At 45.0% G+C, this 138306-nt stretch overlaps 16 protein-coding genes, 2 non-coding genes and 1 pseudogene across 21 annotated transcripts; 7 read left to right on the top strand and 12 right to left on the bottom strand.

The window, feature by feature from the left end:
* The first annotated feature begins 16874 nt into the window (after positions 1–16874).
* LOC133885527 (farnesyl pyrophosphate synthase-like) lies at positions 16875–20757 on the top strand. Its single transcript, XM_062325255.1, has 12 exons — positions 16875–17437; positions 18064–18088; positions 18176–18291; positions 18374–18460; positions 18602–18718; positions 18805–18893; positions 19106–19157; positions 19262–19357; positions 19451–19495; positions 19599–19688; positions 19766–19837; positions 20218–20757. Exons 1-12 carry the CDS (start codon positions 17300–17302, stop codon positions 20344–20346), a joined length of 1056 nt encoding a protein of 351 aa, XP_062181239.1. The 5' UTR covers positions 16875–17299; the 3' UTR covers positions 20347–20757.
* Positions 20758–26078: 5321 nt separating this feature from the next.
* On the bottom strand, positions 26079–29543 carry LOC133883842 (uncharacterized). The gene is made up of 2 exons (XM_062323227.1): positions 29190–29543; positions 26079–28946 (listed from the first exon to the last, which is right to left on the bottom strand). Exon 2 carries the CDS (start codon positions 28846–28848, stop codon positions 26254–26256), a length of 2595 nt encoding a protein of 864 aa, XP_062179211.1. The 5' UTR covers positions 28849–28946; positions 29190–29543; the 3' UTR covers positions 26079–26253.
* A 3634-nt stretch (positions 29544–33177) lies between these two features.
* Positions 33178–35494, top strand: LOC133884288 (uncharacterized). The gene is made up of 2 exons (XM_062323642.1): positions 33178–33733; positions 34948–35494. Exons 1-2 carry the CDS (start codon positions 33211–33213, stop codon positions 35361–35363), a joined length of 939 nt encoding a protein of 312 aa, XP_062179626.1. The 5' UTR covers positions 33178–33210; the 3' UTR covers positions 35364–35494.
* Positions 35495–37849: 2355 nt separating this feature from the next.
* On the bottom strand, positions 37850–41646 carry LOC133884267 (probable polygalacturonase At1g80170). Its single transcript, XM_062323617.1, has 9 exons — positions 40541–41646; positions 40296–40427; positions 40040–40210; positions 39891–39917; positions 39590–39797; positions 38903–38984; positions 38711–38819; positions 38500–38616; positions 37850–38379 (listed from the first exon to the last, which is right to left on the bottom strand). The coding sequence occupies exons 1-9, from the start codon at positions 40676–40678 to the stop codon at positions 38104–38106; spliced, it is 1260 nt and encodes a 419-aa protein (XP_062179601.1). The 5' UTR covers positions 40679–41646; the 3' UTR covers positions 37850–38103.
* A 951-nt stretch (positions 41647–42597) lies between these two features.
* LOC133885116 (MAPK kinase substrate protein At1g80180-like) lies at positions 42598–43764 on the bottom strand. Its single transcript, XM_062324766.1, has one exon. The coding sequence runs from the start codon at positions 43283–43285 to the stop codon at positions 42992–42994; it is 294 nt and encodes a 97-aa protein (XP_062180750.1). The 5' UTR covers positions 43286–43764; the 3' UTR covers positions 42598–42991.
* Positions 43765–44964: 1200 nt separating this feature from the next.
* On the bottom strand, positions 44965–47687 carry LOC133885115 (uncharacterized). Its single transcript, XM_062324764.1, has 5 exons — positions 46540–47687; positions 45894–46052; positions 45737–45817; positions 45597–45651; positions 44965–45522 (listed from the first exon to the last, which is right to left on the bottom strand). The coding sequence occupies exons 1-5, from the start codon at positions 46710–46712 to the stop codon at positions 45331–45333; spliced, it is 660 nt and encodes a 219-aa protein (XP_062180748.1). The 5' UTR covers positions 46713–47687; the 3' UTR covers positions 44965–45330.
* Positions 47688–50725: 3038 nt separating this feature from the next.
* On the bottom strand, positions 50726–54250 carry LOC133885625 (uncharacterized). The gene is made up of 2 exons (XM_062325359.1): positions 53863–54250; positions 50726–53619 (listed from the first exon to the last, which is right to left on the bottom strand). Exon 2 carries the CDS (start codon positions 53519–53521, stop codon positions 50927–50929), a length of 2595 nt encoding a protein of 864 aa, XP_062181343.1. The 5' UTR covers positions 53522–53619; positions 53863–54250; the 3' UTR covers positions 50726–50926.
* Positions 54251–57760: 3510 nt separating this feature from the next.
* On the bottom strand, positions 57761–61520 carry LOC133885626 (probable polygalacturonase At1g80170). The gene is made up of 9 exons (XM_062325360.1): positions 60454–61520; positions 60209–60340; positions 59953–60123; positions 59804–59830; positions 59503–59710; positions 58814–58895; positions 58622–58730; positions 58411–58527; positions 57761–58290 (listed from the first exon to the last, which is right to left on the bottom strand). The coding sequence occupies exons 1-9, from the start codon at positions 60589–60591 to the stop codon at positions 58015–58017; spliced, it is 1260 nt and encodes a 419-aa protein (XP_062181344.1). The 5' UTR covers positions 60592–61520; the 3' UTR covers positions 57761–58014.
* A 990-nt stretch (positions 61521–62510) lies between these two features.
* LOC133884767 (MAPK kinase substrate protein At1g80180-like) lies at positions 62511–63679 on the bottom strand. The gene has a single exon (XM_062324316.1). It carries the CDS (start codon positions 63196–63198, stop codon positions 62905–62907), a length of 294 nt encoding a protein of 97 aa, XP_062180300.1. The 5' UTR covers positions 63199–63679; the 3' UTR covers positions 62511–62904.
* A 1198-nt stretch (positions 63680–64877) lies between these two features.
* LOC133884766 (uncharacterized) lies at positions 64878–70094 on the bottom strand. Its single transcript, XM_062324315.1, has 10 exons — positions 69881–70094; positions 69627–69752; positions 69430–69517; positions 68556–68641; positions 68260–68454; positions 66453–66646; positions 65807–65965; positions 65650–65730; positions 65510–65564; positions 64878–65435 (listed from the first exon to the last, which is right to left on the bottom strand). The coding sequence occupies exons 1-10, from the start codon at positions 69989–69991 to the stop codon at positions 65244–65246; spliced, it is 1287 nt and encodes a 428-aa protein (XP_062180299.1). The 5' UTR covers positions 69992–70094; the 3' UTR covers positions 64878–65243.
* A 2728-nt stretch (positions 70095–72822) lies between these two features.
* LOC133885275 (late embryogenesis abundant protein, group 3-like) lies at positions 72823–73995 on the bottom strand. The gene is made up of 3 exons (XM_062324961.1): positions 73857–73995; positions 73289–73750; positions 72823–73157 (listed from the first exon to the last, which is right to left on the bottom strand). Exons 1-3 carry the CDS (start codon positions 73914–73916, stop codon positions 73026–73028), a joined length of 654 nt encoding a protein of 217 aa, XP_062180945.1. The 5' UTR covers positions 73917–73995; the 3' UTR covers positions 72823–73025.
* Positions 73996–91706: 17711 nt separating this feature from the next.
* LOC133884764 (uncharacterized) lies at positions 91707–95929 on the top strand. Of its 3 annotated transcripts, XM_062324311.1 has the most exons (11): positions 91708–92031; positions 92162–92345; positions 92685–92767; positions 92869–92969; positions 93111–93206; positions 93322–93375; positions 94221–94369; positions 94454–94571; positions 95548–95635; positions 95720–95776; positions 95846–95929. In XM_062324311.1, exons 1-11 carry the CDS (start codon positions 91923–91925, stop codon positions 95926–95928), a joined length of 1122 nt encoding a protein of 373 aa, XP_062180295.1. In that variant the 5' UTR covers positions 91708–91922; the 3' UTR covers position 95929. The 3 variants fall into 3 exon arrangements, with proteins under 3 accessions (XP_062180296.1, XP_062180295.1, XP_062180294.1); XM_062324312.1 differs by lacking the exon at positions 95720–95776 and having other exon boundaries at positions 91707–92031; XM_062324310.1 differs by having other exon boundaries at positions 91710–92031; positions 95720–95929.
* Positions 95930–98354: 2425 nt separating this feature from the next.
* Positions 98355–101040, top strand: LOC133884762 (uncharacterized). Its single transcript, XM_062324309.1, has 3 exons — positions 98355–98525; positions 100254–100336; positions 100777–101040. Exons 1-3 carry the CDS (start codon positions 98447–98449, stop codon positions 100810–100812), a joined length of 198 nt encoding a protein of 65 aa, XP_062180293.1. The 5' UTR covers positions 98355–98446; the 3' UTR covers positions 100813–101040.
* Positions 101041–101756: 716 nt separating this feature from the next.
* Positions 101757–103931, top strand: LOC133884761 (large ribosomal subunit protein eL28z-like). The gene is made up of 4 exons (XM_062324308.1): positions 101757–101915; positions 102389–102546; positions 102661–102827; positions 103633–103931. The coding sequence occupies exons 2-4, from the start codon at positions 102399–102401 to the stop codon at positions 103759–103761; spliced, it is 444 nt and encodes a 147-aa protein (XP_062180292.1). The 5' UTR covers positions 101757–101915; positions 102389–102398; the 3' UTR covers positions 103762–103931.
* On the top strand, positions 102970–103060 carry LOC133885966 (small nucleolar RNA R24). The gene has a single exon (XR_009903296.1). It is a non-coding gene; the product is annotated as a small nucleolar RNA R24 (small nucleolar RNA).
* On the top strand, positions 103375–103464 carry LOC133885978 (small nucleolar RNA R24). The gene has a single exon (XR_009903307.1). It is a non-coding gene; the product is annotated as a small nucleolar RNA R24 (small nucleolar RNA).
* Positions 103932–104599: 668 nt separating the features above from the next.
* LOC133884167 (jacalin-related lectin 19-like) lies at positions 104600–109320 on the bottom strand (annotated as a pseudogene).
* Positions 109321–117646: 8326 nt separating this feature from the next.
* LOC133885110 (uncharacterized) lies at positions 117647–122790 on the bottom strand. 2 transcript variants are annotated; one of them, XM_062324757.1, is made up of 5 exons: positions 122561–122790; positions 120934–121199; positions 119113–119413; positions 118247–118327; positions 117647–118138 (listed from the first exon to the last, which is right to left on the bottom strand). In XM_062324757.1, the coding sequence occupies exons 2-5, from the start codon at positions 121185–121187 to the stop codon at positions 118088–118090; spliced, it is 687 nt and encodes a 228-aa protein (XP_062180741.1). In that variant the 5' UTR covers positions 121188–121199; positions 122561–122790; the 3' UTR covers positions 117647–118087. The 2 variants fall into 2 exon arrangements, with proteins under 2 accessions (XP_062180741.1, XP_062180742.1); XM_062324758.1 differs by lacking the exon at positions 122561–122790 and adding an exon at positions 121933–122473.
* A 2699-nt stretch (positions 122791–125489) lies between these two features.
* LOC133885367 (uncharacterized) lies at positions 125490–127969 on the bottom strand. The gene has a single exon (XM_062325072.1). The coding sequence runs from the start codon at positions 127429–127431 to the stop codon at positions 125782–125784; it is 1650 nt and encodes a 549-aa protein (XP_062181056.1). The 5' UTR covers positions 127432–127969; the 3' UTR covers positions 125490–125781.
* Between the last annotated feature and the right edge of the window lie 10337 nt (positions 127970–138306).

The raw sequence follows: 138306 nt of genomic DNA, 5'->3' as shown, positions 1-138306 counted from the left end.
TCCCATTAAATCCATCCTTTCCTGATGTGGATTGCCGCTTCAACCTCTCTGACCTCTAAAGTCGTTAATGTCCCTGTTCAGAGGTGCAAGACGACAATTAACAACTACAGTGGGTGACTTAGTAGTGCAGAAACCAAGGGCATGTTAGTTTGGAGTCCATGCTTGCCTAGCTAATTGCCAGTGTGCCCACACATTTTTGGCTGGTATTTGGTTCAACGCTCACGCGTTGGCACGCCCGTTCGCGCCCATGCAACGCAAGCGCTAGTTCATTTTTCACCCGCGCACAGGCGAGACGAGGGTGGTGAAATCCTCCGCCAAATCGCGGGGGCGCCCGCACGTTGGCTTGGCTCAGTGGGGCACAAACTAAACAGGCCCCAAGTGCTAAAGCGTCGCTCAGCAGCAGTTGCCCACTGCATCAGGCATTGGAGTTCAAAGTCGACTGTATGCAGCCGGCCGCGCTTGATGTCAAAGGATAGGGTCATCACCATTACATAGCACTGTAGAGTTGTTCATGCAAATTGGATGGACACTGCAGTAGAGACCTCGGCACAGACATCGACATGTCCTTCCTGTTGTAGTGTTGCTCATGCATTGCCTGCATGCATGGACTAGGGTGTGCATCACTGTGTTGTCGATCGTGTCGCGCACTATCAGTTTGATCCTCGTATTCTACCCATAGATCCCCAATGGACGTCAAGCGGGAAGCTTCTCTCCTGCCTTTTTGACGTGGAGAGGCGCAGTGGTGGGACACGCCGTGGTGCATTCGGGAGGTTGACCAGTGAAGTGTCGGCAAGAGCAGCCGTTGTAGCTTTGCTGCAGTGAGCTCTTCACTCTTCACCGCCTTGTCCTCTTGCCCTTTGCCTTCACTGCACCTGGGCCTTGATCTTATGTGTCCTATGAATTGCATTGACATCGTGCTTCCGATGCGCCACTGAGTCCATGGTGCCACGTAGAAGTTGATTGCCAACTGTCACGTCCTAAATTTCGTAATCATGTGATTAAGATTAAGCATGCATCATAAGCGTCATAATTAAATTAATAGTAAATTATTTTGGCACACTAGAGCACTTTATTCTAAGTCATTTGGATGAAAGAAAGAAAATTCGGGAGAGAAAAGAATAAAAATTACAGTTAAAATGAACTCTTTCTCTAGCATGTGGGCCCCACATATGGACCAACCACCCCTTAAGTAGCACCACCTGCCTCTCCCTTAGATCACTGTCTCCCTCACCGTGCTCCCGACCAGCCACACAACAACAGGGAGCTGCCCTCTCCCTCTCCCTCTCCCTCAAACACTCTCTCCTTCTCCCTCAAAATCCCACCTCAAGAGAAGGAATCGAGGTGCGCATATGGTGTCTACGCGATCATTAGCTCGTAAGCTATCCATCCCTCTAATTTATTTTCATTTTCCCGAAGGATTCGAGCCAATTTTGATATTTTTTTTGTTCATGGTTGAAGCATAAGAAGCATTGGTGTTCTTCCTTCAACCGACGGTCCTCAAGCTCGACAAAGCATCTTGGGTGAGTCCCCTAGGCATCCATGGCAAAAATCTGTATTTTGGTTGGATAGATTTCAAATTTGGAGTTAGGGTTGTAAAGTTCATAAGTTCTTGAGGTTTTGAACTAAATTAAAAGATTTGAGGATATTTGAGTTAGGAATCATGTTGCTAAGTTTATGAGTGAATTATAGACTCTCTAAACTATCTCAAATATGTCTCCCTTTGGATTAAAGAAGCTTATAAATCAAATTGGTCATTTTCCCCGTGAATAACATTTGTTCTGGAAAGTTCAGAGACTCCGAAAAATTTTCCGAAGACTCCGCAGTCTGGAGACTCCGCAAAAATGCGGAGTCTTCGCACAAATTTACGTAGGCTCCGAAGTTACTGTTTATCAGGCGATATGAGGCTTGCAAAATTCATAATAAATTATCTGTAGCTCCAAAAATTATGAAACTAATTTTGTTGGTTTTATAATAACCTCCTCTACCTATTAGAAATGTCCCCAGTTGTTAAATAATTAAATAAAATTTTGGGATGAATTAATTAAGTTAAGTCTTCATTAATTCACCGTTAATTCTTTACAAGTCCAAAATTGTTGAATCTAATTTTGCTAGTCTTCTTATGACTTGTTCTAACTATAAAAAATGTTCATGCATTATAAAGCATACTTTTCATGAGTTTTCTTTATATGCATATGGAGGCATGTATTGTTGCACTTCATTCATGCTCATCATTGCACGCGTTTTATTTAGTGAATGAATAACCGGTGCGATATCTGGTCGTGGTTGAAGGCGACGCCAACCTTCCTAAGTTCTGTGAGTGTTGTGCGGGGAGTATCAGGAGGTCACCTGAGCAGCAAGACAAGCATCTAAGCATATTGCACCATTTAAATGAATTGTGGAGTCTAAATTGATAAATTATGTTTTATGTATATTCGCATGTTAGTGAGTCAATGTCGGGTCAATGTGTGTAGAATTTATGTTGATGCATGATCTCTACCTTGGCTTATTGATGAATCTGTATCCTTGTAACCTGGGCTTCATATAATGTTGTTAATATAAAAGTGATACAAGATGCTTAGCAATGCATAGGTTACCGGTAGAAGTAGAGTGGTGAACTGTTCCATCGCTCGTGAGCTATAGTTTTAATTATTGTTCATACTGCAAATATTAATTATGGTTGGATGAGTGGTGAGGATGAGACGAGATGTGGGCGGTGTTAGGGGTATCATCTGCTTTGGAGGAGGTTCCCGAGGTAGTTCGCGGAGGGAGCCTAGATACCGTAGACCACTTTGCATCGGTTAAGCACCGATCGTTGGTCACCGTTGGCTTAAGCACTTATTGTACTCACCACATGCTGATCTAATGGTAAGGTAAACCGAATACCTCTGTAGTGTGATCATTTGAGCCTGAACATCGATGGTGTGAGCGGGAGGGCTTATAGTGGTATCTAGTTTGCTCTGGAAGTAAAACTGGATACCTCCGTGCCGAGCGATGCATGGATCAAATGGTTAGGGCGTATTGGGAAAGGTTGTCATGAGTACCCCCTTGTGTGCACTTTAGCGGGTGGCACAAGTCGAATGGTCCTTATGTCATGTGGGTAAAGGAGTACCCCTACATGGTGTAAAAACATTTCAAAATGTCACGCTCTCATTCATGAGCATGCTTTCTGTCCATGTGCACCATCGTAGAGTTTCGTTGTGGGTTAATGGTGGTGTGGGTGATGGTTGGCAAATATTGATGTTGGCTCTGATATTTTACTTTGGTTCCTATTACACTCATGTACCAGTTGTTGGATTTCAATTTATGTTGGTTAAGTATAGGTGCTCACACATATGTCTAGGTTGCTTAAGCATATTAAATGTATTTAACCTTGTGGCTGTTTCCTTGCTAATAGCTCAATGTATGATCCTTGGAGTCGGGTTATTTATATGTAGCCTATATGGATTAAGTCTTGCGAGTACATTCGTAATCAGCTGCTCTACAAATTTTGTAGGTGAGGAAGATGTGGTGTTTGGCTACTTCACGCCTATCGAGGGTGGTAACGGGCTTGAGTAGTGCATCCTACTCAGTTGACATACTTTTGTGATGGAGCCTAAAGGCACATGGCTCTATGCTCCTTTTGTTGTATAGCTTTAGTCTTTCGCTACTTAGTTTCTTTTGCTGGTTAGGAGTTGAACATGTTTTAGTCTCCTCCTAGCTCTTTTTTGCTGTAAATTATAATAACTTGTTGTATGCTTAAGAACTTGTAATATAACTTTAATTACTTGCTCTTTTCTTAAGCTGTGTTGTGATGCTATATGTTGTGAAGACATGTGTTCCGATCTTAGATACAAAATACGTGCCAGAACTACTGGGATGATATTCTGATTAATCATCAAGGTTGTGATTATGAATAATTATCCTCCTAGTGATTAATTAGAATATTATCTGGACGGTTCCTCACACCAACCATGTTCGACACTGCAGATAACAGTGTATGCCACTCTGGCCTGCATGTTAATTTCTCAAACGAATTGAGAGCATGCAGATATGCTTAGCCCCCTGGGAAAGGGCTAAAACTTTGCATGGATGAAGGAAAGGTGATGGTGAAAAAAAGCATGGAAATCATGGGCCGCTTCGCTTTTCTTTGCACCTTTGTGCTCGTCAGCTGTAACCCTCACCCATCGATTTCGTGGAGAATGAGAGAGATCAGGGAACACCACACCCAATCAAGGGGGTGACCATATGTTTTTATATAGCCGGTTAGGCCATGATTAAGAAGACAAAACAATCCTCAAATGGAGGAGCTAATCAGACATATACAAGCACACAATATCGCTAATAATGAGGCATGTACAACTGCAATATTTCTAATACCTGCTCGCAGTCGCATCAGGAGGATCTCGGATGCAAAGACTAGACCAAAAATCGGTGAATAACTGCATAGGCAAGCCATTGGTCGTGATGTCCGCAAACTGGTGTGAGGACAGTACATGGAGCACCCAAACCTGGTCGAGGGCCACCTTTTCAAGTGACATCTGGTTCAGCGCCGCAATGAGTCATGTCTGGTCCCATGATTGGCCCGACGGTAGGGAGACCTGTGAAGGGGCGAAGGCCATATGAGCTTGCGAATATGAGCCAAGATTACCCGTTGCCGGTGCACACCAAGCTGGGGTGCCATACTGTACAGCCCACGGGTTAAAACAAACCCAAGGGCCAGTAGGTTGCGGTCCACCTCGAGGAGGGTTGGTTTGCTGCTGATGCTTGTTGTGATTGCTACCAAATCGGTTGTGGCTCTTGTAGCGCCTATTGTCGCTGCTAGTCGATGCAGAAGGACCGCTGCCACCAGACGGTGCTGCAGAGGACGTAGAGGAACGACAAACACCCAAGCTGCATGAAGACATGGAAGCCAACGACAAAGAGTGTGCTCTTCGTGGCCACTTTTGTCTCATTTGCTAGCCGCAGCTCCTTGAGGACGAGCATGTTGCGTGTCGTGGTGAAGGAGGGCAGATCGGGTGAGTTGGCGATGACGTCTATGGTGTTGGAGAAGCGGGAGTTGAGGCCGTGCAGAAGGTTGAGGACGAATTGAGACTCGGAGATGGCATGGCCGACGTCGCGGAGAGAGTTGGCAACAGTCTTCATGCGCTGGCAGTACTCTGAAACAGAGCGATCACCTTGAGTCATGGAGTGGAACTCTTGGCTCAGGAAGATGGCGTGCAACGCCTTGTTCGCTTGGAATAGATTCTCGATGGCAACTCAGAGATCACGTGTAGTCTGATTTGGTACCATGGCGAGGTCGAGGACGTCATCAGCGATGGAGCCGAACAACCAACTATGGACGCAGCAGTCCGCCTGCTCCCAGGTGAAATCGGTTGGTCATGGAGGAACGGAACCGTCGATGTGCGACTTGAGGCCGAACTTGCCGCACATGGAGTGGAAGAAGGATGCCCATTTGCTGTAGTTAAGGTTCTTTAGCTCCATCATCACAAGGACATGAGACTTGATGGCAATGGTGGCGAAGGGGTTGACGGCGACTGGTTTGGTGATCGCCGTAAGAGCGATGGCAGCTGAGGTAGCTGAGGACGTCATGGAGACGGTCGACATGGTCGCAGCATCAGGAGGACGCGCGTCAGACGTCGTGCGACACGGTGGTGTTGAGCCAGAAAGGTGTGAGAGACTTGGAAAGAGAGCAGCGGAAGCAGGAGCGATGGCAGCCGAGATAGCCGAGGACGTCATGGAGACGGTCGACATGGTCGTAACGTCAGGAGGACGCTGTCGGAGGGTTAACTCTTGTCGCAGGGATCCTGAGGGACCTCTTTTTAGAGATTCGGCCGGGGGGATGATTCTGAATATGTTTGCCAGAGAAATAAATGGATATGAATGCGATGGCTGGCGGGGTGGAATGATCTAGTGCAGAATGAAGTAAATGCATTGGGGGTTTAGACAGGTTCGGGCCGCACGGAGGCATAACACCGTACTCCTGTATGGATGATATAAATGCCCTGATAATATCCCTCAAGGATGTTGCTGGTTACAAGAATGTCTGTTTATCCTAGAGCCTGGGGCTCCTTATTCTTCGGTCTGTGTGTATCTGTTGGCTTTGGGGGCTCTTGGACTTCTCGATCTTCTCTACTTCCTTAATTTCTTCAACCGTGCAGAGCTTGCCGGGCTTTCTCAGCTTGTGCGCTTGTAAGGGAGATTCAACCTTTCAGACTTCTTCACTTCTATCTTGCCTCAACTTCTATCTTTGTCCGTGCTGCCGGCTGCTTTAAATACCCGCCGGCAGTAGCGTGCCCCGAATAGGAGGGCACGAGTTCCAAGGCACCATAAATGGAAAGGGCGTCATTATAGCCTCTGTGCAAAGTGATCGGGGGTTGAAAACGCGCCCTGTGCCCGGTCATCAGTCGCCATAATGGCACTGGCAACGGGCGCCGTGGAGAGGGCCCACCGGGCAGCTGCAGAGCGGCCCGGCGTGCCCGTCCTGTCTTGTTCTCCTGCCACAGCAACGCGGCAGATGGAACGCATCGGCCCTTGCGACGTTATCCCGATGCGCGTCGGATGGCACGGGATGGGACCCGTGCATTTAATGTCCCCACGCCCTTCTGCCAGAATATGGTAGGAACTGACACCGAACGTGGCGGGAGCAGTTGGAGGTGACAGGCCACGCGTACTCTTAAATGCGGCCTCGGGCCTTTCACCTGCTGACACCTCATCACTAGACCCCTGTGGGGGCCACTGACGGAGGGGCTTCCTGGGTCGTCGGGGAACCGAGTGCTCGGGGGTCACTGTTCGCCTCCCCGAGCACTCTCTCCCGAGAACACCCCTCCTTGATCCTCGGGGAACCGAGTGCTCAGGGGCTACTGTTCACCTCCCCAAGCACTCTCTCCCGGGCATGCTTGTACGGATCCTCGGGGAACCGAGTGCTCGGGGGCCGCGGCTCGCAGCCCCGAGCACTCTCTCCCGGAACTTCCTTTAGTGGACCCTCGGGGTACTAGGGTGCCCGGGGGGCTACTGCTCGCAGCCCCGGGCACACCCCTCCCGGTACTTGGTTCTCCTGGTCGTCGGGGGACTTAGGTGCTCGGGGGTCACCGTTTACCTCCCCGAGCACTTTCTTTCCGTCACTTAGTCTTCATAGATCATCGGGAAACCTGCGTACTCGGGGACCATTGACTATGGCTCCAGACGCCCTCTCCCGGGACTTAGTCTTTTTTACCTCGCGGAGATGACCCCGCGGGATGGCGCCACGTGACGGATTGCTGGTCTGGCCTCGGGATTCGGGGACCCCTGGTTCCTGATTCACCGACAGACGCGCATCGGACATCGCGCGACACCGTGACGTTGAGCCAGAAAGATGTGCGAGACTTGGAAAGAGAGCCGCGGAAGGAAAGGATCAAACTGATACCATATGGAGAATGAGATAGGTCAGGGAACACCACACCCAATCAAGGGGGTGACCATATGTTTTTATATAGCCAGTTAGGCCATGATTAGGAACGTACAACAATCTTTAAATGGAGGAGCTAATCAGGCATATACAGCTACACAGTATCTCTAATAATCAGACATGTACAGCTGCAATATTTCTAATAGATTTGTTAGCTGCTCCGCCGACAGCTTGTCGAGTTCGACCGGCAAAAGCCACCAGAGTTAGAAACAAGCAAGGAAGGTTCATGGACATATATCATAAAAAGCACGGCAAAATGCCATGGGCCATGCACGGGGGAGATAACCTAGCCGGCGTTCTGTGCATGATGGATGATGCATCGATCCTTTTTCTTCGAGACTGATGATGCATCGATCGACCTGTCCAAAATTTTGGTGCTCGATCGCTTGGCTTCAACAGACGTCGTTGCTGCGTGCTCTCAGCCTCGGACCAATCGATTCTTGCTGATGGGACTGCGAAGAAAAGGAGGCCCAAGCTCCCGATGGATCATGCCTGCATGCAATGTCAGCAAATCGTGGTCAGGGCCGTGTGTCGCATTTGCTTAAGTGTCACGCTAAGTGTGATTAGCGAGAGATAATTCGACGCCTAGCTAGGACCAGCCATTGTACGGTAACGCCAAGGCAAATAAAGCTGATGATTTTTTTTCCTCCTGTGTGCCAGAGTGTTATTGGTGCATCTCGTCCGGGTACGGCCTGCGTCAACCAATCAGGGAATCGAAGTTCAAGAATCGAACTCAGCTCAAGGATCAGTGCCTCTCGAAGGTGTAATTGACGAGAAACAACTGACACTGCCAAGTGTGTCGATATTGTTGAAGATTCAGAAATCATTGAAAGAACATATCATCAAATAATCTCGGTGAAACTGCATATACACTTTAGCTTAGAAAGAATACACAGTGGGGAGATTCTGAAGGTGCACAAGTGTTCAACATTCAGACAACTCACATTCTCCCTCTAAGATGTCAGTACTAATCTCTTGCTTCTTTGTCACATTTTGCTACCTTTGTTGTGTTTACTGTCTCTGGGTCCAAGGAGACGGGGATGTCCCGCCTGTCCCTGCCTTCTTTCCTTTTCCTCCTCCCCCTATCTTTTTCTCCACTCGACGTCAATGGCGTCGTTTTAGCTTGACGTTTCAAGAGAACGACCGGCGCCGTCACCTCATTTTCACGATTCCGACGGGCGCACACGTGTGCTCCTGCAACTGCCCGCTGCACAGCGCGCACGGCGATGCCAAACGCCGATGGGCGGCGCCACTGCTTTCGCAGTGCACTCCACCCCACACCTGGCACGCCGAATCGCGCTCGGCAATGTGAGGTTTCTGTCAGCGGAAGATTCATCTGCGCCTTTTCTTCAGTCTTACAATAGGGTTCCTTCCTCGCGTGTTTCTCGCCTCCATAAAGCTAAGGTCGCGGAAAGGAGCTTTCGGGCGCCGTGTTCTCCAGGATGGGGGCACGGAGGGGCCGACGGGATTGGCACCGGACGATGGGAGGAGGAGACACGGCCGGTGTAAAAGTTGTTGCTTGCGAACTGTCGTGAGTAGCTTCACGGCAACGGCGACGTGCGTGCGTGCATGGTGGTTGTTATGCAAGGCGCGGTGTGACGCTTGCGTTTGGAGGGGCGACACCGCACGCACGGGCGATGCGGCAAATGTGTCAGGGTTTCTGTTCGGGGCAGGCCTCGTCGTGTCGTGACTTGGCGTCGCGACTATCCAAATGGAGTATGAAATATGTACCGGTGGCAGGATGCGATGTGACCCTAGACTGGGCGTGCATCTGTATTGTTGCAGCAGTGTTATTTGCATACTGAAGCGGTTTGGTCACTAACTGATATGGACTTTACCTTGGAAATCCCATGGTATTTACCTTTTTTTTACCAGATATTCTGCTCGGTGACTATTCGACTGATAGACTGAACAAATAGTCCGATAACGGCGATCATTAGTCCGGTTCTTGTCAAGGGCCAACATTTGATCCTTCCATTTTTCCTCTTGCCAGCAGAACACTTGACCAAAGTGTTAGTCAAGGCCCTATCTCAGGAAAAAAAAAGGTTGCTAGTCAAGGCCCAAAACTTGATGATTCCCTTCGTGTTCTACGAGCCGACTCTTTCTCTTGATAGCATAGCACTTGCCGAAGTTAGCCCAGATGCCGTAATTCATCTCACGGGCCACAATCACGGGGAGTTTGACGGGCCATCATAACGGAAGAAAACTGCTTGCATTTCGCATGGAGGCGGGCTTCGGTCAGTTATTAGAGCATCTCCAAAATTCTTCTAATCTCACACCCTATAATCAAATTTAGAGAATTTCACCCTAAAATTCAGTTCAAATAGCTTCACAATTCCACTCCTAATATTTACCCACTCCAAAAAACAACCATATCTCTATGGGGAGCGCCCTCTCGCTCCCAAAAATGCCCGACTGCCCCGGGCCCACCCCTCGTCCAGCCCATCGGGAGCTCGGCCGTTAGCTGGCCAAAAAGAGCTCAGGACGAGTGCACGAGGAGGAGATGCCTGCGGTGGCAGAGGTTGAGGCGGAAAAGAAGGCTCCTCCGGTGTGCGGACGCCGCCACTAGAGATGTGGCAGGGGTCGTCAGCGTCGAGGAAGGTGAGCGTGTGGTGGCTGCCGAAGAGCGCGAGCGATGGCATGAAGGTGTCGCCGAGCGTTCCGATGGCCGATATCGCTGGCTTGAGCGCTACTATGCCCCCCGCGTAGCCGAGCTTATCGCTCACGCCGCCCCAGAGCGGCGACCAAGGTCTACTAGTTCGATGCCTGGGCCGCTTGATTAGCCACCATTGCCGTCTAATTAGTGCTTGTTCCATGCTGTTGGCCATCACCGTGCACAAATTCATGCGTACTAGCAACCATTCTCTTGCCTTGCTTCTAACCAGTAAGGTACGATGAGACAGAACCACCACGATGAGCAAGCAGAGCTGGAAGATGAGCCTCTTGTAAGCCTTCGTTGTGGCGGCGTTGCCGATGGCCTTGCTCGGTGGCGTTCCTTCGAACAACGTGGCTTGATGGCTGAGCCCGACTGGTCTGGACCCGAGACCGGGCTCATACCGGTCCGGCACCTCCGCGCAGGCGCTCGCCGACGAGAAGAGGTGGCGGAGAGACGGCAGGTGAGGCCCACCTGTCGATGAAACAATAGAGGACATATAGGGAATGAGATATTGAGAGCCTGTTAGGGAGGAATGAGATTTATGGAGAAAATATTATTAGTAAGACTCACTATATGAAGATATAAAGGGTGAGTTTTAGAGAGTTTCTTGAAGATGCTCTTAGGAGTGAGAAAAATTTGTTTTGCCTCCCTCGAGACCTCAACTATCACAAAAGTTTGTTTTTCCCCTCAAGTACAATATCAGATACCAAGCCTCCCTCAATTAACAGTACTAGACAACTTTTCTTCTCTACTCATTTCCACCCCAGTTTTGCTCCATGGTGGCGTTGATGTGTCAATGGTTTTGCTCTATAGATGCTTCCACTACAACAAAAATGGTCATCCGCGCCGGCTGGACTAGAACTAGCATTGATGCGATTATCACTGTCAATTCGTAAGAAAATCAGTATCACTGCCAGTTTTAAAAAATAACTGATAGTGATAAGTTATTATCACTGTCGATTCGTACTAAAAACCAGCAATGATACTATCACTGCTAGTTTTTAATTTGAACTGACAGTGATGAGAGGACTGGACCCAAAATTTTAATTGAATCGGCTTTGGGCTCACCCTCACATCCCCTCACGTTTCGGCTAGGTCCGTCCGCTGATTTTTACTAAGTCCCTCATTTGTTTGCCCTCATCCCCCCCTCTCTCTCTCCACCTTATCTCTTCCAATCCATCCCCTCCTCTCTTTCTCTCCCTTCCCCCCCCTCTCTCTCAAATTGGATCTCGAGATCCCTGGCGTGAGGGCGCTCTGATGGTTTGCTGCTGCTGTCCTCCTCCTCCTCTTCTCTCTCTCTCTCTCTCTCTCTCATCCCTAGGAGAAGAGGGAGGAGATGAGGCGGAGACGAGGTCAGCAATGTAGCTAGAGGAGCACGATGGAGCGGGCGCGGCGGCCAAGCGGGATCCACGACAGGATCCGGATGCTGACCTCAACCCCGACCTCTTCTTTTTTTGGTGGCCATGACACGTCCTTCTTCATGGGCGATGGGCTTGCAGTGGCTGTCGTGTTTGCGCTGGTGGCCAGAGGAGGCGAAGGAGCCAGATGAAGGGTCGAGTTCTCTGATCACAGGCAGTGTCTCCTCTTCCCTGTCTGGCCGTGGAAGGGGGGGGGGAGCAATCCGTAGCAGCAGCTGCACCACTTTGTTGTCATCAACGCCAAGCCCATCGCCATCGCCGCCGCAGATGGATGGGTTGCCAAAGGCTCAAGTGGCTCCAATTCGATGGGGTTAGAGTGATACTGGCTCAATGCAGAGGTCAGCTCGATTTCCTTTTTTTTCCCCTGGAAATAGTTTCAGTGCTGGTTGTGAACCCGACAGTGATAGTCGAGCACTATCATTGCCGCTTATGCAGTGATGGTTCCAAAATTGGCACTGATGTAGATTTGGAACCGGGACTGATCACGTTTTTGTAGTAGTGTTACGTGGACATTATATGGCAATCACTCACAAAACTGAACAAATAAAAGGATAAATCATGTGGTCCCACTTGCAGTCTCTCTCCTCGTCTCAACACCTGGTTCCACCCATCAACCCCTCCATATCTCATCCTTTTCTTCCTCTCCTTGCCTTTCTTTATTTCTCGGGGCACTGGTTCCACTTAACGCGTAGGCCCCCGCCACCTATATTGACAATGCACAAGCCCTTGCCACTACCATGTGCTACCTCCGCATGGAGCTGCCTTTCCCCATGGCCAGCCCTTTCCGCATCGAGCGAGATGGGGAGTAGGGGGGCCAAGTACGGAGGCCATAGAGAGAGGACGAGTGATGAGGTAGTACTAGGCTAGGTGAAATCAGGTGCGTTTCGTGGGATGATTGAAAGATTGGTCAATGATACCGAGGGTTGTGGATCAAGCTCCAAACCTCTCTCTCTCTCTCTCTCTCTCTCTCTCTCTCTCTCTCTCTCTCTCTCTCTCTCTCTCTCTCTCTCTCTCTCTCTGTTGCATGAGTCTTCTCCTCGCAAGGGCCAAACTCCCTGGTCAACTAACTCCACAAATAGCCGTTAGAGCTTCTCACATGTCCGTGGGTCTTCTACTAGGCTCTATTGGATGCTCACCATTGTCTCCACTGTCACGTCCCGAAACCGTAATCACGTAATTAAGTATAATCATGCTTCATAAGCATTATATTTGATTTTGAGTAATTTTATTTCTGAGCATTAGAGCACTTGATTTTAAGTCAATGGGATGAGAGAAAGAAATTTGAGATAGAAAAGAAATGAATTCGCAGTTAAAAGGGGCTTCTTTCTCTAGCATGTGGGGCCCACATGGGTGGCAAACCACTCCCTCTCTCCCTTAGAAAGCTGCCCCACCTGCTCCCTCTCTCTCTCCCACCCGAGCTACCTCTCCTCTCCAACCGGCCAAGCCAAATGAGCCCCTCCCTCTCTCAAGCACTCTCTCCTTCTCCTCGAAATCCCACCTTTGCCTGTAATGGCTAGTTTTTCAGATTGTGGTATTTATACCCCTTTGCCTCCTTGCGTGGGTGCAGAGCTTGGGAAGTGGTTTTGCTGGTTTTGTGGTGCTTGTGAGAGGTGTTAGAACTTGGTGTTCCACCTTTGAGTGCCCCCTCCCATCTCTATTAAGATTTTGTGAGAATCAAGCATTTGTGGCTCAGTGAGGATAGAGTGAGGTGTGTGGAGCTTGGGTTGCTCTCACGTGTTGCATTAGTTGTGTGTGTTTGAGCACTCAAAGTTGATCGTGCGCGAGTTCGATAGTTTTTTACTCTTGGAGACCACCGTTTTCTAGACAACTCGGTGGTGGATTACCGTCGATCTCCTCAAGTGAAGATTGCGAGGAGGTCTGGAAGTGGTTGTGTAACTCATCATCTTCAGAGTGGAGGAAGAGTTGGTCATAGTGAAGGCAAGGAGTGCATTTGTGCAACCTCGTGAGGAAAAAGGTTGAAAAATACCCGGTTCAAGTGTGATCGAGCTTCCTCAACAGAGACGTAGGATATCGGTAAATATCCGAACTTCGGTAACAAATTATTTATCTCCGTATTTCCTTACTCTTGTGCATTATCTTGATATCCATGCTTGTATGTTTGTTTGTATGTGTATTGAGTTAAAGTTAAGTTTTTCTATCTGCCACTAGAATATCTGAGTTGAACCCGAGAGTTCAGGTTAAGGTCAGAACTTCTGGTATCAGGTCGGAACTTTCGGTTTCACTAATTTCTGTTGCAAGTTTAAAATTCAAGTAAACGTCTATTCACCTCCTCCCTATAGGCGACATCATTGTTCTTTCACTAACATCCAACGAGAGGGAGCAGGCCAACCTAACACATGAAGGGTGGGGTTGAACAACCTATTTAGGATGGCCCATCATCGTTGCCAAGTACGCCGTGCGAAGCTAAGAGCTGTTGTACCATCTAGACCACTAGGTAAGTGGTAAGTATTTTTGTGATTAATGATCACCGTATCATTGTGACTAATAAGTGTGTTTTGAAGGGTATAAAAAATTTTAGCTCATAATGATGATTGCGTATTCTTGATTCCTAAGTTGATTATATGGACGATCAAAGAATATGTGCATCAAGATTAAGGATCTTCTAGTTCTAAGTATCACAAATAAGATGAAGGACACTTAGAGTAGTATAGGTCTTCTTTCTTAGTCTTTTTGACCGTACTATGAAGAGAGGCTAAGAGTAGTAGCTTGATCTAGTGAGTTTAGACTTAGTTTGATGCACACTTGTGAATTTATAGTACTATGTAGCTCATAGAAGCCCTTGGTTGAGTCGTCAAGAAGTTAGAGCTCAAAGAGGGTTGAATTGGATGATCTCAACAACAAATATACCTCATCAGATAGTCTGGTGACTTAAAAAGAATTCTCATCGGAGTTTTTCTTTTGGTTCAGAACATAAGAGAACTTAGTGCACATGATGATCCGGTGTCTAACTAGTGAAATCATTGGAAGTTTTTTTCGGTGACACGTGTTCAAAAGTTTTCGAAAGTGTTTCACCAGATGGTCTGGTGTTAAAGTGGTGAGCGAACCAGACTTTTTTCAATAGAAGCAAAATTTCCAAGAGAAAATGAATTTAACCTCACCGGATTATCCGGTGATGGAAAGAGGGGATCACCGGACTATTTCTTGCAGAGACAAATTTCAAGTGCAGAAAAATAAAGCTCTACTCACCGGATAGTCCGGTGTTTACGTTGTGCTCATCGGACAAATGCACCGGAGCAATGTTGTAGAGAGGTTCAGAAGAGGCTTCACTCACCGGATGGTCTGGTGTAGGCAAAGATGACATCATCGGACTAATTCTTGTAGAGAGGTTTGCAGCGAGTGTTTTGGCCTGATTCTTCTAACCGGATTGACCGATGTTATTTCAGTGATCACCGGATGAGTACACCAAAGGATCAATGGCTAATGGTAGCTGGCACAGTTATCTCTAGAGTTTCTACTCACCGGATTATCCGGTGTGAGTGAGATGGTACTTACCGGATCATCCGGTGTTAACAGAAAAATTATGTGGTTAGGTAACATCTAAATTTTGGATCTCTAGCTTATAAATACACTCCTCACTTGGTTTTATTGGTCTCTCTTGCAACCCAGAGGAATTCATACACTGTGTGTGTCATCAAGAAGCAAGGGAGAGCACTTGAGTTGATTTTTAAGTTCCTAATTGAAGGTTAATGATTTAATTAGTGCTTCAAGAGTAGCGAGTGTGCATCTAGCTATAGTCTAGGCTTGATCTTGGTCAAGTGAAGCTATTAGCTTGTTACTCTTGGTGGTTGGCAACATCTAGCCGGTCTTTGTTGATTAGACGTGTCTCGGTGAGCTCTTGTAGTTCTTGTGGGAGCCTTGTGAAGAGCTATGTACTTGATTTTATGCTCACCAATTCGGAGATGTAGAAGTAGCAATCATAAGTGAGAACTTGAAACTTCGTGACTCAAGGAGGAGCGATATTCTTCGTGGATGCTCCAACGAGGACTAGGGAGGAGTGCCTCGATACCTCAGAAAAAATCAATGTTCTCTTATCAATCTCCTTACTTGCCTATTTTTACATTTGAGCATTTTACTTCTTGTAAGTTTTTTTTTCGCATTTACTTTGTGTTCTAACTTGCTTGTTTTTCGTGCTTCCGTCTAATTTGATGTAGTCGTATTTCAATTCATTTAGACTAAAATTGCTACTTGTTTTAAAATTTAGTATGAGTAAATTTTTAATAGCCCAATTCACCCCCCTTGGGCCATTCGATCCTTTCAGACGCACACCCCCTCTTCCCTCACTGATAATGGGCCCCACACATCAGTTGCTTCTTCTCCCTCATGTACCTCGTAGTTGCGCCTCGCCACTGTTAGTATTAGGGTTAGGGTTTGGATTCACCCTTGTGCCTCACCGCTGCACTAACACTCTATCACCGCCTCCATCAGCGCGCTCGCAACACTGAGCATCGCTCCAGCCGCGATGCCAACGCATCCCAGCCTAGAACAATTGATTTGTTTGCATGGAAAATTTGTGTTGTCTTGGAGCATTTCGCTCAATGCTAAGGTTCGTTGAAGGAGTCTATGACTCCGGCGAGTTAACAAGTCGGTGCGGGTAACATCAAGAGGAAGGAGAGACCTGATAAAGTGGGTTGAGACTAGGACAAACATATGAGTTGCAGGGTGTTTATGGGCCTACATAGGATGCGAGTTAAGGCACAGGAAGAGGGGAGGGGTGCACGTTGACTGTTTTAGCCCAGTCCATACGGAGTCCAACTGGGTCTGCTTGGATAGCGTATGCTATTTAGAAAGTTGATGCTCAAATATACCTAATATGATGTATTTACATGTATACATTTTTATATTTAGATCTGATAAAGTGGGTTGAGACTAGGACAAACATATAAGTTGCAGGGCTTTTATGGGTCTACATAGGATGCGAGTTAAGGCACGGGAAGAGGGGAGGGGTGCACGTTGACTGTTTTAGCCCAGTCCATACGGAGTCCAACTGGGTCTGCTTGGATAGCGTAGGCTATTTAGAAAGTTGATGCTCAAATATACCTAATATGATGTATTTACATATATACATTTTTAGGCCCTCTCCAATAGGATCTACAAATTTGAGGATTCTAGTGCTACAGTACTTTGCGGGGTACTGTAGCACTAGAAACAGAGTCTGTATTCAGTGATACAGTACTGCTACAGTGTTAGGGATGGGGGATGCTGTAATAGTATTTTGAGGATGAAAATTTAAGGTAGCTGTTAGAGATGATCTTATATTTGCAAAAAATATTGGGCTCGTCCCTATCCTGGGTCCACCCCTGCCAGCCCACCAACCCACCCAGCAACAAACGTGCTGGAAGCTAAAAATAAGCAGGATCCTGAAGCCCTGAACTGGAGCAGCAACGGCAGATCTGGATCCACACGACGCGCCGTCGTGCTGGAGTTGGAGTGCCTCGTTCCGTTCCCCCCTGTTGTCGTTTGTTTGCCAACTCTTCCCTGGCTGATCTCGTGACCCAGACGAGATGCGCTTCTCCCATCTTACTACGACACCGTAGTGCCACCAGTGTCGTGCTCGTGCGTGCCATCCGCCCCGTCCCTCCAGCTCGCCGTTGCCGTCGCGATCTCCCCGTCCTAAAAAAAGCCGCGTCCCACGTTGCCTTGGTTCCCTCCCCCCCCCCCCCCTCCCCTCCCACACCTGCGCAGTGCGAGTGCCCACTCAATCGCTGTCCGTCCTCGGTGTCCTCTACTGTCCCCTGCTCGCATCCCCTGGTTCGCTACGAGAGGCGGCTGCGCGCGGAGGCAATGGCGGCGGTCGGGAATGGCGCGGCCGGCGGCGGCACCAGGGCGGCGTTCTCGCAGATCTACCACACGCTCAAGGAGGAGCTGCTCACCGACCCCGCCTTCGAGTTCACCCAGGAGTCGCGCCAGTGGATCGACCGAGTAATGATCTTTGATCCCCTCCTCCTCCTCCTCCTCCTCGCTGGCCTTGTGCTGTTGCTTCTTGGTTTGATCCTACTGGGGTCGTCGTCGTCTTTGCTGGGTTCTTCTGGGTTTTCGTTAGATTCAAGGCCGGATCGGTCGGCTCTCTTAGTTCGTGCGACACTGGGTACTTGAATGATGCTCAATTAATTTGGTTCAGTACGTCGAATCGCTTTTAAACGCTGGATCATGAGTAAATAAATGAACAAGAAAGCGCTGGATCATGGGTAAATAAATGAAGAAGAATTAATCCCTTGGGAGCAGCTTGTTACTACAGTTTAAGCACGTACGCTGGAACGGATCAGCAAGCACAGACTGGAACTTCCGTTCAGTTAGTTAGGTTGACTCGACTGACTGCGCGGTTGGCAAATGGGCTTCAGTTACGGTTAGAACAGAGCAGAGTTTATGAATGATTATTAAGCTATGCAATTAAATTGGGATCGGATCATTGTGCCAGTTATTAATTAATGGAACGGTATTAAGTGGATCTTAGCTCATTAAGTAAAGCTACCTGCTTTTAGTCCCGTTTTCTAGCGATGTTCATGTGCATTGCCAACTTAACATTTTCTGTATCTTCTCTTGAACAGATGCTTGACTACAATGTCCTGGGAGGTGAGGAGATGATTCTGACTTAATGTACTTTTACATTGTGGGGAAAGCTAGTGATTTTTCTGATTCACTGCTGTTGTTAAATGACAGGGAAGTGTAACCGTGGGCTCTCTGTGGTCGATAGCTATAAGCTGTTGAAGGGTGCTGATGTTCTGGGTGAGGAGGAGATGTTTCTTGCTTGCACACTTGGCTGGTGCATTGAATGGGTAATGTTTTCTTTTTCCTCTGTGTTGTCATGATCTCTAAAATATCTTGACTGCTCCTCTAAGATCTCTGTTGTATTTACAGCTTCAAGCTTTCTTTCTTGTGCTTGACGATATCATGGATGACTCCCACACTCGGCGTGGCCAGCCTTGTTGGTTCAGGGTGCCTCAGGTCAGTGAAGCAGAATTTACCCACTCTGAATACTACAGCTTTTGTCCACTTGTCCAACTTCTTTGTGTATTAATTTCAGTGCATGTCACTTTCTAGTCCTCTTTGTTATGCAATCGCTAAGGATACATTCGTATGCAATAGGTTGCCTTCATTGCTGTGAATGACGGGATTATCCTTCGTAACCACATTTCACGGATCCTTAGGCGTCACTTTAAGGGAAAACCTTACTACGCTGATCTTCTAGATTTATTCAATGAGGTAGTTATACGTTCTGAAGCACATATACATTTAGCCCAAGCTTTCAGATTATTAAAGGTATTGCTTATGTTGTTTTGATTTTATAGGTTGAGTTCAAGACAGCTTCAGGTCAGCTGCTGGACCTTATCACAACTCATGAGGGAGAAAAAGATCTAACAAAATATAACATAACAGTGTAAGTTAATATTGTAATAGCTACGAAAAAAATTCTTTTGCGTGTTTATCCATGTGTATTCTTTGGAACATAAGTATTCTTCGCATGTTTTTGCTACATTTAACTCTAGATGAAAGGTTCTTATCTAAAAGTACATCACTGGTCATTCTGATTCAGGATATACTCTTTATTTGCTCTTGATTTCAAAGTTCAAACTGCTGATGTTTTTGCAGTCACCGGCGTATTGTTCAATACAAGACAGCATACTATTCATTTTACCTGCCGGTAAGAATAACTCTCGATTTTGGACATATTATTATTTTTGTATAATTGCCTTTCAATAATTGACACTAGATGCATGTGCACACTGATATGTGGCTATATCACAGGTTGCATGTGCGCTTCTGCTATCTGGTGAGGATTTAAACAACTATGGTGCTGTAGAAAACATTCTTGTTGAGATGGGAACATACTTCCAAGTCCAGGCAACTCCCTTTTTTTCTACATATACCAATATGAACCATTTTTCTGCCACAATGATTAGTCTACTTAGCATGAATATGATTGTTTTCTTACAGGATGATTATCTAGATTGTTATGGTGATCCTGAATTCATTGGCAAGGTTTGTGCATGTACCTATTGTACTAACTTCAATGAACATCGGTTATCATGTTGATAATTTTTCTTTAGCTCTTGTAATTTGATCGATGTTAAGTTTTATATAGATCGGCACTGACATTGAAGATTACAAATGCTCCTGGCTAGTTGTGCAAGCTCTTAAGCGTGCTGATGAGAGCCAAAAGAGCATTCTATTTGTAAGTCATCTCCAGACCCCTTTTTCAATGATCCGAAGGTAGTTGTGTAAATGCTTAATGGTCCATTGGTCCTACAGGAAAATTATGGCAAGAAAGATCCTGCATGTGTGGCAAAAGTGAAGAATCTCTATAAAGAACTTAACCTGGAGGTTTGTCTTTACCCTTGATGATCTTTTTGTATTTATCTGTGGATTTTAGTCTCTTAATGAAGTATGACCACCATAAATGTAATGCATTAAATACTTATTAAAGATTAATATGATCCCCATTTTGCAAATATTTCATATGATCTCCATTTTGATGATTGATACTAGATGCATATAGTACTGAAATGATATGATATATTGAAGTCCATGGCCGTATCCAAAAGACCAAAACAACACTTATTTATGACAAGAGGGCGTAGCAAGTTAGCAACTACATGGCTGCACCTTTTGTTGCGTCTAATAGTATGCAAAATTTTGACATGTTGAAGGACTGTTTTAAATCCATTGCCAAGTCTGACATTTTGTTTATTGTTTCGTTCTAGGTGATATTTCAAGACTATGAGAGTGAGAGCTACACAAAGCTGATCGCGGGTATTGAAGCCCAGCCGAGCATCGCTGTTCAGAACGTATTGAAGTCCTTTTTGCACAAGATTTACAAGAGGCAGAAGTAGGGTGCTCTTGGATAGTGAGCTGTTCCTTATTGCATGCTTGACAGATAACTGGAGTGCTTGATCCATGATGTGGTGCTTCTAGTTTAAAAATTTGATGTCGTATGATGCACCTTGCTGCTCTGAATAATAACGAGGCAAGGTGCTATTTCGGTTTGATGGACCGCCTGGTGTAGACAAGACATTGGTTGTTGTTTTATTTGTATCGTATCGTGTTCTTTTTCTCTCCCAGTTGCATTAAAGTGAATTTCAAATGTATATTTCCAGAGTAAACCTCTAGGGTAGTATTTGTTAAGTGCTACCAGAATTCTATTATTGTTGAGGAAATCAGGAACAGCTGGAATACGCAGGATCAGATGGAATTGGTAGAAGTAAGTTGACTTATGCGCAATCAAGGAAGCCAATGATTTTATGCGCCTGGTGATGCTAACAAGCATGATCACGTCCAGTCTCAAGGAAGCAAAGGAGTGTAGAATGGGGATACAACCATCTTGTATGAATCCATGGAATAAAATCTTTTGGACATAAAAGTGCTCTGACAGGAGTATACAACATGAAGGATATTACAAAGCCTGAAATCCAGGAGCTTGAGCAATACACGCAGCTTCTTAAATTCTAAACAATAGTGATTCTTCATCAGTGTGCCAATATTACGTGAATGGTTACAATAAGGACCAAAAGAATGTGGGGGAAATGCCTGGGTTTACCAGTTCAGATTATGCGTAAGTACAGAGAAAGAGTTTGGGGTGAATGGCACAGACAACTTTATGTGCGTTAACAGTATAATCATAATACAACCTGCAAGTGTACAATATTGTACATAAATAAGAAAGGGAGCACTACAGCGAGAATCTGCCTGCAATTATGTCATCGTTTCTATGGCAATACAGCAAGTGATATCTGTCTTGTGCAGGAAAGAACAGGACTTGAACTCTTGTTAAGTCAGCAGAACTGAATTTCCATGCTTTTTTTCCGGGCACCTAATTCGAATTCAAATGATTGGGAATCCAGAAAGTTAGGGCAGTTGACGCAGTTGCAAACATTGCTCGGCGAGGGGCCCACTTCAAAGCTGTTATGGGACCAATATGATTGTTCCAACAAGCAATATGCAAAAGAAATATGACACTAAGATCAATAACAATACATAATAAAAGCTAACTTAAGAAAAGCACCTCTTGTACTGTATTGATGTTCCAAGCGTGCAAGGTACCATCACCGGATCCTGCAAAATCAAGCATATTTTGTTTTTAGCAATAGCTTCACCATGCAAAACGTAACTGTTTTAAGAAATACATTCTTTGCAATCAAATTCCGAAGGTTATGCTTTAAAATGTGCATATATAAGTCTCTCGTTTCAGCAGTATTGTGCCAGAACGGTGTGTAGGCACCATACTAACATGCAGGAGTACAGGACAATGATTATCTGCTCCAAATTTTTATTGGACTTGAAAAGGCAGTGTGAGTGCCTCTGCCATGCTGACAAAATATTGATATTCAGAATTTCAGATGTTTTTTTTTTTGTTTTGCGAATCAGAATTTCAGATGGTTGGTAAAAGGCAAAGGAAGCTGAAGGAAAACAACATATTGGCCATGTGACCTCACGCGGGGCCAGCGGCAGAGCGACCACGCCAGCCGCCGCCGCGGGCTCGTGTGGAACCAACGGCCAATCGACGACGTTCCAGATATCATTTCGTTGCGGGAAACAGAACGGGGAATTGGATCACATATCATTTCGTACCTGTCATAGAGATTTTGACTCACGGTATACGTCCCAACATGGAGCTAGTTCATGCGGATGCATGATCAATGGATCCCTGAGCTCTGTGTGAACCAGTCCAGTATGCATGGATGCCCAGAGGGCTCCTATTCGGGTATGAGTAGATTAGATGCTTCTATGTGATTAGTTCTATAAAACTTTCGTTCGTGTCATCATCCCATGTATCCGAATGGACATGTTTTTGCTTGAGCCTTTCGATGTTTAAGGATAGAAGCTTTGCTCATTTAGTAATGCAATATGTGTAACCGTGTTTTCCCTAGTCCTCTAGTTGATTGTTCCATGTGGTTGCCCGAATTTACTTTGTTTTATTAATTCAATGAAACTATTAAGTAAACCATCATTTTAAGTTATCTGCTTAATCACCGTTGCTGTTTTACTCATCATCCGAGTTTCATTCTATGCTCATCAAGATAAAATCATGAGTCAGCGGAGTCCCTTCGTTATCTGTCATTGTGTGACAACCGTTGCTGTTTTCAAAGGACCTAAAGACAGGTTTGCTGTTTTTTTTCTTCCCTTCGTGTTTGTAGCAAAAATTTCGAGAGGCAGAATGAGAGATGTGCTCTTGTTGTTCATTCCGTGGTTCTTTCACCATGTTTGTCACCTGGCGATGATAGCTTTATATATCAGCATCACTTGATCATAGTGTCAGAATATGGGATCTTCATGTAAATGCTTGTCAAGTTGGTCACCAATCTTCAGCAGGACTCAGTCAATGAGATAATGTTAGCAACTATATATATTTAGTTTGCATTTAGCAGATGAAAAATACCATTTATCCTCTGAAGTCCTTCATGCTTACCCAGTTAGCATTCAGGGTATACAATGATTTGCGTATTAGGCCTTCTGTTGCATTGATCAGCAGGAATTTCTTTTTGCTGTAACAATGGAGGGAGGCGCTATTAACTATTAAGCTCTTTGATTTATGGTCATATCCAACAAAAATTGCATCTGATGATCATTGTCTTGTTCGGTAGTATGTTTTCTACTCACCTTCTGGCTTACTACTGCTGAAACTGAAGGCTTATATATGCATGCTTATATAAAGATAGGCATAACTCAAAGGGAAGACAGAGAGGAGGATCATATGTACTTAGCAGAGCACCAACAGGTCCCCCATGGATTTAATCTTGAACCTGTGCCTCATTCCTTCTACATGCTTAACGATTATGGTATTGGTATCTTTCATGAAGTTCCTGGAGGGCCTACAATTTCCCAGCTATGGGCAAACCCTCCAGAAGAAGTTGACAAAAGGGCATGCTTGCTGTAATAAGTTCCTTGAGTACTCTGTTATGAATTGTTACTTGTCCATATGGTTTTCAGACTTTGTATATGTTCCTGTGCATTCCTGTAGTAGATTTTTGTTTGAGTGGGATTATGGACCAGTTTTGCATGAAGTTATTACTTGTTATGTTCAAACCCTATGCCTTGAACGAAACATATTTTGGTTGGATTTCCATGAATCATAATGCTATTTCTTACTGTGGAAAGAATCGATGATAAGTTTCAGTGCATCACATTGCTGTTGTCAAATCTGGAACTGAATAACATGTCAGCCATACTGATGGTGTAAGACATGTATATCCAAACATACTTGCATTTCATTGATATGATAGTGCACAGATACATGATAATTTGGTCCAACACCACCTTACTATTTGGTCCCAAAATACAGAAGCACAGCACCACCTTACTACTCTGTCCCAAAATACACCAGCACTACACCACAACCACTACCGTAGACCAAAAAACACAGCTAAAAAGATAAGCTCCTGCCTCTCTCCCCATTTGAAAGTTCATCGCAACCTTTCCCGTGAAGGAAAGATCCACAGCCTCGGCCGTTCCAGTTTTTTTTTTTCATGTCACTTCCTCTGGCTGCCATTTCCTCCAGCGGAATACTAGTCACAGTCCTGAAATCAAAATAAATTGCGCAACCAAGAACGTATTAGCGTTCGATCGTAAGCAATACGAGAAAAACTTGATTGATCACTTGGTAGTTAACACATTGTAGGTTTTTTTAAATGAAATTGGTAGAAGAGCTGCCTGTTATATTAAATAGAAGAAGCCTGACGGGCAAAAGGTACAGAGGAACCGTTAGGTAACACCCTAGACAAAGAGGGGATAAAAGACCAGCAAACTGCAAAACTAAAGGCCTACTCTCTTCTAATGAGGCAGTCAAGAGATCGCGCACCAGCGAAGGCCCAAAGGGCTGCCTCATCCTTGATTTTTTGCAAAAGACCAGAAGAATGCACCTCACGGCAATCAAACGTTCTAGCGTTACATTCTTTCCAGATTTCCCAGCAGACGAGTATAATGAGAGATTTGAGGCCCTTAGTCAGAATGTTTGACTTGTAAGCCAGAGCAATCCACCATTGGTGAACGGATGAGGTTGCCTGTCATGAATTCAGGTGCACTCTCAGTTGGGCGATCTAGAGCGCCAGGTCCGCCCAAACACACCTTGTGAAACGGCATTCGACGAACAAGTGGTGTCTAGACTCAGAGCTACGCCGGTAAAGCACACACGCACTGCTACAGGACCAGCCTCTACGGGCCAATTTGTCCGAGGTCAAAGCCTATTTAGGTTCGCCAGCCAGGCGAAGAACTTGCATTTAGGAGGTGCCCATACCTTCCAAAAAAGAGTGCGGAGATTGCAGTATGTAGAGGTGAGGAAATGGGCTCTTTAGGCCGAGCTCGCCGAGTACTCTCCATAGGCGGAGAGTTTCCAAGCAATGTCATCCTCCAGAAGATCTTGCAACTGCATCCGTTGGGACACGTTCCAAAGTTGCACGAACTCCGAAAGATTAGCCCACATGGCTCTCGGATAATAGGTTATAGGCTTGAAGGGCACAAATCGTGAACCGACTCTTGCTTCATAATTTACATCACTTCTCTGTTTTAGTTGATGTGTTTTCAAGAAGTGGTTGTGAACTGTATCAATCTTAGTTTCGCCTGATGCACATGTGTGCAGAGATGAAATCACTTAAGATCCCCTATGCATCCGCAACTACCAATTACGATCCACTAACTGCATGAAATTTAGGCGAATAATCTAAACAAATGGATTAATAAGATCAAACATTACCTTCAACAATCCACAGCACAAAATCAGAATAGACCTTCGCTTCCCAAAATCTCAATCCACCGCACAAACCTAACAGCCCCTCCCCCCCCCCCCCCCCCCCAAACCAAATAAAGGCAAAAGAGAAAGCTTAACCTGTGGAGATATCTCGGCTGCCGCTTTTACTCGTGCTTCACATTTGCCAGTGCCGAAGCCTTCGCCGGAGCCGGAGTTGCTTTGCGGGTCATCTGCATCGAGAAATTGTACTGTATAACCATTACACAAATTAGTTTGTGTAACCAATCAACCAAAACACTATATTAAAATTTGTAAGAAATTCAAACAAAAATAAGATAGTGTAGATCATACTATCTATCGTCTCATAAGATGTAACAGTTGGGTAGTAAGGATACAAGTTGTTGTTTGAGCTTAAATTTCATAAGATAGTAAATGATAGCATACTCTACAGTATCATAATTTTTGTTGAAATTTTTTATAACCCCTGTAATATGGGGTTTTGATTGGTTGGTCAAATTGATCTGTGTAACGAGGGAGAGAGCACCTGAGGGGGTTTCTGTATAATAATCCAGTGATTGCGAGGGGGTAAATGCTAAACTACGTAAGTGGATAGTAGGGGTTCCACCTGCGATTTTAGTCCGCATAGATGAGATCCGACGGTCTAGGACAAATTTGTGCATATGTGCACAGATTAAGCTTTGTGCACCTGATATTTAGCCTAACCTGTAATATATTGCGAAACAGATCAAATACATTCTATCAATTGCACAGATCACATAGGCACAGAACAGTTACAAAATTTAAGCAAGCAATCGGACCTTCCATGAATGATATACTCGGATGGACTGTCCAAACATCCAGTTCTTCAACATAGTGAAACAGTGCTTGATATGACCAAACCACAAATAGTTCATGGCAAGCGATAAAACATAAGTATCACGCTTCTACAATACACGAACTTGGTGCACAGCCAGCCAACAACAATAAGTTACAGTGACAGCCAAATACATCCAGCATAACCAACATGTCAGACGTGGAAATGTCAGCTTTTGATAAGACGTCACTTTAGAACTCTTCCTTTCGCAGCACCGGGATAATATGCTAGGCTCTCCTCATAGATCATAGGAACAAGGGGCATAAGTTTACTCATTCTATTAATCTCCTCCTTAGATTGGTCTCTGGAGTGTGACAAATTCTTCCCCAATGAAGCACTAGAAGGCTGAGCAAAAGACTCGTACCGATCCATAGATGGTTTCCATTGAGAGGACTTTCTGTCAACATGCTTCCGTTTGGTAATATGTAATTCCGGATGAACTCCAAGGCACGATGTTTGCTCTTTACGTGCGAAAAGTGGCGTTTGATCAAGTGCTAAAGAGTTTTCAATTGCTTGCTTCAATGGATTATATAAACCTAGCTTCCTCCCGGTATTTAGTAGGACCCTCCCGTCTGTTGGGTCAATTGCCAAAGGCACCACAATATTTGTTCCAAGGGAATAGTCAGGCCAGGATTTCAAATAGATTGTATATGCTCTATACCATTGACCAAGCTCCCACTTCCAAATATCTAACTCATCTACATCTGGATTTGCAAGAACAGCGCACAACACCCCCTCAAGCTCTACCACGTATGCGTGACATGGACTGCTGCTGTTCCATATCGCAATGCATGAAGGGCAAGGGATGACATCAAAAATCTTAGTGGCATTGTTGAAAGAGACAATGGCCCGCTTATGACTCTGACCCAACCTTGGTTCGCTCATCCAGTACAGCATCCCTTCCAAATAGGCAGGAGGCATGTCGCTCACAGGAAGAGGCGGTGGAGGAAGCTGTTGGACATGCCCGGAGTTACAACTCCACAGAGAGCATGTTAAGTAATATTGACGAGATTTGTAGTCCTTCAAGGGATAGAACATTTCTACAGTAACATGCTCCTGAATCAATGGGTTGAACCCCAAGCCAACATTCTTATTGCCGACTGAAAAAGGGTGGTCTTCTGTCTGAACGGAATCAATAGGTAGTTTCCACAGTTGGTGCATGTGTGCCCGTTTGTTCAAGTAGATCCTGTGAAAACCTGTAGATGGGTTGTACAGATAGTCCTTTTTCTTAATGCTTACCAGATTCAACCCATGGCAAGGCTTGGAGCAAACAACCTTTGTGTCAAGAAATTCCCCTTCATTAGATGTCTCTTGAAGCCATTTGTTTAAGGGAATAAAACTGAAGCCTGGTTGTCCAGTGCCCTTGCCAACAAGCATGATCTTTGGCCTTTTGTCCATATTCTTACGCAAAAAGAATGAATGAGCAAAGCTTTCCCTCTTAATCAATCTGAGCCACAGCTTACAGACAAGTTTGAAATTTAGAGCTGATTCAGCTGGGAGTCTGAGCAGGATCTCTTTAGTCGCCTTAGCCAAGGGAGATGAGAGGGCAATCTCTTCCTTTGTTTTATGCACTGGCGCAAGGCTCTCTCTAAATAAACTGAATCGGGTATCAGAGGGCTCAAATTGACAAGATGTCTGAATCCCCATGGTTGAGTGAATGGTTTCTAGAGTCTCAGACATAGGGTCATAGGCAAACACCTTGTGCTTGGATGTCCCGATGAGTATCCTGTTACTTGATTTGCTATTGCCAAAGGAACCAATGACTTTCACAACCTGTGGCTCAAGAAAATCTCTTGCAGGCACATGCCCTAACAAATGGATTCGATGATTCAGTGACCAATCACCAGAGCTGTAGTCCTTGAGCTTCCAAATCTCCAGCATGCTACCGGCAGGAAAGCCACTACGGAGATCTCGGACCATACACAAGTGACCATCAAGCTCGACTAAGTGGGCTCCTGATACCACAAAAGGTGGTGACCGGATCCAGCTGAAGGTCTCATTTGTGAGAGAAAAGGATATGATAGCAGCCCTTGGCATTTTGGTGAAAAACGCAGGTTCGATCAACCAATGCAGAAAACCATCCATAAACACCGGCTGCATTTTTCTGAACACCGCATACCAAATAGCCGAACGAGCAAAACTGCAGAACCTGAAGGGTACTCCTCCAGAAACCGGCCTCCAGTGATCCCCATCCTCACCACCGAGTGTGTAGACCTCACAATAGAAAGATTGTTTCTCATGACCTCTCCCTTGGAAAAACCTCACCACCTTGTACTTCTTGGTCTGTGCATCAAATCCAAGCCCAGCAGTAGCATATGGCACACCATAGCAAGGTGGCAGCCGTGTGACTGCCCGTGTGGCTGCATTGCAGACGTAGTATGCTGGCACAACACCATCATATAGAAGGGTGAGGCCACGACAAGGTGCAGGCGACACATCCACAAAGTTGCCACGAGCATCTTCAAGGGTGAACAATAGGTCATCTACACGGCCCAATAGTGAGCAAGAGTATACTGCAGTGCAGTTGAAGTTTGCTGTAGGCGAGACAAACAACAGCTTAGGCGGTGTCGATGCCACCTCGGTCGCCGCCATGTGAAGGCTGCAGAATTCCTCTGAAGAGAGCAGTGCAGCCCAGGAGCGGCAGACGGCCCGGAAGCGGAGGATGGATTTGATGGGAAGCCGCAGGAACACCTCTGTCATGATCTCATCTGGCAGCACTACCACGTTACTGGATGGTATGACCTTCCTCCTCTTGTTGCTCAGGCACACCTCCACCGTCATCTCGCCTGGACACAGCACTGTACCACCGGATGGTTCCACAGTCCCCCGCTCACCCCACCCCAATGTCTGCCTCGAATAGGCCAATTCGGCGAGATGGTCTGCATAGAGATGGACAAACATGAATTTTTTTTGGATCTTTATCTATGAACAACGATGTATACTGGTCAGGCAGTTATTAGAAACTAGAAAACATTACAGAATTGTAAGATCCAATTGGTCACGGATTGTGAATGGAGAGAAAGGGGGATCTGGAGCTAATTGCTCAGACAGAGCAAACAAAAGGTCCCCCTGGATAAAATGAACTCGTAGAACAATCCATTGAACCAAGCTAGGTTGCTTACCAACAGAAGACGAGACCGATCCAAGTCCGGATGGATCTAAGTCCAATGCGCGAAGGGGAAGAGGAGGGTGACGCCTCCGGAAGAGAGAAGACTTCGATGGAAGGAAACCAGAGGATTGTTGTGCCCGCAGCCGGCGACAAGGTTTGGCGATGAGGAGGCGCAACAATTGGCGAGTGATGTACAGCAACAGGTTGGGGAAAATCTCCCTTCTCGACTTTTCGCTTCAGCTCGAGAAAGCCGCTCTCGCCTGTGTATAATCTAGCCATCATCATCGTATCGTTTGCCAATCGGAATCGGACGCTGAAGCCCAGGTTCGTTGCGGAATCGGGTGACGAAACCCAGGTTCGTCGCGGGATCGGGGAGCTTTTTTTATTTTTATATTTTTTCGATTAAAAATTTAAATAAATAAATTCCTCGTACGGTGAACAGTCCGAAGTTCAATTTCCACTTCTATCTTCTTATTATGTGATGTGATTCCTTTGTAATGCACTATTTATATGTATTTTTATAATTTCATGTGATATTCTTCTTTTAACTTAATTTGAATTCAAACATATATAAACTTAGTGCTAAAAATAATTTTAGAAATTATCACATCATATAAGAAGAATATTAGTGAATTTTGCCAGTTTTTTAGAAATTTATTTGAGGCACTAACAATTGTTAGAAGTTATAAAAGTAGTTTTTTTTGGAGAATTTTAGTTTAAATTCTACACAGGATTTTTAGGTGAATTAAATTAAAATAGGTTGTACATGGATTATGTAACACGGACAAAAAAAATTAGGATTTTTGGAGAACCAGAACATCACTGTTTTGAATAGAGAAGATGGGAGGAAAATTAAACTTCAGAATACTGTTCACCGTGCAGCCTATCTGTCTCATAAAAATGCGGTAAGAGTGTACGGGACTGCTTACCGCTCTCTCAGTGGACGGTAAAGGCTTAACCGTCTTATGAGAGAATAGTAGGTGTCTAGTTTTGTAATTTTTTTTTATAAGGAATCTATTATTTAAATTTTTAATCGAAAAAATATATAAATAAATAAAAAAACTCCGGGATCGGGTGCCGAAGCCCAATTGCATGGCGTAACTCAGGGCCGGGAGGATTTAGCAGGTGTTCCAGCTGGGGCTGCTGGGCGTCAATGCAAAACAAGCGCGTGAAAGCTCATTTATATTTTATTGTATGAGCAAATGCACCATGTTTACCAAATCGCACTGTGGTTGCAACCTCGTTGTGGAACTTGGAAAATCTGCAAAAACTCGTCACGTGCCATGTTTTTTTATCGGGATCAAGAGCACTTCTCTTCATTGAAATCAAACAGAATTACAGAACTACAATCATTCTGCAATCACCTCTCAAGAAAAGCTGGTACTTGAGCTAACCACACATACGTAGTCCTACGGGAAGCATTCTGTGCGCAAAGATGTGCATCCAATTTTACCTTTTGTCCTACATAAACCAACCAAAAGAAGATAAACAAAGGTATAGGTTTTAGATTTCAGCAAGCAAAGTTCAATTTGGTTTATAGTGGTGTCGGCCAAGTCAATGCTTTTTTTAAGGAAAAAATCCATATTTAGTTTCTCAACTCTTGCCTCGGTTTAGTTTTCACCTCTAATTATTGATTGGATCAATTTACATCCCTCGTCTACTAATACTCATCTACTAATATTATCATCTAGCTGGTTTTTTATCCCACGTGGATACAGAGAGGTGATAGGGCGCTGATAAGGCCGATTTTCTCTCCAAGTAGGCACTAATTGTCCTTATACCGTTCGTCCACCCCTCTCTCGACCGAGCGCCACCGCTCCCATCGGTCCAACAACACCGCCCCGCCGGCCCGTGCCGCACCACGCCGCCCCACCCCGCCCCGCCCCGCACCTCCTTGTGCCCGTGCCACCCTGCCCCATGCTGCATCACCCCAAATTGAGTAGCTCGCACTCAAGATCGTCCATGGAGCCGAACAACGTGTGCTGCCCATGGAGCCGAGCAATGAATATTTATGATTATTTTTGTTTCTGAAATTTGCAGATGGAATAAGCTCTTTGGGATGAGGTTGCAGATGGAATGGCTCTGTACTTGTTCAGTTTGGAGATTCCATAGCTGACCTCCTTGAATCGACAGCCGACTTGAAGGAGGAAGTGGAAGCAGTGAAGAAGAATATGCTATGTTGCTTCTGGTGTCAGTAGTTTTTGTAGTAGGATGAAATTATTTTTGTTGTAAGCTGAGGTCTTTGAGCTTCTCAGCACACACTGGAATGTAATGTGCCAATTAATGGAAGCTTTTGCCTCTCAAGTTGACAAGTTATGCATTGCAAACTGAGTGTTTTGTCTTTTGCTTGTTTTAACCATATACTTACATATATCTGATGCTTCTTGTTTTTTATGAATTGAGAGAAAAACTCTGTACATTGCATAGAGCTATGCATCACAGAAAAAATTGGCATGATGTACCCATCCATTGCAGTATGTGATCAACAACAATGCATTGCAAGAACTGATGAATTAGATAAGAACATCCAGGTTCGCATACATGACATGACCATACATGTTCTCAAAGCTAACAAAATATAGCACACAGGTTCACAAAGTGATAATACATCCAGGTGGACAGGACATGCACCAACAGAATTACACGATTATTCATTTCAAAAGCTTTGGAGGAGGTATAGTACTCTTCATGGGTCGAAACTTAATTGCCTTGGCTGCAGGTTCTTGTGCATGAAGTTTGACAGAAGCACACCCAGAAGTGAGTGTTATTTCAACCCTTGACTCAACTCGGGAAGATGGCACCTGAGATTGCATACTAATGGAGGTAGTACCACCTAGTTTTGTAGCAACTTTTGCACTTGCAGATGTGTGAACAATCTTTTGGTTGGGCATTTCTGACTGCACAAATGTATGAAATATTTGTGTTAAATATGTACAACTTTTGCATTGGTTAGAGTACAATGGAACTCACATTTTTGTATTGTTGTTGCTGTCGTCGCAGCAATAGACTTGAAAGTAGATGTTGTGTTCTTCCTCTTCCCTAAGCTTGTAGAGCTATGCTGTGAATCAACCACCATGACCTACAAAATTGAAGTCAGTAACCTGCATCATTACATCAATGTAAGATTTAGACTTGAGGCATGTAACCATAGCATTATGAGCTGGGGCTGGTGCTGGTTGGGTATTGTTTGCTGCATTAAAGATGGCCAAATGGGCCGTGCTTACTGGGCCGGCCCGAGGCACGGAACTGTAGGCACGGCCCAGGCACGGCCCGGCCCGAGCCGAGATGGGCCGGGCCGGCACGGCACGAGGCCATGGGCTGTGCCTGGGCCGAGCGCGCGGCACGGCCCGGCCCACGGGCGGCACGGGCACGGCACGGCCCAGCTCAGGCACGGCTGGCCCAGGAGGCACGGCCGGGCCGGGCCGGCACGGCACGCGGTAGCCCATCACGGCACGGCCGGCCCATCACGGCACGGCCCACCGTGCCGGCTCGGCGCGCGGCGGCCCACGGCACGGCTGGGCCGGCACGGCACGACACGGCCCACCACGGGGGGGCACGGCCCGGCCGGCACGTGGGGCACGATGGGCCGGCGGGGGCACGCGGGTTAACTGGTTAAACGGGCTGGGAACGGCCCGTTTAACCCGTTAACCCGATATTTTTGAATTTTATAGCCGTTTTGTGACCGTTTGAGCTCCAAAAAATTCAAAAAAAATTGCAAAAATCACCATTTTTCACCTATAAATAGAGGAGCACCTTGCCCTTCCATTCCACACCAGCAACACCATTTTCTCTCTTGTTTCCTCCTCTCATTCTTGTCTCAAAGTTCGTGAGAATTAGCGATAATTTGGCAAAATTAGTTTGAATTGTTGCAAAAAAATCCGAGCAATTCCAAAATCGTCATCCTGCTGATTTGCTATCTTGAAGTTGAAGAAATCTTGGTGATTTTTTTGCATCGTTGTTGAGTCTTATTTTATTATTTGATTATTTCTAACTTTGAATATTTGCAATTTTTGTAGTGTCATTCGACATTGATCATGGATGCCGGTGATCATGATACATCCATAGATCATGATTTTTTTCTCCAAGAACTCACAGGGGACTACGGCCCCTTTGATACTAGTGCTGCAGGTGATGATGGACCCGACGGTGAACCTCCGGTTGGTTCACATCCAGATCCAGGTGATGCAGCAGGAGTGCCATCGTCAGGCTCTACAAGTGCGCACACATTAGCAAGCAGCGGGTCTAAAAGATCAAGAGCCGGTACTTCCGAAGTTTGGCAAGACTTTGAAAGGATCTACAAAGAGGAAGATGGGGTAAGTGTCAGGTATGCTAAGTGTTATATTTGTAAAAATGAATTATCTGCAAAGTCCTCGGGTGGAACGGGGCACTTGAAGAGGCACGCCATAAGTTGCAAGCGAAAGAGTGGAGCAGCCATGAAGCAGACGGTGTTGCAGTACAACCCCGACAGCTCTGTTCATCATTGGGAGTACGACTCTGCCAATGCTCGAAAAGAGCTATGTCGCTTCATTGCAAGAGCGGATCTACCACTCAATATCGGTGAGTCTGCTGCATTTGAAGATTACATTAAGCAAGCTCATAATCCTAGGTTCACGCATGTTTCTAGACAGACAACTAGTAGGGATATGGTAAAATACTACAATACGTGTCGTAGCAAACTTAAAGAAATGTTGCAAACATGTACATTTTCAGTTGCTTTGACCTCGGACATATGGGCAGGTAGGGCTAGAGAGGATTATCTTAGTGTGGTTGCTCATTTTGTTAATAATGATTGGGAATTAGAAAAGAGAATAATAGGTTTTCGCTTGATTGACAACGCGCATACCGGTGAAAATATTGCTGAAAAAATATCTCAAGTAGTTGCAGACTTTGACCTCACGAATAAAATATTTTCTATCACTTTAGATAATGCCGGTGCAAATTCTAGAGCAATGGATATTCTTACTCCGTTGTTTAGTACTTATGCTGAATCTTTCTTGTTACATCAACGTTGTGCTTGTCATATTATCAATCTTATAGTAAAATCCGGTTTGAAGAGGTTATCGCGATACTTAGAAGATTTTCGTACTGCAATATCTTTTGTGAACTCTTCTAACCAACGAATTGCAGCATATAAACAGTATTGTGTTGCAATGGGTGTGCGTCCACGTAAGTTTGCTCTGGACATGCCGGTGAGATGGAACTCTACTTTCTTGATGCTTAAAAATATTATACCATATAAGAGCACATTTGGTGTGTTTATTCATACACATTACCATCAGCATGGGGGTCAAACTTTACTCACGGAAGCGCATTGGTATGTTGCTGAAAGGATACTGGAGTTTCTTGAATTTTTTTATGATTCAACTGTGAGTTTATCAGGAGTTTATTATCCAACATCTTGTTTAGTAGTGCATAATATTGTTGAAATTGCTACTCATTTAAACAACTATGAAAATGACAATCTTTTAAGAGATTGTGTAGTTCCTATGAAATCTAAATTCTTAAAGTATTGGAAAAAAATTCCTTTGTTATACGCTTTTGCCTTTATTTTAGATCCTAGAGCTAAAATTGCAGCTTTCTGTAGAGTTCTCGCAATTCTAGGTGATGCTCTTGGCCATGATTATTCTAATTATTATACTAATGTTCGTTCTAAGTTATTAGAAGTTTATAGTAAATATGAAACAAAGTATGGCGAAGTTCGCCTGCAACGACCTCCACTAGCACCCACAACAAGTAAGAAGACGACAACGTGGGGGAAATATTTGGTGCAGGTTCTTCATCAAGAAGTTCAGACTCTTCGTCACGATCGTCTACGGGCACCGGAATTCCAACATCCGGAGGGGAGCTAACTACCTTCATCGACAGTGACGTTATCAGCCACGAACAAGAAAACTTCAACATACTGCAATGGTGGCATGAGCACAAGACGAATTATCCAGTCCTTTCACTGTTAGCGCGAGATTTGTTAACGGTTCCTGTATCTACAGTTTCTTCTGAGGCTGCCTTCAGTCTTACAGGAAGGATAATCGAAGAGAGAAGAACAAATCTGTCAAGTGAGATGGTTGAAATACTCACCATAGTAAAGGATTGGGAACAAGCTGAAGCACGAATGCAACACACTGCAGAAAATACTGAGCTTGAAGAATCATTCCAAAATTTGTATCTAGATGATGATGAGAACGTGTAATTTTAAATTTTCTGAGCTATGTTGTACTCTTTTTTTCTTTGCTAGAAAGGTTTTTAATGAGGCAACCTATCAATAAAGCTCATTTTTAGAATTAATCATGTGCCCCTATTATTTCTAAGTTTTTTTATTCATGTTTTTTGTTTATTTTTTTAAAATACCCCCCGCGGCCCCACCCCCACATACCTCTCCTCTCATCCCTATAAATACCATCTACTCCATCTCAAACTCCACCCTGCCCACCCATCTCTCTTTTCCTATTTGCTAGCCAAGTATCCAGTATTCACTTCACATCAAGAAACTAATTCCATATTTCAATTCATGGATCAAGGCGCCGAGAACTCAGGTGCATGGTCCCAAGTGTGGCAACATTTTGAAAAGGTCTTCAAAGAAATTAACGGGGAACAGGTAAGATTTGCTAAGTGTAATATATGCAGTATAGAAATAGGTGCCAGATCTTCACATGGAACGGGACACTTGAGGAAGCATATGAAAAATTACAAGCAAAATTCTGAGGTTTCTAATGAAACCATGTAATTTTCGGAGCATAATCATTGGTTGTACTCTTTTTTCCTTCTAGTAGAAAGGTTTTTAACGAGGCAACCAATCAATAAAGATGTTATGTATTTATTTTCCATATTTTTTATTGTTTTTTGGATTTTTTTTAGCTATTATTTTTAATTTTTTTCTATTTTTTTGAGTGCTGACGGGCCCAACGTGCCTCCACCGTGCCGGCCGGGCCCGTCGTGCCTTCCCGTGCCGGTCGGGCCCGTCGTGCCTTCCCGTGCCAGCCGGGCCCGTCGTGCCTTCCCGTGCCGACCTGGCCCGTCGTGCCTCCACCGTGCCGATCGGGCCCGTCGTGCCGAACGGGCCTATCGTGCCTCCACCGTGCCGAACGGGCCCATCGTGCCGACCGTGCCGTGGGCCGGCCCGGCACGGCACGGTGACAGTTGGGCCGTGCCGTGGGCCGACGGCTCGGCACGCGGGCCGGCACGGCACGGCCCGTAACAGTAAATGGGCCAATCGGGCCGTGCCGATTTCGGGCCGTGCCGAGATGGGCCCATGCCGGGCCGACTCGATTGGCCCATTTGGCCATCTTTATGCTGCATACTGATCTGTACCACTCCTATCACATGTACTCCTATTGTGACCTTGGCATTTATATTTTCTGCACCTAATGGCAGTGCCAAACTTAGGCAATTTAGTGTCTTTAGGCTTCTCATGTGCCTCTCTTATTCTCTCCTTCTTTGGTCTTTCAGGCATTTTAACATATCCTGGAGGTCAAGGTCTTGGCCTCTCAGACTTAGGCCAAAATGTCTTGCCTTCAACTGGTTGTAAGCAATGTTCGTATGTCTTCTTGTATTCTTCCACAGAATAACAACCTACTACGAACTCATCTAGCTGCCTTGAGCTATAATATATGCATGAAATGGCATGAGGGCAAAGCAAGCTAGACAATTGCCAGTATGCCCCTGATGTCGATGTAGTTGATCTTCTCTTGCCACCCGAGTCCGGTTCACGTTGGTCATCGACAGGCACCTGCACGGCGCGGCGTCGCTGCACGAGAACGTCACCGCATGCTCCTGATGTCGATGTAGTTGATCTTCTCTGCCTGCACCGCACGCGCAGCTGTCTGCAATTTTTTCCAACGCAAAGTTCAGAGACAAACTATTGTATGCTGTGCATGCAGTGTGCGTCAGACGATGAGACAACACTGGGAGTTGGATTCAGTGTGTGTATACCGGTGCTTCAGATGAATCTGCGAGATGGTCGGAGTATCCCTGATCGATGATGATCGGGTTCGCGACGTTCTTCATCACGATGCTCTCGAACTTCACCTTGCGGGCGAAACCGCCGCCGTTCTGAACAGCAGAATTCACACGTACGTACAGGTTTTACAGTATTTTCACCTGAGTTCCTGACACATATGGATGTTCTGATTCAGGTGGAGAAATGGAGACAGTTACTACTACCTTGGTGGTCCTGATGCGTAAGCCGTTCTCAAATGTCCTTTTTCACCGGCGCTATCAAATGGCCGTGCAGTGACTTATCATGGGCTCAAATACAAGATGTTTGTCTGGTTGGCAATTCATGACCGCTGTTGGGACTGCCGAGCGTCTCAAACCGACGCGGCATCGCTTCGAGCCCTACCTGCGCTCTGTGCGATCAGGAGTTGGAATCCATCAACCATTTGCTAGTTAGGTGTTCCTATAGCAGACAGGTCAGGTTTCAGTTACTTCGTGCGGTCGGCCTCCAACACGTCAAGTGGTGGTAGACTGTTTTTTTTTCCTTTTCAAATGATCATCTATACTCCTTTATAATTCATCTGTTATGATAAATTGTTATATACTGAATTGATTTCACACGTATAACACGTGTGTAGTTGCTAGTTTAGGTCTAAATTGATTTTTGTCCACAAGGCGCATGACTAGAATTATTCCTGTTTGTGTAAATCCGAATGGCAAGTGTAATTGGACGCGCGTGCCTAGATCCACTTGCATTGGACTACCTGGGCCGAGCCCATCGTTCACCCACAATCCTGTATTTTTTTCTTTGTAGATTTTTCTCAACACCAAAGCAGTGTGTACAATCGACAAGTTTCGGTATGACAACAGCTTCAACCTACAGGTTCAATCGTGTATGTATGCATGCCTCAGTCACTGCCTCGCTGCAACAAGAGCTCAACAAAGAAACCGAAGCCAACCTGTGTTGGTAACCGGCAGCATCTTTTCGGTCACAAGCATCACGACTCGGTTTCGTCAGCCGTTGTGTCTCTCAACATTCTGGGGTCGCGCTTGCCAAGGCAGGACGGCGGCGCCACCGTGCCGGCGCTCTTCCCCGACGCCCTGTAGCAGAAGGCCGACGCCTGCCCCCCGCCCTCCAGGGTCAGGTTGACGTTCGTCAGCTCCAGTTGCCGGCACGGCACGGCGTCGCTGCACGCGAGCTTGATCGCCTGCTCCGTCGCCGACGTGCCCCGTATGTCCACGAACTCCACCTTGCCCACCTGCACCGCCTGCGTCTGCACGTTCGCAACGCAAAGATGTTGAGAGTTTCAGGCCTGGCCTGAGAGACGATGCAAATGAATGTGCTTCGCGCTGCAGGCTCGGAAATGGTGATCGAGCAGTCGATCATGACGTGCCTGGTTCGCGCAGGGTGTTGGTTGGTCGCAGTAGTACTGGTCGACGATGATGGGGTTGGAGACGTTCCTCATCACGATGTTCTCGAACCGCAGGCTGTGAGCGAACCCCATGCCTCCCTGGAAACAGAAGTTGCACGTGTTGTAAACTTGTAATGCAGCTCTGCAAGTGCTGTTCTGACAAGATTGTTCTTGCGTCGTGCACTGCTCGTACCTGCCAGCTCTTGATCCGTACACCGTTGGTTGTGTTCGTGAGCAAGCAGGTGTCCACTTTCACGTTCTCGACCATGTCGGCGGTCCGGTTCTTGCCGAGGCTTCCAATGCTGACAGACACGTGCCGTGTGTTATATTGGTAATCCGAGCAGCAGAGATCAGATCGTAGCCTACAGAGGTGAAGCACCGTTACCTGATACCATGGCCAGGGCCACATGAAATGTCTTTTACACGGACATCGGAGCAATTGCCAACCATTGACACGCAGTCATCCCCTGGAAAGATTGTTTTGTTAGCAACCAACTTAATCATCTAAGTCTTTTAAAAAAGTTTAGTCATATTACTATTGATTGCTAAAAAACGGCGATGGTGATGCAATCAACTCCCTCCGTCAAGAATACAAGGCATATTTTAGTGTGGCATGTTCTTCAAAGTTAGATTTTGACCATTATTTTCTCACAAAATATATCATTTATAGCTACAAGATTAATATAGTGTGGAAGCATTTTGAAATATGAATCAAACATACTTATAATTTCAATAACTTTGGTCAAAATATATAAAGTTGACTTCTCTATAATAAAATGTGCCTTGTATTTTTGGACGGAGGTAGGGAGTTAAAGTTTGCATATAAGGTCAAAATAGTATTGGGCAGAGATATTCCTTAATTTGATTTTTTTTTTTTTTTTTTTTTTGGGTGCTGCAAGGAACCAGAGAAATATAGCCAGCAGCAGCAATGTGGGACTTGGCTACACCTGCATCAATGTCAAGGCATAACGAGTAGTACTACGACTTCGACAAAACTTTGTCCACTCAACTAATTGCCGGTTCTGATCTTATCTTGATTGCTAATCGAGTAAGTGCATGGGTATGTACAGACCTGTCGAGATCAGGTTATCCATGATCTGGACATGGGAGGAGTCGTTGAGGTGGATGCCGTCGGTGTTGGGGCTGTCCGCCGGCGCGGTCACCCGGAGGAAGCTGGCCTTCACGTCGGAGCACCGCGTGAACGTCAGGTGGAACTGCTGCCCGTTCTGCAGCGTCACGCCCTGCACGCTCACTCCCCTGCACTCCTCGAAGTGCACCGCCTGCAAATCAACAGCAACGTTCAAAAGAATCAGTCGTGGTCGCCGATCATCCCCTCGCCGCCGGCTAGAACGGCACGGGAGCAGAGCATTCACCATTGGACGAGGCCCCTCGTAGCAAGGCTGCAAGAACACGAGCAGAGCAGAGCCATGGTTTAGAGAATTCAGGTGACTTCACTTCACCGCAGTAACTTCAGAATACATACAGTTTGGGCTGTTGGTGGTTGAACCGATTAATTGGTTACCTGGGTCTTCTTGCGCTTGCAGGTGCTTGCCCACCACTCCTGCCCCATGCCGTCGATGGTGCCGCCGCCGCTGATGGACAGGTCGTCCACGCCGTATATGTAGAGCCACTTCATCGGGTCCCGCCCGGCCCACTCGTCGGGGCTCGCCGGCGCGACGATCGCCCCCGAAATCTGGCACAACAGCAGCAGCAGCGTGAACAGAGAGCACTGAGCACAGCGCGCGAAGCCGGACGGTGCAGAGCTAGTAGCTACGTACCAGCAGCTTGAGCTTCTTCTTGCAGGGACCAAAGAGCTGCACCGGCCAGATCCGGTAGGCCTTGCCGGGCGGCACGGCGAGGACGGCCTGCTCGCTGGAGGTGCACGCGGCGGTCCACGCGTCCAAGAAAGCCTGGAGGTTTCGGAACAGCGTGCAAGGTCAATCCTGCCCGAGTTCTTTCCCGCTTATCGAATCGAGATGACCGCTCAGGCGTGCACGAATTGTGGATCGAGGACCGTATGTACCTGGGTGTCGTTGGCAATGCCGTCGCCGACGGCGCCGAAGTCGTCGAGCGTGAGGAGGACGCGGGTCTCGGCGGCGCCGCACAGGAGAAGCGCGGTCGTCAGAGCCGCGAGCGCGAGCGGCAAGGACGACATGGCCATTCTTGCACCGACCAGTTAGCTGTCTGGCTAGCTCGGCGCCGCTGTTGCGCGCGCACAGGCACCGAAAGCAGCCTCGAGAGAGGCGAAAGGACCGGACAATGAAGCGAATGCTGGAAGAAACAGGTGGTGGTGGTAGTAGGACACCTAGCAAATAGCATGCATGTGCCGCCTTGTACCGCGGTGGTGGTGGCCTGGCCCGGGCGTCCTGTTGGCCTTTCCCGGGAGGAAGCTGGTGAACGATGCGTGATGATCCTGAGATTTCTGCATGTGGCAAGGGGAAATAGTGGTCATCTGCTGATTGGGCAAAGCATCCGTGATTGCCGATTGAAAATCTCTCTCGCTTCATGTAGATAATCAAGTGTGGCAAGTGGCAACTGGTAAATTGCTGTAGTTGGAAAGGTCCTGTCCTTTGCGCGGTTATTGGATGGTAACAAGCCATAAAGGCCTTGATTTACACCGAAGGGGGAAGAAAATCAGGGGGGGTTGGTGGTAGGTTTGCATGAACCATGTCAAAGTTGACAGTTGTGCCTTCTGTTGGGAAAAATAATAGTATTGATTTACACATGATAAACTGTAACTAGCCTTCATTTTTAGCAGAGTAAAAAATTGCTCCATCGCCTGGTTAAGCACAGTAGCACGGCAATGTCAGCGCTTGCATAAAGGAAAGGAAGCACTAGAAACCTGAGGCCCAATCCACAACGTCTTTTTTTCTCCCTTCCCATCTTTGCCTTTGGTCATTCCTCCAGCAATACTAGGATCCACACTCCTTTTCTGATTCTTGGCAAGCATTGCTACCATTAGACATGCCTGCCTTTTTCCTATCAAAATCAATCACCTCAGACTTTTCCGGCTCTTGAAAAGCAACCATTTTTTTTAAAAGCAACCATTGGTCAAATGATCGATGGAAGAAAAGATAACGGGATTATAGAGTAATTATTTTCAGTTTTGCTATTTACCACTCCAGTGATTTTTTGCTTTTCTTATCTATCATTTTTGTGTCCGCCGAACTGGCTTTGAGAAAAACAAGGGGGAAAGTAGCATTCAATTGATTTGGTGGTATGGACTGGTTTTATTTGTGTACTGTATGTACGTGTGTTCATAATTCCCGTGGAGACCAGCTTCCCCAACAGCCACCAACTACTGGAGTACATTTTCAGTATGGCGCAGGAACTGAATTTGGTATTTTTTGGGGGGTCACAGCGCAGGAACTGAATCGCATCAGCCACCAAATGCAGTTCAGACTTCAGGCACGTCGCATGTCTGCATTTGTATTGTTTTTCTGTGTGTCAACGCATGTGTGACGCATGATAGTCCTTTTTTCCCTTCAAAACAAAGAATGAAACCTCCAGCTGATGAATTGTCGTTTCCAGGATTGCTGAAATGGCAAAAAAAAAAAAAATTGTAGTTGTTTCTTTTTTTGCCGCCAAGTTTGAACACTCTGCTATGTCTGAACTCGATCCGAATGCAGATAGCATAGGAAATGCTGAATGGATGTTCAGCTGAATTCCATCTTCTGACTCTTCAAAGAAAGCAGCTCATCATCGTCGCGAATGCCGTGCGGCAGAAGAGCGTGGAAGGCGATGATTAATTCCATGCGTAACAAGAAATAAAGGAGCCTGATAAAACAGGCAAACAAATTTCTGAAAATTGTCAGTCACCACCACCAGTTGGCGAACAGCTTGGGTGCCTGTGTGTTCCGGTATATGTACAGATCGATCTGTCCGTTCGTATATAGAGTAAGTTCATTGAATAGAAATGCACACCTGCATTGACCTTTGCTACACAGACTGAAAGCAATACTGCTGGTCTGCTGGATGAAATGCAGAGGTTAACGCATCTAGTCCACCTTCAATGTCACCAAAACTTTTGCTTTACAGGTAGTAAACCACGGGTCTTTCCTATCTGTAATCCTCCATGGCTTGTCACAAGCTCATAAGTCATAACTAGAGCAATTCAGTGTTGCTACAAGGCAAAAGTTCTTCACAGTAACTAACCACTGACAGAATACAGGCCACCGTCAGAACATGGAACTTTTTCCAAATTCTGATAGAAATTGAACTGTTTCGTGTAAAATTTTGTGTTCCAAAGCTTTAGTTTCTCACGAAATGAAGAACAGAGAGCACGCTGCACAATCAAATTCACGAGAGCACCGACAGTCTGACACCTACTATTCACTTCATCTCAATTATGATTCTTTCTGCTATATCACTACCTGGACATGAGAAAGACACCCCACAAAAGGAAGAAATAAACTTAACAGAAACTACCAAATTTGGAGTGTGTTCCGATCGATGCCGGTACAGAGTGTACAGATCAGTGGCGCCTCCCCTTAGCCTTCGCCTTGCCGCCGTCCTTTCCTTTGCCGCCGCCGCCGAAGAGCCTGCAGAAGCCGCACACGGTGACGCGCGGCGACGGCGGGTCGAGCGCTGGCGGCACGCGCCCGGCCGCCCTGTACCCGCCGTGCTCGTGCCCGGTCGACCGGCTGCGCTCCACGGCGCCGTCCGCGGCCGCCGGCTTGATCTCTCCGGAGAAGTTCTTGTCGTCCCACACCATCCCCGACGAGCCCGATCGCCGGAACGTCTCGCTCGACCGCTGCAGCCCCGCCATGCACGCCGCCGACTCCTGGACGCGGCAAGAGATCGAAGGCACCGGCCGGAGGAGAGAAGCCACGCGCGCGTCCGTGGGCCTGTGGCTGGCGAGGTGAGCCGGCGTTGAACTTGCCCTGTAGATATACGGCTGGAATCAATCAAGGAGAACGTACGCACGCAGAAGCCGTCGTCGCCGGGAGCGATTGCGATAAAAGATCAAATCTTTATGGAGCAGGAGGGAGGGAACTCTGGAACTGAAAGGGACGTGGCCGTTTGACTCGAAGAATAAAAATGGCCACGGTTTCTTGGGATAATGTACTCTGATCGCCCGTCGATGGCTTGCTGACCGATTGATTCGCCTGCTCCGTTTCGCGGGGTTGCTACGCCTGCGTGTCGGCGACGCGTTCAAGGGAGGAAGGAGAGGGATGGATGTCCCGCGCAGGGACGTTGGTTCCATTGTGCCTCGTCCCATGCGGCTTCCCGATTGGCCCTTCCATTCACCAACTGCTCACGGCATGTACAGTGATTTAGATAGCTCTTGTCTATAAAATTCATTTATGTCATTTCTAAATAGTAATGAAAACAACTCATACAATATACTATCTATAAAATTACCTATAAGACTCACATATAATACTATAGACATTAATAACCCCTTATATAATGATTTAGACAGGAACAAATTGTTTAATAGACCATCCGTTAAATGCTAAACTGTATTTCTCTCTCCTCCTCAAATCCCCTTCACGTCACAATCTTATGTGGCATCTTTTATTGACAGCTAACCTCAGCCCAGCCCACTGTAGTACTGTACACGCTTGCAGCAAATTCGTAGCAGCCGGAGGAGGTTGTACGGCGAGCGGAGCGGGTCCAAGAAGGTGGACCAACTCCATACAAAGGTGAAAGGGCTAGTCAAGTATGGATGTTTAGCATTGGTCAGGGTCAACCAGACCATCAAGAAGTTTACTCCAGTTGCATACTACTCTACAAGTCTATAACAACTACTAGACGCTCAAAATACTATACGCTTTGAAGAGGAAACAAACCGAAACCGCTATGTATAAACCCAATCAACACAAATGATGGACGGCCATCTGGTCTTCAGTCCTGCACTTCTGCGTTGTGTACGAAGCATGAACAGCTGAGATGCAGCTTACCTAGTTCCCCTGTCGAGCTCGGGACAGCACCATTGTTGGGCCTCGCGTAGGTGGCGTCCCCGGCCTCGACGGGTCCCCTTTTGTCCGGCGAGGTCCCAATTCTTTCCTTGGTGACTCGGACGCAAACATTCTGCGGCGAACAGACAGGCTCACAGCCCACTTGACTGCTCGACCATGAGTCCGAGGTCTGAACTTGAACAAATTAGCACCTTCCTTTCTTGACCCATCACTTCAGTTCCGAAAATTTCCAAACGCGTCTGCACACCATGGCACGACCTGTCTGAGTCACAGCACATTCTGCGGTGAGAAAGTGTCACCAGTACTGGACGAGTAAAGAAGCTTGAGAAAGTGTCACCAATACCCACGGAGTTCCATCATTCCAGCACGTTGGATAACCGTTTGCATACAGATTAGATCGCAACAGGATGCTCCATACATTGTGCATCTGTACACAAGATTCTTTCTAGTGAATGTCTTCCCTTTGGGAGAAAGCATTCGGACCATAGAAGCAAGTGTGACTGCAGACAACTGAACAAATTGGTTGGTAAAGTTCCTTTTTCCAATTACGGAGCAACGACAACCTTCATCTTTGCCAGCCCCAGAAATAAAGATAGCATCTTAGCAACAGCTGTTCAGTACAGTCTACAGTGTGCAGGCTACAAGCTCAGGCCAACCATGGATAGGAGGATTTGGCGCAGCTTAGGCAGCAGGATAAGAAGGAACCCTAATACAAGGCAAAATGAGACTGTTGGAGACTTTCACTACCGCACAGTGCTGAAAGGGAATGGTTATGTACATTGCCATTGTATGCGCCTTAGTCCATCAGAACATCTGGGGCTCCAGGGAGCATCCGATGGATCCACGACTTGCAATATTCATCACAGCAACAGGGTGAGCATGGTCAAAATCAATAAGCCTTCCTCCTGCTGCCACCGCTCAGGCTTCTAGGGCTCCCTTGGCTGGAGAAAGGATGCTTGTTCCGAGCCATTGGGGAACTGCTGCCACCAGCCCCTTGATTCATCATGCGACGAGGAGAATCATTTCGCATACTTTGCGTCTCAGCCTCAAGTTGTTTAGCCTCCTCTTGTAACATAGATAACTGTTCACATGTGGAAGTAGATATTAGTCCCTTCCAAGGCTCCAGTGTCACAAGATGCAAGCCAGTCTACTCACCCGAAGTTCATTTTCCTTCACACGATCCTGAAGAACAGTTATAGCTGGACTCAAACTGGTACACAGAATGTGAGACTGATAAGTCAATAGAGGATTACACAGTATTTGGCTAAAATGTGACAAGGAGATTTTGTTCTCACCAATACTCCATTAATTTGCAGAGAGAAGAGTTGTATGTAGATGCATGGTGAATAGATGTAAGAGGGTGAATTTTCCCATCACTGCAACAGAACCATACAACATTTAGCACAGAAGTATGAGATTTTGTAGCTATAGTCCTGAAGAAACTTGAGTTACCAAATATTTTGTTGCATGGCTTGATTGTATGCTGACTGTTCCTCTTCAAAAAGGACCCGTTGCATATCACAGTAAGAAGTCAATGTGGTTTCCAGTTTTAGCAGATTCCTTGTAGGGAAGACAAAAAGTGGCACCTCCTTCCTTACATACTCTGCACCACTGTTGGCAAGAAATTGTATATTAGAAACTAATGATCGTACTACACCACCCTGCTCTTGGTAAATCCATCAGCAACAAATCTTGATAATACACAGTAACCTTAAAGTGTTTCGTCTTGGACTTTTGGTCTCGTGTGATACATCATACAAAACTAAGGAGATGACATGAAATTACAACAACAATGCATATGAGAACATACTTAGAACAACACTAAAGCACAATCTGTTTGATGATATTCACATATTAAATGGTTTAGTGTGAAAAAGAACAATGTGGAGTCAATAAAATGACTGTTGGGAAAAAACACAAGCCACACAACACTATTACTCGTAGTTTCTTTAGAGAAGGAACTTATGACAGTAGCTATATGAGAAAGAATCGCAATGTTTAGTGTAACATTGCTATATGTTTCTAAAATATATGCATCCAATGTTTAGTGTAACTGTTCAGGGAATAAAAGGATTTAGATAACTAATTAATTGGATACCATATGTCCATATTTGACCGGTGCAAAGCCTCCTGGATGCTTGGGGTCATATCTGAATCATAAGGATCAATAGACGCTTCAGGTGCGTTATCAGGATTGTACGCAACAATAGCGTTTTCTCCGGGTTGATGCTTTGCTGAATGATTTGTGTCAGGATGAGAATAGAAATCCATATCTGGAGATCTTCCCCGGGCCTAAATAAATAGACAAATGTTCAGTTAGTTTGCCAATGGTACTGGTAAGTAGGCACACACACACACACACACAACTGCATGAATTAACTATAGCTCCAACTGAAGAGCTCAGACGTGAGAACCCCAACACCATGCATAACTGAAATGTGTGAATAAAAAAATGGTCTTGAACCTAGCATCCTAGCTACAACTTCAATTGCTCTACAAATATTTACTGAATAAGCTAGTGAAAAACACAAGAGAACATACTCCACATATAAAGTTTCTTTTATTATACAGAAACTAGCTTACTACACGCTTGTCAGAACACAACAAAGGTATTAAACATGCTTACTAAATGATACTTAAAGTTACACAAATCAACTAAATAACGTGAGCCCAGCAAATTGCATACACAAGAGGCCAAAAAAAAAAAAAACACGCCAATCGATAAGAATCAGTGGACATGCTTGCCCAAAAAAATTCATATTGCAGCAACTTGGTGCTTCACATACAAATTTTTCACCAGTGTTGATACTCTGCGGTGGAATGTGAAGCCAAGCAGTACATCAAATTTAGACTACATAGGACAGTAGGAAGTAATGAAGCCCGTTTTTCGATTGCAATCCAATACTCCACATCTAAAGAAACCTACATAATAGGCACTTAGTTTTGCAAAAGGTACATTCCAAACAACGTGGCAGACTATATATTTAATCTAGCATGGTTATCAATATAGAAAGAACATCAAATATGAGTGCTTATCTCTTTCTGTTGCAAAACCTTCCATTAAAAATATATGCCATTCTATCTAATAGTAACTACCTTCAGCGAATCTGAATCTAAAACTTTACAGCTGTTGCCAAACCAAAGACACAATCTACAAAAGACCATCAAAGGCACTAGTTATTAGCAATATGCTTTACGGTTTTACCAAACAACTGAAATGAAGCGATCAAAAAATTAACCATGGAGGGCATTAATTACTCAATCATGCTATGGCAGCATCCAAACATGCCACTGAAGGCAGCATACAAAATACAGCAGCACAGCACCACCTTACTACTTTGCCCCAAAATACACCAGCACTCCACTAAAACCACTACCGTAGACCAAAAAACACAGCTAAAAAGATAAGCTCATATTTGAAAGTTCATCGCAACCTTTCCCGTGAAGGAAAGATCCACTGCCTCGGCCGTTCCAGTTTTTTTTTTTTTTTCATGTCACTTCCCCTGGCTGCCATTTCCTCCAGCGGAATACTAGTCACAGTCCTGAAATCAAAATAAATTGCGCAACCAAGAGCATATTAGCGTTCGATCGTAAGCAATACGAGAAAAACTTGATTGATCACTTGGTAGTTAACACATTGTAGGTTTTTTTTTAAAATGAAACTGGCAGAAGAGCTACCTGTTATATTAAATAGAAGAAACCTGACGAACAAAAGGTACAGAGAAACAGTTAGGAAACACCCCAGACAAAGGGGGACAAAAGACCAGCAAACTACAAAACTAAAGGCCTACTCTCTTCTAATGAGGCGGTCAAGAGATCGCGCACCAACGAAGGCCCAAAGGGCTGCCTCATCCTTGATTTTCTGCAAAAGACCAGAAGAATGCACCTCATGACGATCAGACGTTCTAGCGTTACATTCTTTCCAGATTTCCCAGCAGACGAGTATAATGAGAGATATTAGGCTCTTAGTCGGAATATTTGACTTGTAAGTCAGGGCAGTCCACCATTGGTGAACGGATGAGGTTGTCTGTCATGAATCCGGGTGCACTCTCAATTGGGCGATCTAGAGCGCCAGGTCCGCCCAAACACGCCATGTGAAACGGCATTCGACGGACAAGTGGTGCCTAAACTTAGAGCTACGCCAGCAAAGCGCACACACACATTGCTACAGGACCAGCCTCTACAAGCCAATTTGTTCGAGGTCAAAGCCTATTTAGGTTCACCAGCCAAGCGAAGAACTTGCATTTAGGAGGCGCCCATACCTTCCAAAAAAGAGTGCGGAGATTGCAGTATGTAGAGGTGAGGAAATGGGCTCTTTAGGCCAAGCTCGCCGAGTACTCTCCATAGGTGGAGAGTTTCCAAGCAATGCCATCCTCCAGAAGATCTTGCAACTGCATCTGTTGGGATGCGGTCCAAAGGTGCACGAACTCCAAAAGATTAGTCCACATGGCTCTCGAAGAATAGGTTGTAGGCTTGACGGGCATCAACCGTGAACCGGCTCTTGCTTCATAATTTACATCACTTCTCTGTAAGGCTTTAGTTGATGTGTGTTTAAGAAGTGGCTGAGAACTGTATCAATCTTAGTTTCGCCTGATGCACATGTGTGCAGAGATAAAATCACTGAAGATTACGATCCACTAACTACCAATCTACCAATTACGATCCACTAACTGCATAAAATTTAGGCAAATAATCTAAACAAATGGATTAATAAGGTCAAACATTACCTTCAACAGGCCACCGCACAAAATCAGATTAGACCTCCGCTTCCCAAAATCTCAATCCACCGCACAAACCTAAGAGCCCCCCACCCCAAAACCAAAAAAAGAAAAAAGAGAAAGCTTAACCTGTGGAGATATCTCGGCCGCCGCTTTGACTCGTGCTTCACGTTTGCCAGTGCCGAAGCCTTCGCCGGCTTCGGAGTTGCTTTGCAGGTCGTCTGCGTCGAGAAATTCTACTGTATAACCGTTACACAAATTAGTTTGTGTAACCAATCAACCAAAATACTATATTAAAATTTGTAAAAAAATCAAATAAAAATAAGATAGTGTAGATCATACTATCTATCGCCTCATAAGATGTACCAGTTGGGTAGTAAGGTCATCTTCAACAGACACTCTAAAAATCAATTCCTTATAACACTATTACAGCATCTCTTATTTTTTTTCATCTCCAACAGCTACTCTATTTCCTACCTACCATTACTTTCCATCTCTTCTCGGACCCACAGTCATATGCAGCTACAGTAATATGGAATCCTTTTTCCTTCTGCAAAGTTGCCGGAGTCAGCATACATCTATATTTCTGTAGCACTGGATGGGTACTCTGTTGGAGAGCTCTGATCGGTAAAAGTGGTCGGCAAAAACGCTACAGGGATGGAGAAAGTAATCGGCACAGTGAATTGCCTCCTCTGTTGGAGATAGTCTAAGGGTATAAGTTGTTGTTTGAGCTTAAATTTTATAAGATAGTAAATGATAGCATACTCTACAGTATCATAATTTTTGTTGAAATTTTTTATAACCCCTGTAATATGGGGTTTTGATTGGTTGGTCAAATTGATATGTGTAACGAGGGAGAGAGCGCCTGAGGGGGTTTCTGTATAATAATCTAGTGATTGCGAGAGGGTAAATGCTAAACTATGTAAGGCCGTCTCTAACAGCGACTGGGAATTGGCACCGTATCACTGTAGCTCCGACTTTTGCCGTTTCCAACAGCTGCATCCTTCTCCAACCGAGACAGTAAAAAGCATTTGGCGCTCACTACAGTGAAGCCGGAGGCAGCTTCGGCTGGCAAATTTGTCGCTGAAAACTGGCCACCGCATCTCTGTTCCTGGAGACTAACGTGTGAGTCCGGAGTGAGGAGAGTAATAGAAGGTAGAAAATAGGGTGTCTATTGGAGATGAAAAAATAAGAGATACTGTAATAGTATTAGGGGATACTGTAATAGTGTTATAGGGAGTGGATTTTTAAAATTTTTGTTGGAGATAACCTAAGTGGATAGTAGGGGTTCCACCTGCGATTTTAGTCCGCCTAGATGAGATCCGACGGTCTAGGACAAATTTGTGCATATATGCACAGATTAAGCTTTGTGCACCTGATATTTAGCCTAACCTGTAATATATTGCGAAACAGATCAAATACGTTTTATCAATTGCACAGATCACATAGGCACAGAACAGTTACAAAATTTAAGCAAGCAATCGGACCTTCCATGAATGATATACTCGGATGGACTGTCCAAACATCCAGTTCTTCAACATAGTAACTGATTTTATTATATTTTAAAAGAACTGACTCTGAACAAACAGTGCTTGAAATGACCAAACCACAAATAGTTCATGGCAAGCGATAAAACATAAGTATCACGCTTCCACAATACACGAACTTGGTGCACAGCCAGCCAACAACAATAAGTTACAGTGACAGCCAAATACATCCAGCATAACCAACATGTCTGACGTGGAAATGTCAGCTTTTGATAAGATGTCACTTTAGAACTCTTCCTTTCGCAGCACCGGGATAATATGCTAGGCTCTCCTCATAGATCATAGGAACAAGGGGCATAAGTTTACTCATTCTATTAATCTCCTCCTTAGATTGGTCTCTGGAGTGTGACAAATTCTTCCCCAATGAAGCACTAGAAGGCTGAGCAAAAGACTCGTACCGATCCATAGATGGTTTCCATTGAGAGGACTTTCTGTCAACATGCTTCCGTTTGGTAATATGTAATTCCGGATGAACTCCAAGGCACGATGTTTGCTCTTTCCGTGCGAAAAGTGGCGTTTGATCAAGTGCTAAAGAGTTTTCAATTGCTTGCTTCAATGGATTATATAAACCTAGCTTCCTCCCGGTACTTAGTAGGACCCTCCCGTCTGTTGGGTCAATTGCCAAAGGCACCACAATATTTGTTCCAAGGGAATAGTCAGACCAGGATTTCAAATAGATTGTATATGCTCTATACCATTGACCAAGCTCCCACTTCCAAATATCTAACTCATCTACAGCTGGATTTGCAAGAACAGCGCACAACACCCCCTCAAGCTCTACCACGTATGCGTGACATGGACTGCTGCTGTTCCATATCGCAATGCATGAAGGGCAAGGGATGACATCAAAAATCTTAGTGGCATTGTTGAAAGAGACAATGGCCCGCTTATGACTCTGACCCAACCTTGGTTCGCTCATCCAGTACAGCATCCCTTCCAAATAGGCAGGAGGCATGTCGCTCACAGGAAGAGGCGGTGGAGGAAGCTGTTGGACATGCCCGGAGTTACAACTCCACAGAGAGCATGTTAAGTAATATTGACGAGATTTGTAGTCCTTCAAGGGATAGAACATTTCTACAGTAACATGCTCCTGAATCAATGGGTTGAACCCCAAGCCAACATTCTTATTGCCGACTGAAAAAGGGTGGTCTTCTGTCTGAACGGAATCAATAGGTAGTTTCCACAGTTGGTGCATATGTGCCCGTTTGTTCAAGTAGATCCTGTGAAAACCTGTAGATGGGTTGTACAGATAGTCCTTTTTCTTAATGCTTACCAGATTCAACCCATGGCAAGGCTTGGAGCAAACAACCTTTGTGTCAAGAAATGCCCCTTCATTAGATGTCTCTTGAAGCCATTTGTTTAAGGGAATAAAACTGAAGCCTTGTTGTCCAGTGCCCTTGCCAACAAGCATGATCTTTGGCCTTTTGTCCATATTCTTACGCAAAAAGAATGAATGAGCAAAGCTTTCCCTCTTAATCAATCTGAGCCACAGCTTACAGACAAGTTTGAAATTTAGAGCTGATTCAGCTGGGAGTCTGAGCAGGATCTCTTTAGTCACCTTAGCCAAGGGAGATGAGAGGGCAATCTCTTCCTTTGTTTTATGCACTGGCGCAAGGCTCTCTCTAAATAAACTGAATCGGGTATCAGAGGGCTCAAATTGACAAGATGTCTGAATCCCCATGGTTGAGTGAATGGTTTCTAGAGTCTCAGACATAGGGTCATAGGCAAACACCTTGTGCTTGGATGTCCCGATGAGTATCCTGTTACTTGATTTGCTATTGCCAAAGGAACCAATGACTTTCACAACCTGTGGCTCAAGAAAATCTCTTGCAGGCACATGCCCTGACAAATGGATTCGATGATTCAGTGACCAATCACCAGAGCTGTAGTCCTTGAGCTTCCAAATCTCCAGCATGCTACCGGCAGGAAAGCCACTACGGAGATCTCGGACCATACACAAGTGACCATCAAGCTCGACTAAGTGGGCTCCTGATACCACAAAAGGTGGTGACCGGATCCAGCTGAAGGTCTCATTTGTGAGAGAAAAGGATATGATAGCAGCCCTTGGCATTTTGGTGAAAAACGCAGGTTCGATCAACCAATGCAGAAAACCATCCATAAACACCGGCTGCATTTTTCTGAACACCGCATACCAAATAGCTGAACGAGCAAAACTGCAGAACCTGAAGGGTACTCCTCCAGAAACCGGCCTCCAGTGATCCCCATCCTCACCACCGAGTGTGTAGACCTCACAATAGAAAGATTGTTTCTCATGACCTCTCCCTTGGAAAAACCTCACCACCTTGTACTTCTTGGTCTGTGCATCAAATCCAAGCCCAGCAGTAGCATATGGCACACCATAGCAAGGTGGCAGCCGTGTGACTGCCCGTGTGGCTGCATTGCAGACGTAGTATGCTGGCACAACACCATCATATAGAAGGGTGAGGCCACGACAAGGTGCAGGCGACACATCCACAAAGTTGCCACGAGCATCTTCAAGGGTGAACAATAGGTCATCTACACGGCCCAATAGCGAGCAAGAGTATACTGCAGTGCAGTTGAAGTTTGCTGTAGGCGAGACAAACAACAGCTTAGGCGGTGTCGATGCCACCTCGGTCGCCGCCATGTGAAGGCTGCAGAATTCCTCTGAAGAGAGCAGTGCAGCCCAGGAGCGGCAGACGGCCCGGAAGCGGAGGATGGATTTGATGGGAAGCCGCAGGAACACCTCTGTCATGATCTCATCTGGCAGCACTACCACGTTACTGGATGGTATGACCTTCCTCCTCTTGTTGCTCAGGCACACCTCCACCGTCATCTCGCCTGGACACAGCACTGTACCACCGGATGGTTCCACAGTCCCCCGCTCACCCCACCCCAATGTCTGCCTCGAATAGGCCAATTCGGCGAGATGGTCTGCATAGAGATGGACAAACATGAATTTTTTTTGGATCTTTATCTATGAACAACGATGTATACTGGTCAGGCAGTTATTAGAAACTAGAAAACATTACAGAATTGTAAGATCCAATTGGTCACGGATTGTGAATGGAGAGAAAGGGGGATCTGGAGCTAATTGCTCAGACAGAGCAAACAAAAGGTCCCCCTGGATAAAACGAACTCGTAGAACAATCCATTGAACCAAGCTAGGTTACTTACCAACAGAAGACGAGACCGATCCAAGTCCGGAGGGATCTAAGTCCAATGCGCGAAGGGGAAGAGGAGGGAGACGCCTCCGGAAGAGAGAAGACTTCGATGGAAGGAGACCAGAGGATTGTTGTGCCCGCAGCCGGCGACAAGGTTTGGCGATGAGGAGGCGCAACAATTGGCGAGTGATGTGCAGCAACAGGTTGGGGAAAATCTCCCTTCTCGACTTTTCGCTTCAGCTCGAGAAAGCCGCTCTCGCCTGTGTATAATCTAGCCATCATCATCGTATCGTTTGCCAATCGGAATCGGACGCTGAAGCCCAGGTTCGTCGCGGAATCGGGTGACGAAGCCCAGGTTCGTCGCGGGATCGGGCCGTGACGAAGCCCAGGTTCGTCGCGGGATCGGGCCGTTCTGAAGCCCAGGTTCGTCGCGGGATCGGGTGCCGAAGCCCAATTGCATGGCGTAGCTCAGGGCCGGGAGGATTTAGCAGGTGTTCCGGCTGGGGCCGCTGGGCGTCAATGCAAAACAAGCGCGTGAAAGCTCATTTATATTTTATCGTATGAGCAAATGCACCATGTTTACCAGATCGCACTGTGGTTGCAACCTCGTTGTGGAACTTGGAAAATCTGCAAAAACTCGTCACGTGCCATGTTTTTTTATCGGGATCAAGAGCACTTCTCTTCATTGAAATCAAACAGAATTACAGAACTACAATCATTCTGAAATCACCTCTCAAGAAAAGCTGGTACTTGAGCTAACCACACATACGTAGTCCTACGGGGAAGCATTCTGTGCGCAAAGATGTGCATCCAATTTTGCCTTTTGTCCTACATAAACCAACCGAAAGAAGATCAACAAAGGTATAGATTTTAGATTTCAGCAAGCAAAGTTCAATTTGGTTTATAGTGGTGTCGGCCAAGTCAATGCTTTTTTTAGGAAAAAATCCATATTTAGTTTCTCAACTCTTGCCTCGGTTTAGTTTTCACCTCTAACTATTGATTGGATCAATTTACATCCCTCATCTACTAATATTATCATCTAGCTGGTTTTTTATCCCACGTGGATACAGAGAGGTGGCAGGGCGCTGATAAGGCCGATTTTCTCTCCAAGTAGGCGCTAATTGTCCTTATACCGTTCGTCCACCCCTCTCTCGACCGAGCGCCACCACTCCCATCGGTCCAACAACACCGCCCCGCCGGCCCGTGCCGCACCACGCAGCCCCACCCCGCCCCGCCCCGCACCTCCTTGTGCCCGTGCCGCCCTGCCCCATGCTGCATCACCCCAAATTGAGTAGCTCGCACTCAAGATCGTCCATGGAGCCGAACAACGTGTGCTGCCCATGGAGCCGAGCAATGAATATTTGTGATTGTTTTTGTTTCTGAAATTTGCAGATGGAATAAGCTCTTTGGGATGAGGTTGCAGATGGAATGGCTCTGTACTTGTTCAGTTTGGAGATTCCATAGCTGACCTCCTTGAATCGACAGCCGGGTGAAGAAGAATATGCTATGTTGCTTCTGGTGTCAGTAGTTTTTGTAGTATGATGAAATTATTTTTGTTGTAAGCTGAGGTCTTTGAGCTTCTCAGCACACACTGGAATGTAATGTGCCAATTAATGGGAGCTTTTGCCTCTCAAGTTGACAAGTTATGCATTGCAAACTGAGTGTTTTGTCTTTTGCTTGTTTTAACCATATACTTACATATATCTGATGCTTCTTGTTTTTTATGAATTGAGAGAAAAACTCTGTACATTGCATAGAGCTATGCATCACAGAAAAAATTGGCATGATGTACCCATCCATTGCAGTATGTGATCAACAACAATGCATTGCGAGAACTGATGAATTAGATAAGAACATCCAGGTTCGCATACATGACATGACCATACATGTTCTCAAAGCTAACAAAATATAGCACACAGGTTCACAAAGTGATAATACATCCAGGTGGACAGAACATGCACCAACAGAATTACATGATTATTCATTTCAAAAGCTTTGGAGGAGGTATAGTACTCTTCATGGGTCGAAACTTAATTGCCTTGGCTGCAGGTTCTTGTGCATGAAGTTTGACAGAAGCACACCCAGAAGTGAGTGTTATTTCAACCCTTGACTCAACTCTGGAAGATGGCACCTGAGATTGCATACTAATGGAGGTAGTACCACCTAGTTTTGTAGCAACTTTTGCACTTGCAGATGTGTGAACAATCTTTTGGTTGGGCATTTTTGACTGCACAAATGTATGAAATAATACATTTGTGTTAAATATGTACAACTTTTGCATTGGTTAGAGTACAATGGAACTCACATTTTTGTATTGTTGTTGCTGTCGTCGCAGCAATAGACTTGAAAGTAGATGTTGTGTTCTTCCTCTTCCCTAAGCTTGTAGAGCTATGCTGTGAATCAACCACCATGACCTACAAAATTGAAGTCGGTAACCTGCATCATTACATCAATGTAAGATTTAGACTTGAGGCATGTAACCATAGCATTATGAGCTGGGGCTGGTGCTGGTTGGGTATTGTTTGCTGCATACTGATCTGTACCACTCCTATCACATGTACTCCTACTGTGACCTTGGCATTTACATTTTCTGCACCTAATGGCAGTGCCAAACTTAGGCAATTTAGTGTCTTTAGGCTTCTCATATGCCTCTCTTATTCTCTCTTTCTTTGGCCTTTCAGGCATTTTAACATATCCTGGAGGTCAAGGTCTTGGCCTCTCAGACTTAGGCCAAAATGTCTTGCCTTCAACTGGTTGTAAGCAATGTTCATATGTCTTCTTGTATTCTTCCACAGAATAACAACCTACTACGAACTCATCTAGCTGCCTTGAGCTATAATATATGCATGAAATGGCATGAGGGCAAAGCAAGCTAGACAATTGCCAGTATGTCCCTGATGTCGATGTAGTTGATCTTCTCTTGCCACCCGAGTCAGGTTCACGTTGGTCATCGACAGGCACCTGCACGGCGCGGCGTCGCTGCACGAGAACGTCACCGCATGCCCCTGATGTCGATGTAGTTTATCTTCTCTGCCTGCACCGCACGCGCAGCTGTCTGCAATTTTTTCCAACGCAAAGTTCAGAGACAAACTATTGTATGCTGTGCATGCAGTGTGCGTCAGACGATGAGACGACACTGGGAGTTGGATTCAGTGTGTGTATACCGGTGCTTCAGATGAATCTGCGAGATGGTCGGAGTATCCCTGATCGATGATGATCGGGTTCGCGACGTTCTTCATCACGATGCTCTCGAACTTCACCTTGCGGGCGAAACCGCCGCCGTTCTGAACAGCAGAATTCACACGTACGTACAGGTTTTACAGTATTTTCACCTGAGTTCCTGACACATATGGATGTTCTGATTCAGGTGGAGAAATGGAGACAGTTACTACTACCTTGGTGGTCCTGATGCGTAAGCCGTTCTCAAATGTCCTTTTTCACCGGCGCTATCAAATGGCCGTGCAGTGACTTATCATGGGCTCAAATACAAGATGTTTGTCTGGTTGGCAATTCATGACCGCTGTTGGGACTGCCGAGCGTCTCAAACCGACGCGGCATCGCTTCGAGCCCTACCTGCGCTCTGTGCGATCAGGAGTTGGAATCCATCAACCATTTGCTAGTTAGGTGTTCCTATAGCAGACAGGTCAGGTTTCAGTTACTTCGTGCGGTCGGCCTCCAACACGTCAAGTGGTGGTAGACTGTTTTTTTTTCCTTTTCAAATGATCATCTATACTCCTTTATAATTCATCTGTTATGATAAATTGTTATATACTGAATTGATTTCACACGTATAACACGTGTGTAGTTGCTAGTTTAGGTCTAAATTGATTTTTGTCCACAAGGCGCATGACTAGAATTATTCCTGTTTGTGTAAATCCGAATGGCAAGTGTAATTGGACGCGCGTGCCTAGATCCACTTGCATTGGACTACCTGGGCCGAGCCCATCGTTCACCCACAATCCTGTATTTTTTTCTTTGTAGATTTTTCTCAACACCAAAGCAGTGTGTACAATCGACAAGTTTCGGTATGACAACAGCTTCAACCTACAGGTTCAATCGTGTATGTATGCATGCCTCAGTCACTGCCTCGCTGCAACAAGAGCTCAACAAAGAAACCGAAGCCAACCTGTGTTGGTAACCGGCAGCATCTTTTCGGTCACAAGCATCACGACTCGGTTTCGTCAGCCGTTGTGTCTCTCAACATTCTGGGGTCGCGCTTGCCAAGGCAGGACGGCGGCGCCACCGTGCCGGCGCTCTTCCCCGACGCCCTGTAGCAGAAGGCCGACGCCTGCCCCCCGCCCTCCAGGGTCAGGTTGACGTTCGTCAGCTCCAGTTGCCGGCACGGCACGGCGTCGCTGCACGCGAGCTTGATCGCCTGCTCCGTCGCCGACGTGCCCCGTATGTCCACGAACTCCACCTTGCCCACCTGCACCGCCTGCGTCTGCACGTTCGCAACGCAAAGATGTTGAGAGTTTCAGGCCTGGCCTGAGAGACGATGCAAATGAATGTGCTTCGCGCTGCAGGCTCGGAAATGGTGATCGAGCAGTCGATCATGACGTGCCTGGTTCGCGCAGGGTGTTGGTTGGTCGCAGTAGTACTGGTCGACGATGATGGGGTTGGAGACGTTCCTCATCACGATGTTCTCGAACCGCAGGCTGTGAGCGAACCCCATGCCTCCCTGGAAACAGAAGTTGCACGTGTTGTAAACTTGTAATGCAGCTCTGCAAGTGCTGTTCTGACAAGATTGTTCTTGCGTCGTGCACTGCTCGTACCTGCCAGCTCTTGATCCGTACACCGTTGGTTGTGTTCGTGAGCAAGCAGGTGTCCACTTTCACGTTCTCGACCATGTCGGCGGTCCGGTTCTTGCCGAGGCTTCCAATGCTGACAGACACGTGCCGTGTGTTATATTGGTAATCCGAGCAGCAGAGATCAGATCGTAGCCTACAGAGGTGAAGCACCGTTACCTGATACCATGGCCAGGGCCACATGAAATGTCTTTTACACGGACATCGGAGCAATTGCCAACCATTGACACGCAGTCATCCCCTGGAAAGATTGTTTTGTTAGCAACCAACTTAATCATCTAAGTCTTTTAAAAAAGTTTAGTCATATTACTATTGATTGCTAAAAAACGGCGATGGTGATGCAATCAACTCCCTCCGTCAAGAATACAAGGCATATTTTAGTGTGGCATGTTCTTCAAAGTTAGATTTTGACCATTATTTTCTCACAAAATATATCATTTATAGCTACAAGATTAATATAGTGTGGAAGCATTTTGAAATATGAATCAAACATACTTATAATTTCAATAACTTTGGTCAAAATATATAAAGTTGACTTCTCTATAATAAAATGTGCCTTGTATTTTTGGACGGAGGTAGGGAGTTAAAGTTTGCATATAAGGTCAAAATAGTATTGGGCAGAGATATTCCTTAATTTGATTTTTTTTTTTTTTTTTTTTTTTTGGGTGCTGCAAGGAACCAGAGAAATATAGCCAGCAGCAGCAATGTGGGACTTGGCTACACCTGCATCAATGTCAAGGCATAACGAGTAGTACTACGACTTCGACAAAACTTTGTCCACTCAACTAATTGCCGGTTCTGATCTTATCTTGATTGCTAATCGAGTAAGTGCATGGGTATGTACAGACCTGTCGAGATCAGGTTATCCATGATCTGGACATGGGAGGAGTCGTTGAGGTGGATGCCGTCGGTGTTGGGGCTGTCCGCCGGCGCGGTCACCCGGAGGAAGCTGGCCTTCACGTCGGAGCACCGCGTGAACGTCAGGTGGAACTGCTGCCCGTTCTGCAGCGTCACGCCCTGCACGCTCACTCCCCTGCACTCCTCGAAGTGCACCGCCTGCAAATCAACAGCAACGTTCAAAAGAATCAGTCGTGGTCGCCGATCATCCCCTCGCCGCCGGCTAGAACGGCACGGGAGCAGAGCATTCACCATTGGACGAGGCCCCTCGTAGCAAGGCTGCAAGAACACGAGCAGAGCAGAGCCATGGTTTAGAGAATTCAGGTGACTTCACTTCACCGCAGTAACTTCAGAATACATACAGTTTGGGCTGTTGGTGGTTGAACCGATTAATTGGTTACCTGGGTCTTCTTGCGCTTGCAGGTGCTTGCCCACCACTCCTGCCCCATGCCGTCGATGGTGCCGCCGCCGCTGATGGACAGGTCGTCCACGCCGTATATGTAGAGCCACTTCATCGGGTCCCGCCCGGCCCACTCGTCGGGGCTCGCCGGCGCGACGATCGCCCCCGAAATCTGGCACAACAGCAGCAGCAGCGTGAACAGAGAGCACTGAGCACAGCGCGCGAAGCCGGACGGTGCAGAGCTAGTAGCTACGTACCAGCAGCTTGAGCTTCTTCTTGCAGGGACCAAAGAGCTGCACCGGCCAGATCCGGTAGGCCTTGCCGGGCGGCACGGCGAGGACGGCCTGCTCGCTGGAGGTGCACGCGGCGGTCCACGCGTCCAAGAAAGCCTGGAGGTTTCGGAACAGCGTGCAAGGTCAATCCTGCCCGAGTTCTTTCCCGCTTATCGAATCGAGATGACCGCTCAGGCGTGCACGAATTGTGGATCGAGGACCGTATGTACCTGGGTGTCGTTGGCAATGCCGTCGCCGACGGCGCCGAAGTCGTCGAGCGTGAGGAGGACGCGGGTCTCGGCGGCGCCGCACAGGAGAAGCGCGGTCGTCAGAGCCGCGAGCGCGAGCGGCAAGGACGACATGGCCATTCTTGCACCGACCAGTTAGCTGTCTGGCTAGCTCGGCGCCGCTGTTGCGCGCGCACAGGCACCGAAAGCAGCCTCGAGAGAGGCGAAAGGACCGGACAATGAAGCGAATGCTGGAAGAAACAGGTGGTGGTGGTAGTAGGACACCTAGCAAATAGCATGCATGTGCCGCCTTGTACCGCGGTGGTGGTGGCCTGGCCCGGGCGTCCTGTTGGCCTTTCCCGGGAGGAAGCTGGTGAACGATGCGTGATGATCCTGAGATTTCTGCATGTGGCAAGGGGAAATAGTGGTCATCTGCTGATTGGGCAAAGCATCCGTGATTGCCGATTGAAAATCTCTCTCGCTTCATGTAGATAATCAAGTGTGGCAAGTGGCAACTGGTAAATTGCTGTAGTTGGAAAGGTCCTGTCCTTTGCGCGGTTATTGGATGGTAACAAGCCATAAAGGCCTTGATTTACACCGAAGGGGGAAGAAAATCAGGGGGGGTTGGTGGTAGGTTTGCATGAACCATGTCAAAGTTGACAGTTGTGCCTTCTGTTGGGAAAAATAATAGTATTGATTTACACATGATAAACTGTAACTAGCCTTCATTTTTAGCAGAGTAAAAAATTGCTCCATCGCCTGGTTAAGCACAGTAGCACGGCAATGTCAGCGCTTGCATAAAGGAAAGGAAGCACTAGAAACCTGAGGCCCAATCCACAACGTCTTTTTTTCTCCCTTCCCATCTTTGCCTTTGGTCATTCCTCCAGCAATACTAGGATCCACACTCCTTTTCTGATTCTTGGCAAGCATTGCTACCATTAGACATGCCTGCCTTTTTCCTATCAAAATCAATCACCTCAGACTTTTCCGGCTCTTGAAAAGCAACCATTTTTTTTAAAAGCAACCATTGGTCAAATGATCGATGGAAGAAAAGATAACGGGATTATAGAGTAATTATTTTCAGTTTTGCTATTTACCACTCCAGTGATTTTTTGCTTTTCTTATCTATCATTTTTGTGTCCGCCGAACTGGCTTTGAGAAAAACAAGGGGGAAAGTAGCATTCAATTGATTTGGTGGTATGGACTGGTTTTATTTGTGTACTGTATGTACGTGTGTTCATAATTCCCGTGGAGACTAGCTTCCCCAACAGCCACCAACTACTGGAGTACATTTTCAGTATGGCGCAGGAACTGAATTTGGTATTTTTTGGGGGGTCACAGCGCAGGAACTGAATCGCATCAGCCACCAAATGCAGTTCAGACTTCAGGCACGTCGCATGTCTGCATTTGTATTGTTTTTCTGTGTGTCAACGCATGTGTGACGCATGATAGTCCTTTTTTCCCTTCAAAACAAAGAATGAAACCTCCAGCTGATGAATTGTCGTTTCCAGGATTGCTGAAATGGCAAAAAAAAAAAAAATTGTAGTTGTTTCTTTTTTTGCCGCCAAGTTTGAACACTCTGCTATGTCTGAACTCGATCCGAATGCAGATAGCATAGGAAATGCTGAATGGATGTTCAGCTGAATTCCATCTTCTGACTCTTCAAAGAAAGCAGCTCATCATCGTCGCGAATGCCGTGCGGCAGAAGAGCGTGGAAGGCGATGATTAATTCCATGCGTAACAAGAAATAAAGGAGCCTGATAAAACAGGCAAACAAATTTCTGAAAATTGTCAGTCACCACCACCAGTTGGCGAACAGCTTGGGTGCCTGTGTGTTCCGGTATATGTACAGATCGATCTGTCCGTTCGTATATAGAGTAAGTTCATTGAATAGAAATGCACACCTGCATTGACCTTTGCTACACAGACTGAAAGCAATACTGCTGGTCTGCTGGATGAAATGCAGAGGTTAACGCATCTAGTCCACCTTCAATGTCACCAAAACTTTTGCTTTACAGGTAGTAAACCACGGGTCTTTCCTATCTGTAATCCTCCATGGCTTGTCACAAGCTCATAAGTCATAACTAGAGCAATTCAGTGTTGCTACAAGGCAAAAGTTCTTCACAGTAACTAACCACTGACAGAATACAGGCCACCGTCAGAACATGGAACTTTTTCCAAATTCTGATAGAAATTGAACTGTTTCGTGTAAAATTTTGTGTTCCAAAGCTTTAGTTTCTCACGAAATGAAGAACAGAGAGCACGCTGCACAATCAAATTCACGAGAGCACCGACAGTCTGACACCTACTATTCACTTCATCTCAATTATGATTCTTTCTGCTATATCACTACCTGGACATGAGAAAGACACCCCACAAAAGGAAGAAATAAACTTAACAGAAACTACCAAATTTGGAGTGTGTTCCGATCGATGCCGGTACAGAGTGTACAGATCAGTGGCGCCTCCCCTTAGCCTTCGCCTTGCCGCCGTCCTTTCCTTTGCCGCCGCCGCCGAAGAGCCTGCAGAAGCCGCACACGGTGACGCGCGGCGACGGCGGGTCGAGCGCTGGCGGCACGCGCCCGGCCGCCCTGTACCCGCCGTGCTCGTGCCCGGTCGACCGGCTGCGCTCCACGGCGCCGTCCGCGGCCGCCGGCTTGATCTCTCCGGAGAAGTTCTTGTCGTCCCACACCATCCCCGACGAGCCCGATCGCCGGAACGTCTCGCTCGACCGCTGCAGCCCCGCCATGCACGCCGCCGACTCCTGGACGCGGCAAGAGATCGAAGGCACCGGCCGGAGGAGAGAAGCCACGCGCGCGTCCGTGGGCCTGTGGCTGGCGAGGTGAGCCGGCGTTGAACTTGCCCTGTAGATATACGGCTGGAATCAATCAAGGAGAACGTACGCACGCAGAAGCCGTCGTCGCCGGGAGCGATTGCGATAAAAGATCAAATCTTTATGGAGCAGGAGGGAGGGAACTCTGGAACTGAAAGGGACGTGGCCGTTTGACTCGAAGAATAAAAATGGCCACGGTTTCTTGGGATAATGTACTCTGATCGCCCGTCGATGGCTTGCTGACCGATTGATTCGCCTGCTCCGTTTCGCGGGGTTGCTACGCCTGCGTGTCGGCGACGCGTTCAAGGGAGGAAGGAGAGGGATGGATGTCCCGCGCAGGGACGTTGGTTCCATTGTGCCTCGTCCCATGCGGCTTCCCGATTGGCCCTTCCATTCACCAACTGCTCACGGCATGTACAGTGATTTAGATAGCTCTTGTCTATAAAATTCATTTATGTCATTTCTAAATAGTAATGAAAACAACTCATACAATATACTATCTATAAAATTACCTATAAGACTCACATATAATACTATAGACATTAATAACCCCTTATATAATGATTTAGACAGGAACAAATTGTTTAATAGACCATCCGTTAAATGCTAAACTGTATTTCTCTCTCCTCCTCAAATCCCCTTCACGTCACAATCTTATGTGGCATCTTTTATTGACAGCTAACCTCAGCCCAGCCCACTGTAGTACTGTACACGCTTGCAGCAAATTCGTAGCAGCCGGAGGAGGTTGTACGGCGAGCGGAGCGGGTCCAAGAAGGTGGACCAACTCCATACAAAGGTGAAAGGGCTAGTCAAGTATGGATGTTTAGCATTGGTCAGGGTCAACCAGACCATCAAGAAGTTTACTCCAGTTGCATACTACTCTACAAGTCTATAACAACTACTAGACGCTCAAAATACTATACGCTTTGAAGAGGAAACAAACCGAAACCGCTATGTATAAACCCAATCAACACAAATGATGGACGGCCATCTGGTCTTCAGTCCTGCACTTCTGCGTTGTGTACGAAGCATGAACAGCTGAGATGCAGCTTACCTAGTTCCCCTGTCGAGCTCGGGACAGCACCATTGTTGGGCCTCGCGTAGGTGGCGTCCCCGGCCTCGACGGGTCCCCTTTTGTCCGGCGAGGTCCCAATTCTTTCCTTGGTGACTCGGACGCAAACATTCTGCGGCGAACAGACAGGCTCACAGCCCACTTGACTGCTCGACCATGAGTCCGAGGTCTGAACTTGAACAAATTAGCACCTTCCTTTCTTGACCCATCACTTCAGTTCCGAAAATTTCCAAACGCGTCTGCACACCATGGCACGACCTGTCTGAGTCACAGCACATTCTGCGGTGAGAAAGTGTCACCAGTACTGGACGAGTAAAGAAGCTTGAGAAAGTGTCACCAATACCCACGGAGTTCCATCATTCCAGCACGTTGGATAACCGTTTGCATACAGATTAGATCGCAACAGGATGCTCCATACATTGTGCATCTGTACACAAGATTCTTTCTAGTGAATGTCTTCCCTTTGGGAGAAAGCATTCGGACCATAGAAGCAAGTGTGACTGCAGACAACTGAACAAATTGGTTGGTAAAGTTCCTTTTTCCAATTACGGAGCAACGACAACCTTCATCTTTGCCAGCCCCAGAAATAAAGATAGCATCTTAGCAACAGCTGTTCAGTACAGTCTACAGTGTGCAGGCTACAAGCTCAGGCCAACCATGGATAGGAGGATTTGGCGCAGCTTAGGCAGCAGGATAAGAAGGAACCCTAATACAAGGCAAAATGAGACTGTTGGAGACTTTCACTACCGCACAGTGCTGAAAGGGAATGGTTATGTACATTGCCATTGTATGCGCCTTAGTCCATCAGAACATCTGGGGCTCCAGGGAGCATCCGATGGATCCACGACTTGCAATATTCATCACAGCAACAGGGTGAGCATGGTCAAAATCAATAAGCCTTCCTCCTGCTGCCACCGCTCAGGCTTCTAGGGCTCCCTTGGCTGGAGAAAGGATGCTTGTTCCGAGCCATTGGGGAACTGCTGCCACCAGCCCCTTGATTCATCATGCGACGAGGAGAATCATTTCGCATACTTTGCGTCTCAGCCTCAAGTTGTTTAGCCTCCTCTTGTAACATAGATAACTGTTCACATGTGGAAGTAGATATTAGTCCCTTCCAAGGCTCCAGTGTCACAAGATGCAAGCCAGTCTACTCACCCGAAGTTCATTTTCCTTCACACGATCCTGAAGAACAGTTATAGCTGGACTCAAACTGGTACACAGAATGTGAGACTGATAAGTCAATAGAGGATTACACAGTATTTGGCTAAAATGTGACAAGGAGATTTTGTTCTCACCAATACTCCATTAATTTGCAGAGAGAAGAGTTGTATGTAGATGCATGGTGAATAGATGTAAGAGGGTGAATTTTCCCATCACTGCAACAGAACCATACAACATTTAGCACAGAAGTATGAGATTTTGTAGCTATAGTCCTGAAGAAACTTGAGTTACCAAATATTTTGTTGCATGGCTTGATTGTATGCTGACTGTTCCTCTTCAAAAAGGACCCGTTGCATATCACAGTAAGAAGTCAATGTGGTTTCCAGTTTTAGCAGATTCCTTGTAGGGAAGACAAAAAGTGGCACCTCCTTCCTTACATACTCTGCACCACTGTTGGCAAGAAATTGTATATTAGAAACTAATGATCGTACTACACCACCCTGCTCTTGGTAAATCCATCAGCAACAAATCTTGATAATACACAGTAACCTTAAAGTGTTTCGTCTTGGACTTTTGGTCTCGTGTGATACATCATACAAAACTAAGGAGATGACATGAAATTACAACAACAATGCATATGAGAACATACTTAGAACAACACTAAAGCACAATCTGTTTGATGATATTCACATATTAAATGGTTTAGTGTGAAAAAGAACAATGTGGAGTCAATAAAATGACTGTTGGGAAAAAACACAAGCCACACAACACTATTACTCGTAGTTTCTTTAGAGAAGGAACTTATGACAGTAGCTATATGAGAAAGAATCGCAATGTTTAGTGTAACATTGCTATATGTTTCTAAAATATATGCATCCAATGTTTAGTGTAACTGTTCAGGGAATAAAAGGATTTAGATAACTAATTAATTGGATACCATATGTCCATATTTGACCGGTGCAAAGCCTCCTGGATGCTTGGGGTCATATCTGAATCATAAGGATCAATAGACGCTTCAGGTGCGTTATCAGGATTGTACGCAACAATAGCGTTTTCTCCGGGTTGATGCTTTGCTGAATGATTTGTGTCAGGATGAGAATAGAAATCCATATCTGGAGATCTTCCCCGGGCCTAAATAAATAGACAAATGTTCAGTTAGTTTGCCAATGGTACTGGTAAGTAGGCACACACACACACACACACAACTGCATGAATTAACTATAGCTCCAACTGAAGAGCTCAGACGTGAGAACCCCAACACCATGCATAACTGAAATGTGTGAATAAAAAAATGGTCTTGAACCTAGCATCCTAGCTACAACTTCAATTGCTCTACAAATATTTACTGAATAAGCTAGTGAAAAACACAAGAGAACATACTCCACATATAAAGTTTCTTTTATTATACAGAAACTAGCTTACTACACGCTTGTCAGAACACAACAAAGGTATTAAACATGCTTACTAAATGATACTTAAAGTTACACAAATCAACTAAATAACGTGAGCCCAGCAAATTGCATACACAAGAGGCCAAAAAAAAAAAAAACACGCCAATCGATAAGAATCAGTGGACATGCTTGCCCAAAAAAATTCATATTGCAGCAACTTGGTGCTTCACATACAAATTTTTCACCAGTGTTGATACTCTGCGGTGGAATGTGAAGCCAAGCAGTACATCAAATTTAGACTACATAGGACAGTAGGAAGTAATGAAGCCCGTTTTTCGATTGCAATCCAATACTCCACATCTAAAGAAACCTACATAATAGGCACTTAGTTTTGCAAAAGGTACATTCCAAACAACGTGGCAGACTATATATTTAATCTAGCATGGTTATCAATATAGAAAGAACATCAAATATGAGTGCTTATCTCTTTCTGTTGCAAAACCTTCCATTAAAAATATATGCCATTCTATCTAATAGTAACTACCTTCAGCGAATCTGAATCTAAAACTTTACAGCTGTTGCCAAACCAAAGACACAATCTACAAAAGACCATCAAAGGCACTAGTTATTAGCAATATGCTTTACGGTTTTACCAAACAACTGAAATGAAGCGATCAAAAAATTAACCATGGAGGGCATTAATTACTCAATCATGCTATGGCAGCATCCAAACATGCCACTGAAGGCAGCATACAAAACTCAACAAGATAGAAGAACAATTCAAGAATTACTAAAATTTGAAGCCTATAATTAATTTTTCTTAATTAACAGTTGCATGTTTCAGTAGTGGTGCCACCCAAGCGCCATAAAATGCCTCTTAATAAAATAATCTAGCTGAACCAGCATGTTCAAGTAGGAGGGCATCTTCCAGGATTTTCTGATTTCTGAACACAAACATGAGGGCGATAATTTCAGTTTACTGATTAACATGGGTCAATGGTTAAAGCTGGAACCCATTTAAACAAAGGTTTCCTTAAACATAATGCTTGCAATAGACAGGACATATTCAATTCCAAAACCAGCTAGACATAAACTAACTGCTATGACATGGGTGATACATTGTACACTTAATCTTAAATTTTAGGCTTTGTATTCATTCCAGTTTCTACTACCGTTTTCCCCCAGCTGTCCAGCATCATTTATGGTCTTAAACATTCTCCATCTAATAGGCATACATGTAGATGTGCTGCTACCCAAGAGAACAGGCCATCTTGATAAAAAGATCAACAAAGAAATGTAGCAAAGTGTTTTAAAAAAATAAATTCTGCAAACACATGTGTTATCAAACTAAACCTTGCTACTTTTTGAAGCTCTGGAATCCCCTGTGTCCTGTTCAATGCCCTCAAACAAAGCAGATTGTGATGATAATGCATTATCTGATGAACTCCGGGATGATTCAAGGTCAATGACTGGAACGATAGCAAGAGGAACGATACCACGCTGTTGTCCACCCAGTGACTGAAAGGCGATCACTTGGATTTTCCCTACCTGCAGGCACATCAAAATCCAATTCAGCAAGACTAATGTATGCACATGTGCTCTGAAGAGAACATATGCGTGTTGTCTATATGAAGCAAAAGAGTTATAACCTTTTGAGCATCTTCGCTAAAACAAGAAAATATCAGCCCCAAGAAGCCAGGATCCAGCAACTGAAACATTGCTTGGGTGCGAACATCTGGAAAACATGGTTCATGGAAGTCATATAAATCTTTACTGTAGATGGGCAACATCTCAAAAGAGACAACCTCATAAAGCAGATGCACTAGCAAATCCTCTAGGTCTCCATTATCACGGTCAAGTGGCGAAGTAATGAACCTTCTGCCTTTGTATTCAAGGCAATATAGGTCGGTGTCATCATGGAATCTCTGGAGCAAAGTAACGTGTCCAAATATAGCATATTCCAATTTCAAGTACACAAAAGCAGAGCTACTTAGCTGCCAACTGGCTCTAGCATACTTAACATCCATTTTCAGAAATGGCAAGTGAACATCTGTGGGGATGTAGTAAGGGCTAGATCACATAAAAGGTGCACGCTAACAATAAAAAAACTACTAGTGAATTCCTGAACCTCGTAGGCGGAAGGCGGAAACGACACACATCATTGGACAGCACTGTGGCTATTTTACAAGATAAATAAATGCAAATATTAGGTCACCAGAGGCACTACTTAGCTGCCAACTGGCTCTAGCATACTTAACATCCATATTCAGAAATTGCGAGTGAACATCTGCGGGGATGTAGTAAGGGCTAGATCACGTAAAAGGTGCACGGTTACAATAACAAAATCACTAGTAAATTCCTAAACCGCGTAGGCAAAACGAAACACATCATTTGACATCATAGCGGTTATTTTACGAGATAAATAAATGCCAATATCAGGTCACCGGAGGGCACTTGAGCTCATTGAAGTGGAGCTCTAGGCACAAAATGATTCACCAATCGGAGGTAACACGGATCACTTACCTACATGGGACGGCAGAACGGTGATATGCGGGTGCGAGTGGTACCAACCGATCACCCTCGTAGTCTTCCCGATGGTGACCGTCATTTTGTGCGAGCAGGAGTCAAGTCCAACCTCCAAAACCCAACATTACGCTTCTCCACGCAACACCAAGCAACAAAGCAAAATCTCAAGAAATGGAAGCGAAATGAAAGGATATCTCGGCTTGCGCCGATGCGGCGGCGAGCAGCTCGGGGTTGACCTCGACACGGTCCTTCTTCCGCTCGCACCTCATCTGCGGCGACGCCCCCCATATCACGGCGGTCGCGCCGCCCCTGCTCGAAGTCTACAAGTAGGCAAGCAAAACCAACCACGATCTCGTGAGAGGAAGAAACCAAACCATCCAGGCATTCGCGGGAGGGGAAGCTTGGATGGGTCGAGTGAAACTGAGAAGGGTTAGGTGGGGGGTGTGACCTCGACGTCGCCGAGGAGGAGGCCCATGACCTCCTCGGTCTCGGTGGTGAGGGCGTGGGAGAGGCAGGTGAGCCACACCTCCTCGCTGATCTTCACCGAGGTCAGCGACATCTCCGCCGCCCGCCCCGCGGTCGCCGCCGATCGGCTGGGGTTTCGGGGCGCCGGCGTGGTGGGTGCGGGACCTTTTTGGGGACGGTCCCCGTCGCTGGCGTGGCTTCTGGCTTGTGCTGCGCGGTTGGGCCCTCGACACGCTGTCCGGTGTGGGGTCTCGGATCCGGTGCGGCCCGAGCCAGAAGACACTGCATATGGGCCCTAAACCTATATCTTTTTTGTTTTTGCAGTATCGTTTCCAGTTGGGCCGGCCCATCTGAGGCCCATATACCTGGGTTTGCGCAGGCTTTGCTGGGCCGAGCAGATTCTTCAACAGCAGGCCTGTCTGTGATGAATGCTGCCAAATTTGTGTTCATCCTTTTTTCCGAAAGAACCGGTAGGAGAACTTAATGATTAAGGAGTACTTAGCGTATCAATCCGTACGACTGTACATGTTAGAAATTTAATTTACGGTTAAATTATAGATATTTATATTAATAATAATTGTATGCTAAGATACATCAACTATTTATATTTAAATATTAAAATATAAAATATAAATATATATTTTTTCATAATATTGGAATCGTGTTTATTATTTGTGAATAGATCTAATTTATATTTTTCATTTTATGTGTTATGCAAATTGATTTTTATTTTTTTCTTGATTTTTTGAAATTATTATTATTTTTAATGTTGTCACCGTATCTCATATTATTTTTTTGAAATACATTATAAATTTTTTGATATTATTTTTGTGTGATAATCCGTAATATGTTTGCGTTCTGTTGTTTTAATTTTGTAATGTTTGATTATAATTGATTTGGAAAAGTGTGTTGATTGCTAACGTAACTAAGTTGGAGTTTGCTAACATAATCTTGTTGGATAAATAATATCTACAACAAAAAAAAGAAGGAAAAGTAAGGTAAGAAGTAGTCTTGGGACTGGACTCTATAATTTGTTTTTTAATCTTCTATGCTATTTCGTCTGGTTGTTGATCTATAGTTACAGTTAGTCAATCAATTAATTCGATGGTTGGATGTTTTATTTTTTTATGAGAATTTCTAGAATTTTTTTAAATTAATGTAGAGATATCAAAAGGAACATCCAATTAGTAAATATAATATAAGATAAGATGCAAGGTCGTAATCACAAAGATCCCAAAAGAAAAAGAAAAATGCCCAGGAAGGGCGAGAACAAAGAAGGCCAACTCTCGCCCTATCTGCATTCATCCTTGCATGAACAAAGATAAAAAGAATTCCAGTGGGAGCTGTTAGGTTTCGGCTAAAATTACTGCGACGTATGATCATTGTCCCTGCCTTGTATGCCAAAGATTATCAGTTTCAGTGATAACACGAGTACTAATTGAGAGATTTTTTCGAGAACGTAAACGAAGACCTAACCTAGGAGGAACGTGGTGTCTTTTCATTAAGAAGAAATACGAGGACTCGAACTTGGCTACTGAGGCTGCGAGCGTATACACCACGCCTTCCAACAACTAAACTAGACTTGGTTTCATTTTACCGACAAGCTTGGGCTTAATCCTGCAGTGCAACGCGTTATCGGAGGAAACTAGTTGGATGCTCGAACCACTGGATCTTCTTGGTTTATAAGCACTGTCGCAGCATCTCTGAAGAAGCCGAGGTGAGGGAGAAGGAAATTCGAACCTACTTCGGAAGCTGAAAGATTACGGTCATCTTCCAGGGGATATGCTACTCTTCAGTTCGTAGTTGAGTGAATCTTTTCTTTTTTTACTTGTGAGTGTACCTGATTTGAAAGCGAAAAACTTAAGCGGGCTAGCTTCTTCTCATCTGTCGACTAAGAACCCCACTGTTCGATTTGGATATGACGATCCTCACATCATCTTCTCCCTCAAGCTAACTCGCGATCTCTTCTTACTGCGCCATTCTTCACCACCGCATCGTCACCTCGCTCCCCCACGCCCACCCTCCTCAACCGTCCCCGGCGCCGGGTTCGCCGCCGCCAGCTGCCATCTCACAGAACAGCTATCGATCTAACGCCCCCGACCCGACCCACCGGCGGTCCTCCACCACCCCTAGCGGCCACCGCTTCGTCGTCCGCCCACCTCCCGTCGCCGCGTCGGGCGAGCCTTCTGCCAAAAGGCTTTCCCTCTAAGCCCGGCACTGGTGAATCATCGCTTCCCTCTAAGCCATGCATGCACCGGTGGGATCCGAATACTCTAATATCGAGTCACGTTGTTCGTCACTGACACGTGAACCCTCTATACGTCAGACGACGTTAAGAGATCTTCAAGAGATCCTCGCCCGCACCGGTGAATCCTCTTCCCCAAGCTAAGCCCCTTCCCCAAATGCTATTTTTGCCGTCGTCAGTCGTCACCTGAGGACAGTCATTCCGAAAACTTAATTATTGCAGCTCCTTGTTCACTAGCCACCTGTTTGCCGTAAAAGGTCCATTGATCTGTCAAATCACTTCAGCATTCGTGTTTACCTGTACGCGTTCCGAATCTGAAGTCGCTGTTCAGCCTGGCCAGAGGGGGAGACATCTGCTTGGCACTTCGGCTGACCTGGACAGGCAATCAAGTAGCATTCTTGCCCAACGTTGTAGATAGCTCATAGCAGTGACCCATTTCACCGTCTTGACTCTTGAGCAGCGTGTTTCTTGGTGTATCACCAAGCGGCAAAATCAACCAGAGATTAGTGCACAACATGTACGGGAACATATCAAATCATAACAGGAATTTCAATTTTGTTTTACAAATTTTCCGTTCACCCCCAAATTTCAGTCATTTTTCGTATACGAGTGAAAGAAAAATGGAAGATTTTCAATTAGATATTTCATTCTCCTCCAAAATTTTAATCCTGGTCACAACCATATATATGTGCCTCGTATATAGGCTCTGCCCGGACTTTATTACTCCACATCATAATAAAAACACAAGAGATGAGAGAAGTCTGACGAACACAAAGATCGCTCGTCACAAACTAGGAATCACGAAACCGGAAACATACATACTAGACCCATTCATGGACAAGCAAACGAAAACAAGGACAAGACGGAGTGCAGGTTCATGCGTCTACTGATCCCTGGTGATGGTGGAGGAGTCCTTGTTGGTGTTGGCAGTGTCGGCTTTGTCCCCGCTCATCCCCAGCGTGTTCATCACCGCGTCCTTGGCACCCACCGCCGCGCTCTTCACCTGGTCAGTGGCCTGTAATAAAAACACAAGAAACCACGATGGTTTTCAGCATCCGCAACAGAAGGATTTCGTGAATGAGAATTGCGCGCGCGTTGCAGACTTGTAGGTCTGTTCAGTCTTGTGTGTGCAGTGGGGTGGCCGACCTGCTGGATGACGCTGCCGGTCTTGTCCTTTCCGGCGACGGCGGAGTCCTTGGCGTACTGCGAAGCTTCGGAGGCCTTCTGCTTGGTGGCCTCCATGGTCTCGCCGGCCTTCTGCTTGGTGGCCTCGGTGGTCTCGCATGCCTTCTGCTTGGTGGCCTCGGTGGTCTCGCCAGCCTTCTGCTTGGCCTCGGTGGTCTTCTGGCCAAGGTAGCTGCCGGTGTCGGACGCCTTCTGCTTGGTGGCCTCGGTGGTCTCGCCGGCCTTCTGCTTGGTGGACTCGGTGGTCTCGCCGGCCTTCTGCTTGGCCTCATCAGTCTTCTGGCCAAGGTAGCTGCCGGTGTCGGACGCCTTCTGCTTGGTCGCCTCCTTGGCGTCGTGGCGCTTGCCCGCCGCGTCCGACGCCCGGTCCTTCGCCTCCTGCGCCTTGTCCCTGGTCGCGCCCATCGCGCGCCCCGTCTTCTCCTGCACGCCGCATCATCGCAAACCAAAATTCTTTAGCATGCGTGCTACCTAACCAAAATTATGTTAAAAAAGAGAGAGAGAGAGAGAGAGAGATCGGCATGGTCACCTCAGTGCGGGCCTTGGTCTCGCCGGCCTGGTAGCTAGCCTTGTCCTGGTGGGAAGCCATCTCTCAAACTTGGCTCGAGCTAAAACACGAACTGACTGATCGCTCTGATCACTCGGGAGATGCAGGGTTTCTCCTGATGCTCAGCTGAAGCTTATGGCAAGGAGCTTCACAGCAAGGCCTATTTATAAGCTGCAGCTGCGGGACAAGCCCGGGGACACGTCGCGCGCCGGAGCACGTGCATGGGCGCCACGTAGAAAGGACACGCGTTGTGTCACAACTCACAACTCCGTGCCTTCGCCAAGCCTAGCCATGTAGATGGACCTGATTCGCGCCCATGCAAGTCAAGTGATCGGCGCATGCAGACACTTGGGCAGCTCCAACGGAGCCACTTCAGCTAGCGATAACAACTCTACGTCCGCGTCGTAAAAGTAGTAGTAGTTATTTGGCAACCTAAATTTGAGTTGGGTAAATTATTGTTTTTGATATATATTGTCTGTAATGTTCTCATGTTTTAGATAACTCATAGGTCAGTTATTGATAGGGCTTACGAGAGAGGCTAAGGATAAGGTCAGATTTCTTGTTCATGTGGCTCATAGAGAAAGGAGAGAGATCGAAGGAGAAAGTCAGAGAGAGAAAGGGAGGAGGTCAACCGGGTCGATTCAGTAGTGGCGCGGCGTGTCAGCGAGATCGGCTAGCTGGGTCAATTGAACGACACAGCGCAGTAGGGGGCTGAAGGGGAGGAAGAGGGAGACGCAAGAGGGAAGCCAGATAGAGGGTGTGTGAGAGAGAGGGGCAGCGGGATACGGTGGAGCTTGCCAACAAGGAGGAGGTCCAGCCCGGGGCGACGTGGCGTGCGGCTAAGCGGCGGCGCACTTGGGACAACGTGGTTGCTGCGCAAGAGCGCGAAGGGTGCAACGGCGGTGGCGACCGGGATGACAGGCGACATTGTGGAGCGCTCCGATGGCTGCGTGGGCCGAGCAGCCGCGACCGGGATGGCGGGCTAGAAGGAGGTGGCGGCGGTGCCCATGCGCATGAACGGTGACAGTGATAGGAGAGGTGGTGCGACGCTATGGGAGTGGCAGGCGGGTAATTTTGATGGACAATCCATGAAAAAATGAGGGAAAGGGGAGAGGGAAACCGAATTACTATATTGTAATAATCTAACAATCAAATTGTTAGAATATGAGGCTAGAAATGATCTATTTGTTTCAGTTTAAAATTGTAGAAGCTATAATATACAATACAAAGATGAAACTAACAGAACCTTAGACTAGCAAGCTGAGAGAGAGGGTGAGGAGAGAGAGTGTGCTAGCTCTTGAAGTCTTGATGATGGAGACCGCGGCAGGCTCATGGGTCCCGTATGTGGGATGTGAAAGAGAGATGATGAGGTGGTGAAGGGTTAAAAAAAAATTGATCATGTGGTGACCCACATGTAACCCACATTTATTTTGGAGGATGTTATAAAGATAAATGGTTGGAGTGGTAATTTTTTTGTGTATTTTTTTAAATGAGGTGGAGATAAGATGGTAAAATAAGAGCTAACAGCTAGCTCAATTATTGAAGTTGCTCTAAAGTTAACTTAGCGTAGCGTGTAGACATCTAATATTATCTCGTATGTCTATCTATTTTATTGATATTTATTTATCCGTTAATTTTTTTACCTACTTCTAACACAAAGTTCAATAAAAATAAATGATCTTAATAACTATATATACGTTCACAAGAACTAATAAAAATTTCCGCCCAAAAGCCAAGGCAAGCAAGGGACGAAATATTCGGCGAACAAGTGCGAGGACATCGAGTGCGTGCGGTGCCCGGTGTACGTGCACGTGCCTCCCGGTGACGGTCACGACCACGATCCGATCAGATGGATGATGCCTTGGCGTTGGTGTGTACAAGTTGGACGCTGCTTTTTTCCTTTTCCTGCCTGGCCACCTGGGTAACTAGACCGCGGGTGGTGGTGGTGCGGTGGAGCATGCACGCACGCACGCCCCTGGCCATGCGCGCTCCCTTCGATGAACTGCGTGCGTGTTTGGTTTCGATTCGTATTGTTCGTGCGAGCCGGTGCAGGTGACGAGACCCGACGGAAAGGTGGTCGCTCTGGCATTGGCAACCCAGATGATAAGCAATGTGAAGGCTGTGTGTGTGTGTTAGGAAAACCTCGCATTCGCATGACAGACCAGAAGTCTCTGGTGTTCCGTTGATGATTGGTATGCGCAACGCAAATGCAAGATGTTTGGAAGGTCGTGCAGTTTTTTTTTTCTTACCCGTGAGATGAGATGAAAAAAAAGGAAAATAAATCCTACAATCATGAGGAGAGCATCGAAGCAGAGGCCCAATGGGCAGTGTTAGGCCAGGCCGACAACGTGAATTTCTCTAACCGTGCGTGCTAGGCCTGGTCAGGCTTGATTGGGGCCGGGAAAGGCTATCGTCGGATTGCCGGAGATGGTGCCCCCTGCCACCGTTGCTCGCACGCTCCAAGATGGCACACATGGAACTGGAACCTAGACTGGACTAGGTTAGGAATCCCTCGCGCTGTTGCAGGATCGATCCCCACAAGTCCCCATCGGTGCTACTGCATGCACGGCTGCAGCTGGCCGTTGCGCCTGTAGTCCCCCGCCATTCCCGGCCATCATGCGCGAACGCAGCTCGATGGCCCATGCGCAACGCCCACTCGCCTGCACAAAGCCACCCGATCTTCCAGGTCGCCGGCTAGTGCATTGTCAGAGCAGCTGATCGGCGACGGCGGTGCGCTGCGATAGTGGGCGCTGCTCGGATTGCACTTGCCACGACCCTAGCGGCTAGCGCCCTACGTATGCTAGTGCTGCACATGGAAATGACACTAGAGTGCGCACGTACCGCAGGCGGTGGTCTGAAAGTGGCCATGTCCAGCTCGTGCACCTGCACAGTGCGGGTAGCTTCAGTGCTTCCTTTGTAAAACTGTATGGCCAACTAGCACAGTTAAAACAAAACAGCTACACTGTAACCATGAACAAATATTGTACAAAGCGCTCTGAAAGAGCACAACATTACGCTGAATTGCTTTGTCTTAGGTTTGCGGAGAAACGGGAAAGGTATATATATAATTTGTGGCATCTGGTAGTGGGTTCTGAATAAAGCCTTCTGCAGGCAAGACTGCAAGAGCACACCGTAGTTGACCTTCTGCTGGGAATTGGCATAGCCCATATTGGTTTCCACTTTCGTCGCTAGCTAGCCCGTGGAGAAAATCATCGGTGGTACACCATAGCAAAAGCTTCGATTATTTGCGTTCCTTTCCAGCTGTACGAGCAATCCATCGCCCGTATATAAGGGGGCCAATGACACATTTCAGCTCCTCGCCAACAGTCCTGTACTAGTCAAGTCATAAGGAGTAGAAACCTAATTCTGATCACCGCTTCAAACTATAATGCCTAAACTCAGGCTCATCCTCAACTTCATCCTTGTAATGCTTCCATTGTTCGATGCATCTTCAGGTACGGCATTTCATATTAATTTTCACTGTGTTGATTATATATTTTCGTTACTGGTCTATGGAAGAACATGATTCATATTGTTTGAATGCGGAACGAACTGTGGCAACAGAAGGCAATTATGTGGTAACTTCAGAAGTGACAGAGGTCTGTACAGGTTAATCTTCTTTTCTTTTTGGCAATGGCATGTTAATCTTTGTTGAAACCGCCAGACAGAAATAAAAGAGCTGATTTTTTTTTACTGCAAAACCCCCCCCCAAAAGTCACTTGGATTTTGACTTTCCCCCCCAAAAGTTGTTTTGTTGCAAAAAGCCCCCCAAAAGTTTGACTTTGTTGCAAAAAACCCCCTAAAAATTCAAAAAAATAAAAAAATCATTTAAAAAATTCTAAAAAAAACTAGAGACAATTCTAAGACCTTCTGTGAAATTTGTTTTCAAAAATAATATCCTTGGCATCATATTTCATGGAGAGGAAGTTTGGAAAAAAAAAGAAAAATGTGCAGCTCATTTATTAACTCATGTTATTTTAACTTTTTTATGTCTACCATTATTTTTCCTACACAAATAATTGTTTAAGTAAACTAATAAAAGTGGTTTCACTAATTTTGGGGGTGTTATGGATTAGTTATGAATTAATCTATCTGCAACCCATTTACTGAATCCTGCACGTTACGATAACTATTTCAAGATTTCATGTATTTTTACAAGATAGAGGATCATGTAAGAAGACTAAAAAATTTTGTTTCATGATTTTTGGATTAGTAAATAATTAACTATGCATTTAACTCGAATTAATAAATGAGTTGCACGTTTTTCTTTTTTTTCAAACTTACTCTCCATGAAATATGATGCAAAGGATATTATTTTTGAAAACAAATTTCACAAAAGGTCTTATAATTGTCTCTAGTTTTTTTTAGAATTTTTTGTGATTTGTTTTAAATTTTTTAGAATTTTTGGGGGTGTTTTTGCAACAAAATCAAACCTTTGAGGGGGTTTTTTTTGCAACAAAACAACTTTTGGGGGGGAAAGTCAAAATCCAAGTGACTTTTGGGGGGGGGGGGGGTTTGCATTTCCTAAACAAAAAGACAGAGTTGGCATTGTGTTTAAGAAGCATCGTGTCAGAGCTAATCTGTCTCACATGTATATTATTTAATCGGTTTTAACTCAAATTGACTGAGAAGCTAACTTGCTATTGGGGGTAGGGGGGGATAGTGGCTAGACATACTATCTGCAGTGTTTGACTTTGGCAGAAGGTCGTATCAACAAAAAAATCTATTCGAAAATTTCCTATGATTTTATAAGAAGCACTTGATCACAGAAAAATGCGTATGTGGTCATACTGTTTTAGGACCAGTGGTTTTTTTGAAAGAGAAATATTTCAAAATTACATTGTGTATGTGATCACAGTTTCTCCTCTCCTCACCCTCCCGAAATGCAGAGACACAGCGAGGGTTCTGACAGAGCTTCAGGATTATGACTATGGAGGATACAACTCTAAACACGATCCACGCAGGAAGCCAGGGAGTGGACACTAATCACATCACCCCCTTCCTACATGTATTTCAAAATTTTACATGCATTCTGGTGTGGCTGCCTTAGTCATGTGAAGGGTACAAAATACTAAGGCCATTCAGTTGAGTTATTCAGACAAGTAAAATACATTATTATGTAGCTGTTGTCCTCTTGTAAAATCTTGAATGAAATGGGCTCTCCGGTTCTCATGCAGGCTTGGAATTTCAATACGTATTTCTTTTAAATGAGCATGGTTGATTTTTCTTTGAGTACGAGCCCGCCTTACAAATTACAGGCTATTTGGCAAACATTATCATGCCCCCACCTCATTAGCCTGAGATGGGCCTGCATCCACAAATTCAGAAAGAACACTCCAATTTGAGAACTGTGCGACTTGTGAGTGTGGCTTCTTTCGGCTGCCAGGCGAAGCACGGGGAATCGGAACTGTACCGTAACCTTGCTTTCCTGCTGCCATTTTGCTTCCCTTCTCTGAGACGGAACTGTACCGTAACCTTGCTTTCCTGTTGCCATTTTGCTTCCCTTCTCTGAGACTTTCTAGGAGCGTTGCCCAGTCAGAAGCTCCTATTACCAGCAGCAACCATTGTTTGTTTACAATTTCTCTGACCTTAACTCTGATTCCAGCCAAAGAATGTCCTCAAATTGGTACTTTTATTCAGCAAAGATAGGCATCATCACAGGACACGGTCAAACGAGACGGCTTCAGCCTTTCTTCGAGTACCTGGTCGTTGTACATGACGGTGGGCTATGCTCATCTAGACCGTGACTAAGCTCCTAGCCAGCCTCCTAAACCACACCGGTCCTGCATGATTAGAGCTGCATTTAAGTAGAGCATTGGCCGTGATTAGAGCTGGATTTGGTTAGCCTAGCCCGGTTAAAAGCGTGTGTGGTTTAGGAAGAGATGGCCTGTCGCTTTAGGTCTCATCATCATGAGCCCGTGGATGGACGTGCCTCCGAACCAAATCCTAATCGAGGTGTTGCCGAACTGCTACGGTACAAGAGGCTTCCCGCCGACTAGGGATATAAATTGGTGAACTAGGATACTGAAATTAATGAATTAGGATACTCACCTATTTTTTAGTTCGACTAATAACCATATTCTTTTTAAATTTAGTAAATTTTCAAATAAACTAATGTAATTAATTAAAATTAAAAAAATCGGTGTTTTTAGGTTCATCAATTTGCACTTCTTCCACCTTCCATGTACGTTCGTGCCAGACTCTATGGAAACTAGAGAAATCGTCATGAAGAGTATGGATGGAAGAAATTTTGATCGGAGTAGGAATGGAGACAATAATGCGTGTTTGTGTCTGGTCGACCGTTTCCCCCCTCTCGTAGACGTTTCCGGATTGGATATCTCCTTCTTTTTTCTTTTTGTCGTTGTGCAAGAATACTCTATTGTTTTTTATAACTCGTGGATCAGGATTTCCCTCTCTCTTTCTCCCACTTTTTTTTTTCGCGTCCAGGATGTACCAGTAAATGAACTTGTTGCTACTCCAAGCGCTGCGTGTTTCTATGCTTTACAGTATTAGACACAAGCACACACTTAGTTTAAGATGGTGTTACAGTTGGCAAGTCTTTTCCATCTGTAGTATCGTGATATACCACTAGGCAGTTAAATAGACATCTTAAAAAAAATTAATTGATGTTTTTCTCATATTCCTTAACCCAATACACCTAAAATCACCTTAAGAAAGACAAGAGCAAATTATAAAAATTTCAAAACCAACACTCCTCTTAAATGAATGTGAACTCTAGATTCTATTTAAGATCACATTAAAAGTCATAGCATAAGAAATCAAACAACTTGACGAAAAACTCATAGACGCAAGAGAACTAGTCGTCGGAAGAATTGATTCTTCAAGTTAATGGATCTAGAAGGTTGAGATGGTTCAAGACCAACTTTATATTCTTGCAATTTGAGGGCACTTCCTCAAGCGAGGTTGCAAACGTTTTGATCGGTAGAGTAGACACACTAGATAAATCTAGAGTAATTTTGGATACAATTTAATATAAGTTTATTTGTATTGTTATTGAGGCCAAAATAATTCTAAGTATCATAATTTACCCTCCTCTTAGAATGTCACCGATCCCTTCAGCCGCTCATCTCCCCTACGACAAAAGCAAAATCCAATAAAGTGACCATCTTTCTGGAAGTATGTGCAGTGGTAGTGTCTTTCAAAACTGGACTGTCAGTCACTCTGGAGTCTCTCATATGAGCTTTCATCTTTGATTGTAGAGCTTTTTTGGGTTGTGGAGTGAATTTCTTCTTTATGAGCTATGATATGGGTTTCTTCTTTGTGGATTGTAGTGGAGTATTGGTCTTGGTTTTCTAGGCCTCAAGGATAGTAGGTGTGGTAAAAATAGTATTATCATCTCCATTGTAAATCACCCTCTCAAAATTTAACCCTAAAGCTAAACATGTCTTATCTGCGTATATTTTGGTCTTGGTCAAAATCAAGTTTATCTTGCCCTTGCCTTCTGAGCATTTCTCCACAAGAGAAAGGAGATACTCATTCTCGGTCATGAGCTTTTTCACTTACCCTCTAGCCTAGCTGAGCTTGTCTTTAAGGACGATGCAGATGGAATAATTTGACTGCACATCCTCAAAACACTCAACACTCTTCAATCTAGACTCTAGCTCCTTTATGTGTTTGTCTTTCACATCAAGATCCTTTGAGAGCAAAAAGCATTTCTTGCAAGCACCTGAAAGAGTAGGTCCAGACTCCTCCTTAAGAAGCTTCTTCTTAACAGTCTCAAGCCGACTGGTGACTTGAACATGTAAAGTGTAAAGCTCAGCAAGCTCATTCATAACCACAATGCAACTATTACACTCCTCATCCCTGATCCTAGACCTAAGCAACTCAAGCTCATAAAATGAATATTCTATCTTAGACTTGAGTTCCTTTACTTCTCAAACCACTCTCTTAAGCGATCTATCATGGCTAATAAGTGTATCATTCAAGGTATCAATCTGAACATAAAGCTGATAATAGGAAGGTGATACCTCAGAAGAATCAAGCTCGAGGTCGCTGTCGTTGTCGTTCGCCATGAAGCAAAGACCGATAAAGTCCTTATTCTTCTTGTTGTTCTTTATGTATAGCTCTTCCTCCTCTGAGCACTCATTCTCGCTTGAGGAAGTGTCAACATCGCTAAGCGCCACCATGAAAGCTCGAGATGCCGCCTTGGCCACCTTCTTGGCCAGCTTATTGCGGTTCTTGAAGAATGGCTTATTGTTCTTCTTGTACTTGTCATGGTCGTAGCAGCGATCTTCCTTCTTCTTGAGCTTTGGAAAATCAGTCTTGAAATGAGTGGTATCACCACAATCATAACAAGCCCGAGGGCTACCTCTCCTTTGATCTTTTCTGTTATTGTAGAAGTGGGTGAAATTCTTGACGATCAAAGTAAGATCCTCATCATCAAGTGTGATCACCTGCTCCTCTGTGATATAAACCAAGAAAGGCAAAATAAAACCACTGTGTGAAGAATTAGCACAAGAAAAGTCAACTCTAGCAGGAGTACCACCACTAGGTCTTAAAACCAACGTCATATTCTGATACAGAGGTTTCCTAGGCTTATTCTAGCCACCTTGGCTATCTCGATGGATTTTAGCTTGCTGAAAAGTTCATCACAGATTAATGTGTCATAATTAGATGACTCTTCAATGCTCGAGATCTTCGCTTCACATATGCTATGATCAATAGCATAAGGAAGATTGATCGCCCTCTCATGATCAAAGTAGGTCAAAACATTGATTTGAGGTTGCTAATATTTCCATCAAACCTAGAAAATATAGCATCCAAAAATTCTCCGAGTCCTTGCAAAAATATTTGATATTTTTGATTGTATGTACTCTGACGTTGTGTCTTGACTTGGTTAGTGCCCTCATTGAAGACACTAAGAGTAGTCCAAATCTCACGGGTAGTACGGAGATGCTGAACTTTGATAAACTCATTACGACTCAGCCTCGTGAACAATAAAAATATATTTCTAGCCTTATTGTTAGCTTCATATTATTCGATTTGGACATGAGTAGTACAAGCAGCAGTGATCTCATAATTGGAGTCCACAATCTTCCATATTGCACTTTCTTAGCTCAAGAGATAAGCCTCCATACGCATCTTCTAGTACGAAAAGTCCAGACCTTCAAAGAGAGAAATCTTCTCATATCTCTCCATTGTTGCCTATGAATCACAAAACTGGTTAGAGTCAATAAATGATCAAACAAACTCTGGTATCAATTGTAGTACCGAGATATACAACTAGAGGGGGGGGGGGTGAACAGACACCTTAACAAATTTCTTTCAAAATTGATGGTATTCTCCTATTCCTTAACCCAACACACCTTAAAATCACATGCAGAAGAAAAAGAGACAAGAGTAAATTGCAAAAATTCCAAAACCAACACTCCTCTTAGGTGAATGTGAATTCTAGATTCCGGTTAAAGCCATATTAAGAGTCATAGCGTGAGGAATCAAACAACTTGACAAAAAAAAAACTCTTAAACGCAAGAGAACTAGCCATCAAAAGAAAGGATTCTTCAAGTTGATGAATCTAGAGGGTTGAAATGGTTCAAGACCAACTCATATGAGATAATTAATCCTCTAGCAACAAGAAGAACACCTCTTACACAACCCAAAACGAGCAGCTTTCTATGAAAAAGAAAATCCACAAGAAAACACTAAGAACTTGCACAAAAACATGAGATACAAAAGCAGGAGACTAGAAGGAGATAATCTCAAGTATATGCAAAAATACTCTCTTTATTAAGCTCAGAATAACGCCCTCTTTTAGCAGATTACAAAGTATTTTTTCTCACAGAAGCTCTTACCTAAACCTTTAAGTAATCCTGTCCCTAAACTGTTATTCACTTACAATGCACTCCCACCTTCCACCAGGATAGTTTTGTTCGGATTTTTCTCTATTTATTGGATGGTCGTGGCGCCTTCATAACTTTGCTTTGCCTCAACGCAAGCTTCACGATGATGCTACATACACTCCATCCTCCCACGGTTTTTACGGTCAAACCGGAAAACCGCATTGCACATTTCTCAAAGCATGACTCACAACCACTTGCATACACCTTATGCAAGCACCCCGATGACAACACATGTATTCCGTCTTGCGGTCTTGACCGCCGGCAAGTCTCTTCCACTCCCGATCCCTTATGTCGCCTTGTTACTGGCACCGACATCTCTTTTGCTCGACTTTGTCAACACACTATCTTCATCCTCCATTTCATGCTTTGTTTGAACTCCACGTGTACAGTTGGGGTCACCTTTGACTCCGCCCAGCTTCCTTGTTTGTCTGACACCAAGCTCCCCGCTTAGCCTCGATCTTCTCGCCATCGATCACTAAGCTACATCTACCACATACACATCATGAGACAAGCAAATATGTACTTTCAACACCATTTAATTCCATCACAAGTTAGTCGAAATCAAAATCCCTGCAGAAATGACACATCTCTGAAAAATCATGAACGCTAGATGATACGGTGTTCACTCCTCCTGAGCGCCGGAACATCCGACATGTTTAACTAAGCAAACTAGGCTGCGTGAAATCCTCTTTGCAAAAAATAGTCCAGTGTATATTCATGCCTATCGCCAGACCATTTGGCGTATCTATTCTTGCTGGAACTCGTTTTGCACCCTTTTGGAAAAATAACTCCAACGAAGCATCGGTGTACACATTGCCCAGCGCTGAATTATCCAACGTATACAAGTCCACTAAAATCAGTTTGCAACATCTCTGCAAGAAAAACTCTAGTGTTCATTGATGCCCAACGTTATCCGACATGTACTTTAATTTTTTGCTTCTTCTTTGAAAAGCTTCAACGTGTATTGTATATGAACATCAAATCATTCGGCGAGTTTATTTTCTTCAGTGCCGGATCATCTGACGTGTATAATTTTTTTACTCAGAGACAAACACATCAACTCTATTTTCTATGCAACTTTAATTAGTTATGATTATAGTTACAATATATAAACATGCGCATACAACCTTAAAATTACCAAACCAAATAAATATTATTGTCACTCACTCGTTACAGACGAACAAAAACATATCTTAACTTAGTTTACCACAACCAAAGGGTGGAGGTGCCCTGACAGCTCCAAAAATCATGTGGTTTTGTAAATTCATCCGTTTTGCATGCTAAATAGTGTCATCTGCACAATAGAGCCGGGATTTCACGATGACTAATCCTGAATAGTGTCATCTGCACATTTAGCCTGGATCTCCACAGTAATCCTGAATAATGTCATCTGCACAATGAAGCCAGGATTGCACGATGACTAATCCTGAATAGTGTCATCTGCACATTTAGCCGGGATTGCACATTAAACCTGAATAATGTCATCTGCACGATGGCTAAATAGTGTCACCTGCACATAAAAAAGCCTTTCCCAATCATAGCATCAAGAACCTCGACTCGGATCCATTGACAGTCTTTTTTTACACACACTGCAGTCCATGATAGTTCTGTTAAAAAAAAACTACTACTACAAGAACTGCGGCCTATGATACAAGTTCTCTCGTCTCTTCCTGTGCACACACTTGGATCCCTTCATTCCCGGTCGGTCCCGTGGTCTGAAAAGAATCCCGACGTGCACCCATGCATCCACGCAAGAGGCGCCACGAAGACGCAGCACGATTCGGTGGGTGATCGTGACGCCGAGACGCTCCACAGTCCACACGCAAAGCACGACGACGCACATAAAAAAACTGCGAAAAGGAAACGGGAACGGAACGAAAACGATCATCCGGCCGGGATCCTCTGACGCTACAAGTCAAGTTACGGGTGAACAGTACCGAGTACTGTGAGTTGTGAGACGTGTTACAGTACTTACGGTTTTACTATAGTAGGTTTACTGTAGCACGAGTACTGTTTATAAAACACTGTTCTATTCTTAACCATCCGTTTTCAATCCAACAGCTGTTATCTGTCTAAAGTAACAGTTACTATTCCCTTTATTTCTTAAAGTCACAGGATCCTCTTCCCCGGCCGGTGGTTCGCGTCATCTGAGCTGATCGATCACCAATTCACTAACCTGTGCCGGTCGGTGGCAAGCAGCAGGCAGCAGCTAGCAACCACCGCCACCGAGCTCACGGGTCGGCACCGAGCGGCCGCCCGGCCCCAGGTGAGGCTGCAGGGGACGACAGGGACGGTACGTGGGCGGCGACGCTCGACCCGACCAGACAGCCGCGTCAGCGCGCATTGTGCCCGTGCCATCCGATTCGCTCACGCACGCAAGCGCACGCGCATCACATGCAGCGTGTGCGTCGCTCAACAGCGGCTGGAGCTGGACTGGGTCCGGCCGTCCGGGTCCAACTGACTGATGGGACATTGCTACAAGCCTAGAATGCACAAGACAAGATTGCAACCGGCATTTCAAAAAGAAAAAAGGAAAATAAAATTGCAATCTGCTAAAAAAGGAGGACAAATATATAGAAAATCCGCTTGAATCGGTCTTGGGCCATTGCTTTTGCCCGTGTTCTGGTTAGAAGTTTTCTTTTGCCCTCTTCTTAACCATGATGGAGATGTGGCGAGCCGTGGTGACTCACTGTCTTAATAACTTTAGGGCATGTAGCATGATGATATCAAACAAATATTAATATGACGAATACATATATCATATAGGAAAGTATGAAATTATATTGACAAATAGTAATATAAATATAGCTCAAAATTAAATTTGTTTCCCTATTTCGGATTTGTTTTACAATGTTACCTTGATTGAACCTTTAATTTTAGTGGGCCAAGTTAGACTACATAATTTCTTCCTTTCTCTTTTCTTCTTTGCTTCCTCCTGTAGCACTATTGGCCTAGCCCAATTCCAACATCGAGTCACTATGCTTCTTCCTTACGAGCACAAACGTCATCAGCTACCACTTGTGGCAAACTTCGTCGACCCGCATAAGCCTTGAGCCTTGAGCGCGAGCTAGGGCAACGTAGGCTGTAGGGCGGCAGTGGTGGGGTGGTGGACGGCAACCCACAACTCTATGAGATCTTATTGAACAACAACTGACGAGATCTCGCTAAACAGTGGAGCGGGCGGAGAGGGGGTGGATGGCTGTCGGAGGGTGAACTCCTATCGCAGGGATCCGGAGGGACCACTTTTTGAGATTCGATCGGGGGGATGATTCTGAATATGTTTGCGGGAGAAATAAATGGGTGTAAATGCGATGGCAGGTGGGATGGAATGATCGAATGCAGAATGCAGTAAATGCACTGAAGGTTTTTAGACAGGTTTGGGCCACACTGAGCGTAATACCCTACTCCTATGTGTATGCTATGAATGCCCTGAGAATGACTCTCAGGAATGTTGCTGTTTATAAGAATGTTTGTCTACCCTAGAGCTTCGGACTCCTTGTTCTTCGGTGGTCTCAGCTTTTGTGCTTGTACTGAGGTGTTCTTCTGTCTTCGCTCGGGATTCTTCAGCCTCTAAGACTGTGTGTCCGAGTCTCTCTGATGGCCTCTGAGAGTCCTCTGATAGCCTAAAAATTCCTCCCCCTGTTCGTGCCCGCCGGCTCTCTTAAATACACGCCAGCGGTAGCATGCCCCGAAAGGGAGGGTACGAGTTCCAAGACGCCATAAATGGAAAAGCGGTAATTATGGGCTGCTGCACAAAGTGACGGGGGGTTGAAAACGCGCCTCCCGCCCGGTCTCGGTCGCCATGATAGCGTTAGCAACGGGCGCCGTGGAGAGGACCCACCGAGCAGCCACAGAGCGGCATGGCGTGCCCGCCTGGTCTTGTTCCTCTATCACAGCAGGGCGGCAGGCGGGGCGCCTTGGGTTTTACGATGCTATCCCAAGGCACGCCGGACGACGCGGGATGGGACCCGTGCATTAAATATCTCCACGCCCTTCTACCAGGAGGTGACAGAGACTGACACCGAGCGTGGCAGGAGCAGTTGGAGGTGACAGGCCACGCGCCCTCTTAAATGCGGCATCGGGCCTTTCACAGGTTGACACCTCACCGCTGGACCCATGTGGGGGCCACCGACGAAGGACTTCTTGGGCCGTCGGGGAACCGAGTGCTCGGGGTCACTGTTCACATTCCCGAGCACTCTCTCCCGAAAACGCCCCCTCTTGGTCCTCGGGGAACCGAGTGCTCGGGGGCCACTATTCACGGCCCTGAGCACTCTCTCCCGGAATTGACTGTTCGGATCCTCGGCGAACCAAGTGCTCGAGGGCCACTGTTCGCAGCCCCGAGCACTCTCTCCCGGAACTACCTTCCTTGGGTCCTTGGGGTACTTGGGTGCTCGGGGGCCACTGTTCATGACCCCGAGCACTCTCTTCCCGGCACTTGGTCTTCGCAAATCATCGGGGAACTCGTGTACTCAGGGACCACTGTTCATAGTTCCGAGCACCCCCTCCCGGGACTTAGTCTTCTCGTACCTTACGAAAATGATCCCCACGGGAGGGCGCTACGTGGCAAACTGCTGGCCTAGCCTCGGGATCCGGAGACCCTTGGTTCCTGATTCACCGATAATGGCGTCACAGTGAGATCTAGGCGAGGCATAGGAGATCCGAATTGTAGATCCAAGCAGGGCCGCGGGGGTAGGTAGCATCTCGATGGCGGCAACGATGACAGCCACCTGTTGCGCTCGAATGTCATACTCACCGAAGCCATGTCATCGGCGTGACGACTACGGATTTTCTGACATGACACTATATGAAAGTGCCTAGAGGGGGGGGGGGTGAATAGGCTTTTCTGAAAATTAAAACTAAAATAGCGGATTAAATCTGCCGGATACTCCGGTGAAGGTCGAATACTCCGGTTTAATCCGGAGTATCCAGTCTAGTCCGGAGTCTCCGGTCTATACAGGAAATCTAGAACAACTACGAATTAAAGCAAGTAGCTAGAATCTATAGTTGAAGCTAGGTCTACTGGATATCACAGAGCTAAAATAACACTTAACACTAGCAAGATGATCACTAGAGCAATTTATATGAAGAATCACAAATTCACACAATAAAGCAAATTGCACGAATACGAACGCAAGAGATTATCCCGGAGTTCGGCCACCTCACAAAGATGTGCCTACGTCTCCATTGAGGAGTTCACAAAGAGCCGGGTCTTTTCCAACCTTATCCTCTTCTAGCGACCACCAAGATCAAGCTAGAATTTCTTACTCAATTCGAAGATGTTTACAAACTTCCTGTGGCACTTCACAAGTTTGGGTGCTCTATGGGCGACGCCTTACCGTCTAGAAGCACGAAGCTTCAAGAGAAATAATCGCAGCGAATGCTCGAGGAAGAACTCAATGCTCAAGTGACTCAAACCATCTCCAAACACAAACTCTCTAAATTTTCCAAACTTTGCACTAGAGGTGGTTGGAGGGTCTTTGAATGCTCTTAAAGTGCTCAAGGAGTCTAAAGTTCACCAGCAACAGCAAGCCTTAAATGCCATGGGGTGTGGGAGAATTTATAGCCCTCTCTCAAAAACTAGTCGTTACTGTTCTCTCAGAACTGACCGGAGTATCCGGTGAACACCGGAGTATCCGGCCCTAAATCCAAAAACGACGTCAGAACAGTTACATAACGTGTCAGAACTAGCCGTTATAATTCTGTTAAGTTACCGGAGTCTCCGGTGAACACCAGAGTCTCCGGTCCTGACCGGGCTTTCAAAAAAACTAAGTCCGTAGAGTAGCCGGACCCTCCGGCCTCTCCAGGTACTGGAGTATCCGGTGAACACCGGAGACTCTGGTCTTTTTATCAAAAAGATTAAAAGCTAACCAAGACACCCATACCGGAATCTCTCTCGGAGACTCCGGTTGAAACTTATCCTTTTACCGGAGTATCCAGTGAACACCGGAGACTCCGATCTTTTTCAATTAAAATAAAGACTTAACCGAGACTCTCTGGCGAAGGAGACTCCGGTCTAATAACCCATAAATTACCGGTGTTTTTTCAATAAAAATAAACCGGAACCGAGACTCTCTGCCGGAGTCTACCTCGGAGACTCCGGACTAAACACTGAGTACCGGAGTATCCAGTGAACACCGGAGTATCCGGACTCAGTGAATTTTTGCAGAACTAACTCGGTGTCCGTGGGTGAGTGTGTCTCTCAACTAGTTGGTTCTAAGGGATATTTTGAGCATTGAGACACTAACCAAGCAATCAAATGCAACCCTCTTAATAGAGCGGTTATCCTAGACTCAATTTCAAAAATAAAAGAATTTAAATCCTATTGAGTACTCTTCGTTGATTCTCCATTTGTTTTGACGGGCGTTAAACGTCACATGTCTTCTCAACTAATACTTAAATCTGTTCATAACTTAGATAAACATATTAGTTCCTTAATCGTTTTGTCATCAATAAGCCAAAACCCACTTAGAGAGTCTAGATGCACTCTCACTGTATCGCCACTATAGCGATGATATAGTGACACCTTAACAACTATATTCTTTAACAAAACTTATCCTGTATGAATTACTCTGATACATACTCCTAATGTAACGTTTATTACCGTGCCAAGTCGACTGTCCAATGTAACTAATTCCCTATGTTCAAGTATGACAGGACTCTCAGAACGCTAGCATCACGCATAGCATGATAATGGGCTTATGACGACTAGCAAAAAAATGCTTCATTATTCGGTCCAACTCCGCACGTAACAAATACTTCCTTCGATTATTTAAGTCTATTAAGATATGAACACGATCTACAATATAACATTTTTACTGATAATATTTAGAAAATTAAATTATTTTAAATATAAAGAATTATATATTATTAAAGTAAATTTTATGGTGAATCAAGTAACATTAGTCTTATCTTATCAATCTGTATGAATTTTTTTAGCTATTGATGGTTAAAATTTTAAGGTTTGACTTATAATAAAAATAAATGAAGTAATATTTTGGATCAGTATGCCTTATCGTGAGGTCGACAGGTACCAGAGCCGCGCCTCATGTGCGTTGCTCAACACCAAAAGAAAATTTTATAAGACCCTTCACCGAAAGATGCCTACAAGATCCTGATCCATACCGTCTTTTTCTAATCTAATGACTGGCATGCACAACTGAGAAAAAGAAGGGTGACACATGACATGCATAAGCCTATAATGCAAAAGATTGCAATGGGCATTTAAAAAAAGAAAATAAAAAGAAAATTACAATCTGCTAAAAAAAGAAGTCAAATTATATAGAAAGTCCACTTGAATTGGTCTTGTGCCATTGCTTTTGCCCATGTTCTGATTAGTAGTTTTCTTTTATCCTCTTCTTAACAAAATTTATTCCTAATGAATTGTTCTGATACAAACTCCTGATGTACCATTTATTACCGTCATAAGTCGGCCGTCCAATGTAACCGATTCCCTCTGTTCCAGGATGACAGGACTCTGATAATGACCTTATGGCTTCTGGCGATTCATGCAGTCCCATAAAAGAAAAGGTACTTTATTATCCGGTCCAACTCCAAACACAGTTAATACTTCATCCGATTTTAAATATAAGCTATTAGAACATCGTCACGATATTTAATATAACGTTCTGACTAGTAATATTTAAAAATCATATTATTTTAAATATAATGAGTTATATATGATTAAAATAATTTTGATAATAAATCTAGTAACATCAACTTATATTACTAATATGTATGATTTTTTAGCCATTGATTATCAAAGCTAAAAAGTTTTGATTTAAAACAAAACTAAATGAACTTATATTTAGAATCGGCGGCAGTATTGGCGATCATGAAAAAATGTGGACCTCAACCGCATAATTTATCCTGGAGCGCATCCCGTTTGACTCAGCAGACGGCGACGCGCCGACGTATATACGTCCCGCTCATATCCATCCGCCCATCCGTCCACGTGTTTTCGTCTTCCCGACCCCGCTCCACCTTCCTCGCGCCCGTTCCGACGACGGCCTCCTATAAAATAACCGGCCCCTTCCTCCGAAGCTCCGCTCCCAGCCCCTCATTTTTTTCTCTGCGCATTTCACCTCTGCCCGACCCAACGCACACCCATTCCTCAAACGGTCAGGCCAATCGCGCGCCGCGATAACGAGAAGCTAGCTAAATCAGGAGGGAGAGTCGCCGGCGAGCAGCAATGCCTTACTGCGAGGTGGACAGGTACCAGAACGGCGAAAAGTGGGAGGGCGTTCGGCTCTTCTACCGCCGCTACGGCCACGGCGCCACCAAGGTGCTCCTCATCATCGGTACGCCAATCTCTCTCTCAACCTGAGAAGAAGAAGAAGAAGCCATTTGTCATGTGAAAATTAGTTTTTTTCCCTTCCACTTTTTTTCGCTGAGAAACGGTTTGGTGTTTGGTTTGGGTCTGAATCGAAGGATTGGCGGGGACGCACGACTCGTGGGGCCCGCAGATAAAGGGGCTGACCGGGTCGCTGGAGCCGGCCGACGACGAGGCCCCGCTGCCGAACGAGGAGGCCGGCGGCGACGGACTCGAGGTCTGCTGCTTCGACAACCGCGGCGTAGGCCGCAGCTCCGTGCCGCCGCACAAATCCTACTACTCGTGAGTTTCCGTTCCCCATCCTCTTCCCCGACAGATCCAAATCCCCGCCGGTTGCAATGGTTTCAACGATCGGAAGGGGCGTTTCGGTTCGGTAGATAAGATCGTCAGCTTCCCTTGGTGGGGATCTGGTGGACGATAGGAGCTGCTGCCCTGCTGCACGTAGCTTTCGATGAGAATAACTCCACATTTTACTCGTTTCCTGCCACAATTGCTTTCACGAGAAAATGTGTGATGGGGAAGAAAGAGGGGGAATATCTTCCATCACAAGCTTATGTGTGGGAAAAATCAAAATGGGCGGTGGTACTGACCATTTGAAACGCGTTCTCTCATCTGTGGCAGGACGGCAATCATGGCCAGGGACGCGTTGGCCTTGATGGATCATTTGGGATGGAAGAAAGCCCACGTCTTTGGCCACTCCATGGGTTCGTAGTCCTACATGAGCTGTGTCTTCCAATTCGAGACCTTGTTTTGCTTCCCAATGTTGTAATCTTTAGGCATTGACCATGTCGCTCCCTGCAAGCAGGCGCGATGATTTCTTGCAAGCTAGCAGCGATGGCGCCTCACAGGTTGAGCTCACTGGCATTGCTTAATGTCACCGGAGGCGGTTTTCAGTGCTTCCCAAAGGTACTGGAATGTTGATATCGTCCTATATGTTTGGGAACTGAAAAGAGTCTAATGTTGCGAGATACAGGGGACATGCTGCAAGAGACACCAATTTTAATTTTCTCCTGTTCGTGACACTAGTTTCTGTTTCTGCTTTTGCAGGTAGACGGGCAGATGCTGTCTCTTGCATACCGTTTCTTAAGGGCAAAGACTCCAGAGCAAAGAGCTCTCGTGGACCTGGAAACCCATTATACAAAGGTGAGGAACTGACAATGCAATCATTATCATTCCCCGATTAATATAAATTTAGTTTTTTATGTGGATTTACTGCTTCAGTGTTTACATGTATTGATCTACCAATGCGCCCATGCAGGAATACCTTGAGGAGAGTGTTGGGTCGTGCACAAGGAGAATGATCCTCTATCAAGTGAGTAATGTCACTACTTTTTGGGTGATGCTTTGTAACAAACTAGCAATGTGACCAATGCTAATAGCGCGGTTAGTTTCGTTGTAATATTTTATCACTATAATATTTGATTAATTGTATTTTACATAGACTCTTTATTTAGATATTTGATTTTTTCTAAGACTATATTTGATATGGATCCTTATTTTTTCTATTCTAACCTTAATTTCAATTATTATTTTATTTTATTTGGACTCTTTATTTAAACATTTTGCTTCCCAAACCGTATAGAAATCTAACTGCTAATTTTTTATAATTTTTAATTTCGAATATAGCTATTTATTAATCGTATTTGATATGGACTTTTGGTTTAATATAGACCGTTAGATGTTCATAATAATGAGTGGTCTATATACTTTTCTTTTTTCCAATTAACGTGGTAATTTCGTGACCTTAAAAGCGAACGTAGTGACTCCTTTTTCTCTTTAAATATTAAGATAATAGATTCTGTTGATGATGGTGTATCTGCTAGATCGGCATGTGTCACATACTCACATGAAACATTGATATTGGTCTTTTTAATGGTGTGTGTTGCTTATACACACTGAATGCTTGACTGGTGTTGTTCTGTTAAGGAGGTCATACGAGAATTCTGTGAATTGTCTCAAACCATGGGATTATGTCGTTTTTTACTAGGGCTTCTTTGTTGTGAATTTGGCAGTTTGTTTTGCATCCCCTCTTTAGAATATGAGCATATTGATATGTACAAACTGCACGGTCCCTGAATCTTTAGGTTGGCTGAAATGAAGATAACATACATATAACTTATTCATGGAAGGTTCATCTGTACTGTATGTTGCTTTCAGGAATATGTTAAGGGCATATCATCGTCAGGGATGCAATCTAACTGTGGTTTTGAAGGGCAAGTTAATGCATGCTGGACTCACAAAATGACTACTAAAGAATTAGATATGATACGTTCTGCTGGCTTTCTAATTTCAGTCATTCACGGAAGGTTAGTTTTGGTAACAGTGGATAACCCCATCCTCGGAGAATAGTATGCATCCTTTTCATGTGACTTACATCAAACGTAATGCAGGTATGATATTATTGCACAATTGTGTCATGCAAGGCGTCTTGGGGAAAGGCTTCTTCCTGCTGCTAGAATGGTAGAACTTCATGGTGCACATCTTGTGAGCCATGAACGACCAGACGAGGTAAAGTGCGAACTTTGGTAACATAACTTATGCCACTGAAATATTATGAAGGACATCGATATGATTAATTACTCTTCTTAGTTGCTTAAGGCCTTAAGCTGCTGCACACTGGGGAAAACAATCCCAAGATAGCTGACCAACGAAGACGATATTAGAAGTTGTGTCTCTCTGCAATCATCATTCTCACTGACAAATGAGCTAGCAAATTTGCTACTTTTGTCTAACCAAACTAGGAAGAAAGATTAAATGAGAATCTTCCATTGCAGCTTGTGCAAATAATTGCTGACCGAACTAACATGGCATCAGACGTTACAGTTATCTGAAAGCGTCATTCATCACCTAAAACATGCAATAGAATATGTTACTTTCGAAGAGAATGGTTTTTCATTACTAGTTTTAGTAGAGAAAAACAGAATTTTAAGATCTAAGAGGTTATCCAAAATCAGATTTGAAACTATATTACCTCAAGTATTGGGTTATGTGTCTCATCATGTGCTCAGCAAAAATGCCTAGTAATAAGAAACAAGCAACTACGATATTTGACAATGACCCTTAATCCTAGGCTTCTATGAGTTTTCCAACAATGGATCAAAGCAACGATGTTGAGTTGCAAACTACACTGATCCTACTAAATAACTAGACCTTCTCATACTCAACCTGTGGTTTTTTTTAGGGAAACAGTAGGGGAATCCCTTACTGTGGTACTCAACCTGTGGTTAGTTAGCAGAAGCATGTTTGGACAATAATGTACATACTACATGCACTTTAAGAACGTACATTTGACAGAGCAGATATCTTCATAGAAAGATAAGTGGAGAGCAAACCAACCAGCATACTGTGCCATTGACACAGTTATCTTCTCCACAGTTCTCAGGCTTATTTCATCTCATTGTATTTGCTGATTTTCACTTTCCACCTTGCTCTGACAATTTAAACGAAAACGCAGCAAAGCTCATGCAACCTTTATGAATTCCAGGTGAACAATGCACTTATGGATTTGATAAAGGCCACCAAATCAGCGATGAAACCTGAAGAGTGGTCGTCCCAGCCAGAGAATGCATCAGGTAAGCTTAACAAGGCTGAATATCCCCAGTTTCTCTTCAATGCTTATGTTCCAGAGCACATCTCTCACACTGCATCCTCATCAGAGACCGGAGCACTTATTTCTGCGAGACCTATTACGGTCATGATGCGAACAGATGAAGGTGCAATTGCCGCCGTAGCCGTATATAACTTGCTTAGCAAGCTGCAACTAAGCTTTCTTTATCTCATAGGGGTGATAGTGATGGGGTTTGAGCACATGAGGAACATTGTAAGAGTAATGAAGCCAGTAAGGGTTGCAGCAATTGAGTCATAAGGTAAGAAAATACTATGTCCTCTTGCGGAATCTGCTAAGGAAATTCTTTATTTCTGATGTGGCATTGCACTTACTGTACTTCTCATCTTGCAGAAACAAAGACATGTAAATTATCGTCAAAACCATGGGGGAGTTGAGATGATACTTCTCCCCAGTACCCCGGAGATGATTTTAGAACAGCATCTCCAAAAAATGTGAAACTTTTTTGATAGAACGCCTGCTCTTAGCAGAATAATACTACACAAAGAACATTTACGAACATAATGCGCGCCTGGACAGAAGTGTCGCAAGGCACGGTTGTTGTATGTACCTGTAAGAGTCTCTGTAACCTGTATCTATTTCACGGCCACATGCTGCGCCGGTGCTGTCACCATTCTCCTGTATCATACTGAGATCATCATAAATCGATTCTTCGCTGCTTCATATCCGTGTGGAGTCTCTGAATATCTCCTTTCCTGCATGTCATATAGTGTGCGTAAGCAGTGTTTGCGCCAATGCTATGCTGCAGACCTACAACTGCTAGTGTAAAAGTGCAAACAACGTCAGTTTCAGAATCGCAGAATCGAATTTCGCGTCGTATGCCACAAGATTAACGGCCAGGATGTAGATGGATCGTGGTTATTCTCCTCGATCTGGTCAGGACTCAGGATCAGTGACGGAGCTTGACCAAAATTTCAAGGGTGTCAAAGAAAAAGAAAATTTAAAAATATTCAAGTGATAAACCATAATACTAACCTACAGTACAATTTATAGCCTAGCCATTAAAGAGCCGTACATCTGACATTTCTCATAACTGGATTCAAAATACATATTCAAATGAGATTTAATAGATCATAATAGAAATAGCTCTAAAATAGAGTCCTATGTATACCGACGTGGACTGCATACCTAGTGCTAATTTGTTTTTGGCCCAAATAGGGGGTACAGCCCAGGTTAGCCGAGCTTAAGCTCCGTCACTGCTCAGGATGGCAATACATAGTTAAAAAGGGGCCAATTATCCAATATGCAAATGCACCTCCGCGGTCTCTCGTGTCTCCGGCCAGACGGCTCACAGGTGTTAGTGGCGGATTAGTTTCATGGCCATATTTAGCTCCTATGACATGTAGGGCCCGCAGCGCGGGCTGACCGCTCGGAAGCAGGAAGAACGGGTCTGTTATCTCGGACCATAATCTCCGCCTCTCGCCGCGGCCACGCCTCTCGGCCCCCGCCGTCCTACGCGGCCCTAACCATTTCTTCGCGGAGGTCTCTCGTCTGAATGAATTGCAGCTCGATGGCCTTAGTGCCTTACACAGGTCGAGCTGCTGCTCTGCTTCCATTTTTCCAAGGTCTGACTCTGAATTCTGATTTCTGAATGACTGCAACCGAGAAATAGTTGGTCTAGATGATGTGTTTAAGGCGTCAGGCGACATGACCAAACATACAAAGAATGACATGCCAGCTCCGAACTATCTATACGCGCAAGTGCGTTGCTGGTTGTATCAGGGTGCGCTGCGGTACGAACCCATCACGAAGAGTGCAGAGGACACAAGCACGAAACAGGGCAGACGACCAGCGACCACTCATGCAAACACCATCGCACAGAAAGTAAACCAGAATTGATGTCTCAGGCGCGGGACAGCGCGGGGGACTAACCTGGCAATCGTGGTGGACGGTTGCTCTCCCGGCGACGGACGCGTCCGCGGCGACGCACGGCTTCGATGGAGAGAGAGAGAGAGAGAGAGAGAGAGAGAGAGGTGTATCCATGTGCATCGAGCAGGAGGGAAGGTGAAGAAGAGAGGAGAGGAAGGGTGGCCGTGCGGTGCAAGACAAGCGAGGAAATATTCCCGCGCGTGAGAGGATATTCCCACGACCGACGCTGGATATGCTATGTGCGCTTTGGGTGCCATTAGTTGTTGATATGGATCTTATTTGTATTGATCGTATATATAGATTAGGGAAAGTTATATTTGTTAATAAAAATAGTATTTGATTAATTGTATTTATCTGTATGAGTTGAATTGAATTTTCGTTTGATCGAATTTAAAATCGTATAAGCGGATATAATAATTGAGATTGCAATTGTTTGCTTATATTAAAGTGATTTTATGACACTGACAAGTAAACTCGTCTGTATAAATAGATATAAAAGTCTACGTTTAATAGATTAGACTACGAATATGTATTTATATTCACTAGATCAAACTAAAACAGTATATATTAATAACAAAACATATTTTCTGTAAGATTATACGTATCTATTAGATTTGGTCCTCGCCCATTCAAAGGTTCCTCCATTACCAGCAACCAATTAGCCATTTCTTTCCCAGGAAGGCGCAACCTCAATTCCGCCCGATTTGGGCCTCAGCCCAGTCAAAGGTGACCGTGGGCCTAGCAGTAAACGGGCCGAGGTGGAATCCTAGGGAGAGGACATGGGCCCACGACCACAGATCGCAGAGCACCACCACCATTCCACTGGCTCCTCTCCAGCGACGACGGCAAGGAAGGAACGCGAGAGCGGAGAGGAGCAGAAGCGGCAGCGATGGGCGTGATGGAGAAGCTCAAGATCTTCGTGGTGAAGGAGCCTGTCGTCGCCGCCTCCTGCCTCATCGCCGGATTCGGTACGCGCCCTCGCTCCTCCTCTCTAGCCCAAACCCTAGTGGATACACGTGTACGCGTCGCATGGGGAACGCGGGATCGCTTGCTCTTGGTGTACCTTGGGTTGGTCTGGGGTGGCTCCGTTAAGCTAGGTGTGGTAGGACTAGGGATTGATTGATTTCTACTCGGTTGGCTGGGTCTGACGACCTCCCCATGGACACACAATTCGTTAGATCCAGGATTCCAAATCCGTAGCATTTGGGGTGTATAAGGCTTAATTGCGAATCGCTAGTCCTGTTTGGTAGCGCTGCCTATAACACATGATTCAGCTAGCTTCATAACTCATAAGCTATAGTTTTCTAGAAGAAAAGACAGTTGAGTAGCTTCCCTGTAATTGAGGACACAATTAGTAACACCGCCAAACCGGTTCCAGCCCAATGTGTGCTTGTATGCACACTAGGCATTTCCTTTGCCTTTTCACCCTTTTGGTTAGAACAACTCTATTTTAGCCTATTCGTCTGAAAAGATTTCATGCGCTGCATTTCATTGGCATAGGTGAGGGCTACTGAGGGGTCCTCTGATCTCTTGCTAAAATATAGTAGTTCCTGGATTTCCCCCTTCCTTTGGAACTGTATTTGAAATAAAATTCTTGCTTTTCTAATGGATGTAGGCATGTAGCTAGCATCAGGCTGTCTGTTGTGAACTTGAATGATGTTCCAAAAAAGATCTGAATCTGTACCAATGGGTTAGGGTGACTCAAAACATTTTTCTATCAACGTGGCCTGTAGAAATAAGCTGTTTCATGCAGAGTGTTTAGACCACATGGCATATGAATTCCTATGTGGTGTGGGACAGTGACTTAGCTAAATTCCATGCGGATTCATTTCCTTGGAAATAGAAGGAATAGCATTTCTCAAGACGTATTCTCGGAGTGGAGACGTGTGTTTATTTTCTATGAAACCTGGAGTCACATTTGGAGTTGTCTGGTAGACAAAGTTGGGTGCATTCATTCGAACTCAACCTTTTTATACCATTGTACTAGGACTTGATTTCCTGAATGGATTCTACACAATACCTTGATATCAAGTTTGATTAAGTAACAGTATTGCCCCTCTTCCCTTTTCAAGAGCACAAGACTTGGTTGCTGTTACTTATACTGCTCTTTCATTGAAGTTACTTAGTTGAGCATAGTTATCTCTAATTGATAAGCATGTTTTGGAGCGCAATGTGCCTGTATTGTTCATGACATCAAAATAGCCCTGATTGATCGTACTCAACTAAACAACTAGTGCATCTCAGGTTGACATTTTTGTGTGGCAACTGGATGGATTTTGCTTGCAACCACTGTAGTTAAAACTTATTGTGGAGCCTGACAAGCTCTAGGTGCTCATTCTTCTCCCTTCTATTTTCTTCCCAGAAAATTTCAGCTCAAAAGTGATCAAATTGAAAGCACCTTCTGTACCAAGCCCCATTTTAAATTTCTATTAGCCATAGAAGATAGAACATTGCAATTTGAGTGGTGGCCCTGCTATGGTCATGAACCAAACTGTTCTTATGTAGTTTGACATTTCAGAAAGAAAGTAGACCAATTTTTTCCCATGAAAACACACTAGAGCTAACTTGATTCCTAAGATTTTCTGACTGGGCTGCATGATCCTACGGAATTATTGATTGACAGAAGGGCTAGCACCCTGCCATTGACCATCCTTCTGCCAAATAATTTCAGCTGACTGTACAATTTGAAATTTCAGGTCTCTTCCTTCCAGCAGTTGTACGGCCAATATTGGATTCTTGGGAGACTGCGGAAAAAGTTCCTCCACCTGCTCTAAATGATGTATGTGATTTCCTCCATTTTTGGGTTGTCTTACGTGTTCTGGTTCAATTTCATAAACAATTAGCATTGTTTCCATTAAATTTCTTATGATTTGCCAGTTCAGAATGTTTATTTACACCATCCAAGCCTTACCAAATGAACTTCCTATTTAGATACTCCAAGTCAACTTGGCTAAAAGAATACCAGTTTTTAGAATTACTGGTAGCTCATATTGAGTTGCGCACGGTATCTGTTTTAAGTTGTGTTTCATAATCGCATAATTTTGTTGTCAATCTTGAGGACTTGCTATAGTTCACCTGCCATTTCGAGGTTCCATACGTTTGAACAATGATGCCGAAGTAGTACCATCTCGTGTAAACACTGTTAGCCTGTTACTTATATGAGCTATTTAAAATGGTTGACGAAACGTGTAACTCCTTGTCTTTGGGCACTTCTTCCAGGTGGTTGCAGGTGTCACCGGCAAGAAAAAGGAGTGAACTTGCATCTTTTCACTTCTCAATGTGATCCCACATTTTCTTCCCCATGTTTTGTGGCATCCAGATTGAAAGGCTCTGACAGCCTAGAACACTAGATGGTTAGGGTATCCCACATTTTCTTTCAAGCACAGTGTGGAAAAAGCACAGTATCCTGGTGAGATCGGCGAAATAACCATTGTACCTCAACTCAGTTTTGAACATACTGCAATGTGACTGTTTTAGCTTTCAGCTACTCTACTCAAGAAGTGGATAAAAGGTCATTCCGGACATGTCTTTACCATAGTTGATCGTCCGAAGTTGACTTTTAGTAGCGCCGCAGGCTCGCGGCGCCACCTGCCTGTCGTTTTTTGATCGCTTATGTACCGCACCTAAATGCACCCCCAACAAATTGTGTAGCTGCCCTCCGTCACGCGACACCGGCGACGTCTCTGCCCTCCGCGGCAACCGCCCCCCCCCCCCACTTGACGCCTCCGACTTCGGCGGTTCGGCCGTCGTTCTGCCCCGTCAATTACGGATATATTTATATCTATACTACTATAAAATAAATGAATGAATTATGGTAAATTCAAACAATAATTTACTATTAAAGTTAGTCTTCTGTATTCTTCTCTATCAATATTAAAAATATTAATACATCATTATTTTCTTTCATCTATATGAGTGCGTTTTCAGCTTTTTATTTTGTATTATTTTTCCTGTGAATTTTTGACGTGTGTCGTAATATTATTAATTTCACGTATGTAGATATCTATCATAATATTTTTGATGTCTGTCAAAATATTATTGATATCACGTGTGATTGCTAATATTAAGAGTGGAAAATGGGACGAGGCTCCCGGGCCACGGTGCCGTGAGGATGGTCACGTGTTTAGGCCTGTGGAGCGGTGGGACTGCATGGACCGGGTCGGTTGACCACCTCATGGGCTGTTTTGGGCCCGTAGAGAGAGCTCGGCCCAACAGAGCCCAGGATGCGCTCGCCAAATCTAGGGTTTACGAGCACGCCCCGGTATAAAACAATCGGGGCTCCAAGCCACCCGGCCTTCTGCAGCCGCCACCTGAACACCGGAGCAGAGCCAGGCGACGCCGCTGCATCTGCATCACCGGTGAGTAGATATCTCCCTCTCGTGTTACACGACGGCCTGTTAGCTTCAATAGCGGCTGCCCCCCCCGCTCTATATCTGATTAAGTTTGGGTAGTTCGATTTGCTGCTGCTGTAGTGGTTCGCTCCGTGCCAAGTATACCGCTCTTCGGAGTATTTGTATGATCCGGGTGAAAGATTTCGAGGCTTCGTGCCAGTGGTTTGGTCTTTGATAGGTCGTCGTAGCCTCCTTGCATCTTAGTTTACATTTGTTTTATGTTAAATTTGATTGCAGTGCAATTTGTTCTATCAGTTAGATCTATTACCACCGTAGAACGTAGGACTAGCCAAGGTTTGGAATATTGATGAAAAATTCCCCTGACGCGAGAAGTTGTAGCTCTCTTTTTATGCCCTGATGATTCGTTTTGCTCTTGCGTGTTTCCTGTTACCATTCTTTAGCTACGGAATCTTACAGTAGGTCGTTGAATTGGTGTGTAGACGAAGGGAAATGGCGACGGTTTCAGGGGATCTGATCTGGCAGATTGTGAGGAAGAACAACTCCTTCCTGGTGAAGCAGTTCGGCAACGGCAATGCCAAGGTGCAGTTCACCAAGGAGCCAAACAACCTCTACAACGTCCACTCCTACAAGCACTCTGGTCGATAGCTGCTTCTTGCACCGTTTCTGATCTTTGGTGCCTACACATCACCATATGTAGTCTTTGATAAACATAAAATAGTGCTGACTTGTGTGGGCTGTTGTGGTTTGTTAGGCTTGGCGAACAAGAAGACTGCGACGATCCAGCCAGCAGGTGGAAAGGACACAGCTGTGGTCCTCTCTACAACCAAGGCCAAGAAGCAGAACGCTCCTGCAAAGCTCTACCACAAGTCTGTGATGCGCAAGGAATTCCGCAAGATGGCCAAGGCTGTGAAGAACCAGGTATTAGCACAAGATGATACATAAATGCTTGTTTCTTGTCTCTACCATCATTTGATACTGCTTTGTTATGCTTGCTGCGATAATGCATAGTTCTTTACTTTGTGCATTGGATATTGTTTTCGTGAAGTACTCCTTGTAATTTGTTGCTGTGATGAGCCATAACATGTAAGAAGACCAACCGATCAATTGGTTCTTCCATGAAATATAGCTGATACGCTTGGCTTCTGAGCTTCGATATTGTTTTCCTGTACTACGTGAAAATGCCTTGTTGCTGCTATAGATAGGCTTGGCTTCTGAGCTTCGATATTGTTTTCCTGTACTATGTGAAAATGCCTTGTTGCTGCTATAGATAGGCTTGAAACTCCCTGGCTCTTATGCGGAGCTTTCATAGCTCTACTCTACCACCGATAGTTACATCAGTGGATATGCCTTTGCTTTGAAGGATAGTTAATTGTTGAGTTTAGTTGTATGATATTATCTGAGGGTTGTTCTTGTTAGGTAATTTCTTTTACTTTTATCTATTTGGGTTTCATTGCTGATCCAAGGTGTTGCTGTGATGAGCCATAACATGTAAGAAGACCAACTGATCAACTGGTTCTTCAATGAAATATAGCGATACGCTTGGCTTCTGAGCTGAACCTGCGGACTACTTTTCTCTTTTTGCATGTACCTTTCGAAGAAATAGTAATAATACTTAGTGCTTCAGTTTCTTTACTCTATTTCTGGATTGCCAATTCTTTAACTTATCTTTGTTGGTCCTGAATGATCGCTAAATGTTCTAACGAGATTTCTGTATGCCCTCCAGGTTAGTGACAACTACTACAGGCCTGATCTGACCAAGCCAGCTCTTGCTAGGCTGAGCTCAGTGTACCGCAGCCTCCAGGTTGCCAAGTCTGGTGTCAAGAAGAAGAATAGGCAGCCAACTAAGCTGTAAAGTGCATTAAGCTTTGTGTTTATGTTAAGGGCCTGTTGTTGGTCATGCTCCCAGCGAATTACCTTTGTTCCAACAGTTTTGAGACTTGGAAGTGAGACTCGTTAATATTAGAGCAACCATGTTAAGCTGCTGCATGTCATTCCATAATTACAAATTGGTTGGCACTCGATGATTGCTGCTTTTGTGGGCACTTGTCATGATTTCGTTGCTTTTGATTTCGTCCGAGCTTTCGCTCCCAACAGGTAGTCTTACTCTTGTTGCTGATAGTCTGATGCTTCGTTCTGATTTTCTGAGTATGCTGTCCATGTTGTTCGAGTGGCCTACTGACTGAAATCTGCAGCCCAGAGTGGCCGTGCCATTCGTAGCTTGCTTAGCTATTGCTGGTAAACCTCCGTATGTGAAGCAAGAATGGCCACGTTAGTTTGGAAAACCTAGAGGACGAACGATGGCTTGCAAGCGAAACCTGAAGAAACAGAAATCAGATTCCCGCGAGTATAAGAGCTAACCAAAACCAACTCGTTTTCCTATCGGCAGCGCGGCAGATCGGAGTATCGTACAGTAGCCAATGTCGACCGGCGACGCGGGCATAGAACCCCCAGCCATCGCCGGCGTTCTGCTGAAGTCGGCACGCATTGCCAGCTTCAACCGTCTCGTGTCAGAGCCGAACGCCGGCCGTCTCAAGGACGTCGAGCCTGACAAGGTCAAGGATGAAATCCGGCGGTGGGCCAAGGCCGTCGTCTTGCTGGTGCGCCAGCTTAGCTTCGGAGCGCCGCCGTAGAGCAGCAGCTGCAGGTTACCACCATCAGCTAGTTTGTCGCTCAACAGCTCAAGTGGTCACTCCAAATCATCATACAATGTACTAGCAGTAACTCTGCTTGAACTGTTATATTAGGTACTTCAGGTACACTAGATTCATCACTCGCTGAACACATAGGAAATAGCCTTGCTTGGCCGTTTTTTTATTTGCTTGGCTTTCTGAGCAGTAGCAAACATTATGTCTTGTGAGTTATCTGAGCATTGCCGTTCTGCTGTTTCACCTGCTCATGCTGCTGCTCCTGTTGCTGAGGCCCGATCCGGTGCATGACTGCCCGGTAAGCCGTGAGCCCGAGCTTCTTCACCTTGTCGTACATCGTCTCGGGGCGCAGCGGCGCGACGTAGAGGCCGACGGCGTCGAGCTGCCAGCCGCTCGTCCCGCAGAACCCGACGATGACCCCTCCGTCCATCGGGAACGTGAACGGTGTGCCCTCCGCGACGCCGAACGGCCCGTACGCCCTCTGGTTGGTTCTGAACGCCAGCGAACGGATCACCGGCGAGCCGCCGTTCTCGATGGGGGAGTACTGAGTAGTGCCCGCTCACGGTGGTCAGGAACTCGTCCGGGAAGCTCAGCTTGACCTGTGTACGCGCACACAATTCAGCCAAGAAAACTCAGCAGTGCCATCACACGATCTCGTCAAGTGAACTATCACATGTGAATGTGACTGAGTGACTGACAGTTACAGATGTTGTACGTGCCTGAGTCGTGTGATTGCTGCCGGCTCCACCGTGTCGCTCACCGGGAACGACCAGGCCGTCCCTGTCATACTCTACACTGATCGAGTCGATGCACCGGTCGTAGGACATGGTGATGGTGCGGATCCCGGAGTGGCCGCCGTCGTCCCACGGGCCGGTGTCCTCCTGCGCCGCCCCATGGGCCAACCTTCATGAGCTTCTTCGACACAACCATCTTCTTCTGAGGTTGTTGCTGCTGAAAAATGTGCGCAGTCAAGAAATGTCCATTAAAGGTATGGAACTTAAGAGATCCATTCGCAGAAGAAATTCAGACGTGAAAAGAACTGAATAAAATATTAGCAAGATCCATTGTGTACCATGCTTGCTTCCAGAGAATTGCAAGACTACACCAAGTGGCAAGATGGGCAGCTAAAGGTTCTTCAAGAACACGTATGCTTATAATCTTATAGATAAACACAACTAACGAACAAAAATGGCAGAACAAACAAAAAATGTTGCTCTTAAAACTTTATAGTTGCAGCAAGATGAGGGATAACTGGGGATCAGAACTAGATGCTGTAAGGATAGAATACTACTTTCCAGAAAGCTTAGCATATTGTACATGAGCGTGCTGTTCTTCAACGAGAAGTCTCTTAGAAGAAAATTGAAATTATGGGTAGTTTATTCCTTTTGAAAAATGTTATGGGTAGTTTACAGTTCAATTTGAGAAACTGTTTATGAAGTTACCCTCAAGAAAAACAGATTTGTTAGTTCCTAGTCGCCGGAGATTTTGCATGTCTCAATCATATTTTGAATGTAAAAACCTATCCCCGTAACTGTAAAATCCTATTATTTTTACGATCATGGAGCTGTGTCCGTAAACACCACCCCATAACCATAAAACCAATACATTTAGATGATCTTTAGGTCAGAACGGTCAATTTTCTGTTCAATCAATGTATAGGGCTGTGATATATTTTTAATATCATAGATCATAACTGATATGTGTGAAATTGAAACTTCCCCTAAAAATAAAGATATTCATGTGGTTTTTGTATAAATAAGTTGTCCTTACTAAAGATAACTTAGTCAAATGAAACTATAAAGGCAATGTGAAGTGTTATTTTTTAAGTAGTAATGAAACTATTCAACATATTACAATTTTGCTAAGTTTATTTAGAGAGCTTTACAAATCACTTTTGGCTTACAACCTCCTCTTAGCATATCAAATATGTTTGGATCAGGGATAAATGGAATAGGAATAAAGCTCAAAAAACAAATTTTGGTTAGGACAAGTGCTATTTGTTGGGCACTTTGGCTAAACCGAAATGATGTGTTTTTTAATAAAGCGAAAACTAGCTCTTCCGTGCAGATTATTTTCAAGGCTACACACTGGATAAGACACTAGTCTCTGCTGCAGAAAGAGGAGGAGTGAGGCACAATGCATGTTGCATGCCGTCTTCTGGAGACAGCTATCATGGACATATTCATCAAGTATGTGTAGAAGTTTAGCAATAGAATATGTGTTTGATGATGAACATTGTCTATTTGTTAAATTTCAATTCCTTAGTTAGTGAACTATGGCTACGTGGTAGATGGAGTCTACATCGTAGCAAAAAAAATGTAATAATTATCAGTTTCATACATCTCCGGATGTAACAACTGTGATATTTTTTATTCCATTATCTAAAAAAAACTGTAAAACCGATGTAGCTTTTATGGTCACAAGTCAGTTGAAAGGTCTTTGACCGTAAAAGCAATAAGATTTTACGATTGCGGGGATGACTTTTTACAGTCACAAATGTGACTGAGACATAAGCAAAATATCAGTCATCTGAGAAGGAGAAATACCCTAAGAAAAAAGGATGTGCAACTGTCGGTGTATCAGAAACCGGGGGTCCCCGAATCCCGAGGCCAGGCCAGCCATCCGGGCCATATGGCGCCATCCCGCGAGGTCTCTCCTGTAGGATGAGAAAAGGTCAAGTTCCGGGAGAAGGTGCTCCGGGCCACAGTCGGTGGCCCCCGAGCACCCCAGTTCCCCGATGATCCACGGAATCCAAGTACCGGGAAGAAAATCCTCAGGGAGGTGTCCGGTCACCCCCGAGCGCCCTAGTCCCCCGACGATCAGAAGAGCTAAGTTCCGGGAGAGAGTGCTCGGGGCTGCGTGCGGCGGCCCCCGAGCACTTGGTTCCCCGAGGATCCGTACAAGAGTGCTCGGGGCTGCATGCGGCAGCCCCCGACCACTCGGTTCCCCGAGGGTCCGTACAAAAGTGCTCGGGAGAGAGTGCTCGGGGAGGTGAACAGTACCCCCGAGCACTCGGCACCCCGAGGACAAGAAAATGCATTCTTGGGAGAGAGTGCTCGGGGATGTGAACAGTACCCCCGAGCACTCGGTACCCCGATGACCCAGAAAGACCCCCGAGGGGCCCGCCGATGAGGTGTCAACCAGTCAAAGGCCCGAGGCCGCATTTAATGAGCGTGCGTGGCCTGTCGCCTCCAACTGCTCCCGCCGCGCTCAGCGTCAGTTCCTGCCATGTTTTGGCAGAGAGACGTGGGGCTATTAATTGCACAGATCCCGTCCCGTGCCATCCGGCTTGTCTCAGGATAACGTCGTAAGGACCAAGGCGTTCCTTCTGCCGCGCTGCTGTGGCAGGAGAACAAGACAGGGCGGGCACGCCGGTTGCTCTGCAGCTGCCCGGTGGGCCCTCTCCACGGCGCCCGTTGCCAGGGCATTTATGGTGACGGATTACCGGGCGTGCGACATATTTTTCACCCCCGGTCACTTCGTCCAGAGGAAATGATGACGCCCTTTCCATTTATGGCGTCTCGGAACTCGAACCCCCTCCTTCGGTTCGTGGCATGTCGCAGCCGGTGGATACTTAAAGCAGCCGGCGAAACACAAGTAAAAGGGGGGACCGAGGCGAAAGGAAAAAAAGAAGAGACGAAGAATAGCAAAACAGAGACCAAGAGCAGACACGAAGAACACAGCGCAAGAGAAACACTGTGAGGAAGGCTGAGCCGAGTCCCAGCTGAAGAACAAGGAGCTCCAAGCTCTTAGATAGACCAATATTCTTGTAACCAGCAACATCCTTGAGGGACTTCCTCAGGACAGTTATAGTATCCATACAGGAGTAGGGTATTACGCCCCCGTGCGGTCCGAACCTGTCTAAATTCCGGTGCATTTACTTCTTCATGCACTAGGTCAATACCCCCACCACCGGCCGTTGCATTCATTCCCATTTATTTCTCCGACGAACGTATTCAGGATCATCCCTCCGGCCGAATCTCTAAAAAGGGGTCTCTCGGGATCCCTGCGACTGGAGTTAATCCTCCGACAATAACATTTACACTGCTCCTTTAAACTCCAAGTTCACAAGGTTTTTGTACTTTTACATCAGATGGTGATTCCAAACATTTGGTCATGCCATGACATGTTATGTGGGGACAAAGAGGAAAGGTGAAGGTATGGGTTCTCTGATAGATAATTGTGAAACTGGAGAATATGATGCCATTTGGCAGACAGCATCATTTGTAAGAGAGAATAATTGAATTGCCCTGGTTTGAGCCTTACTGGTTCAAAAAATTGCTCTTTTTTTTATCATAGCAAAACCATTCAATTTATTGCCAAAAACTCTGGTAAAGTGCAACCATGTTCATCTGGATTCAGTCAATAAACTTACACATATTTCTAATGTGTCCAATAATCATTATGGACAGGGGCGGACCCACCCTAGGGGTGGGTCCCCGGGTCTCTGGGCTGAACCTAGAGTATCATGTCCACTGCCAGGCCCAGCCTGCCCCTTATGAGCATGAGTTGCCCAGTCTAAACGTCCAGCTTTTTGCTTCCCGAGTGGTCCGCGCTGCAGTGTGCTCCCAAGGCAAGACCTGATTTACTTGCCGACTCCTGAGCGGTCCACGTGCAGCATGCTCCCGAGACCGAGTAGGACAACAGTCAGCAGGTGGTGGCGACAGCATGACACGGCATGCCATCGTCCATCCGCGGTCCGCTGGTGGCTAGCCCACTTGATGTACCGACAGCATGATCCTAGAGTGGCCGAGCTCGTCCGGCATCCTGCGTCCGCGACACCGTTCTCCCTTGAGGTCGTGATCCCGTCTGCCCAAGCCCCCGAGCAGGTGTTGTTGGCGTGACATTAGGCCATCAATTTCCTGACAGCGATGGAGAGGAGCTCAGACACTGCGCCGCCTTGAAAGGACAATGATGTCGCCTAGAGGGGGAGGGTGAATAGGCGTTTTTACAAAAATTCAACCCTTTCTACCGTTGGCCTAAACTTGCAGCGGAATATAAACTAACGAGTTTTTTACAAGAGAAAAACCTAAATATGCTAGGCTCAACTAGTGCACAATCACCCTAAAGAAGTGTGGAAATTACAATCCTAAGGTGACAAAAATTACTCAATTCTAGCAAGAGATATGCAATAAAACTTAAATTGAAAAAGGCTGAAAACACTGTTTATATGCCTGAAATTACTGTTCACCGGAGACTCCGGTGTAGTCCGGATACTCCGGTGTGTACAGGTCCGGAAACTCCGGTAAAGGCCGGATTCTCCGGGTTCTGTACAGAACTGAGCCCGAAACTGAATGAAATAAATAAGTAAAGAGTTCTAGCTCAAACCAAGTGATGTCGTGTGTTCCCGGAGATGATTCCAAGTAGATTCACGAAGAACCTACACTCAAATACACACAAACAAGTAGATCGAGCAATATGCACAAAGATTTAAGTAAGAACATAAAAGTAAGGAAACAAGAGAGGAGACGCAAAGAATTGTTTCCCGAAGTTCGGATTCACCACCGTGAATCCTACGTCTCCGTTGAGGAAGCTCCAATGAGCCGGGTCTCTTTCAACCGCTTTCCTCTCCAAGCTCGGTCACACTTGAGCTCGGTTTCCACTAACTTGATCTCTTTCCTTGCGGAGGCGAAATCGAGCCCTTCACAAACTTCCGCGGCAACCCACAACCTTGGGTGCTCGTCGGCGACGCCTAGCCGCCTAGGAGGCTTCACCTCCAAGAGTAACAAACACGACGACGAACTTCTTGTCAAGAACTCAAGTGCTCAAGAATGGATTTAGCTCACTTGCACTCAATCTTCCAATCTCTCAACCCAACTCACTTTTCTTCTCAAATCACACACTAGAATGGAGTGGGAGGGAGTTCTTTTGGCTCTAGAGGATGTTCTTTTCGTGCCCTTGCAGCAGCCCCAAAGGATGGGGTGAGTGAGGTATAAATAGCCCACTCCAAACAACTAGCCGTTACTGTTTTTGACAGAACTGGCCGGAGTATCCGGTGAACACCGGAGTATCCGGCCCTAAATCCAAATACGGCGTCAGAACGGTCATAGAATGTGTCAGAACTAGCCGTTACGCTCTTTTCTGGACTTTTACCGGAGTATCCGGCCTACACCGGAGTCTCCGGTCGACACTTAACCCAGAAAACAGCCCCGGAGACTTCCCGGAGTCTCCGGGCACTCCAGGTACTGGAGTATCCGGACTTCACCGGAGTATCCGGACTACACCGGAGTCTCCGGCCTTTCCAGGTACCGGAGAATCCGGTCTTCACCGGAGTCTCCGAGTACAGCACAGCTGACCTCCGAAAAACGGCGATAACTTTTGATCCTGGAGTCCGATTTCGACGATTTTGGACTCTATGGAAAGCTTATTCAGAGGGCTACACATCCCAACTGAATTCATGACCTAAAAGACATAGGATCAAATTAGGAACACTCCAAAACCTATTTTGGACACTTCCGCACTTTCCGCTCCGGACTCTTAACAACAAACTCTCACTTTGGGTTTGGTTGGGAACTCTTGAGCACTGAGACACGACAATTAGCTCACGTTGCATCCCTCTTAATAGTGCGGCATACCTATACTCAAATTCAAAGATAAAACTCGTTTGAACCACTTTGAGCATTTGAAAACTTTCAAGTACCGCTTCTTTTTCTTTCAAACCTTGAGGGTTGCCAACTTCCATATATTCTTCACTCCATCTCTTCTTGATTTTTCATATGATTGATGTGAATCATCCATAGCTTCACATGGCCTCGCACGGTCCATCGGCGTAAAGCCTTCACTCGCTCTTCACCACCGCCTTGGTCCTTCGGCGCCAAGCCATTTGCTTGCCCTTCAACACGGATGGTCCATCGCAGCCGAGTCTTGCTTGCCCTTTACCGTCTTGCCATAGAAAACCATTTTGTATTCGACATCTTCAAAGAATTCACTTTTTCATATATGGAGTCCACTCTTGTTCTTCACTCTTGGCATATATGATTTCAATTCAACTTATACCTTTTTATGGATCCTAACCCCAACTCACTCTCAAGCACAAAGTACATGGGTTAGTCCATAAAACCTAAATGACAACATTTATACCTTAAGTTACTTGATCTCTACAAGTAACTTATTAGCCTTCACGCATATTGTCAATCTTCATATAGAACCTTTAGTTACTTGATCTCCACAAGTAACTTAGCCTTCAAGCTTATTGCTAATCTTATTGAGCTTCTTCTTCTTCTTATGAGCATCACTTAGAGCTCATTCATCTTGATGCATTCTCAATCTCCCCATTTACCTAGAGCTCATGCATATCTCTCATCCATGCATCATCTATGGAACAACCTACTAACAAACTCAACACCACTGTTAGTCCATAGGTATTGTCATTAATTATCAAAACCACACATAGGAGCTAGATGCACTTTCACGCCTGATGTCGTCCAATCCCCTACGCCCAATGTCCCGTCCTCCCCCACCGATGCTAGAATGGTAACTTCCCCCAAATCACAATCGGCATAGTGCAGTATTAATTGTCTAATCTAGAGTTCTAGATATCTAGTCATCTGTGATGAGCATTGAGGGTGAAATTGTATTGATGTGTTATTTTGTAACAGTGTATGCTTGGTTCCTTATGCTATCTTGTTTATTGTAGGCACTATTTGTGACTAACATCCGAATTCATATAGTAAGGCACCTGCTAGATTCTGAAGTTTTGGGGGCATATAATGAGAGGTTCAAACATTGCGAGTCCTTGTTAGTAAAATTTATTGTCTTTATGTCGTGTTCTATATTTTTGCTCTTTTTTACGTAGATCCTGTGAAATTAAATGTGATTTGACAATTACTTATATTGAACGTTAAGTGCATCGTGTCCTTTTAATTTCTAAGGTAAAAGTTCATCCTTGTTACCTAAAATTCCTACGTCCGTCACTAATTATGGAGAACTAGTTGGGTACCACCGAACCAACAGGACAGGAGAATCTTAGCTGACAGCATGCATAAAGTCCAAAAGAAGCCAATAATACACATAGCTAATCTTCGTAGAATTAGTAGAACCAGGTTGAGTACTGAACTTCAGATATTATCAGAACAAAATATTCCATGGCTAGAACTTCAGATAAGAGGTAGCTGTCATTTTTTTCTAAAACTCGAGGTACACGCTTCACCACATTGGCCGTAATTATGGTACCTGTGGCTTCAAGTAAATATCTGTATGGACACAGATGTGATGAGGCATCTAATCCGCAACTTCTCATTTGTACTGTTGGTAGCTCAAATTGCCCATCTCTTGTGACATCCTGCCGTCTACCTGCTGTAACATTCTTGAGCCAGTGCTTACATTGCAGGCTACGCTTTTCAAATTTGAGTACTTGCCAAGAACCAAAGAAACAGACCGACAGCCATATCCCCTTGGAATATGAATATACATGGATTGGTCTCATTGCACCAGACTGTACCGCAACCTAAAGCTTTGCTGATCTGTTCTTTGCTGGACATCATCATGCTCTTTTCTTGCATTGGCTGCCAAGTAGTATTAAAAGGAAGCTCCAAATTTTCAGTTACACATATTAGAAAGCTGCTAATTTTCTGCTAATTACAGCCTGATGTGTGTCATTGACAATCAGCAGTTTGCTATCTTTAAGCTAATTATGGGGCTGCCACTAATTATGAGCTGTCTGATGGAAATAGGCCAGACTGAACGTGGGACCAAAACCTCACTCCTCTCACCTATAAAACACGCACTCCCTTCTCTGGCCTCTCACGAATTATTTCATCTCCCTACAAACTCACAACACAAAGCCAGCGCACGCAAATCTGTCTTAGCGCACAGCGTCATGGACTCCAAGATCTTGTACGCCGTCGTCCTCGCGGCTGTCGCCGTGTCATCCTTCGCCGGCGTCGCCTTCGCCGCTGAGGCCCCGGCGCCGAGCCCCACCTCCGGTGCGGCGGCCGTCTCCTCGTCGCTCGTGGCCGCCATCCTCTGCCCGGCCGTGGCGCTCCTCCTCGGCAACCTGCGCCACTGAGCCGAGCCGAGCCGAGCCCGCGGTGCATCTTGAGTTACTCCTGATGGCTCGTCGATGAAAGCTGCTGCCAACATGCATGCCATGCGTCGCATGTCGTGTCTTTTAATTTGCTTGCTTGTTTCCTGACCTGTGTTTTGTACTGCCGAACCCGACGGGTTTTTATTCGTTCAGAGATTCAGACCATTTCTGTAGCAGCATTGGTTCAACGCGATCATCATGATGTTTGCCCAGAGTCTGATGATATTCCGACCATCGTCCGAGAGACTGAATTTCATCTTCTGATGAAGATGCTGGTTCCTTGTGATTTCACAAAGTCCAAAGCCGTAGCTTGCTTTGTTCTTCTTGCTACGACAAGCCACGTATGTACGTATCGCCTTTTGGGGTGCTACGTATCTCACTCGCAAAGAAAATCGTGGCTTTATCACTTTATGTGAGATAAAAAGGAACAAAGCGTAAAAGCATGTTAAAAAAGCAGCTCTCCTGCTCTGTGCAGTAAAGCCGTCACGCGCGTAAAATCATTGATGAAGCTCGATCGATGAAGCCGGCTGGTCGCAGCTAATCATCGAACGAATTCATGTGCCAACGCAACGCGTGCTTGTCCGACTGCGACCGCAACGCGCAACGGACCAGCCGGCCCGGCCGGCGGCGGTTGCTCCACGATCGGCATGCGCCGCGCCCTCCGCCGTGGCAGATTGATACCAGATAGGCGCGGCTCGTGCCGACGCCCACGTTCGTTTTGGCAGGCGAACGAATGCGAGCGCCGGCCCCCCGCGCCCTGCCGGCCGCAGACCGAAGGAAGAGAGCAGCCCAGGCGCGCAGAATACGACGCCACGCGCGGGACGGGCGCGTCATTTCTGAGTATCGGAGTGGCACGGTGAGAGGTTTCACCGTACGCAGCGGCCCGAGCAGGCAGGGCGTCGCACTGGAACTGGCAGGCAGGGGGGCACATGCGTAGCAGGGGAAGTTGCGGTTGCCGAAAGGAAGGAGAGTGAGAAGCGGGTTGCAGGCGCCGGCTCAGGTCCTTACGGCCGGGCAGGACTACATGCGACATATCAATAAGAGTTCACCAAAAAAACAACAACAATGGAACTGTAAACAAAATTACTCACATTCAAAGTGAAAGATATGAGCTGTAAAAAAGTCTTTCTACCCTGAATTACTGAAGAGGCACAATCACGTGTCAACTTATCAGCTAAAGTTGATATTTTCTGATGCTCCTAATTGGATTTACACGGAGCATTTACAGCAGCAGCAGCAACAACAACAAAATCTTTGTCCCAAGCAAGTTAAGATGATTAGAGAAAATCTTTGTCTTAAACAAGTTAAGATGATTAGAGATGAAACTCACATGATCCAACTAAAATAATAATAATAATGAAAAAAATCTATATTGCCTCCCTCAACTATTACTCAAGTCTGTTTGTCCTCCTGAACCACAAAACTAGTTATCCCACCTTCTCTAACTATTCAAATCGGTACAATTTATCATCTTAACTGTTTTTTATGGTGGTTTTATCCCACGTGACGACATTTCAGCATACCTTGTTGGTAGTGTTTCGCTGGGCAAAAATACAAAAATAGACAACATACGTCAGCGTATTTACGAAAATAGACAACATATCGGCGTATTTGTAAATCTAGCACTTGTATTCGGCACTTTAAAATCCGAAAACTCAATTTCGGTACCTCAAACTCCGAAAATACGTCGGGCCCACTGATTTCGACAACTGAAGTGCCGAATACGGTACTGTTCACCATATTCGACACCTCAAATACCAAAAATACGCTATATTTGGCAACTGAGGTGCCGAAAGCCGTATTCGGCACCTCAGTTGCCGAATACGGCTTCTGCCATGCAGCGAGAAGCTAGCAAGCTACAGTAGAACGCAGAAATGTGTTAAAAAATTCATGTTTTTTATTTAACTCACGATTTTATTTGGGAGTATAAAAATAGTCTAAAAATTCTAAACATTTTCACGAACAAAATAGAGGTCACTAGCAATCCGTTTTAATTGGTTTGATCCAAAAAGCATGAGCCAATATTTAATTAAAATTCTCTAAATAAGCTAACTTTTATAAATTCTAGCAATTTTTAATGCCTCAAATAAATTTTTAAAAATCTAGAAAAAATCACTAATATTCTTCTAATGTGATGTACTAATTTATAAAAATGTTTCGAACCCTATGTTATTTGGTGAAAAAATAAACTCCTTTATAATGATCCATTTATATGCATTCTTATCATTTCATGTCATATTCTCTTTTAATTCAATTTGAATAAAAATAAACACATACATTCTCTTTTAATTCATTTCATGTGATATTCTCTTTTGTGGAGGATGACCGCCCTTGTTGTCATGGCTGGAGTGGTGTGAAGATATACGGCTGAGGAGATGAAAAGCATGACAAGGCAAGAGTATGTTGCGCACTTGCGAAGGTGTTTCGATCTACCGAGGAGTGACAATGTTTGGTTGGGAATATTTTGCTTCCTTAGTGCAGACAACAAATGTGCATGAAAAATCAATCTCAATATGTTCATGTTGACTGCATCACATGAGAAGAATATTAGCACATCTCATCGTCAAATGTGCTGGGTGAGCTTGAAATGATAAAAGAGAATATCACATGAAATGAATTAAAAGAGAATGTATATGTTTATTTTTATTTAAATTGAATTAAAAAGAGAATATCACATGAAATGATAAGAATGCATATAAATGAGGATGTCAAACAGAGGGGATATTAGCACATCTCATCGTCAAATGTGCTGGGTGAGCTTGAAATAATAAAATATTAGTACATGAAATAAAATGAATTAAAAAGATAATGTCACATGAAATGAATTAAAAGAGAATATGACATGAAATGATAAGAATGCATATAAATGTATCATTATAAAGGAGCTTATTTTTTCACCAAATAACATAGGGTTCGAAACATTTTTATAAATTAGTACATCACATTAGAAGAATATTAGTGATTTTTTCTATATTTTTAAGAATTTATTTGAGGTATTAAAATTTTCTAGAATTTATAAAAGTTAGCTTATTTAGAGAATTTTAATTAAATATTGGCTCATGCTTTTTGGATCAAACCAATTAAAACGGATTGCTAGTGAGCTCTATTTTGTTCGTGAAAACGTTTAGAATTTTTAGACTATTTTTATACTCCTAAATAAAATCATGAGTTAAATAAAAAACATGAATTTTTTAACACATTTCTGCGTTCTACTGTAGCTTGCTAGCTTCTCGCTGCACGGTAGAAGCCGTATTCGGCAACTGAGGTGTCGAATACGGCTTTTTCGGCACCTCAGTTGCCGAATACAGCGTGTTTTCGGTATTTGAGGTACTGAATACGGTGAACAGTACCATATTCGGTACTTCAGTTGTCGAAATCAGTGGGTCCGACGTATTTTCGGAGTTTGAGGTACCGAAATTGAGTTTTCGGATTTTAAAGTGCCGAATACCGGTGCTAGATTTACAAATACGCCGATATGTTGTCTATTTTCGCAAATACGCTAGCGTATGTTGTCTATTTTTGTATTTTAGCCGTTTCGCTGACATGACATAAAAAATTCAAAAAAAAATCATAAAAATCACAAAAATTTCTAAAAACACTAGAGACAATTCTAAGACTTTCTGTGAAAAAAAAATAATATCCTTTGCATCATATTTCATAGAGAGGAAGTTTGTAAAAAGAAAAGAAAAAACACGCTTTAAAGAATTCTTTAAAGTATGCTTTTTCTTTTTTTCTTTAAAGCATGCCTTTTCTTTTTTTACAAGCTTCCTCTCCATAAAATATGATGCAAAAGATATTATTTTTGAATTTTTCACATAGGGTTTTAGAATTGTCTCTAGTATTTTTATCATTTTTTGTGATTTTTATGTTTTTTTTTAATTTTTGATGCCACATCAGCGAAACACCGCCAACATGGCAGGCTGAGTTGTCGTCACATAGGACAAAACCACCATCAAAACCAGTTAAAGAGATAAATTACCGGTTTGAATAGTTATAGGAAGAGAGATATCTGGTTTTACGATTCGAAGTATGGATAGGGGACAAACAGACTCGAGCAATAGTTATGAGAGGTAATATAGATTTTTTTCTAATAATAATAATATGAAGTGTTATTGTCAGACACCGTGCATACTACACATCCACCTGGACTGGCTTCGGGATTACTTTGACATTTGACAATGCAAAATGTACTCGAGCGGTATTAGCATGAGGGGTTGCAAAAATGCATTGCTTCTTTACAGGGTAGCAGCGAATGTTCACAATAACAAAAGCAGGCTTGAAAATTTCCTGCTCCTGCAGCCCCTCCGTGTTCTTCTGTGCAGCTTCCGACATTTCTGTCATCCTCGATCTCCATAAGTTCTTTTGGAAGAAATTGATTTTCAGAAGATAGTGCGAGAAGTGGCGAGCCAACCAATCATTCCATAAGAACACTTTACCGCCGATCTTCATCTATTGGATCTGTGCTGGCCTTCTTTCTTATATTCAGCTTCTCATGTTCAGCGATCTTTTTATTCCGAGTCACTGTCCATGTCATGCATAGCTTTCAATCCCCTGGGGCGCTGCAAAATCAATTAAAATGTTAGGTTCAGGAATCGTTAGAAGCGCATGATCTAGGATTTGTAGCTCGAACTACAGGACGGAAATTGATATCGACATGCTAGTCCCACCTTCTTGGAAACCTTCTTCTTCTCTCGGACTTCATATCTTTCAAGAGTCAAGTCACATAGCCACGTTCCTGGGCATACAAACTGCGAAACATGAACAAACTTTAGGCAAGAATTGCAGGATGGTGACTTCTCAATGCTTGATGTGTTGCACTGCTGGTCCATACTACCAGCATTCTTATTTGAAACAGCCAAACTAATTTGCTATTCTTGATGTCATGAGACAACGTTATAATCGTTGTGTCAATTAGCTAATATGTGATGGCTATTGGTCAAGAGCTGTTTTGCCATCTCAGTTAAATTCCATCTCTAATTGTCCAAGCATGCTTGGAGTGAAGGCTAAGAAAACTATTGATGTCTACTATTTTTTTTCATATAACAAACGTATTTGCTTCAGACAGAAGCATGCTGTATTATTATGGACGTGTCTTGGCAAGAAATTTGAATCTCCAGGTATTTTATCGATGCTGTAGACCGAATCTTAATATTTTATTTGCACGCCTCCTATGGTTAAGGGACAAGGCAGGCAGCGTGCACAGAGGTGGTCCTATGGTCCATGTGATCTGATGTCCTGTATGGCTGTATCTATAAAAGTGAATATCCAATCTATTCACAGCACTGGTAAATCCTTGCATTCCAAGGCTAGCCCTAAAGTTCGGAGAAGATAACTGCTGTCTACTGTATTTTCAAAATTTGAGTTTGGAATCTCTCTGCGTCAAGCAAGGTATATTCATTTGTTATCTGTACCAAGGACCTGTAACAGAATCCTATGCACAAGAAACTTCATGAACTCAATGAATTGAGTACCTTCAGTTAAATGAAAAAAAAAAAAAATATAAGAACGAAATGTTATAGGGAAAGGGTCATACATTGACGGTTCTCTGGATGACTTTGGCCCTTTTCTTGGGCCGTTGGGGCAGCTTGGATCCTTTGAACACCCAGAAATCCTCTTCCTTCTCTCTGTTTGTCAGGGTGATTGCGAAATTCGGCCAAATTGTCCCCTCACTTCCTGATGAAGAGCCCTTATTGTCATCTGGAAATGTCGGTGGAGCTCCATTATTGTTGTTGTTACCTCGACCAGGGCGCTCCCTGTCTGGTGAGGCAACTGTGCGAATCCCGTTCTGTTGTTGCTGTGCTGGCAACTTCATGACTGAAAGCTCCTCCGAGTTCCTACAAATTCAGTAACAATGTATATTATAAACAGTGAAGAATGTCAGTTTGAATCTATTCAATAAAAACCATCTTGTTGCTCATAGGTCATAAGGAAGGCCAAGCAGAAAACAGGAACACACGTTGAACATCACTGTGTATGTTTTATCAATCAACAAATTACAAGATATAGTTCTTAAAATATGATTCATTGAGTATAGTATATAAGCAACTGTGTATGTTTTATCAATCAACAAAGAGGGCATGAATTAGGCAATGGGTAATGAGATAAAAATATCTACTACAATTTCCACTCTGGTGGCAAGAAAGAGGAACGTTCAATGGTAACATCTCGCATTGAGAATTGGATGACTATCCAGCTTTTAACCTCAAAACATTCTTAAATACTGAAATTAGGAGACTGCAAAAATTCAAGATCCACCTCCAATTTAGGGGAACGGGAGAATATAAAAAGCAAAAACTTGCGCCAATTACCTCTATCATGCTTCGTTCTCTCCAGGCAGGATACTACAAATACATCAAATGTAATGCTGATAAGCTTTTTTTTTAAGAGAGAGGGATGCCAGCCTCACCTCACAGTTCTTTCCACAAATAGTTTCAGTAAAGCAAATTACGGATAAGTTACTGTACCAGCAAAAGGCCGGGTAAGTCATGTGATGCAGAAATCAGATTGTAACATAAAGTAGTATTCACAAAACTATTTTTGATGCAAAGTATTCACAAAACTATTAGTTCTACTTTTGATGAGAACTCCTGACAATTCAGATCATGAATTCAAATACAGCCAATTCAGCTGGATTGACCAAAGAAGGAGAAGAAAGTTACTAATCTGCTGGTCCTTAAAATCTAGACAACAATCTCACCTCGCATGATAAGGAGAGGAAATAAGTCAAACAGCCCTCTAATTTCAGTGTAGTAAAACCAGGCTCTCTGTAGCAAGTACTAGCTTCTTTCATCCTTTCAGGGACCCAAATTGAGTGATACAAGGAAACACCAAATAATATCAGAGCTAACGAACAAGATTAGCACATACCCCAAGAATGTATATCAAGTTTCAAACAGGGTAAACAACTAGAACGCCCTGGCCTCCACATGCCAAATTCAGCAGTATGGGACACGGACTACTCCATTTTTCTGGAAGAAGAGAAGGTTATAGTGTTGCTGTGTTGGACCAATCACCACCATAAGCCAATAATTTGTTTTAGAAATAAACCAACCAAATATCAATCATGCTTCCCCAATAATTTGGTTTAGAAATAAACCAACCAAACATCAATCGCTGCTTTACCCAAAATGCGTGCCTTCAACAGAAATTTGGCAATTTTGCTATGTAAAACAGACTACATCATCTAATTTGATGTCCACCATTCATTCAAATTCAAAACCAAACCAGATCAAGCCTCTGTTCTTCTGATCGCTGGCACGTGCCCAAGACAACATCAGAGAGCACACGCAACGCGCACAACAACACGAACAGAAACAATAAAAAAAAAATTCGAGGTGAGCACAAAGGCACAGACCTGGGGACGCGGTGGTGGGGGTGGCCGGTTGGGTGGTGCTGCGCGGCTGCAGCTGCTGCCGCGGCGGCGCGGCGCTGGCTCACAGCCGCCTTCTCGGCGGCCGCGGTGGCGGCGGCCTCGACGTCGCGGCGCTGCACCTTGACGCAGCGCAGGCGCTTCCGGTTGCCCCACTGCAGAAGCAGGTCGCGCTCTGCCGCCGCGCCACCGCGCGAGGAGCCCCGCGTGTGGTAGTGGTTCCTCGCTTCCTTCTCCATTTTCCCGACGAGCTGAAGTTTCAGGGTGGAGGGAGGGATGAAATCGCAGTCAAACTGGAGTAACGATAATGTAAATTGAACGAAAATGCTGAGCTCGTCCAAAAATCTCTACATGGATTGAAGGGGAGGAAGGTGAAATGGAAGCAAAACCACACAACGAAGGTGAAATTGAAGGGTAGGAGACTGATTGGAAGGGGATGAGTCATCAAGACATCGAAAAATTGGAGTTTAATTTTGACTCGTTTCACAAAATAGAATTCTTACTCAAAAAGATTTTGGTAACGGACAGTGATTCCACTGACCGATCAAATCTCCGAGATAAAACGGCTCGACCACTAAAATCCGGCTCAACTTTAACTGGCTGATCAAATCAACAAGAGAAAGCTGGGGTGAGCTCTACTGGATTTCAGATGGAGCCCAGGTCAAATCAGGAAAAGTTAAAAGTTCGAATTGGAATAAAAATGTGATTTTCAGCTCAATTTAACTCATTTACTCAAGAGTAGAATCGAAGAAAACAAGCAGTCAATCGAATGCATAATCTGGACACCTGTAGTTTATTGCACCCAATTTTCCATTCTTGCAAACTCAACAATTACATTGAACGGAACAATCCAGAGGGGCAGCAAATCGAGAAAAGTCATAAGAACAAGAAAATGACAAAATTAGCAAGTACGAGACCAACTTGCAAAAGGGGAAGAAACTGAAATGTGCAGACTTGACGATAGTATGATAGAAAAACACCAACAGGGAAAACGGAGGAGATCCAAACCACAACCAGCACCCTACATAAACTACTCCTGATTCCGGCTCCCTCTCTCCAATCGACCAAACTGAGGAACACCAATGAAACAGGGGGAAAAATCGGGACTTGCAGACGAGGAGCAAAAGATTATTCGGTAAATCGCTCGATCACAAAGGGGTCACTTATCAAGTCTTAATCGCGTGAATCCCAAGTCAGGCAGTTCAGGTTGCGCGCAATCGTAGCGCAACCTGATGCAACTCACGCCGAAATGCACCTACGGGAGAATTGGATTCAAATAACGAACTCCAGATAATCCCTCGCTTCGTATGGGATCCCACAAGCACAGAACCAGAAGAATCCCAGAACAGGAAGAGGAGGGCAATTAGAATCCGATCCCAGCATGGAAAAGGATTGGATCGTTCAGAACATATAATCACCTGAAGAACCTTAGAAATCAACAATTCAAACAAATCACAAGTAAGAACTCACAGAAACTGGAAGGAAAAAAAAACCTTTTCATCAGAGTGCAAACCTCGCAACTCCAATCCACACCAAAATTACCGATGGTAACAGCAACGATCGAGGAAAAGAGCAAAGGAACCGCAGTTCAACGAACTGGAAAGAGCTGAACCTGAAAATACCGCGCGTTCCTGCGCCCTCCAATTCACCTCCCGGACTAAAAATCCTCCGCTTCTCTTCTCCTCCGGATGAAATACAGATCAAGTAGAAGAACGGATTATTCGAGGCAGAGGTTTCGCAGTAAATGGAACCGGAGGAAATTCCGGACGCCTCTCTGCCCCGTGTTCCTCCCTCTTCTTCCCCTCTGGAAGCCAGGTGAGGAGCAGGAAGAAGGCCTTCGCATTTTAAGGGCCTGTTTGGCAGAGCTTCTCCTGATTCAAATTCTCTAAAAGAATTAATTCTCTGAAGAAGTGATTCTGTGGCTGAAAGTGATTCTTAATGATTCTCTAGGATAAACTCTATGAATTAGGAGAATCAGCGTGGTCAGCTCCTCAGGAGAAGCTACTTTTTTCAGCTCCTCAGCTTCTAGTTCATTTCAGTGAATCAGGAGAAGTGATTCACTCAGGGAGCTAAAGTTAAATTCTGCCGTTTGGCAGAGCTCCTCCAGATTCAGCTCAGAAGCTGAATCTGGAGCTCTGCCAAACGGGCCCTAATATGCCTTCTCCCCCGCTCCTGACCCGTCGGGCACACCAGAACCGGATCCTATCAGCACTGCACCACCGGACCACCCCCAGCCGCTGATCTCCCGACGGACCGCCTGCATCGTCCCAGCTCGTCGCTCTGCCGGAAGCGAACGCTGCTGTGAAATGTCGTGCTGTTGGCTTGCCTCCCTCCACATGCGTCATGTTGGGTCTGGATCAGACATTGGACCGGCCCAGAGTCCAGATAGGCCAGCCCAAGCACAATCCTACAAAAACCCTTGCAAGTTCATCCATGTTCTCATATACTAATCCAGGGATTTCAATTTCGTTTTACAATTTTTTCGTTCACTGGTAAAAAAAATCAAAATTCGTGAAATTTTATCAAAATTTTGGTTATTTTTCGTCATCTGCTCTGTAGGTCTCACATGTCAGTGAACGAAAATTCTAGAATTAGATATTTCATTTCTCTCTAAAATTCCCAAAATTCACAAAAATTTGCTGACTAATCCATTTGTGCAACTATAGATCTTCAGCAGCAAAACTATGGTGTACATAGATTACAAAAGACCTTCCCGAGGACTCGATTATCTTCTTACCAAGCTGGCATGTCGATAACTATTCTCGTTGTGGATAAGACTTCTTGAAGCATGTTGCCCCATGGTTCAGTGATGATGGATTCCCACCCAGAATGAATCTGAAGATCATTTCCAACAGGTAGCACACACATCGTGCCTTGCAAATGAACAATGTCAATCTTGCGGTTGCTAGTGTGCACATCTATATGTATTGCAAAGAAACAACGGTGTGGAAAATGCACATAGGTGTTCTGCTCTCTTGAGAAAATGCTAGTTACTTTTTTCAGTTTGTTCTGAAAAATGACAAATGTATCCGGAACCCTGTTGCTTGAGGTTGACAATACACTCCTGAACCGTGTCGATTTGCGACTGCATGCTTCCAAAACAAGATTACTTTGTTGTGCACTGCTAACATATTAGTGACTGCAAACATAGAAACATTTTCAAACGTAGGAAAACCGACTAAAACTAGATTGAGGGTATGCCTGATGCATGTGCCACAAGCCTTCCAACGGTCTATCAAACATAAAATCAGTGACGAAGCTAGAGCAAAAAATATCTTAGTGCACCACCTCATCGTACTTATAGAGCAAAAAATATCTTAGTTCGATGCTCTGCTCGGCTGCTGCTTGCCCCTTTTTGTAGCGCCTCCTTTCCCAATTGCCTGCCCCACTTGTCAACTAGTTCAAGATGAAGCAACTGAGTTGCTAGAAAACCTATATTACAACATGAGGAGAGCAACTGCTATTATATTTGAAACGGGTATATGTTGATAGCAGGAAAAATCTATGTTACAAACTGAACTCATAACTATTTGTGGCATACTGCAATAGCACCTGCAAGGAAACTCAATTTATAAATTTGCTACTTTGAATATTACACAAATAATAGGAGATATTGGTGTCAAAATAGGCAAAAGAGAACTTAAAATTATAAGGAAACTATTACCTGGACAAGGCAAAACAAAGGAAACAATAAATGGAATGGCATATCACTGTGTAGCCTGAATTCCCCAAGACGCGCCACAACTGACCCTAAATTCCAAAGATGCAGCACAACTTGTGTGCTAGAACCATAACAAGAAACTGCAAGGATGATACTAAACTGAAAATCAGATAAGGTATGAACTTAATATTATCCACAAGCATAAGACAAAGAGACTAGAATCTACCTGAAATAAAGGACAACATTGCTTCATCATGAACAATTGCATCTGCTGCAACACGAAAGATCTAATTCAGAATAAGTATAGTAGACTACGATGAAGCTTGTGAATTGCACTCTTAAAGGAATATTTAGCAATTTTAGTCATATATTTGTTCTTCCAGACAGGCGAGGTACCAGTCTTAAAAGGGCAAACAAATGGTAGATACAGTATTGAACAGTACATCATGTAGAGATAGGGAAATCCTTCTGATAATGTACACATCGCAGTTCATTTTTCGCGGGTGACAACAGGCACCTGATTGAAAATTATGGAGACTGAATAGAAAGTTAGAAACCAAACAGCATAGATGGTGATCCTGCCAAATTTATTGTGTTGCTGTCAACTCATACTTTAAGCCGGTTTGGTATTAATGTGCTGAGCTGAAGACTGAAGATCTTCACTGATCATATTGAAACATTGCTGTTACAGCTCTAACTAGTACAACACAAATTATTTTACAGACACTGCAGTGGCTGATGCATTCTTCAACACTCCGTAAAGAAGTAAATAAGACATGTTTTACTGAAAATTGCTAATTTCATATATTTCTCTTCACATAACAGACTAGAATTGATCGCAATCTGTGCCCAATATGATACAAAAGGCAAGCAGCAGAACAGAGAAGAGAATAAACAGACTAGCATATACAGTTGTTGATCAACAAGTTCATGCTCTACACAACACAAAAATAATAAGTGGATCAACTGACTAGTAACCATTTTATATATTACATCGATTAAATTGGGAGCACAAATTATGCATACATAACTTATGCATTTTATTCAACTCACACACATCGGAGATCACTCCAGAACTACTTGAAACAAACTTAAATTACATAAATTAAATTGGGAGCACAAACTATGCATAGATATCTTATGCGTTTTATTCAACTCACACACGCTGCAGATTACTCCAGAACTACTTGAATGGGAGTTGCTGAGCAAGGATCACTATTAGCAATCTGGTTCAGTATTTTGACTTTCACCTCATCGCCCCACTGGTATTGCTGCGTCACCATGTCCCAGTCCCAATGCCCCCTGTCCTGAACATGTCCGTTTTTGTACAAGGAAATGAGCTGCAACGCTGTTGATACTTTAATAACAAAGTTAATAAAGTAAATCTGTCTTTCTGTTCCATCAAAACCAACTATTACCAACTCCTTTAGCTGTTTGTGGCAGAACTCAGGGGACTGCCACGAAATGTCATCACAAGGCTCCTCTTCCCAAGGGCTAATATGGATGTGAAGGCTCTCAAGGCATGGCGCCGCCTCGATGAGGAGGCGGGGCCAAGAGACATCCCAGGATGAAGGCACATCGGCAATCAGAAGCCTCCTGAGTTTAGGAAACAACAATGCGGGGCTCCACGGCTTAAACCATCTATCATATCCAGTGAAACGGACAATGAGGTTGGTTATTCCTGGGGCGCCTCCAAGATAAAGCTTGAGGTCCAAACCAGGTGTAAAGTGAAACATACGGCTTTTTATGATGCCATGGCATTTGGTAATATTCAAGTGCGTAAGGTATGGGAAGGAGCTAAGCTTGTAAATCACTCTAGTGTCCACAACAGCCATGCTCTCAAGCATTGGGAGAGTGTACAGCTTGATCTCTCCACATGAGCAATGCTCCACGATAAGCTGCTTGATCTCTGATCTGGGGGCACAGACAGCCACGACACCTTGGTTGAAATTGCAGGACTTGAGGTGCAGTGCGTGTAGCTGTGGGCACAAGGTGAAAATAGCCTCATAGGCTGCTGTTGGAGTCAATTTTGGCAAATCTTGCAACACCAGAGTGGTGAGCGCGTGGAAGCCCTGCAATGGCGGAATATAACAGGCTGCCAGCTTCAGGCTTCTCAGACGAGACTTGTGCGGATCGTTGCAGAGACCATGGTGGGGAAAACTGTGGGCATCCTGCCGCCAGAATGTACCCTTAGCTGAAACCTCAAGATCTTCGACCCCCCAGGCATCAACAGCCTTGGCTGTCAAGTGGCTGATGCAGCTGGAGCACTGGGTAGCAAAGAACTCGAGCCTCAACGTACGGACACTCCGGGGACTTCGGCCGTCATGATCATGATCGTCATCCGCGTCCAGGAAGTTGTTGATGGACGCAGCCATGGCGCGCATGGCACGGCGCTCGTACCGCCGAATGCTGGCACAGAGCACCTTGAAATCGGCCATGAAGCCATAAGCATGAATAGATGCTTCCCTGTGGAGTCGGATGCACCGGTGGTAGCGGGGCGGGAGAATGTCACTGACCCTGAAATTGAGGGCGTCAAGCCCACGCGGTAGGCTGGCCCAGCGCTTGGAGAGGGCCGTGGTGGTGAGAGCGCTGCGGGTATCGAGGCGCTGCAAGATGAGGAGCAGCAGATCGTCGGTGAGGGCGCTGAGGCGGTCGTCATCGCAGGACGCACGCAACCGGCCGCGCTGGGACAAACTCTTCCTAGCAATGGCAGAGCTTAGGCGGGAGCGGTGAATTGGGCGGATAGCGGCGGTGGCGCGCTCATCCGATGGCCTGGGCTTGCGATTGCGGCGGCGGGTGAGGATAAATAGAGGCATCCGCATCAGCAACTCTGGCGGCCCCGGCCGCAGGTGGTGGCAGGGGCGACCGGCGATGATCCGGCGGATTAGGCGACAAGGCGCCAGCGGCGGTGGGGGCAAAGCGTAAAGTGAGGTAGTGGAAGATGGGCGGAGAGGGCGTCGAGGCGGCGGAGCTGTCGATAAGGACAGTTGCACAGGCGTATCTGGCGGGTGGTCCCGGCGCCGATGGCGGCGACGGCAGAGATGAGAATAGGGAGCGGCAATGATGCCGCTCTATCGGAGCGGCTGCGGCCAGATGCAGGCACGGGGTGGATGGTTGCTTGGATGAAGGCCGCCGGAGGAGTCCGATCCGGAACCAGGAAGCAGAAAAGGAGACAATTTTACGAGAGGAGGGGAGGGGGCGATATTACCCGATGGGCGCCACCCGCCACTGGCGGGAGCGGGGGCCGGCGAGAACTCCGGATGCCGGGCGTTATCGCATAAGCGAATAAGGCCGAGGGTGGTACTGGTACGAGAGGGAGAGGGAGAGGAGAAAGGGTTAGGGAACACGGAATGGGGAAGAATTTTGGATTCTATTTTTTCATGTGCAAAATTGGTTCTGTGACACGGAAAGGTGCTAGTTTTAGAAATCCATTACTGAACTGATGCAGTACATTTTAATACCATTAAAAGATATTTCTGTTTAGAAATTTACCAGTCCGTCGACTTTGTTACAGTTTTTTGGATATTTGATTTTTTTTTTCAGATTGGAGAAGGTAAAATGAAATCTTTACCCCTGAGGTTTAACACCTGACCCAATCATTCAGCATCGACCCCAATTGATGTTCCTGGGCCGGTGTTCTTCCTCTCGCTGCTGTTGTTCTTCCTTCCGCCGCTGTTGTCGTTCATCACGAGTCCTCTTTTCGGTTGATGTTGCTCTAGATCAGCACCACAAACCTGGTAAGCCACATCCCGATATGTTGCTCCCTCGGATTAGAGAGCTCCCAACCCATTTTAAAACCGCACATTTGTGCCTTTAAGTTTGGTCAGATGCAATAGATTGAAGCCGACACTACAATGGATTTGAGGTCTTCTTATTGAAATGGGTGATCATGTGCCTCTTACAGGGTAAGAATCAAATCCACTATTGGCTATGTATTTTGCCAAATAAAATTGCTTTTCTGTTGACCCGGCTTACATAGAGAGAAGTTGGAATGAGGCTCGGTTTTGGCAATGTTTGTATGTTATTAGAGGTAAGAGGTTGGACGATTTGTTAACTTAGTAATTGTGGTATTTTCAGGGTGGATCCATTGACAGCATGTAGACTAGAGATTAAAGTGACCTCATATCGTAGTGTGATTGTTGGTAGAAAGGAATATAATAAAGGTTGTATTGTTGGTTGGACGGTGGACTCGGAGGAGTACTCAATTGTTTAATTGGTGAAGGATATCCAAGCTTCCTACAAGTGGGCAGATTATCAAGAGGTAGAGTTCTGGTATGCAGGTAGAGATCATCAACCTGTTAAGTTGTGCATTGATGTTGAGCTTCTTTGTCTGCTCCGAGGTTCTAGTGAAGTGATGTTTGACATGAAAGTTGTTGGAGAGCCACCTACTGATGACACAAAAATAGTGTTACACAATGAAGCTATATGTGACACACAGATTGCTCTTATTGATGATGAAGTTAAACAAGGCCTTGAGCTTTTGGATGAACCCCTCTTTGGACAGACTGTAGCTGGGGTAACTAGAGTAGAAGAGGAAGCAAAGGAGCACTACATAGTAGCAGGTGTGGATCTTGATGCAGATGAGCCAGCTGCAACCGATGAAGAATGGAGATACTTTAAGAAGGGCAAGAAGAAGGGACCTAAGAAGGGGCAAGAAGAAGAACAAGTGCAGGCCAAACCAGTAGCTCCTCTTGCTGATAATGTGCAAGATCATGATCCTGATAGTGCCCCAAATAATGAGGCTGTTGTTATTGCTTCATTGTATGTGCCTATGACCACTTATGATAGAGATGATCCGAAAATAGTGAAAGGGTCCACATTTGTGGACAAAGATACATTCCTCATGATTATGAAGCAGTTTTGCATCAAAAATGAATTCGAGATAGAATTAAAACGTAGTGATCTAGATAGATAAGGGCGAAATGCAAATTTGCTAGGTGCAAGTGGAAAGTGTATGCAAAGAAAATGCTTGGTTCTGATACATTCATGGTATACATGAGACTTAAGGCTAATTTCTTTTCAAATCAACCACCCAAGACTTATTTTTGCATTTCTTTTTTGCAGGTTGTGAACATTGGTCCTACACATGACTATACAAGCACTAGCAAGGTGACAGGAAAGGAGGCTTATGCAGGTTGGGTTGCTGATAGAGTGGAAAGAATGTTGATTAGAAACCCAGCACTTGGTGCTAAAGAATTGCAGAAAAGGCTGCAAGATAGGTTCACTATTACATTGTCATACAACAAGGTCTGGAAAGGGAGGAGATCTGCCTTAAAGGATATCCATGGTACTTGGGAGGACAACATTAGATTGCTATGTAATTTCAAAGCAGCAGTTGAAGCTACTTGTCTTGGCAACATAGTTGAAATTGATTGTAAGAAGGTGAAGGGAAAGATGTATTTCTCAAGAATCTTTGTGGCCATTCGAGCTTGTGTGGACGATTTCTTAATGGGATGTTGGCCATACCTTGGCATAGACTGCACTCATTTGACTGGAAAATACACCGGACAGCTAGTTGCAACAACATTCATAGATGGGCATTACTAGATGTATCCAGTGGCATACAAGATATTTGACAAGGAATCAAATGCTAATTGGAAATGGTTCCTGACCCATTTGAAAAGGGCAATTGGCACAACCCCAGGCTTGACTGTACATACTAATGCTTGCAAGGGACTTGATTATGGTGTGGCCACTGTGTTTGGTGATGCAACAAAATATAGAGAGTGTTTTGAGCACCTTATAGATAATTTCAGAAAGAAGTTCAAGGGAGATGTGCTGAAATACATGTGGCCTTGTGCTTGCGCTTGCACACTTGAGAGATATCAGAAAATAATAGATAAAATTGCATAATCATGTCCAGATGCAGTCATCTATCTCAGAACATACCACAATCTCTTATGGTCAAGAGCCAAGTTCTCCAAGATATGTAAGGTTGATTATGTGAATAACAACATTTCAGAATGTTTCAATAGTTAGATTAAGGATTTTAAGGACATGTCCATAGTAGATCTCATGGACATGATAAGGGTAAAGATAATGAAAAAAATTGCTATAAGGCAGCAGATTGCCAATAACATGCAAGGGCAAATCCTTCAAAGTGTTAAAAATGAGCTGAACCAAAAGAGGGATCTTCATTATAAAATCACCAAGAGTGGTCGTATGAAGGCTGAAATATCCGGAGTGAGTGGAGATGGAGTGTCTTGGAGGTATGCAGTTAATCTCATTACTCATACTTGCTCATGTGGTCAGGGATCTTATTGGAAAACCATGTACTCATGTCGTAGCATATATAACCTCCCTGCAAAACATATTGGTTGAGGTATGTCCATGAATATTATCTAGTCCAAAGGTTCAAAGATGCATATCAGTTTGAGGTCAATTCAATGGGTGACAAGTCACAATGGCCTAAATTGGACCCAGGGTTTGAGATGAGGCCACCAAAACTTGAGAGTCCTGCAGGTAGACTAAGGAAAAAGAGGATTAAGAGTAGTGGCGAGCTAGGGAAGAGGGGGACATATCAGTGCAAAAGGTGCTTTCAGTATATACACATTGCAAAATGTTGCACAAATCATGCATTAGAACTAGATGATGACCTTCAACAACCACCTCCTACTAGGAAGAAGAGGACATGAGGTAGTGCAACACAAGTAGAAACACCTAATGCAAGTAAAAGCAGATGATATGTCACTTTTACTTGAATATTTCCCTTGCAACATATTGGTTTTACATGTTTTGAAATCCTACCTTTTTCAGGGAGAAGGGAGCAGCTGCCCCACCACAAGCTTCAACTTCACATGATGCTACATCCTCACCATCTAGTCCTGGCCCAGTTACAAGGAGTAGAGCTGCAATGAGTCCAACTACAGCAAGAACCCTAGATGGAACACCCCCACGCAACAAGAAAAGGCTATTTAAGTAGTAGTTCCTTTTGCTATCGGTTGAATGAGTAATGTAGCTCCAAATTTATGTGAACCTATAATGGAGTTTTATTTTGGAGTGATGTAGCTCCAATTTATGTGAACCTGTAATGGAGTTTTTATTTGGAGTGATGCTCCACTATTTGTGAACCTATTTAGTTGAATGCTATTGTCCCTAATTGAACCAAGCATATTGCATTCTGGAGTTTTCTTTTCGAGTTCCATTGCATTCCGGATGTATTAGACAAGAGGATATTGCATTTGAAACAAGCAAAGCATGCATTCTGAATATTCTCATTGAATTGTTGGGCAAACATCTCATTGAGCAATACATACATACACACATTTTCACTGAAAATAGTTGATTGCTAGTTGCAAGAACAACGGTACAACAAGTGCCAGAACCAAATGGTCCAGCCTCTCCAATACACCTACCAATTTGGTCAGGACAACACACAAGTTCTTGATCTTTTCTTTCTCCAGATCAGTGCTTTTGTTCCTTGATCCAGTCCACGGGCCGCCACCTTCGTTCTCCCCCAGCTCATAGATGAATTTCCTGTAGTCGTCTTCCCACCAAAAAATTTGCAAACCCCATGAACCTACACCCAAAAACTACAAATTAGTGCTGAAATCAAACCTGCTAGAACAAAAAAAAAAGACCTAAAAATCAAGCCAAAATGATTACCTCAATATAATTAGGGCACTTGTGGTAGACTCTTCCCCGATTCCTATCATTGTTGCAAATGCCTCCAATGAGCCTCAATTCGCACCATGGGCATTGCACCAAAGGGAGGAATGTGCTGGATCCAACCGAAGACGAAGCCATCAACCTACCAACCATGGCGTCGTGGTGCGGAAGCTTGTGTAGGGGGACGGCAGCTGCGCTTCACATATGAGGGGGTGCCCTTGCCAGGGAAAATGATGATGGCTGGAGAAGAGGCAGTCCACCCACCTGGAGATGAGGGCGAGGAGAAGAAGCAGTCCACCCACCTGGAGATGAGGGCGGGCGGAGAAGAGGCAATCCACCCACCTGGAGATGAGGGCAGTTGGCGACGGAGGGAGCCTGGGAACACCTGTGTAGGGCCTGTGGCAAATGGTGGCTAGCTCAATGGCTCGAGTATGCACCTGCGCAGGGTGCCTTATGATTTAGATGAGGAAAAAGGTTAGGGGCAAAAGGGTCCTATTTACCACCGCTAATGCTAAAATCAAACATAGGGGTAAATTTCTAAATGGAGACATCTTTTGGTAGTATTAAAGTGTATCGGGTCAGTTCGGTGGTAGATTTATAAAACTGGCACCTTTCGGTGTCACAAAACCAATTTTGCCTTTTCCATGGTTCTCAACTCTCACCGGATACCTCTTTTTTTACAAGGAACACAAAATGGGGAAGAATTTTGGAGTATAGTGCATGCATGGTTATTCATCGATTCACTACCTTCAACCAGAAATCAGTGTCTACACGGTTTTCAAAGCATAACTTGACCATCAAATTTATTATGAGCTATAGCATAATTTTGAGACAAATTTATGCATAAATGTTAAGTCATTTTTGTACAATGCACACGCATACTACACTCACATCTACACACACCTACGTGAGTGTATTCTAGCACAAATCTAAACAAGATTAGAGGTATAACCTCATGTAGCGTGTGGGCACGCGCTTTGACGCACCCACATGTGCATATATTCCTCTCGGAACTCGAGTGGGTAGGTTCCACCACAAGGACCCTAACCAACTGAGCGTAGCTCAGTTCGCCATTTCTTTGCCATCTTGTCGCAACATTATTAATTACAGGTGTGTTACATGTATTGTTCTCTGCCATTTCTTTGTCTATGTCCTGTAGAATAAGAAGAAAATTAGAATACACTTGAATATTGTTTGATGGACTCAACCTCCACGGCATGTGCTCTTCCCTACTGGTTAAAATGCCTTAGCTACTAAGATTTAAGGACTCAAATTTGAATGTTATAATTGCATGTGTTTCTTCCATTTGGTTGCAATAGAGTTGTCACACCCTAAAACCCTGTTCTAGTCATTAAGCATGTATAATTATCATGTCATCATGTTCATATCGTTAGTGTTAATTTGAGTATTTAAAACCTATTTCAAAAGTATACGTTATGGATCGACGCGCGCGCTTCCACCATATATATATATATATATATATATATATTTATTTATTTATTTATTTATTTATTTATTTGTGTGTGTGTGTGTGTGTGTGTGTGTGTGTGTGTGTGTGTGTGTGTGTGTGGAAATGGTTGGAGATAATTAGGAAGACCCCAAAGTCTTTCGAGAAGAAGAAGAAAAAGAAACAGAAGTGACGTGCAAAAGATATTTCCCGTGGTCTGACCGGGAATCCCCGCGGTCTAACCACCAGAGCGCAGAGGCTTTTCACTTAAATCCACCGACCGACGTTCATTCGTCTCTCTCGTTCGTTTCACTCCTCATGCACTCCTCTTCACCCCAAACCGAAGGAGAGAGGGAGAGAATCACCGCGACGGCTAGAGATCAACAGAGAGGACTTCCCCGAGCTGCTCCCCATCGTCTTCTTCGCTGGAGACGTTTCCATGCAAGACCTTCCACCTCGAGGCCAATAACCACCTCGGAGCCCAATCTACGAATCAGAGCTTTCCCGGAGTTGGCTAATCCAAAAGAAAGCTTCTCCACGCCGAGGTGAGCCTTCCCCTACCTTTTTCTTGTCGTTTCTGAGCTCTAATCAGTCCCCATTTCGTTATGACCCGAGCTCAACCTTAGCTATGGACCTCATCCATGGGGTTTTTCGAGTTTGGCCTCATTCATGTCGTCCGAACAACCCAAGAAACACTCCCCTAGTCTCGTAGAGTATTTTGGTACCCTTCATGGTCGAAGGAATCACCGAAACCTTCGTCAATTACCTCACTGAGATGGCATCGGTAGGGTCCAGCGGTCTGACTGCCGATAAGGTCGATCTGACCACCAGTTGAGGCTTGGTAGTTCAAACCTCAATTCAGACTCTATAGTCAGGAGTCAGACCACCACTAGGGCCAATCTGACCGTCAGTCACGATCTGACCGCCATGGGTTTGGTCTGATCGCCAAGTTTACTCAGTATCGTTTTCCTCTTTGTCCAATTCTCTCGGTCTGACCGCCACCTCCCATGGTCTGACCACCAGCTACTCAGTACCTTGTGAACTTAAATTGTCTTCAACAAGGTTTAACCCTTTTCTTGTCCAATCGTTTATGTTCTTTTGCAACTGCTTTCAAAAACATGACGCCTTTCATGTCGTTCACCATCATGCATCATAAGCATACATTTTGGCCATTCGTTTGTTTATTTGATGCATTCTTATTTTATCTAGAGAGTGATGCATTGACAGTTCAAGTGGTCGAGGCCAACGCCGAACAAGGTTTGTACGTGAACGAAGCGCCAGAGCAACAAGGCAAGCATCTAAACATATTTCATCTTATACTTTGGATCATGTGAAGTCTAATTTGATAAATTATCATTGTATGTATGTTATGCATGTTAGTAGATCAATGTCGGGTTATGTGGGTAGAAACTATGTTGATGCATTATTAATTCAAGGTAGGAATATTGAATTATTGATGAATTCTATCATTGTAACCTGGGTATACCAATGTTGTTGTCTAACTTAAAAGTTATCCGAGATGCTTAGCCATGCATAGTTCTTCGGTAGTAGTCGAACGGTGGAAGTTCCATCGTTCGCGAGCTATAGGCTGAATTATTTTTCATGATGATAATGATGTTGGGATGAAAAATTGGTGAGAATGAGATGAGATGTGGGCGGTGATATGGGTAGGTCAGGAAAGGAACCCAGATGCCATAAAGCACCGATCGTTGGTGCCGTTGGCTTAAGCACTTATCTGTACTTTTCACATATCCGACTATGGTAAAGATAAGCTGAATACCACTTTTAGTTATGATCATTTGAGCTTGAATGTCTATGGTGTGAGCGGGAGGGCTTGTAGAGACACTTGAGTTTGCTCTGGGAGTAGACCTAAGTGGCCTCCGCATCGAGAGACTCATGATCCAAATGGTTGCGGCTCAATTGGGAAAAGTTGTTACAGGTACCCCCTCTTGTAACTTGATCAGTTGCATGAGCCGCATGGTCTCGTGTTGTGTGGGTAAAGAAGTACCCCTGCATGGTGTAAGATCAATTCAAATTGTCGCACTCTTGGTCATGAACACGCTTATGTCCATCTGCATCAGTCGTAGAATTCCGAATGTGGTTGTAGTTGGTATTTGGAAAGTGGCTAATGTTGGTTGTGTTGGACAAAAGTGTGATCAGGTGATGGTTATGTTTACGGTCATGATCTTATCTAGAGGTACAAGTGGTTAGTGGTAGATGCTCACATATATGAGTCAAAAATATTTTTGTGTATAAACTCATTTAACCTTTTTGGCTGATTCCTTGTTATGCATCCTCAAATGTATAATCCTTAGAGTCGGGTTATTATACGTACACATTATGTTATGGTATGAATATACCATACCAATTCGTTATGTATGGATGATGGATGAGATTCCATGGATAGAGAGATAGTTCCAATAGTTGGATTAAGTCTTGCGAGTACCTTCATACTCACATTGCTTTTTGTCACGTCTCAATGCCTTAACCATGTCATTAAGTATAATCATACATCATTAAGTATCATAAGCATCATGTTTAATTGTTGAGCATTGTGGATTGTTTGTTATTTCATATGGTGCTTGTTAATTGCTTTGCCTTTTGAAAATAACCGATGATAAAATTATCGTTAGTTGAGTCTCGCTTGGAAGTTATAATCGATGCACATGTTTTTATAATAGTTTAGCAGCAGTTTTAGCTTGTCTCTCTAGCTCGTGGGACCCACCTTGGACTGACCCCACCTTTCCTCTCCTTCCCCACCAGCAACCCCACCTCCCTCTCTCACCCTCACTCACTCTCCCCCTCACTCCAACTGGCCATCACAGCAGCATGGCTACGTCTCCTTCTCCCTTCCTCAAACTTCTTCTTTCTTCACTAAAATCCCACTCAAGAACAAGGGTTCGAGGTTTGCATGTTATACCACTGCATTACTCTTCTCCTTAGCTTCCCATCCATCTAACTCTTGTTCGCATGCATAAAGATTTGACAACTCAAATTCGTCACATTTCCTCATTGAAATTTTAGCAACGGGGTTTTCTCTTCTCCGGGCATTTACCTTCATTTTCTTTCACACCGAAGGTCTCTAACTGCAACAAGAACTTTAGGTGAGTTCTCCTAGGTTTCTTTAGTGGGAATGCACGTTTTAGGATGGATGAATTTGAGTTTAGAGGTTGCAAATGGGGGTTGTAACGCACCTTATGTTCTTGATGATGAAATGGATATGTTAGAAGGAGAATAGATGAGATAGCTAATGAATCGAGTGTGTAGAGTGAATAAATTAGGTTTAGAACCAATGTCTTATCAGATGCCTTATTAATTTTAGCAGCAGAAATTAATAACGATGTGCATGCACACGAACAAGGTTCTAAATCAGGTGTAGCAAGTATCAGATGTCCATATCAACAAGCAATTGCCCCATTCTAGTATCAAATAACCTGTTGCTGGTGATCAGCGGAACTGTAGGGAAGCAAGCAACAACATCCTAACCTCTGACTGCCGAATAGATTTCCCAACAGCGGTGGTGATTTTCTCCCGAGTTCGGATGCGGCTTCGCTAATTATCTCCCTAACACAGGTGGTCACAAGCGTAACTCCCCGTTTCATAGACACATTAGGGAAAACTTGTGGATGTGTTGCGCTACAAGAGGAAGGAGAGATCCTACTCAAGGCTCAAACGGCGCACACGGCTAGGGGATAGGGTTTGGAGCGGAAGCGCCATAGTGCCTTACCTTCAATGGTGAGACGTGTGCGTGATTGACGGAGACGTCGGATAGAGTTCGCCGGATATTCGCCGCCTCGCCAGGTAGATGAGGGCGCCGCGGTGCCCCGGTGGTCGCCTGTCCTCTTCTCCACTCGCCCGGGCGGGAGGCGAACGAAGCAACGGGTGCGAGGCGTGGAGGGCAAGGGAATCTTATGCACGCGCCGCCTCCCCTCGCGTGGGCCCTTTCACTATATGTGGGCTGCGCATTTTCATTGTTCTGTGGGCCTGTCCTATCTGATTTTCTTTCCATTCGGCCTAGTTTGGCTCAGCCCAAACCCAACAACCAGGCCTTGTTTTTCTACATGGATGGGTCGTGATTGCACTAGAATACCGGCCCAATGGACCATCCACAACACTACTTGGACTCGTCCTGGTGCCAAAAACACAACACACGAGGTAGCTTGTCGGTGTATTTAGAACCAGGGGTCCCTAAGTCCCGAGGCCAGGCCGGCCATCCACCACATGTCACCACCCTGCAAGGTAGGTAGAAGCTAAGTCCCGGGAGAAGGTGCTCGGGGTCGCCGCTTTTGGTTCCCGAGCACCCTAGTTCCCCGATGATCCGCAGAGCCCAAATACCAAAAAGGAAGTGCTCGGGAGAGAGTGCTCGGGGCTGCACGTGGCAGCCCCCGAGGACTCGGTGCCCCGAAGGTCCCACTGAAGTGCTCGGGAGAGAGTGCTCGGGGCTGCACGTGGCAGCCCCCGAGGACTCGGTGCCCCGAAGGTCCCACCGAAGTGCTCGGGAGAGAGTGCTCGGGGCTGCACGTGGCAGCCCCCGAGGACTCGATGCCCCAAAGGTCTCACCGAAGTGCTCGGGAGAGAGTGCTCGGGGCTGCACGTGGCAGCCCCCGAGGACTCGGTGCCCCGAAGGTCCCACCGAAGTGCT

This window comes from Phragmites australis, chromosome 11 (genome assembly GCF_958298935.1).
Source record: "Phragmites australis chromosome 11, lpPhrAust1.1, whole genome shotgun sequence".
In the NCBI taxonomy this organism is placed as follows: domain Eukaryota; kingdom Viridiplantae; phylum Streptophyta; class Magnoliopsida; order Poales; family Poaceae; genus Phragmites; species Phragmites australis.
This window is presented reverse-complemented; position numbering and strand designations above follow the sequence as displayed.

Bases quoted from the DNA above. Each gene is read 5' to 3' on its own strand.
- LOC133885527 (XM_062325255.1), top strand. From the start codon at position 17,300: ATGGCGGCGGTCGGGAATGGCGCGGCCGGCGGCGGCACCAGGGCGGCG. The intron at 17,438-18,063 runs GTAATGATCTTT...TCTCTTGAACAG, and splicing joins CGCGCCAGTGGATCGACCGA to ATGCTTGACTACAATGTCCT. The intron at 19,158-19,261 runs GTAAGAATAACT...GCTATATCACAG, and splicing joins ACTATTCATTTTACCTGCCG to GTTGCATGTGCGCTTCTGCT.
- LOC133883842 (XM_062323227.1), bottom strand. From the start codon at position 28,848: ATGACGGTGGAGGTGTGCCTGAGCAACAAGAGGAGGAAGGTCATACCA.
- LOC133884288 (XM_062323642.1), top strand. From the start codon at position 33,211: ATGGATGCCGGTGATCATGATACATCCATAGATCATGATTTTTTTCTC. The intron at 33,734-34,947 runs GTGAGTCTGCTG...TATTTGGTGCAG, and splicing joins GGATCTACCACTCAATATCG to GTTCTTCATCAAGAAGTTCA.
- LOC133884267 (XM_062323617.1), bottom strand. From the start codon at position 40,678: ATGGCCATGTCGTCCTTGCCGCTCGCGCTCGCGGCTCTGACGACCGCG. The intron at 40,428-40,540 runs GTACATACGGTC...CGAAACCTCCAG, and splicing joins GCATTGCCAACGACACCCAG to GCTTTCTTGGACGCGTGGAC. The intron at 39,918-40,039 runs GTAACCAATTAA...GTGTTCTTGCAG, and splicing joins GCAAGCGCAAGAAGACCCAG to CCTTGCTACGAGGGGCCTCG.
- LOC133885116 (XM_062324766.1), bottom strand. From the start codon at position 43,285: ATGGCGGGGCTGCAGCGGTCGAGCGAGACGTTCCGGCGATCGGGCTCG.
- LOC133885115 (XM_062324764.1), bottom strand. From the start codon at position 46,712: ATGGATTTCTATTCTCATCCTGACACAAATCATTCAGCAAAGCATCAA. The intron at 46,053-46,539 runs GTATCCAATTAA...TCTTGCCAACAG, and splicing joins CGGTCAAATATGGACATATG to TGGTGCAGAGTATGTAAGGA. The intron at 45,818-45,893 runs GTAACTCAAGTT...GTTCTGTTGCAG, and splicing joins GCCATGCAACAAAATATTTG to TGATGGGAAAATTCACCCTC.
- LOC133885625 (XM_062325359.1), bottom strand. From the start codon at position 53,521: ATGACGGTGGAGGTGTGCCTGAGCAACAAGAGGAGGAAGGTCATACCA.
- LOC133885626 (XM_062325360.1), bottom strand. From the start codon at position 60,591: ATGGCCATGTCGTCCTTGCCGCTCGCGCTCGCGGCTCTGACGACCGCG. The intron at 58,731-58,813 runs GTAACGGTGCTT...CGTGTCTGTCAG, and splicing joins GGCCCTGGCCATGGTATCAG to CATTGGAAGCCTCGGCAAGA. The intron at 58,291-58,410 runs GCACGTCATGAT...GCGAACGTGCAG, and splicing joins CAACACCCTGCGCGAACCAG to ACGCAGGCGGTGCAGGTGGG.
- LOC133884767 (XM_062324316.1), bottom strand. From the start codon at position 63,198: ATGGCGGGGCTGCAGCGGTCGAGCGAGACGTTCCGGCGATCGGGCTCG.
- LOC133884766 (XM_062324315.1), bottom strand. From the start codon at position 69,991: ATGTCGCTGACCTCGGTGAAGATCAGCGAGGAGGTGTGGCTCACCTGC. The intron at 68,642-69,429 runs GTAAGTGATCCG...CATGTTTTCCAG, and splicing joins CGTTCTGCCGTCCCATGTAG to ATGTTCGCACCCAAGCAATG. The intron at 66,647-68,259 runs GTTTAGTTTGAT...CTATTTATTTAG, and splicing joins GAGCTTCAAAAAGTAGCAAG to GCCCGGGGAAGATCTCCAGA.
- LOC133885275 (XM_062324961.1), bottom strand. From the start codon at position 73,916: ATGGCTTCCCACCAGGACAAGGCTAGCTACCAGGCCGGCGAGACCAAG. The intron at 73,751-73,856 runs GTGACCATGCCG...TGCGGCGTGCAG, and splicing joins AGACCAAGGCCCGCACTGAG to GAGAAGACGGGGCGCGCGAT. The intron at 73,158-73,288 runs GTCGGCCACCCC...TTTTTATTACAG, and splicing joins CCGGCAGCGTCATCCAGCAG to GCCACTGACCAGGTGAAGAG.
- LOC133884764 (XM_062324310.1), top strand. From the start codon at position 91,923: ATGCCTTACTGCGAGGTGGACAGGTACCAGAACGGCGAAAAGTGGGAG. The intron at 92,346-92,684 runs GTGAGTTTCCGT...CATCTGTGGCAG, and splicing joins CCGCACAAATCCTACTACTC to GACGGCAATCATGGCCAGGG. The intron at 93,207-93,321 runs GTGAGGAACTGA...GCGCCCATGCAG, and splicing joins TGGAAACCCATTATACAAAG to GAATACCTTGAGGAGAGTGT.
- LOC133884762 (XM_062324309.1), top strand. From the start codon at position 98,447: ATGGGCGTGATGGAGAAGCTCAAGATCTTCGTGGTGAAGGAGCCTGTC. The intron at 98,526-100,253 runs GTACGCGCCCTC...TTGAAATTTCAG, and splicing joins CTGCCTCATCGCCGGATTCG to GTCTCTTCCTTCCAGCAGTT. The intron at 100,337-100,776 runs GTATGTGATTTC...CACTTCTTCCAG, and splicing joins CTCCACCTGCTCTAAATGAT to GTGGTTGCAGGTGTCACCGG.
- LOC133884761 (XM_062324308.1), top strand. From the start codon at position 102,399: ATGGCGACGGTTTCAGGGGATCTGATCTGGCAGATTGTGAGGAAGAAC. The intron at 102,547-102,660 runs GTCGATAGCTGC...GTGGTTTGTTAG, and splicing joins CCACTCCTACAAGCACTCTG to GCTTGGCGAACAAGAAGACT. The intron at 102,828-103,632 runs GTATTAGCACAA...TATGCCCTCCAG, and splicing joins CCAAGGCTGTGAAGAACCAG to GTTAGTGACAACTACTACAG.
- LOC133885110 (XM_062324757.1), bottom strand. From the start codon at position 121,187: ATGGAGAAGGAAGCGAGGAACCACTACCACACGCGGGGCTCCTCGCGC. The intron at 119,414-120,933 runs GTCTGTGCCTTT...CTGAATTTGTAG, and splicing joins CCCCACCACCGCGTCCCCAG to GAACTCGGAGGAGCTTTCAG. The intron at 118,139-118,246 runs GTGGGACTAGCA...TTGATTTTGCAG, and splicing joins AGAAGAAGGTTTCCAAGAAG to CGCCCCAGGGGATTGAAAGC.
- LOC133885367 (XM_062325072.1), bottom strand. From the start codon at position 127,431: ATGCGGATGCCTCTATTTATCCTCACCCGCCGCCGCAATCGCAAGCCC.